The 109,416-nt window shown below is 48.2% G+C and overlaps 2 protein-coding genes and 1 long non-coding RNA gene across 21 annotated transcripts; 1 reads left to right on the top strand and 2 right to left on the bottom strand.

Moving 5' to 3' along the window:
• Positions 1 to 324: 324 nt before the first annotated feature.
• Positions 325 to 33,261, bottom strand: ZNF76 (zinc finger protein 76). Of its 7 annotated transcripts, XM_011282255.3 has the most exons (15): positions 33,013 to 33,150; positions 26,246 to 26,387; positions 14,707 to 14,875; positions 9,866 to 9,946; positions 9,674 to 9,751; positions 8,060 to 8,259; positions 5,884 to 6,000; positions 5,488 to 5,563; positions 4,836 to 4,961; positions 4,555 to 4,734; positions 3,527 to 3,760; positions 3,270 to 3,433; positions 2,409 to 2,573; positions 1,772 to 1,885; positions 325 to 1,207 (listed from the first exon to the last, which is right to left on the bottom strand). In XM_011282255.3, the coding sequence occupies exons 3-15, from the start codon at positions 14,777 to 14,779 to the stop codon at positions 1,103 to 1,105; spliced, it is 1,713 nt and encodes a 570-aa protein (XP_011280557.1). In that variant the 5' UTR covers positions 14,780 to 14,875; positions 26,246 to 26,387; positions 33,013 to 33,150; the 3' UTR covers positions 325 to 1,102. The 7 variants fall into 7 exon arrangements, 4 of the variants coding, with proteins under 4 accessions (XP_011280557.1, XP_011280558.1, XP_011280556.1 ...); XM_011282256.4 differs by lacking the exon at positions 26,246 to 26,387 and having other exon boundaries at positions 33,127 to 33,261; XM_011282254.3 differs by lacking the exon at positions 26,246 to 26,387 and having other exon boundaries at positions 33,013 to 33,154.
• A 101-nt stretch (positions 33,262 to 33,362) lies between these two features.
• On the top strand, positions 33,363 to 109,015 carry LOC123385346. Of its 3 annotated transcripts, none has more exons than XR_006597704.1 (3): positions 33,363 to 33,790; positions 105,108 to 105,345; positions 107,118 to 109,015. It is a non-coding gene; the product is annotated as an uncharacterized LOC123385346 (long non-coding RNA). The 3 variants fall into 3 exon arrangements; XR_006597703.1 differs by lacking the exon at positions 33,363 to 33,790 and having other exon boundaries at positions 104,754 to 105,345; positions 107,118 to 107,205; positions 108,550 to 109,015; XR_006597702.1 differs by lacking the exon at positions 33,363 to 33,790 and having other exon boundaries at positions 104,754 to 105,345.
• SCUBE3 (signal peptide, CUB domain and EGF like domain containing 3) lies at positions 39,690 to 77,697 on the bottom strand. 11 transcript variants are annotated; one of them, XM_019831576.3, is made up of 23 exons: positions 77,542 to 77,697; positions 64,471 to 64,593; positions 63,351 to 63,476; positions 60,554 to 60,688; positions 58,791 to 58,916; positions 58,487 to 58,603; positions 56,059 to 56,106; positions 53,560 to 53,676; positions 51,749 to 51,871; positions 51,158 to 51,274; positions 50,539 to 50,664; positions 50,137 to 50,253; positions 49,892 to 49,996; positions 49,485 to 49,601; positions 48,989 to 49,147; positions 48,531 to 48,746; positions 48,007 to 48,168; positions 47,636 to 47,803; positions 46,934 to 47,134; positions 46,356 to 46,553; positions 45,712 to 45,864; positions 45,510 to 45,589; positions 39,690 to 43,882 (listed from the first exon to the last, which is right to left on the bottom strand). In XM_019831576.3, exons 1-23 carry the CDS (start codon positions 77,624 to 77,626, stop codon positions 43,733 to 43,735), a joined length of 3,069 nt encoding a protein of 1,022 aa, XP_019687135.2. In that variant the 5' UTR covers positions 77,627 to 77,697; the 3' UTR covers positions 39,690 to 43,732. The 11 variants fall into 11 exon arrangements, with proteins under 11 accessions (XP_019687135.2, XP_023109650.1, XP_023109653.1 ...); XM_023253882.2 differs by having other exon boundaries at positions 46,973 to 47,134; XM_023253885.2 differs by having other exon boundaries at positions 46,356 to 46,490; positions 46,973 to 47,134.
• Positions 109,016 to 109,416: the final 401 nt, after the last annotated feature.

The raw sequence follows: 109,416 nt of genomic DNA, 5'->3' as shown, positions 1-109,416 counted from the left end.
TACACGAGTTAAGGTATGAAAAAACAGAATTCCTCCAGTCAACCATCCTGATGCCTGAGATCCAACCAGAGCCTGGAAGCAGTGGTCCCACTGGTCCTGTTTGGCCCCCTGCAGCCTACCTGCTCCTTTGTGGGCAGAAAGCCACTGATAGCTGTTCAGGGCTTTTCTTACACCCGGGCTTCCTCCCACCTGTGCCCCTGGTGAGCCAGACCCAGAGGTCTGGCACCGAGGCTCAGTGGGGTTGTGCCAGGGATACAGGGCTAAGAGCCTGATTTGACCAGTCCTGGAACCAGAGACCAAAGCTGAAAGGAGGGAGGGAAGGACCCAGGTGGAAACTTGGAACTTTATTAAATACTCATTCACCCATTTGCCACCACCAACCAGAGCAGGAAAAAAAATTATCAAAATGGAATTTTAAAAAACCAAACCAAACAAATGAAACCCAATCCCCAGTATGTACAGGGCTAACTCCCTGCCTCTCTGCCACAGAGAGGACAGGGGGCAACTGGGGGCGGGTGGGGCTGGCCACCTTTTCTCCAGCCACAGGCCCCTGAGCAATTCGGACTATGATGGCAGGAAATCCCTGCTGCCAAATGGCCAGGCATCTTGGCAGTCCTCCAGGGAGGTGGTTATTGCTGGGAGGAGCAGGGCTGAGCCTGCTCTGCCCCTACTGGGCTGAAGAGCTGTCTGCCCCTTCCCCTGGTGGGCAGTGACCAGTCAGAATAGAGGACCAGTCCCCACAGCAGTCCCAATTGCCACCTGAGCAGGGGAGTGGACTGAGGGCAGGAAGGTTGTTCTCTGGAGGAAGGAGGGTGGGCACCCAGCTGATTCTGAGGGGAGGATGCCCCAGTGCAGCCTGGTGACCAGCTCGTCCTCTTTAGCTCCTGAGGATGACACATTCCCCCGATTCCAGCTGTTCGGTCTTCCTCTTGGGCAGGGCCCCTGGACCCTTCAGTGAGGCTGTTTTCCTGTCGCCTTCTCACCCTGGAGACCTATGTGGCCACCTTCTATGTGTCAGCCACAGCCCGGGCTCTTGGAAGCAAGGATGCCTGTGTGGCATGGCACCTCCTCCAACACGGTGTGGGACCCAGTCCCCTGGGACTCAGCAGCCGTTCTCGGGCTCTGTAGCCTCCAGGGTCACGGCCCCTTGCTGCATGGCAGCGGTGGCCACACTGATGGCCTCCTCTAAGGTCTGCTGCTCCTCCAGCTGTGGAGAAGGGGGTGAAGAAGGAAGGAGAGAATGAGACACTCCCCACTACAGTCTAGTGCTCATCAGTATGTGGTCTACTTTTCTGAATCCCCTCCATCCACTCAGTGCCACATCCTGAGCAGTTAGTAGGGTCCCAATTAACAGGAAGTTCACTGACTAGAGTCCTAGCAGGCTAAGCGTGGCCAGGGAGCCACAGAATGGTCCATGGTCAGAGAGTTGGGCCTGATCACAGAAGGGAATGACTGGCTGGAGGGGACCTTAGTCATCATCTACTTTAGCCCCACTTGTTTTCCTGATGAAGAAACAGACACACGGAGAGACAAGGGGTTTAGACGACCACGTGTGTTGCCATCGAAATTATTCTAAAGGCCAGAGGGGGCTTCACCACTCTGCTTCAGTCAAGAAAGAGCCTGAGACAGGTGTGTGGATGCAGGCAGAAAGGGATTTGTCTTCTGAAATGAGCTCTTTTTGAGCCGAATGCCCTTCTCTTCAACATCTCCACCTCATTCATTTCCCTCCCATCCTTATTCCTTTCTCAGGGTATTGGACCTCTACACCCACCTGCACCGCAATGTGCGTCCCGTTGGCTGTGGCCAACAGTGCCACCTGTTGGTGATGAAGGGATGCTACACTAGAGTCTTCGGCCACCACAGCCCCAGAGGTAATGATTGTAACCTGAAATATAAAAGAAGGTTTTCCTAACCCACCTACATTACTCTCCCTCCCCCAATCCAAATAAAAATGTCTTAAGCAAGGTGGCTAGGAACAAGCCAGAAAGGGATGGATAAAACTACTATAGGTCAGATTAATTAGCACAGGGCTCAGAGCTTAGTGAGATGGTATTTTTCTCTTAGAGGCAACTTAATTTAGGGATTTTTGAATCATAGAAGGTTAGAGCTGTCAAAGGCCCAAAGATCATTTAATCCCCTCATGTGGAAATGGACTGGTCCATGGAAAAGTGACTTGCCCATGATAGCAAAGCCAAGCAAATTAGAAGTAGATCAAGATTTAGAAACTGTCTCATGACCCCCTGTGAAACGCTTTTCAAGAGGAGAGTTGCTGATGGCCCAGAGGAGCCGCGGGGGGAGTCTTGGTCCTGTAAAGAAGGCATGACTAAGTCAGCCTGCACCGTAACGCCCACCCCACACAAAGGAAGGACAAGAGAACAAGAAACCCCAAGCAAACCGCCTGGTCATACGGGCTGCGTCTGCGTGCCATCAGCGCTGACCATGGTGACCGTATGTGTGCCAGATGTGGCAAGGTCATCGTCCTCACTGGGTATGGTGAGGGTGGTGCTGCTGTGCTGGGTCACCATGCTGATAGCGCTCCCCAGGGCCTGCAGGTCTTCCGGGGACAGGCTGACCTGCCGATAGGAAGGAAGATGAGCTGGCAGTGCAGCGGAAGGTTGTGTGAAAGCCCCTAGGTGGACATACCTGCTCTCCCAGACAAGGGTAGCTCACCAATAAGCTAGCCAATTAGCTTCAAGTTATAGAGGTGTAGGGGGACAGGGACAAGCAAGTAAAACAGGTCTCAGGTTGCAAAAAGCTGGCCACTTCTGTTTACCACCACTTTGCCTTGGGGCTCTGCTCCATGCAGTTTGGGGTCTTGACCCAATTTAATCCTCATGTCAACTCCAAAAGACAGAAGTGCACTTGACAGTGAGGGCGCTGACAAGGGTCATGTTATACTGCTGGCTAGAAACTCTAGCTTCCAGACCCCATGCCACGATCTGGCCCCCACATCAACATGCTTCTCTTGAGAAGGATATCCAAGTGTCTCACTCAGCCGATCAGGACCTGTCAGCCTCCATGTAAAAGGGGAAGCTAGTAACTACGCTCTCAAAGTTCCAGAGGTTGAGGTGAAAGCATGAGGAGAAGAGGCTGACTTACAAGACTGGCTACCCTCAGCCTCAGCTCCCTGAGATCCACAAGGCTAAAAAGAGAAACTGGGTAGAGGTGGGGCTGTCAGAACTTCGGGACTCCCCAGAGAGACAGAGAGAGAGAGAGAGAGAGAGAACCAACCAGAGCGGCCCACCGCACTCCTACCCCAGGGCCTGTACCTGCTGGGCACCATCCTGAGTGATCAGAGCCACCTGGGGGGCCCCATCCTCCTCGGTCACCATGGCCACTTGGGCTGGGATGGCATCACCTTCTTCTTTCACCTCCGAAAGGTAAGCAATGCGCGGTCGTTTGGGTGGCAGGCTCTCCTCGGCTGCACACGCGGCTAGGAGAGGAAAGCCCAGGCTTACGTCTGCCACCCGGTGGCCGCGGGAGGCCTGGCTTGTCCCCACTCTCACCTCCTATCCACACCCCTCACCCTCGAGCTGCTGTTGCTCATAAAGGGCCTGCTCGCTCTCCTCCGTGGCCTCCAGCTCGCCGTGGGCGCTGCGCTTGTGCATGGCCAGGGTGGAGGTCTGCCGGTACGTCTTGCCGCAGGTGCTGCAGGTGTAGGGCTTGCAGTGTGTGTGCACCACATGGTGCTTATACAGGCTCGAGTACTCGGTGAAGCGCTTCCCGCAGCCTGGTACCGTGCAAACGTATGGCTTCTCCCCTGGGGACACTGAGCTGTGAGGGGGGTGGGAACTGGGGCTGGCAAGGGGAAAACTAAGGGGATGGGAGGGGGAAACAGGGCTGGTGGAGCGGGAGCCAGAGGGAGGGAGAGGGACTGACTGACACCCAGGACTCTGAAAAGACACAGCTGGAGATAATGGCCAGTGGAACACAGAGGGGACAGAAGTGTGGGACCACTGAGCCCAGAGATGAGGTAGGGAGAAAATGGGGAGATGAGGGAAGGCTGGGTGAGTGAAGGCACTGGCGGGGGCCGCTGGGGGCTTGGAAAGTTGAAGGCTGTCAACAGAAGAGGCAGGAGATGGGGGTAACCGATGTTATCAGGTGTGATGGGAAAGTGAGGGGACACATATGGCCGAGAGGTGACACAGAAGGCTGGATGAGGGATGTGACACTGGGGAGGGTGAGGATACACAGGAGTCATATGGACAGTGGAGGCGGTGAGGAGGTAGGGTGACATTTCACTCTGCTTTTCCCCCCTCACGACTGACCCTGGCCTTTCCCCAAGAGCTCAGGTGTGGGGAGCAGGCAGGGAGCTGAGAGAGCTAGCTGTATGTTGGACTCAACCAGGGAGGAACCGCTCACTTCAAGTGAGACCGTGGTTCCGGAGATATGGCCGGAACCACAGAACCCCCTCTCCCCGCCCATGGGCCAGCCTGGACTGGCCAGCAGAAGGGCTCTGGGCTAGGAGCCGAGACCATTTCTCAGGTCAGAAAGGCTGTGGTTGAGGGGGCTGGGGCCTCAGAGGGGGTGCTTCTCGCATGCCAGCTGGCCCACCTGTGTGGATGCGCACGTGATTCTTGTAGTTGGTGGCGCTGGTGAAGCCCCGGCCACAGTGGGGCTCGGGGCAGGTGTAGGGCCGCTCGCCTGTGTGGGTGCGCACATGTACCTTGCGGATATTTGATGTGGTGAAGGAGCGGCCACAGCCCTCAAAGGGGCATCGGAATGGGCGTTCACCTGTGGAAATGGGGTGGGTGAGGGGGACCGCTCAGGAAGGGAGGTTGTGCCAGAGTGAGGAGCTCCAGGTCCAAATGTGAACAGGGCAGGGCCCAGCCTACCAGTGTGGGTCCGGACGTGCTTCTGCAGGTCTCCTGAGGTCTTGAAGGCCTTGCTGCACAACTCCTCTGGGCACTTATATGGCTTCTCACCAGTGTGGGTGCGCACATGGCTCTTCAGCCCATATCCTGTCCACGTGTGGGAGGGAGGGATGAGAAGAGGCTCTGTGGGGCCTCATCCCCCTCATTATCCTAATTCAGAGGTTCTCCACCTTAAGGTCTGCTCCAGCCCTCCTCAGGCACAAGAAGCCTATGTCGACCTCTCTCCCAACCCAGCCTGGGCACATAAGAGGGGCTAGAAAAGCCCACACTTTCCTCTTCAGGGGAGCCAGTGCCAGTCTAGAACAAGGGTCTGAGAGCTACGGCTAAAGGTTTCAGAGGGGAAATGAAGGCCGGAGAGATGCAATGGACCAAATACCCCACAGCTGATGCAAGAGGCGGGGGTCTCTCTACTAAGCCCCCAGGCTCCTTTGGCTGGCCTGGCTTATGCTGCCCTCACTTCCATAACCGGGTTTCTTCCAGAGACGGCACCCTACAAGACAGAGTGCTCTGACAGCAGTCTCTCCAGGAAGGCAGGAAATTCCCAAAGCGAATCTAGAACTCTCTGTCCTCAACGGGAAGCAGGCCACCTTTAGTCTTCTTCTAGGTAAGTTACCTGTGGCAAAGGCCTTTCCGCAGCTGGGGAAATCACACCTGTACGGACGGTCACCCGTGTGAGCTCTTTCATGCACCTGTGGGGACAAGCAACCATGGGATTCAGAGGGACGAGGGTAGGAATATGCTTTAGGGCTCAGAGCATCAGTACCTTTACTTTGCCTCTTTAGCTGAGAGGCCACCTCCTCCAGAGGGCACTCTCTGATTCTCTTCCTTCCTGCACATGTGTGTCACAGGCCCCTGGGCTGACATTTCTGTACACTCATACCTTCCTTCCAGTAGCCAGTGAGAAACTCGAGAGCAAGGACTCGTTCTAGTTAACACAGGAAGGTGAAATTACAGCCTGGGTGGGGCAGGGGGGAACAGCAAGGCTGAAAGCTGTGTGTGACAACCTTACCTTTAAGTGATGAGCAGTGGTGTAGAGACGCCCACAGCCCTTGTAGCCACAGCGGAATGCTCTGTCCCCAACCTGCTGTCCTTTGCCGTTATGGGGAGCCTGGCTGTCATGCAGAACCTGAGGAAAAAATCTTGACGTTCCTGTATGTATTCTCTCTCTTCAATGATGAGAGGGAAGAGGTAGGATATAGGGCCCAGCTGACAGCTCATAACCCAAAAATAGGGTTAAACTGCCAGAGGGAGAAGGGCAACCTGGGATGACAGATCCAGACAGACAGGAAATACACAATGAAGCACCCTACAGAACAAACAGGGCTGGCATGTGAAGTCACCACCCATCTCTAATAGATAGAGGGAGGGATAAATGTCACAGGGGCATGACAGCTATGGAAGAAAGGGCATCCCCTAGACAGATAGGGTAAGGTGGCCTTTCAGACCACCCCCGAGTGAGGCTGAGATTCAGCAGCCCCCACTTTTGGCCACACACACTTCAGAGGCCACAGCTCTGGACAGTGTTATCCTCTGATGGGAGGAGACCCCTCCCTCCCAGTGGGAAACCTGTGCTCAGAACGGGCATTCACAAGGGGCCTGCTGTGGGGATGAACTCACCTGGGCTCACCAGAGTGAGGTGACCACAAGCAGCAGGCTGCAGAAGTGCCCAGGGCAGGCCAAGGCAGGGGCCTGCAGGTCCTCGCCAGAAGTCTAACCTCTAACTATAGCCCCCAGCTGACGGCAAGTCCTTCTCTGTCATGTCTACAGGGAACATTGCTAAAGCCACCTGCTTCACACCAGCCTCGGGCCTCAGGGACGCCCTCACTGCTCTTCTGCTTTCCTGGGCCAGATCCTGTAGGGACTGTCCCTTAGTATTTGTTTCTGGGACACTTTGGCCTTCCCGGGAGCACCCGAAACAGAACTCTGGAAGTTATGGGGAGTAGGGGGCAGATGGGTGAGGCCAAATTCATGGCAAGGTCTGTCTAGTCAGCTCCAGGTCTGGAGGTCAAGCAGCTGACAAAATTTCATGGACACTTAAGCAGCTGGTGAGTGGTGGGGGAGTGTCACAGGCAGCCAGGACTGCTTGGTGGGCTAACCCACTCAGGTGTTTGGATTTCCCATGTCTCACTTGCTCTCAAGGGAATCAAGGAACTTCAGGGTTGGAAGTGACCTCTGAAGTCATCTAGCTCTATCTCATCCTCCCAGAGGAACGAGCTGAGGCCTAGGAGTGGAATGACTTGCTCAAGGTTAGATTAGGCAGAGGCAGAGCCAGCATGGATCTCAGGGCTCATGACTCAAAGCCCAGTTGTCTTTCTAACAGCAGCAAGTCTCAAATATGGCTTCTAAAATACACCACAGGGAACGGTGGCAGGAGTGGGCGTAGCCCTAAGTGGTCCGCTCTAAACTTTTGTGCTTCATTTTGAAAAGACAAGAGAATTTCTTCTCCTTTAACACAGCCACATAGTTTTATTATAAAAACAACTCACCCCAGTCTTTGGGTAACACTAGTGCTCCAGGGAGCCCCACTGTGTCCACCCTGAGGCTCTACAGCTCATCCTAGTGAGGCTGCACTCCAGTTTGGCATGCTCAGAGGTCTCTGTGCCCTCTTCCCCCATGGGCAGGACCCTAGCTCCCACGGAGAGAGCGCTGACTGTTGACACTGGGAGAGCCAAGATCCTTTTCCCTCACAGCTAAGCTACTGTGTGGGCCTTGTGTTCCAAGAAGCTCAGGTGCTCTGTTGCATCTGCCCTTGTCGTTGCCTACTGAGGTTATTTTTCCAAATGGCTAAGTGAGTTGCAGAGAAGAAATAAATACCAGAACATCTGACCTCAGTGGCCTGGAAAACTATTAAAAGTCACTGGCAAGGGCATTCTCAGTACAGAGGATTATTACAACAGCAAGAGTGAAGCTGGGTCTAAATTGCCACTATACAGATGGCACCAATTCTTACAGCTGCCTTCCCTCTGTAGAAGCATCATAAGCCAGGGCAAGTGTCAACAGCTGTTGGTGGCCCCATGTTATGCACACCCTGGATGGTGATGTGAGAGATGAGTCGGGGAGGCAGGGTAGAGGGACAAAGGGGGTAGCTCAGGCCATGCCCAAGCACAGGATGGCCCTCGTTCCCTAGCGTGGTGGCAGTTTTGGCCAAGGTAGCTGATGGGCAGCATCAGGCTTTGTGAGCTCACCTTGCTGGCATACTGCTCCAGGGCCACCACTGTGTCTGCGCTGAAGCCCTCATCGTCCTCTGCGGCCAGGTCCTCCAAGCCCACCTCTGTCTGCACGGCCAGGATGGCGCTGTCTGACGGCACAGCCACGGGGTGATGAATGTAGGCAGTGGAGCCGTCTTCCAGCTGGACGGCCTCCAGGGCACTGGGGTCATAGCCCTCTGCAGGGAACACGCGGTTAGCCCAGATGCTGCACAAGGGCAAGAGATACAGCTGGGACCCTGGCTTTAAGGTAACGAGAGGTACATATACCAAGGAAGGTTTCAGCATCTCCTGGTCCCTCACCTTGGTGATTCACTCTGGCTGGCCCTCCTTCTGGGGCCACCTCTCCTGAGGACAAGGTCTCCTATGGGGCACTGACTGGGAACTCACAAGCTCCATGAGGACCTGAGGGGACCATCATCATCTTGGCCTAGATGACCCTAAGAACCTCCTAACATCACCTCCTCTAATTCCCTCCAGGCAGCACAGCATCCAGAGGGATCTCTGCAGGACACATATGAGATCGTGTTATCAGATGGTTCAACCACTTCCCACTGGTCTCAGGATAAAGACCAACAATAAAGCCCTTATCTTGACACTCAAGGCCCAGTGCACTGGCCCCGCCTCTCTCATCTTACCCACCCCCCCTCTCCTACCTTCTGGCCTTCAGCGGTTCCTTCAAACATGACATTCTTCCTCCTCCCATCTCTGAGCCTCACACACTGTTCCTTCCTTCTCTTGGGAGTACAGAACCCTCCCTGCCATCCGTCTTCCCCCAGCAAAGTCTACCCTTTAGCTCTCAGCCCAAGCATCACTTCCTCAGAGAAGCCCTCCCTGAGCTGGATCTCCACTTGGGATTATCTGTTCATTGGTGACAGCATGTCTCACTTCTGTTTCCTCCACTAGACTCTAGAAGAGCAGGGACTGTGTCTGCTTTTGTCCTCTCTTGTACACTCCACACCTAGCACAATGTCTGGCATGCAGTACTTGCTCAAGAAACTACTTGTAGAAGGAATAAACCGTTATTTCTCATTACCTTAGAGGCTTCAGTCTTTTTTTTTTTTTTAATATTTATTTTTAAGACAGAGCGAGAGACAGAGTGCAAGTGGCAGAGGGACAGACAGAGGGAGACACAGAATCTGAAGTGGGCTCCAGACCCCAAGCTGTCAGCACAGAGCTTGATGCGGGGCTCGAACTCACCAACAGTGAGATCATGACCTGAGCCGAAGTTGGACGCTTAACCGACTGAGCCACTCAGGCGCCCCAGAGGCTTCAGTCTTAAATGTCAGTTAAGTTTTTATTCTTGGTCTTGGATCATGTCCTTGGGTCCTGTTTAAAGCCCTAAGACTTTGTGGCTGTGCTAGAGCTAAAGCTGCCATTGAGGCCCATGCTATTGAGCCCCAAGGCTCAGTTTCCCAGAGGCAGAAACAGCCGCTGATATAGTCTGGACCAGGGAAGGTAAGCGAGACCAGGGAGGGTAGGCAAGACAGCTAATCCAGGTGAGTTTAGGACTATAGCTCCCATGTCTATGCCCCGACCTCTGCCAATTATGCCACCCTCCCTTCCTGCCACTCACGGTGACTGTGACCCCACCTTTGGGTGTGCGGTGTATGTAGGCCATGCTGCCATCTTCCAGCTGCACAGGTTGTCCATCCTCAAAGGAAAGAGGTTCTGTAATGAGAGCAATGCTTGCCTTTCTCTGGAGCTTGGCGCCTGGGAAGGGTCCCTCAGTGGGGGCTGCCTGGCCTCCCTCCATCCGGCAGAGGTGCTTTGGCGTGCTCTCACCTTTCTGCACCGTCACTTGGTGAATGTATGCAGTGGTCCCATCCTCGAGCTGGATCACCTGCCCTTCAAGCAGCTTCTCTCCTGCGAAGGTGGAAATGGAGAGAAGGAGATTAGGCCCCAAAGAGGTGGGAGGGACACCTGCCTGCTTCTAGAAGAGGCCTGCATGAGGCATAGTCTGCCTGTCTAAGCACAGGTAACATGTCCCCTGCTCCCTGCCTCCCTGGGCCTGGGCCCCAGAGGTACTACACATGAAGACATCTCACCACAAGGAACATAACAGCTTCCAACAGAATCCTTTCTTCTCACTCAAGGAGGAGCAACTTCATTTATTATTCTATCCATGCCCGGTGAAGTGGGGACTTCCAACCTAGTAGTAAGTTTCTGAGACTGATCTAGAGAACAAAGAATGCCCTGAAAAATACATTCCTCATCTGCCACTGTGGCACCATGCCCAGAACTAGACCTTCTAATAAGGCAGTATAGCTTAGTGGTTAAAAGCAAGAGGCTTTGGGGGCGCCTGGATGGCTCAGTCAGTCAAGCATCCGACTCTTGGTTTCGGCTCAGGTCATTCTCCTGGTTCATGGGTTCGAGCCCCAAGTAGGGCTCTGCACTGATAATGCGTGCTTACCTGCATGCACTCTCTTTCTCAAAATAAATAAATAAATAAAAAGAAAGAAAAAAGAAAAAAAGCAAATGGCTCTGGAACTGTCCAGGCCTCCTGGGTTTGAATTTCAGCTTTGCCTCTTAACAGCTTAATAGCTGTGTGTTCTTAGACAGTTTATTTAACCTCTCTGTGCCTTAGTTTCCTTCTCTTCAAATGAGGATTAAAAACTGTGTCTTCACTGGGTTGCTGTGAGGGTTAAATGAGTTAATGAGTAGAAGACAGTGCCAGGAACATGGTCAGCCCTCAGTAAGTCTGTTTTTATCATCATAAACCAATCTGCATTTTTGAAGGAATAGAAAATAAAGCAACAGGGAGCTTATGTGTGAATGCAGCTGTCATGCTACTGCGTATCCTCTCGGTCTTATTCCATTGCTGCTGTGGGGAATGTCTCCTTCATTCACCTCTGACATTTTTTCTTCTTTTCTCAAGTAGGCTTCGCACCCAGTGCGGAGCCCAGTGTAGGGCTTGAACTCACCACCCTGAGAACAAGAGTTGGATGAGTAACTGACTGAGCCACCCAGGCGCCCTGACCTCTGACACTTTCCTTTCAATTTTCTTATAAAAAGAAAAACTCACCTAAGGCAACCAGCAAGCAGTACAGAATGTAACAAGACTCCAGAGTTCCTGAGATATTTCCCATCTGTTATCTCAGATGCTTACTGGGAAGCACCTCTAAGAGCAACGGACTCTTCTGTTTAGAAGTAGAATTAGGCCTCTCCTCACGTCCAGTGGATTTCCAAGGGGACGAGGGGGAAAGAGTGAGAAAGGGAGGAAGGGAGAGGGAAGAGTTCATGCCAAGTGGTTTGCTTATTCCTTTCTTCCCGAGCTTCAGGTTTAGGAATTTGAGTTCTTATGATGTGGGAAAAGGACGAGGCAGCTGCTTCTGGCCCAACTCTCTGCTGCCTCCCCTGTCAGAAGAATCCCCAAAGTTGCCTCCACACTGAGTCTTCTCGGGTCTGTAACCAATAGTTCTACAAGCCAGCCAAAGGCAGGTAAGGCAGAGACAAAGGTAAGAAGTAGGAGAAAGGCAGTTAGGGTGAGGGAGTGGGATCCCCCACTTCCCTCCCACCAGGAAGCCATGGGCTTCCCCGCATCTAACACTTTATCTGTTGTGGCAAGGGCACCGCACTTGGGGTTCTGAGAGCATTAGCAGAACTTCTGCTAGTACGGTGGCTATTGCTTCAAGGCAGGAGACAAAAGGTTGAGGAGAGTTATTGGAGAAAAGGTTTCAACCTAGAATCACCTCTCATACCAGAGACAACAATGGGGAGAGCCAGGGGCAGGGAGAGCAGTTCACATCCCACTTCATATCCCATTATGGAGAGGTGACCATATGTTCCTGTTTGCCTGGAACGGTTTCAGTGCATTTTTATTCATAGCACACTCTTCCACCCTCAAAAGTGTTGGGCCTGAATAACACGTTTTATGCCTACCCTAATTACAGATAAGTCTCATAAAATTTCAGGGCTTCCTGCTGCCTAAGCTGGACTCAGAAGGAGCTGCCTGCCAACAAAGATGAAAGCACCCTGGTCAAGAGCTTCAGAGGAGCTCACCAGGGAGAGAGATGCCTTTTAGAACAGTGTGGTTCCAGCTCCAGAAGGCCAGTGCGACCCTCAGGAGTGTGCAATCTGTTGTGTGTGAGTCTGCGTACACACACGTGCACACACTGCAGCAACGTGCAGGAGCCAGAGAACAGGGACGGGAGAAAGCTATAAATGGGGAGGTGGGGGAGGCAAAGAGACCCAGACATAAGAAAAGAGGGTGGCTTTTTCAGGCCAAGTGCGGCCACTTGCTTTTTATTCATTCACTCGACCATTAATTCACAGCAGAAGACCAAGTCACGAGAAATAATTGGGTCTGTGCAGCAGCCACAGCCATGTCTATACTTCCTAAGTTCTTCCATCCCACTGAGACTGTAGCGGAAGGGCAACATCTGTGATGGGAAGTCTGCAAACACACAGTTTTGGGCTTCAAAAGTATTCCAGGCACACCTGGGTAGCTCAGTCCACTGACCATCCGACTTCGGCTCAGGTCATGATTTCATGGTTCGTGGGTTCAAGCCTCACATTGGGCTCTGCACTGACAGCATGGAGCCTGCCTTGGGATTCTCTCTCTTCTTTCTCTGCCCCTCCCCGACTTGTGCTTTCTCTCCCTCTCAAAATAAATAAATAAACTCTAAACAAACAAACAAACAAAAGGTATTACAGGAGCACCTGGGTGGCTCAGTTGGTTAAGTGTCCAACTTTGGCTCAGGTCATGATCTCAGTTCGTGAGTTCGGGCCCCGCATCAGACTCTCTGCTGTGAGCACAGAGCCTGCTTCAGATCCTCTGTCCCCACCTCTCTGCCCTTTTTCTGCTTGTGCTCTCTTTAAAAAATAAACATTAAAAAAAAAGTATTCAAGTTCCACTCTCCAGAAAACAAAGCCAACCAGACCCACACATCATAGACAGTTCTTGACAAACAACCTTTCCAGAAGGCAACCCTTCCCCCCATATTGTCATATGGAAAGAGCTTGCTGATGAGATTAAGGGGCCTCTTTGTCGTCATCAGGAAGCAGACAATTTAAAATAAAATTAACAAACAATTTATCTGTACACTTGGAAATTAAAACACACTTTCACAATGTATTGAAACGGAGGGTGATGTTGTAATGACAGTCCGTCATGAGGATGTTCACAGAGTCTAAATTTATTTTGAGAGAGTGCGCTCGCATGCGCGAGAGCAAGTGGGGGAGGGGCACAGAGAGAGAAAGACAATCCGAAGCAGACTCCTTACTGTCAGTACAGAGCCAACGTGGGGCTCGAAATCACAAACCATGAGATCATGACCTGAGCTGAAGTCAAGAGTTGGATGCTTAACTGACTGCACCACCCAGGCATCCCCCTCCAATCACAGAGTCTAGAAGAGGCAAAATAAAGGGTAGGAACAAGGCAATGTTTGCCCAGTGCTGTCCAAGGCAGGCCATCTGGTGGGCCTGAGAATGCAGGTGGGAAAGGAGGCTGTCATGACTGTGCATAGGCTCTGCCCTTCAATGACAGTCAGTTCTCACTCCATGTCCACCTTGATTTTCAGTTCCTTGAGAATTGAATTTCAGGTGAATCCAAATTTCAGATAAACAATAAAGTCTTTTTTTTTAGTGTTTAGTGTTATTATTTTACTATTTTTAAATATTTATTTATTTTTGAGACAGAGAGAGAGCAAGCATGCGCAAACAGGGGATGGGGACAGAGGATCCAAAGCGGGCTCTGCACTGATAGCAGAGAGCCTGATATGGGGCTCAAACTCACAAACCACATGGCCTGAGCTGAAGTTGGATGCTTAATCAATTGAGTCACCCAGGTGCCCCTATTTTACCATTTTTAGTATTCTGTCCCATGTTTACAAATATCCATCCCATTCAGTATTTGGCACATACTTGTACTACCAAATTATTCATTGTTTATCTGTAATTCAAATTTTTTATTTTATTTTTTAAATATTTTTATTTATTTTTGAGAGAGAGAGGGAGAGAAAGAGTGCAAGTGGGGGAGGAGCAGAGAGAGAGGGAGACACAGAATCTGAAGCAGGCTCCAGGCTCTGAACTGTCAGCACAGAGTCCCACACGGGGCTCGAACTCAGTGACCCACGAGATCATGACCTGAGCCAAAGTCAGACGCTCAATGACCGAGCCACCCAGGCTCCCGTTTATCTGCAACTCAAATTCAATGGTATACCCTGTATTTTTATTCCTGGAAAGCTGAGTGGGGCCTGAGGCATGAGATCTATAACTGGGTGTCCCCCTCTGTGCCTAACCTTGCTTGAAATAAAATAAACTGCTTCTAGAAAGTACTGAGAAACTGGACAGGGAATTATTTGAAGAGCAGGAAGTTATAACCACCACTGTGTTCATTCGTTTCCACAGGTTTTATGAACTACTCTTCACATGTAAGGAATCCTGCCTTCCAGAGGTCTTGGTTGCTGCAGCTGGGCTAGTCTGATTTTCTAGGCTGGCCTGCCTGGATGGCACTTTATTTTAAAGCGTTCCCTTTTTGCCAATTACCTCAAGAAATTCTCATGCAGAGTAAGTTGTGGCATGCAGGTGGGAGGACAGAGTGGGGGTAAGACTCTTAGAAGGGGACACTCCTCTCCAGAGGCTGGGGGAAAGAGCAGGATTCTGAGGTACCTGGAAATACTCACCTTTGACAGCTTGCTGGACATAGGCTGTCGTCCCATCACTGAGGGTCACCGTCTGCAGCCCCAAGCTCTCCATGGCAAACTGCTACTTGTATACTCAGACATGAAGTTGGCTTCTGGCCAGCACCAAGAGCCACAGCTGAGGTCAGAGATTTCCTTCTGGGTCACAAGTCTGAGAAAATGGACAGTCAAATTATGAGTTGTATACCTTCCTCCTGCTACAAGGATCTACAAGGAAAGAGTGGATGAGGCCAGCCAAGAAGAAAAAGAGATGAATTCTTCCAAGTATACAACCGTGTCGGTTTTTTATGAAGAAGGTTCAAAACATACCTATTTAAGAATTCTTAAAGTTGAGCACACAACAGAAGCACACCAAACTGTTTGTAAAACCCACTTTTTTTTTTCTTTCTGAAGTTTACTTATTTATTTTGAGAGAGGGAAAGAGTGAATGGGGGAGGGGCAGAGAGCGAGGAGAGAGCAAGAATCCTAAGCAGGCTCTGCACGAGTAGTGCAGAGCCCAAAGTGGGGCTTGAACTCACGAACTGTGAGATCATGACCTGAGCCAAAGTCAGACACTTAACTGACTGAGTCACCCAGGTCCAATCAAAACCCATCTTTAAATTCACTCTCCTCAGAAGGAAGCCCCGTTGAAGGCAGGCTGCCAACCCCAAGCTGCTGATTCTCTCTACACATTCCGACATCTCTCCCACGCTCAGATCCATCCATCCACTGGCCTTGCTGGCCATCATCAGTGAATATCTCACAGGCATCACTAACAGAATGAGTCCCCAACAGAACTCACAATGGGCTCCCCAGAACTGTTCCCCTTCCAGTATTCCCTATGCCTGGACTGGCATCTCTGCCCACCCAAAATTGGTGGGGTCATCCTTGATTCTTCCTTTTCCCTCAAAAATCTCGATACACCACTATCTGCCACCATACACAAAAATTAACTCAAAATGGATTAAAGACTTGAATGCAAGACGTGAAACCATAAAACTCCTAGAAGAAAACATAGGTGATAAGCTCCGTGACATGGTCTTGGTTCTAATTTTTTTGGGTCTAACACCCAAAGCAAAGGCAACAAAAGTGAAAATAAATAAGTGGGACTGTATCAAACTAAAAAGTGTCTGCACAGCAGAGGAAATCATCAACAAAATGAAAAGGCAACCTACCGAATGGGTGAAAATATCTGCAAATCATATATCCAATAAGGGGTTAATATCCAAAATAAAGAACTTATATAAGTCAACACCAAGAAACCAAACAATCTGATTAAAAAAGGGCAGGACCTGAATAAACATTTTTCCAAAGAACACATCCAGATGGATAACAGGTACATAAAAAGACGCTCAACATCCCTAATCACCAGAGAAATGCAAATCAAAGCCATAATGAGATCTCACTTCATACCTGTTATAATGGCTATTATCAAAAGACGCAAAATAACAAGCGTTGGGAAGGATGTGGAGAAAACGGAACCCTTGTGCACTGTTGGTGGGAGTGGAAATTGGTATAAAGTGGAAAACAGTATGGAGCTTCCTCAAAAAATTAAAAATAAAACTACCATATGATCCAGCAATTCCACTTCTGGATTTTTATCCAAAGAAAATAAAAACACTAACTTCAAAAAAAATAAAAGCATCGAGCATTATTTACAATAGCCAAGACATGGAAAATACTTAAGTGTCTATGGATGGATGAATGGATAAAGAAAATGTGGAGCATTTAGAAAATGGGATATTATTTAGCCATAAAAAAAAAGGAAATCTTGCCACCTGTGATAACATGGATGGACCTAGACAGTATTATGCTAAGTGAAGTAAGTCAAAGACAAATACTGTATGAGCTAACTCAGAAGTGTCTTTAAAAAAAAAGACCCCAAACACCCAAACTCATAGATACAGAGAACAGATTGGTGGTTGCCAGAGGCAAGGGTCAGGGGTGGGCAAAATGGATAAAAAGAGTCAAAAGGTACAAACTTCCAGTTATAAAATAAGTAAATCACGGGGATGTAATGTATAGCATGATTGACCATAGTTAATAATAATACTGTGTTGCGTATTTGGCAGTTGCTAAGAGAATAAATCTTAAAAGTTCTAAACACAAGAGAGAAAGTCTGCAATTATGTATGGTGAGGGATATTAACTAAACTAACTGTGGTGATAATTTCACAATATATACAAATATTAAGTCACTATGTTCTACAACCCAAAACTTAGTATAATGTTGTATGTCAATTACACCTCAATTAAAAACAATTTTAAAAAACTTAAGAAGTATATGTACCTATTTCAGGTGAGTATCACCTCTCACATCTTGACCATTGTTAAGAGCCTCCTAAAGTATGTCCTCAAATAAACTCTTGCCTGTTTCCTATTCACTTTGTAATACTGTGTCAGAGTGCCCTTAGAAAAAGTACAGGGGCACCTGGATGGCTCAGTCCATTAAGCATCCTACTCTTGATTTCAGCTCAGGTCATGATCTCATGGTTTGTGACTTCCAGCTCCACCTCAGGCTCTGTGCTGACAGTGCGGAGCCTGCGAGGGATTCTCTCTCCCTCTCTCTCAAAATAAGTAAACTTAAAAAGAAAAAAAAAAAAGTTCAAGTCTACACCCGCTACTTCCTTGATCAAACTCTTGAGTAGCTTGCTATGGTCCTTGGACTCCACCTTGTCAGCATGGCTCCCAGCTATGATAAATCCCTGCAGCCCTGGGCGCTACCTCTTCCTGGTACTCACACTAGAGTCGCCTACTTCGGTACTTATCACTACCTCTTTAACATTTGTTGCCCACACAAGACTTTGGGCCGCAGCCTGGTTTTGGGTTCACTGTGGGCTCTCCACAAATCCTTGTGGAGTGACTCACCAGGTCCTTGTGTGCAGGGAGGGACGTGCTGTAGCGTCCTGCTGGCAGGACTTCCTCTGTACTGGCATACAGCCTACTTGAGCCAGAGCCCAGACTTATGAAGCCTTGTTCTAGGTTTAGCAGTGAAGATTCTTATTGCCACCCATCCACAGAAACCCCCTGGACTTGGGATTTGGACTGCCTACTTGATTCTCACTGATTTCAATTAGTGCTGCCCAAACTGTTTTCACATCAGGGCACCCAGAGAGAAGGATATTTGTATATGGTGGATGCTGCTACTCGAAGCCAGGAGCAACCAGCTGGGGTTCTGGCAGCCCCAAGGCTGAGCGGGTCAACATTTTTACATGACTATAGCCTACTTGTGACACCCCTGTTGGGATGTTCTCCTTTAGACTTGGTGTCCCCATTATCCATAAACATTTATTGAATGGGCCAAGGTACTACTAGCAGTAATAGTGAACAGTGCTGTAGAGCTGTGTACTAGGCATTTTATATATGTTAACTCATTTAATCCTCACAACGATCCTGTAATTAAATAGTATTATCCTCACTTCACAGTTGAGGGAATTGAAGCCTAAGACACTAAGTAACTTGGCTCAAGGTTGCACAGGTAGTAAGTAGGAGAAGAGGATTTTGAATCCAGGCTACCTAGCTCCAGAGTATGCTGTCATATACTCTACTCTGTAGCCTAGTACAGAGGTTTTTAGACAGGCGCTTTTAGGTCTGGCGCCCTGAAAACACTTTTTTGGCATGTGAGCTTGTGCATTTTTCTGAAAAGGGAGTTTAAGATTGTCATGAGAGTCTTACAGGGATTAAAGGTAAAGCATCACTGGTCTAGATGGGAATTCTGACATCTGACCCATATTATCTGGTCTACTAGGTTCCTGGCAGTGACCCCAACCTTGCCCAGAGCCTTGATAACCACAAGCTCTGGTCCTGGCCTCTCTTGGTCTGCTCCATGACCCTCGACCTTCAGAGTCTTAAGCAGGGAGAGAAATTCTTTTGGTACCCTGCTTCTGTTAACAGCATTGTCAGAAAAAGGATGCATATGAGACCTAGGTCTGGAAACAAAGCAGATATGGGTTGAAAAGGGATTACAAAATGGCCTCAAATCTTTATGGCTGGCTCCTGTGGCTGCTGCTGCAATAGGTGGTTTAATTCAGCACATCTGGACTCTATTGAGACATTCTGAGGAAAACCTGTGGCATGGTTAAGAACGCAGGTTCTGGAGTCAGACAGCCTGGGCTCTAACCCAGGTTCTACCTCTTTGAAGCTGTGTACCCTTGGGCAAGTAACTGAACCTCTATGAGCTTCAGATTCCACTTGTAAAAAAATGGGGATAATAATAGCACCTTCACAGGTTGCTGTAAGGATTAAATAAGGTCACATATGTCAGCATTTAGCACAGTGCTGCCACATAAGAAGTACCCAAGAAAAACTGGCTCTGCGGAGGGGATGGAAGAAAAACCTAAAGAGAAATGCTTTTGAAGCAATGGGTATTCTTAAACATAGCCAAATAGTGGAAAGAGCCCTGTACTAGGAATCTGCAGAAATGGTTTCTAATCTCAATTTTTTTTTTTTTTTTTTTTGAGAGAGGGAGAGAGTGCACGGGCACACGAGCAGGGGAGGGGCAGAGAGAGGGAGAAAGAGAGAATCCCAAGCAGGCTCTGAGCTGAGAACACAGAGCCCGATGCGGGGTTTGAACTCACGAACCATGAGATCATGATCTGAGCTGAAATCAGGAGTCAGATGTTTAACTGGATTGAGCCACCTAGGTGCCCCTATATTAATTCTTTCAAAATCTTAAAAATAACCCTACACAGAAACAGGTACATTATTTCCATTTTATGGATGCAGTGACCGAGGCTTAGAAGTAATTTATTCCAAGGTCCCACAGCTAGTAAGTGCGGAAGCCAGGATTCAAAGCCAGACTGGCCGGCCCCAGAGTCCATACCTCTCAATGTCTGGTGCATTTCTTCCTTCTGCTAATATAGTGTGACACAATGTCAGCACTCAAAACACTTGACTATTGATTGTTTAACTTTCATCTCACCCACTGTAACTTAGACCCAGTCCTCCTGGACCTGACCACAATGGAAAAAGGGAATAGCTGGTAGCCACATTTCCCAAAATAACGCTTCTTAGACTCAAAGAAAACAAATCTCCACTCTTTTACATGTTCTCATGTGCAGGCTAAATATTCAATTTTCCTCCTTAAGCCCATAATATAAACCTTTAAAACAGTCAACTCTTGCTCTTTAACTTTTCCTGATCTCCGATGCTGCCTTCCAACAGAGCCTGACTGCGGGTGGTGAGAAGGTGTTTTGTGGCTGCCAGGCATATACAAGTGTCTGATTGCCATTTTTCTCCCTTGCCTTTGTGAATCGATGCTCTACTCTGAATCCTTCTGTGCCAGTACTGAACTAACAACAATGATACTGGCAGGGCCAAAGAGAGGCTTGTCACTGTCTCAGGATGGCTGTGACTGAGCATTTCCTGCCTGCACTTGACATTTCAGATTCATAACTCCTGTGGCCTTTTGAGAAAGGATGGAGGGGGAGCAGGGGCAGCTGCTCTGTTTTCTCCTTGTAGGGTATAAGGTTTGCCAGCCCCCCAGTGACCTAAGCTGGGTATTAGGGAGAGACAGACTGGGGGCTGGGGAGGGGGGTGGATAATAGCCATGATAAAGGGTAGAAATGAAAAGGAAGTACTCCTGGGGTGCCTGGGTGGCTCAGTTGGTTAAGTGCCTGACTCTTGGTTTCAGCTCAGGTCTTGATCTCAGGTTTGTGAATTTGAACCCAGCACTGCCAGCACAGAGCCTGCTTGGGATTCTCTCTCCCTCTCTTTTGCCCCTTCCCACTTCTCTATCTCAAAATAAATGAACTTAAAAATTTTTAAAAGAAAAGGAAGTATTTTGGACTCTACCAGAACTTGCAGCCAGCTTCTGTTTGTTGACTTTTGAAATGAACATGGGACACCTGGGCGGCTCAGTCAATTGAGTGTACAACTTCGGCTCAGGTCATAATCTCGCAGTTCGTGAGTTCAAGCCCCACGTTGGTTCTCGCTGCTGTCAGCCCCATGTCAGGCTCACTGCTGTCAGTGCAGAGCCTGCTTCAGATCCTCTGTTCCCCTCTCTCTGACCCTCCCCGGCTGTGCTCTCTCAAAAATAAATAGAACATAAAAAAAAAAAAAAAAAAAAAGAACTTAACCTGGCTCTGATGCAGGAAATAGCCCTCTGGCTTCATAATATATAAATGTTTCCTAATGTAAAAACATAAATTATAATTTATCTGGAAGAGATAACATTTGGAAAAGCTTTTCAGATACTTTGGATCTTTAGGTCTTTCCACGAAACAAGATGTGCTTCAATTATCTCCTCAAAGCAGAAAAATAAGGGTTATGAAAGACAGGAAACTAAACAGTAGCCACATATTTGTTTCTCCACTTTGGCACGGTTCAGATCTAATCTGATCCACACGCAAGCTAGGCTTCGCCTTGACTACAGGCACCTGTTCACTATTCCATCATTTTCTGCCAGTCCAAACTCCTCGGACATTTGAAATAAGGCTTTCTGTACTCTGCTTCAGCCAGCCCAGAGGGCAACTGTATTTAAAGCCAAAAAAAAAAAAGGAAAAAAAAAAAAACAAAAACAAAATATTTACTTGGCAAGAGAAGAATGTTCAACTTTGGGGGGAAGAAAAGACTTAATTTTCGCTCAGAAAATTCCTCATTTGGAAATAAAAGTTCTCAGAGAGGAAAAAGTGACATTAGGTTGGAAGAGACAGAGGCTCAGCAAGTCAAGTGGCAAACAAATTAGAACCAGATTTGGAAGAGCTGTAGTAAAACGATTCAGTATTTGTTATTATAGAAAAAGACTTCAATGCACACACAAAAACCTTGGTGAAAGAGGCTTGGTTCTGTGGGTTTCCAAACACTAAAGAGAAAACAGGAAATTAATAACAGAAACTTGCACACATTTAAAACATCAGCTAAACATCTCTTTGCAAATGGCACAGTGATTTTAAAAGCCCAAATCACTTTTTAGTGTGGTTCCTATTTAGCTACTACAATTTTATAGATTTGAATTAGTCACAGAAAAGAGTAATTAGGCAAAACGGATTATTTTTAATTCCAAAAGGGCAATGAAAATGCAGACCCCTTTACTGCAGAACAGAATTCATTTAAACTAAAACAGGTAACTTAAAAACCTAATTTTCAGTCATAAGTTTAAGGAGAATTTTAACACCTTAGCTTGTAAACACCCGACACAGAATCACGGTTATTTCAAATCCACCTTTAGTCCACTGAAAAAAAGTCCAGAATAAAGTCATTTTGGAGGGGGTGTACATTATACCAATATGCAAATTAATACAGATATTATCAAGTTACATCGGACTTGTTTCTGGAATTCAGCCTGGGGTCACTGCTGACTTGAATAGGGCTATTTGAAAATGCAACATGCCATCAGCCATCAGGAGGAACTGGATCATCATAGTTATTTAGGTACATAGTGTTATTTAAAAAACATCACCCTGGGACAAAAAGGTTAAATTTATGCCATCAGTTCATCAAAATGGAACAATACTCAAATCTCAACTAGGAAGAGAAGATAGTTTTAGCTTCTGAATCGAAAATCAAGGCAAAAGAAGAGTTAAGTTTAAAAAAAAAAAATCAACATTAGGGGAAAATATTGAAGAAAGAAAATGTAAGACATGATATTAAAAACACATGCAACTTAAATATACACTTAACAATGGTTAAGATGGTAATTTTTTTACATGTATTTTACCACAACAAAAAAAAATTGGGTGAAAAAAAAAACACATGCAGACATATACAAACCTCCAATAACAGTCTCAAATTCCCACTAGACAAATAAGGCTATAATATGAATTCACATAAGCAAAAACACTAATAGTAAATAAATAATACAAAAAAGGTTCACTGTCATTAGTAATTAAACTACAAGAAAGAATAATCATGGTGGTATATATTTTCTCCATTACCATAAATCAAAGTATTAATATACAGTAGACAATGAGATACCACTACACGCCTATCAGAACAGCCCAAATCCAAAACAGCAATAACACTAAGTGTTGGCAAGGATGTGGAGGAACAGGAACTTTTATTCATTGCTGGTAGGGATGCAAAATGGTACCGCAAAATAGTACTCTGGAAGACAGTTGGGCAGTTTTTTACAAAATTAAATAGTCTTACCAAATGATCCAGCATTCCTACTCCTAAATGAGTTGAAAACTTATATCCAGAGAAAACTAGCACATGGATGTTTATAGCAGCTTTATTCATAATTGCCAAAGGCTGGAAGCAACTAAGATGTCCTTCAATACACAAAACTGTGGTACATCCAGACAATGGAATATCATTCAGTGATAAAAAGAACGACTGGGGCACCTAGGTAGTTCAGTTGGTTAAGTGTCTGACTCTTGGTTTTGGCTCAGGTTATGGTCTCAATGTTTGTGAGATGGAGACCCATGTCAGGCTCTGTGTTGGGCCTGGAGCCTGCTTAAGATTCTCTCCCTCTCCCTCTGCCCCTGCCTCCACTTGTGCTCACTCGCTCTCTCTGAAAGAAAGAAAGAAAGAAAGAAAGAAAGAAAGAAAGAAAGAAAGAAAGAAAGAAAGAAAGAAAGAAAAAGAAAAAAGCCACTAAGTCATGAAAAGACATAGAGGAAACTTAAATGCATTTTGCTAAGTGAAAGAAGCCAATCTGAAAAGACTACATACAGTATGTTTCCAACTACATAACTTCTGGAAAACGTAAAACTGTAGAGACAATAAAAGTATCAGTGCTTGCTAGGGGTGCAGGGGGAGAGAGGAAGGATGAACAGATGGAGCACAGGGCATTTTTAGGGCAGTGAAATGATTCTGTAGGATACTGTAATGGTGGACATATATCTGACGTTATATATTTGTCAAAACCCATAGAATATATAGCACAAAGAATGAACCATAATGTAAACCATGAACTTCAGTTAATAATAATACGTCAATACTAGTTCATCAATTGTAGCAAATATACCACACTAATGCAAGATGTTAATAATAGGAAAAACTGGGAACTGGGGCAGGGAGGGGAGTATATGGGAACTGTCTGCATTTTCTATTCAATGTTTCCATAAACCTAAAAATGCTCTAAGCAATAGACTCTATTAATAAAAACAAAAATCCAAACATCAGTGTTGGCAAGGCCAGGAGGCAGGCACAAATGTGCATTGGAGATGGCACTAGAGACAGCTCCAGGCTCTCCTGGGCACAAACCATCAATGCTTAACCCCACCAGGGGTTAACCCCACGAGGAAAGGTTCAGAATCTGAGATCTAAGAACCTCATCTTCATAATTTATTCCACAAAGAGAATGCACAGAAAACAGCACTACTTGCACAGGATGCTTAAGCCTTTTAATAAGAACCATGAAGACCATCTGGATTAATGCAAGAAAGTCAACAAACTAACACTAAGTAGTGAGACATAAGGTTGAACATTCACTCAGTTTCAACTTGCAGAAACCTTAACTCCAAGTGAGAGGAGAGGAAAAGAGGCCAAAAAGAAATGAACAGGGTATAACCTTAAAAAAAAAAAAAAAAAAGTCACTGGAATGGAAAGATACCAGCATGGAGTAGAGAGGTGCTTCTCCATTGGACACTAAACACATTTGCTTGGTTATCAGCTCCTCCCTCTTGGGGTTTCCTTTTATTCTTCCCACAGCCTGCCCATCACTAGCTGTACCTCATCTCTCTGATGTCCTGCAGAAAGACATTCCTCCTTTAATTCATGCAGTCTAAGGACTAAGGTAGGGAACTTCTTCCTCTAGAATTTTCCTTCTTTCTAACCACAAGAGGTCTAGTAGTTGTTTTTAAATGTGGTATTCCTTGGAGTGCCTGGGTGGCTCAGTCGGTTGAGTGTCCGACTTCGGCTCAGGTCATGATCTCACAGTTCATGAGGTCGAGCCCCACGTTGGGCTCCGTGCTGACAGCTTGGAGCCTGGAGCCTGCTTCCGATTCTGTGTCTCCCTCTCTCTCTGCCCCTCCCCTGCTCATGGTCTGTCTCTCTCTCTCAAAAATAAATAAACATTAAAAAAATAAATAAATGTGGTATTCCTCAAACTGGGCTGTGTTGTGCTTTATATGTCTTATTGCATAGAGTGTCATGGTGGGGCCTTATCATTCAGTATCCTATGGTGATCTCTGGGGAATCTGTATATTCTTCACTCAGAGCAATGTCCATGAGGCTGTGGGGAAACAGGCAGAGTCTTACCTTGCTGGGGACAGGTGGGGAGGGGCAGAGTATACATGGGTACGAACTCTGTGTAGGGCAATGTGGCAGTATCAATCAGAAGTACAAATGTGCCTACCATCTGACCCAGCAGATAGGTCATGTATGACATGTATGTATGTATGTAGACAGAACATGTGGAAAATGGCACAGGTCTAAGGTTCGTCATGGCATCCCTGTATGCAATAATAGCAAAAACATTAAAAGCAGCATAAATGTCTATCAATATGGAATTTCTATACTATGTAGACATAGTTAAATGAGGAAGGTCCTTACATACAAACACACAAAGATCCCCAAAACATATATTAAATTAAAAAAATGGCAAAATATAAAACAATGCCTTCTGTATGCTGCCACTGGCATGCAAAAATCTGTAGAAAGACAATCAAGAAATTACTAAGTAGGGTGGCCTGCAGAAGGGTAACAGAGTGACTGGGGAATAGCAATGGAAGGATGACTTTTCACTGGACTTACAGACCAAAAAAAAAAAAAAGTTAGCCTCATGAATGTTAAATACACAAATGTATTTATATGTTAAATAAACAAATATAAATAAATGAACAAAAAAAGAAACTGGAAGCATGCTTTGCATTCCTTTCGTTGGCTACAGGAATATCTACGGTTCTGCATTTGTGAGGCATGGCTAGTCCAGTGCTGACAGCATAGATTCTGTTATACAGCTTTGCAGCAAAACCAAACCTGAAACCTTAGCTTCACGGCTCGTATGGAAAGGTGACCAAGCTGAGCATGAGGCAACAGCAAATCTGCACAGGATCTGAGAACAGGTTGGCTCTAGCACGTGTGTCCCCAGCCTGGTTACAAGGGTCAGTCTGGCTGAAGTGGTAGCTAGGCAGGGGCTGCCTTTCTCCCTCACTGCTTCTGTGGCTTCAGACGGTACATCTTAGGTTGAGAGGACGATTTTCTCAGACAGAGAGAACTCTGGTCTCAGGTACACCCTTGACATCTAAGCCTCAGGTCAGTTCCACAGTCTCAAGGAGCCCCCAGGTCCTTGGTTCTTATCGTAACTGCATGGGTGTCATGCTTTATCAAATACCCCAAAGCAGCAGGGACTCCCAACAAATGAAGAGCGATACAGTGAGAAATAGTACCAAACTAACAAGTTCTATCTGTGCTTCTCGGAGATGAACCATTTACTGAGGGCAAGCCAGGGGTAAATGTTAACCCAGAGGCACTAGAAGAAGTGCTCTGACTTCCAGCTGGTGACAATCTAATGTGCTGTGAGGCTTTGAATGTCACATTCAACATCACAGATCTTTTCCGATTCTGAGCTGTAAGTGAGGAGCCTAAATAGGCCCTTCACTTCTACCGGCAAAACAAAGACAACCGTGAGACCCTCACATCAATACATAGATCTCTACCTTGACTGAGCGCTGCCAGGGCAAGAGGCATCCAAGGTTTCGTCAGTAGCTTTTGGCCACCGGTTAAAGACAATAGCTTCCGCTGCACTTGGATTTGTATCTCAGTGGTTTTTTCCACTCACCAGGACAAAATTTCCCCATTCTGTTAAATGAAAGATGATGATTACATATCTACTCTAAACAAATTTTGTGGGTGATCTGTCAGTGAAGATGGGCTGTATCCTGTGCTCTTGTTTAGCTGGTCAGAGACTCTCCTTACAATATAAACACTGACATCTAAATGATACATGGATAAACATGGCACAGCGACTATGCTTCCAGATGCAGTGAAGGGATTACGCTGCCACGGTATGTTTTCCTTAAATTGGACTCTTCTAGGGGGAAAATAACACACTCCTACTTTCTGTTATACTGCTTATAACTTGGCGTAATCAGCACCTAACAAAGAATGTGTCCACAACTGAGCTCTTTGCTCAAATTTGAATCCTAAATCAGCTCCACTTACTGGGAATTCATTCTAACTGAAACTCTCAAGGCTGGATTTGAAACCATCTACTCCAGAACCACGAGCTCCTTAAGAGAAGATCCCAACAGAAGAGTAAACGTTGAGTGAAAGAATGAGGGAGGGAAGGAACGGAGCCCCACTGCCTTACCTCTGCCCCAGCTCTGCCCCAACCCCAATGACCACTTGGCCTCACTTGGAACATCATCTTGCTTCATCTCTGACATCCACGTTCACTGTTTTCCCAGACCCAGGTCAGTAACAGGCTTTCCCTGGCTCATGTCACACCAGACCACTGGTGTCTGGCCTGTTTCCTCTGCACTTAGCAGCAAAGCTGCACCAGGCAGCTGGTCTGTACTGTTCCATGAGGGCACAGCTGCATCTTCTCCATCACTGTATCCTCTGTGCCCAGCACATGGCAGGCACTCACTGGATATTACTATAGCAAAGTAAGGATGGACTCTTACCACCAACACTGCTAGCTGGCATAGGGCTCAGCAGTTTTCAAAATGCTCTTCGATGTACAGATATGTTATCTTGTTTACTCTGAGCACGAATTCGTGGACTCTCACAATGGGCGTGGGCTGAGAAGATGGCTTGTTTCTAGTCTAATGCAGGCATTCTGCAGATGAAGATATGGAGGCCAGAACTGCTGAAGAAGTTCCAAAGGATCACGCAGCTAGCAGGTGGCAGAGCCAGGCCTCACTCCTGAACTGCTAGTGTTCTACTGTACTGCCCTGTCTCTTGCTCAGGAACAGTGTTCTTTCAGTTCTCAGGAGAGCAGAAATTTACTCACGTCTAACAACTTGTGTATCCAGTGGCTTATGCAACATCTCCATGCCCAAAAAGCACCTGAAACTTGACACACTCAAAAGTTAGTTTCTTATCTATCCCTTCTCACAACCTACCCCTCCTCCTGCTTCCCCATTTCACTAAATGATAACTCCATTCTTCAGTTGCTCAGGCCAAAAAGGAGAGAGCCATCCTCAACTTCTTCTGTTTCTTTTACATGCCATATCTAAGCCATCAGCAAATCTGGTGGCTCCTCTCTCTCTCCACACACACACACACACACACACACACACAGCCAGAATCCAACCACTTCTCACTTTTCCACTGCTTTACTTTGGATGCAAGCCACCAACTTCTCTTGCCTGGACTCTTGGAGTAGCCTCCTAACCAGTTTCCCTCCTTCCACTCTTGCGTTCTATGGGTCACTCTCAGCAATGCAGCCAGAATGATCCTGGATGTCAGATCACATCACTCATCTGTTTAGAGCCCTCCAATGGCTTCCCTCTCACAATGCACAAAATCTTAATGTGACTTGCCACCAATCCACTCACGCTCCCACATCTCTCCTGCTGTTTCCCCTCTCTTACACTACTGCAGCCATACTGGCTGGCGCCTTCATGTTCCTCGAATGTAGAGTATACGAGGCATACTCCTGCTCTGGGGCCTTTGCACTTGTTGTTCCCTCTGACTGGAACACGTTTCCCCCAGATATATGCTTGGCTCACCCTCTTAACTTTTTGGCTCAAATGTTACCTTTTCAGTGAGAACTTCCTTAACCACCCTATTTAAAATTTAACACTGACTCCAGGAACTCTCTCCCTTCTCTGCTTAATTTTCTCAACATAAATTTTACATGTTATTTGTTTTTGTATGCCTGTCCCCAACAGGTGAGCTTCTTAAGTCCAGGAACTTTGTTTTATTCACTGCTCTGTGTCCAGGTACTAGAAAAGTACCAGGCCTCTAGCAGGGAGTCACCAAACATTTGTGGAATAATGAATGAATGAACATCCATACCTTTAAGATGTCCCAGTAACCTAAAGGCCTTAGGCCAAAAATGCAAGACCCTAGTTGAGCTCTGGTCTCCCGTTCACCTCCCCCCACTCCCTTCACCTTCTCACTTCCAGGGCAATAGGTGCTGGTTGCCAGCATGTTATAATTCCTGCGCCACCAAGTACAAGATTCTGCAGGGTGCTGATTTTTGTTTTTAGCGCCCTATCTCACAAACAGAAAAGGTCAGGGATAGGTTAGACTAAATATACTACTTAACCTAGATAATAGTACTGACTCAGTAACATTTGCATTGAGGTGTTTTCCAGGGAATAGTGCTAAATTTGCACTTGTTCGACTAGCTTTTTTTTTTTTTTCCAACTTTTATTAGGGATTTCAAACATACACAAAACTAGAAAGAACAGTGTAACGTATCACACGAACCCAAATCCACAACTTCAGCAATTACCATCATTTTGCCAATCTGGTTCCCCCTGTTCCTGGACTGTCTTTGCAACCCCCAGTAAAAATTTCACATTGCTGTTTTCTTGAAAACTGGTCTGTATATAACAGACCCTGGCCTTGTAACCACTGTATTCTATCAACAGCAGCAACCAATCTCTCTAGTCTTACCAAACATACAGCGAAAACAAGTACTTACACCCATTCCCTTTTGCAACCAATGACTAAAAAAGGAAGTGTCTAAATTCCAGACTGTTTAAATCAAGGGACTTGCCCATTATGCGTCTAGAGGGATTTGGGGAGGGGGGTTGTTGTGGCTACAAAATGAACATAGACGCAAACTGTTTTTACTTGTTTGTATCTGATGCAGAATTTCTGAGTTCATTCAATCCAGTCAGTATTACTGACTACCTCATAATACAGACACTAGATTAAGATGATATTAGATAAAGAAAACCCAGCCTCTACTCTGAAGGAAATCACAGTGGAGCCAGGGAGTAGGTTGAGAAGTACACAAATAACTAAGATCCATGGCAGAATACGTCCTGTGCCCTAAGAAAGATTAAACAAGCCTAAGGCAAAAGCTTATTTTTAAAAATCAACTTGGGAGCACCTGGATGGCTCAGACTTTGGCTCGGGTCATGATCTCCTGGCTCCAGAGCTCGAGCCCCATGCTGAGCTCTCTTCTGTCAGTGCAGAGCCTGCTTTGGATCTTCTGTCTCCCTCTCTCTGACCCTCCCCGCTTGCGTTCTCCTTCCCTCTCTCTCACTCTCTCCCAAAAATAAATAAATCTTAAAAAAAAGATCCATTTGTAGACCCCAGGGTTTACCCTTTCCTTAACTCTAGTTTTACTCTCTGCTGTTATGTATTATTATATAGCCAACAAGAATATTGTAGAAGACCTGGGAATTTGGTGACCTACAGAAAAGACTCTTGGATGTGGTCTTTAATGTCACATTTTGCTATTCACCATCCAGTCTTCCGGTGGGAGGGCACTTGAAAGTCCTCCCAGAGCTGAGGAAACAATGGGGCTAATTCAATGCAGGCAGAAACCAACTCGAAAGCATTCTACCCTGAGGGCATATATACCAAGCCACTTCAGAAACAGAACAGGATCATGGGAGTGTGTCCAGGAGACGAGGCTAAATCAATTCAGAAGGGTCTCCAAGATCTCTCTCTCTCTCCTTGCTACCTAAAGGACTGTCATCGTGGTGACCTACAATCAGAAGTTCCCAGAGAAGAGTGTAGTTCTTTGGACTAACCAAAGGGACCAGTGAGGTTTGGCTGCACAGCGCTGTGTGAGAAGGAAGGAGAGCTCAGAGTAGCAGGGTCATTTACGCAGCCCTGGAGTTAGAGGCACAGAAAAATGGAAAAGGAGGAGTTGGGATGAGAGGGACGTTTGCATTATAATCAGTGTTATCAAAATGGGTGAAGTGAGAACAGCTGGGAGAAAAAGAAGAGGAAGGATGGAAAAAGGTACTGTGAGAAGGGGCAGGGATGCAGGGAGAGGAAAAAGGGGAAGATTCAGGGAGAGGAAAAAGGTTTGTAAAGGAGAGGAAAAAGGGGAAGATGCGGGGAGAGGAAAAAGGTTTGTAAAGGAGATCACTGATGACAATGGGGAGGATGCCATGGGATCTGGGAATATAGGAGGCAGAATCTCAGGGGGATACTGGACAGAACGTGAAGAGGAGGGACCTTAGAATGGGAGGATGTATAGGTTATGAAAGATGGGTTCATGCTGGGATGGAAAGGGCTCATTTCATTGAAACTAGGTAAAGGAAGTCACTAGATAAAGGGCTAGTTAGATGAAGTCTTTGGGTAACAGGACAAGCTGTGGATGGTAGAAAGGAGGCAGCTAGAACACTGAGAAGAGACTGAAAATAGGGAATTATATGACTATTGGGCCAGCGGGTTTTAGAGTATATGAATTCCTGGGGGGAAGGGACTTAACAGTATGAAAGGGTTTGGGGGAGAGTGCGTTGAAGTGGCAGACCCCTTAGGGTGAGTGAGATCACATAGTAAGGGCTGTGAGAGGATATCTAGACAAAAGGTGAAAAGAGGTATTAAGGTGCAGGGGACTCCAGGCACATGGGGTGCAAAGTCATGAACAATGGGTTGAGGAAGTCACTAAGCCATGAGGCAAAGGATAATAGAGACCTTGGAGGGGGCGGATGGTCACGGAATGAGCTGATGTTGGGCTTAGGAATCATTAGAAAATAAGGAACAAGAGGCTCAGGGTGACCTGGAAAACTGTGCAGGTTTGGGGGCAAGAAAGTCAATGGAGCCAGTGGGTTTTGAAGACCATGGGTTCAAATACTCGCTCTGCCACTTATCTGTCTCAGGTTCTTTATTTACAACCAAACCAAACCAAGAGAAATGGGAAATGGTGGTGGATATAGTAATACCAACTTCTTGGGGTTGTTGCAAGGTAAGTTTAATTTATACATACAAAGCCTGACACCCAGTAGGTGCTTGGCCAATCATAATTAAAGATGTGTAAAGAATAAGAGGAGAAGGCCACAGCAGAGAGAAGAGAATGGGGATTCCAAGAGCTTGGTGGTAGAAAAGTAATGTTAAGGTATGGGCCCTGTCTTCATTGTCTGTTGAATCCCTATCACCCAGGACAGAGTAAGACCCGTAAGAGCTTCTCAGCTTAGATTTAAGGGCTCCCATGGGCCAGGCATGGTGCCAGGTACTTTGCATGCACCATCTCAGGCAAGACTACTATCCTCCCTTAGCAGGGGTTGAGGCTGAGGGTTCTTAGAGGCTAACTGGTATGCCTGAGGTGCCACAGCTGAAGAACCAGAGACTAGAACCAGGTTTCTTATCGCATCAATGCCCCTGGCTTTGCAAACATGTTAACTGATGGGGCCTGAGCAAGGGAAATGGGTACGGATTATTAAGAGTGTAGAGGGTCAAGGGAGTGAGGGAATAAGGCTCATGAAGCAAGTAGAACCTGAGGTGAGTTTACAAGAGTAAACTTCTAGGGAGGGTACAAAAATGATTGCAAACAAATATCATCTTGACTGAGAACTGTAGAATTTCACAGCTGGAAGGAAACTCTGAGATCATTTAACCCAACCTTATCACAATACAGACGAGAGGCTGAGGCCGAGTGAGGCAGGGACCTCTCCCAGATTTCCAAAACACAACGGTGGCAGAGCTGGGACTTGAGTCTGGGACCAGACAGACTCAATCCAGAATTCTTTGATGCCTCCAACCATTACTAGTACTTCATATTCATGTCTACATCTTCCTGGGCACTGGCATGGTGCTGGGGCACTTGTAAGTCATGTGTTGATTGACACTGAGGGGCTGAGGGTGCAGAGAGAGAGAGAGAGATGTCAGTGGGGGTGATTTTAAGATGAAGCCGGAGCATGGAATGAAGACCATGAGGTTACAGGGCAAAGAAGGGATTATCAGATGTAGAAGGTTATGTAGATGACGACTGGGTGGGAAACTATTGGAGTAGGGCTTAAGAGTTACAAAAAAACGTTTGAGGGGATTCACCAAGTTTGTGGGCGAACACAGGGTAGAACCGTGGGAGTTACCGGACCAACGATGGGGTTACTGAGAAGGTTGGGGGGGGGGGTCACCAAGGAGAGGTACGGGGGTCTTGGATCTTGAGTCACTGGATTAGAACTGAGGGAGTCACTGGGTTGGTGGGTCCCCGGGAAGTGCTGGGGAAATTCCTGGGTTGGCAGAGTCAATGAATAAGAACTGAGGTGAGGTTTTAGGGTCAGTGGGTGGGGTGTAGGGTCACAGAGGTGGAGGCGGGAGTGGGGATGGGAGACGGGGTGGGGTTTAGAAGTCTTGGGGGAGGAGTCGCAGGGCGGAAAGAAGGGGCAGGGATGGGGGACGGGACCCGGGGTGGGGGAAGGGTCAGGTCGCCGTCTAGCCGCCCGGACGCTAGGCTAGGGCCGGAGGAAGGTGGGCACGCCGGGCTCGGGACCTTCCCGGGGCCCTGCGCCCGCCCGGCCTCCCACCTGGGCACGGTGGACCCACTCTTCCCGCAGCCACCAACCTGACAGCCCCCGAGGGCGACTCCGCCGACAGACCGCCATGCACCGGGCCCTGCCACCAGCGCCGGCCCCGCAACCCGCCTGCGCCATAGCCCGCCCGCCCGCGCGCAGCTTGCCTCGCGCGATATCCAGGTTCCAGGGCCGCCGCACTTTCCTCTCCTCTCGGCGCGCCTCTACCGGGCCCCGGAACCCGTATAGAAAATACCGGGCACGCTCCACCCCGCACCCCCTGCCGCCGCGGCAGCCGTCCTACTTATCCAGGTTCCCGGGCCCTGGAGCCCAGGCAGCTGGGCTCTGAACCGTGCCCCTCAGATCCCCGCCCCGCCCCCCGGCCGGGTGACGCACAGCCCGCGAGGCCGAGCGCCCGGGGAGGGCGTGATGACGTCACGACGCCCCGGTCAGGGCCTGGGCGCGGCTGGCGAGCCAGGTCGTCGCTATAGCAATGGGGAGCCGCCACCTGTCCCGCAGGGGGACTCGTGCACCTGAGGCTCGTGGCGGGAGCGGGGAGGAGGCCGAGGCCCCGAGGGCTCCGCGCCGTCTCGTCGGCTGCCTGCGAGCTAGAAGGGCGCTTCAGGAGCCAGGGAGGACAAGAGGGTCAGGTTATGAGGGGAGCCTTTCCCGCGGGTTCCGCTGCCTGCACTGAGGCTGCGGACCTTCTCGGGGCTCAGAGCCCCCGGGCTTCCTCCTGCGCCTTACCAACCCCGAAGTGCTTTAGTGTGCGCAATCCGCAGGCACTGCCTAGGATCTTCGAGCCAGCCCCCTGAAGGAAGCAAATTGCAGGTATTACTAGCTCCTTCATGAAAAGGACGACATTGAGGAGCCGTGAGGGACTTGCCTCTCCAGGGAGGGCGCCCTGACGGTCCTCGTGGGTTCTCTCACTCTCATTCCCCCGTCAGCCCCACTCTCAGGCTTAAAACCAGCGATTCCCCCCTAGTCGGCTTGCTCCGGGGTGAACGAAACCGAGCCCTTTTGCCATTTCCCCCCTCCCACGAGGGAGGGGCTACGATCGGGGAACTTGCAGAAACCCACGGGAAAATTCAAAGGGAGTGAGCTTTTGGTAAAACATTACAAGGAATTGAGAGGAGTTAGATAAGCGACTGGTAAAGGTTGCTTCTTAGGAGAGGAATTGGGTGCCTGGAGGAATGAAGTGAGAAACTTTTCCCTCTCTGTCCTTTTAGACTTTAACTTGTGTGGGTTTTTTGTTTTTTTTTTTTTGTATCCTCCCTCCCCTCATCCCCAAAAAATTTAAGAAAAAAATTTTTTTTCAAAGGAAGTATTCCGATAAACTAGAAACATTTACAAAGTACTGGGTTTGGGGTCTATGGGCGCTAAAGATGCCATTGAGGGCACTGACAGTTTCTTTCCTCCCCTGTGGAGCTTAACCAGAAAGCTCACTTTTCAATTTTAGGCATCCTTCTTCCCTATCTTATTTGCTTTGGCACAGCCTCTCCAGAGGTGGGACTGGGAGCAGAGTTCTCGGTTTCAGTGGGCACTGAGTGACAATTGATGGTCCATGCTTATAGTTAATAATTTAGCCTTTATATGCCTCTTGGTATAGAAATAAACAGCCTGATCACTGTGATGCCCTTTCTGTTCCTTTCTGGTGGAAGTTCGGCAAGTTATTTTACGTACCTACAGAGAGAATAAATAGCGTGTCCTGTAGCGTAAACTCCTGGTTAGAAATAAAGCGGGGAATAGAACTCAAGCTGTCCTAGTTTGTCCCCCAACTACCTTTTTCCGTTATAAAAAATACATTTGTCTTTTCTCACAATCCATGCAGATCCTAATCTGATTGGCTACTCACCTCTCCTATTATTATACAATGAACAAAAACTCTGGGAAATCAGTGTGTGACTTTGAAGTAATGAGATTCTGATGGTGGGTAATTTCAGATACTCAGAAAACTGGTGAGGAACATATTTTGGAGTGGAGGATTGAAACTCATTTCTAGCAACTTGCCTTTGAGTCCCACCCTTACAAGGTGGGAGCCCCGCATCGGGCTCTTTGCTGTCAGCACAAAGCCCACTTTGGATCCTTTCTCCTCCCTACCCCCACCCCTCCACTGCTCACATGCTCTCTCTAAAAACAAATACAAAACATTAAAAAAAAAAAGTTGATATCTAAATTTTCCATCACAAATTTAAGTACCTGTAGAGGATATAATTTCTGACTTATTATAAATTTTGATGTTTTAAACTAAAACCATTATGTAATTCTTAAGTGTATCCAGTGGACTCCAAATACCCTAAATGTTTGGTGCCTGCCATCATCTATTTAAAAATATATGAACAAGTTCTTTAGCAGAAATTGTATATGGTTCCCTTTCTTCTTGAACTTCTAATTCCATTCACTTCCCATTCAGAACTGTATCCTAATTATATTTTTATGTGTTTTTTTTAAGTTTATTTATTTTGAGAGAGCAAGCATGGGGGAGGAGCAGAGAGAGAGGGAGAGAATCCTAAGCAGGCTCTTGCTGTCAGCGCAGATGCAGAGAGCCCGATGTGGGGTTTGATTTCACAAATTGTGAGATCATGACTTGAGCTGAAATAAAGAGTCAGATGCTTAACTGACTGAGCTAGCCAGGCACCCCAGTGTATTTGTGTTTTAAAGACTTATTGATCACTATCGCACTTCTTTGCAACAAGAATGAGTATAAATTTAAGATTATTGGCTGTGACCATAGGCTTTAATTGTTAAAAAAAAAAAAAAGTCTCATTTGAATTGAATTGTCATTACAGCTATTACTGGTACACAGTTTATTAAACAACATAAATATATTACATAAATTTATAACTTGTGAAGCCTGAAAAGTACAATTTTTATTGAAAATGCATTCCTTGGGGTGCCTGGCTGGCTCAGTCAGAAGAGCCTGTGACTCTTGATCTCAGGGTCATGCGTTCGAGCCCCACATAGGATGTAGAGATTAGTTATATGAATAAATAAATACTTAGAAAAAGATAATGCATCCCTTAATGAGAAATATGGTGTTTCAAAATTAAGGTATTCATGGATAGGGGCGCCCGGGTGGCGCAGTCGGTTAAGCGTCCGACTTCAGCCAGGTCACGATCTTGCGGTCCGGGAGTTCGAGCCCCGCAGTCGGGCTCTGGGCTGATGGCTCAGAGCCTGGAGCCTGTTTCCGATTCTGTGTCTCCCTCTCTCTCTGCCCCTCCCCCGTTCATGCTCTGTCTCTCTCTGTCCCAAAAATAAATAAACGTTGAAAAAAAAATTTTTTTTAAGGTATTCATGGATGAATATTATCTAATGGTAGAAGAAGATAAGGTGCTACTGTTGCTCAGTTCTCTATTTTTTTATTTTTATAGACATAAGCATTGAGAAACCTTGTTCATGTAGTAATTGGGAAAGGAAGAGATTTTTTACGGTAATATTCCTTGAGTCTTTGAACTACTTCTAAATTACATGCCAATAATCACAAAGTGTTCTATTACCAAATACTATTCTAAAGTACTATCAAAAAGAGTCTTTTAATTTTAGTAAAAGCAAAGAATTGGAAACCACTGAACTTGAAAAAGGTTTTGTTTTCAGTTTCAGTCATGTAAAAATTACTATTAGTTACCTGTTACTTTCTCACTCAGAGGCACCTTGTTAATCTGAGATTGATTTTCACACTCTTTTACTTACCGACACAATTTTGGTGAAATTCTTTTATCTTATTATTAATATGTTTTCAGGATCTTTTTGTTAAGATATTGAAGCGCAGGGGCGCCTGTGTGGCTCATTCGGTGAAGCAACCGACTTCGGCTCAGGTCACGATCTCACAGTTTGTGGGTTCAAGCCCCGTGTCGGGCTATATGCTGACAGCTCAGAGCCTGGAGCCTGCTTCAGATTCTGTGTCTCCCTCTCTCAATGTTCCTCCCCTGCTTATTCTCTGTCTCTCTCTGTCTCTCAAAAATAAATAAACGTTAAAAAAAATTAAAATATTGAAGTGCAGATTCACTTCAATATGGAAAATACCCGCCATTTGTGGAATTAGCAAAGTCAGTTTTCTTTCAAACCAGTCAGCCAAATCCGACTGACTTTCTGTTAGGAAAAAGTCTGCCTTTATTCTTCAGTTCAAATAAATACGTTAATATTCACTTTAAAGAGTATTATAAAAATCACTGGGAAATAAATTAACAGCTTATAAAATAGATTACTAAAAACCAGTTATGATTAAAATTATATAGAGCTAATATTAACATTACAAAACTGTAAAAACAGGATAGTACTATTTCTCATTATGTAATTTGGAATAATGCTGTATAATATGTAGCTAAATCCACTAGTTAATAAGTAAGAAGTAGGACAGAAGGTATGTTATCCCTGTGGCAGAAGTGGGTGTGTGTTTGTGCTGAATTCTGATGTTTGGCTTTGGAGAACAATTAAATAAGAATCATGTTTAAAAATCAGAAATAACTCCAAATAAATTTTTTAGACTTCATGATAAATTTCCTATTATGTATTTAATTAAAAAAAAGTATATTGGCTAGGAAATAATGGTTTGAACAGCTAACAAACAATTTGGTTTTGCTAGTAGGAGGTAGAAAATAGTAAACATTTTATAAGATGAAATAAGAGGATTGGTTGTAATAGAAATGTTTTAATATTATTGATTGAAAAAAGAACCCCTCCCTCCTAATGCCCAGGTTTTTATATCCTGGACCATGCATGGAGATTAAGTGTAGGTGAGGGATATGCCTTTCTTTTGTAAAGTAAGGACTATGCTGAAAGAGCAGGTGGAATGGAGAGTATGCATTAAGTAAGCTGGGCTGGTTCTCAAACAGATTCGTTGGGGGGAGGGGGAGATTTCTAATACAAATTGAGGATCTGGGGGGTACCTCGGTGTCTCAGTCGGTTGAGCATCTGACTTCAGCTCAGGTCATGATCTCACAGCTTGTGGGTTTGAGCCCAGCGTCCAGCTCTGTGCTAACAGTTCAGAGTCTGGAGTGTGCTTTGGATTCTGTGTCTCCCTCTCTCTCTGCCCCTAACCCACTGGCATTCTGTCTCTGTCTCTCTCAAAAATAAACATTAAAACAAAAAAAAGTTGAGGATCTGGAAACTTATTACCTTAAAATGCTCCTCAGATTGATTTTCTTGCCCAGTACCTCTTGGAAGGTCTTCACATACCCTTGGAAAGCATTCCTTGGAAAATTCCTTGGAAAGCAATTTTAAAGATTGCTTGATATAGTCAGACCCATGTTCTACTGGCTCTGATTATACATTAATCTGGGACATCATCATAAATGTCATGGGAATAAGGTGGAAGACTTGGTGTTTTTGGAATAAAAGAGGGTTCAGAAAGAATTCAGAGAGGATGGCCCCCAGTTGATGTAGTCATAATGGCCCTGTATTGGTCCTTGGCTTTGCAGTTCTAGAGACATGATTTTATCAGTCCACAAAAGTGATCATGTTTTGTCACACTAAATCAAACTTACAGGAAGTTAATGTATAAAATAGAATGCCAGTGAATTAATTTATACTCTTAGCCACCAGGTAGACTGGATTCTCTCTCCTGTTGGGAAATGTATGTGGAAAGACCAATTGTAATCAGAATCCTAGGAGTACAGTTGTTTTTTGTTTTTTGTTTTTTTAAGAGAAAGAGGGCAAGCAGGGGAGAGAGGCAGAGAGAGAATTCCAGGCAGGCTCCATGCTGTCCTCATGGAGCCCATCACGAGGCTCAAACCCACAAACCATGAGATCATGACCTGAGCCGAAATCAAGAGTCAGAAACTTAACCCCACTGAGCCACCCAGATGCCCCAAGGAGTACAGATCTTGAGCATGGCTACTGTTATCAAGCTATGATAACCTGATGCATGGCACATAATAGGAGCTCAATAATTGTGAAGTGAATGCACCTATCCTTTACAGGTGCTCATGGGGAAGTTTGGGATTCTAGTAGACCAACCCAACATTTGATTAGGTAGATTTTTCCTTGTTCCTTTTAAATTGCTATATCATATAGCTATTAAATCCAGTAAAATTTTATGTCAGGAGATTATATAATTGTAACCATTAAGTTTTATCTGTCCTCTCTGAGCCTGGAAAATGGTACCGTTTGTTTGTAAGAGATTGGACATTCCTGTGGTCTAGTGGTAATGGTGGTATGGCTGAATGATATTTTAAAATTCTCTCTGGTGGCCAAGAGTGTACTGCATAAAAAGAACAACCTTGGGTGACTCAGTGCTGGCATTTTGCTGGAGGTAAGACATCTTAATTAGGGAGCCTGTGGCTTGGCTAGATTTGGGGAAGTGTACTATAGTGAGAAGAAACAATACCCTAACTATTGTCTACTGCCTTGAAAAATAGAGAGACAAGCCTTTTCAGATTCCAAAATCATTAGGAATAAGATGGATAAATGAAAAAAAAATTTTTTTAAGTTCATTTATTTTGAGAGGGAGGGTGCATGCATGCAAGTTGGGAAGGGGCAGACAGGAAAAGAGAGGAGGCCAAGCAGGTTCCATGCTTAGCACGGAGCCCAACTAGGGGCTCGATTTCACGACTAGGAGATCATGACCTAAGCTAAAATCAAGAGTCAGAAGCTCACCCAACTGAGCCACCTAGGTACCCCATGAAAAAATTTTAAAAGTCCTATCTGGAAGCCAGAAGACACTTTGTTTCCTCAAACCTTTTTCCAGCTCTAGGATAAACTACGGAGACAAAGGAAAAGATGTCAGGCTGAGGAGTTTTATTTAGTATTTTAATAATAATAATAAAAAAAGACAATACAGAATCCAAACATTTCTTTTTACAAGTTCAGATACATTTTTTCCCCAAGTGCAAAATATTCTATGAACTGCATCATTTACTGTTTATTGTTGATTGTGTAGGAGATGCTTACTATATTGGCAGCAGTGGAAGGCAGATATAAATACAACATTTTGAGATTTTTTTTTTTTGCATTAAAAAGAAGCCTCCCACATGATAATGATTATTCTCTGAAACTTCAGTTTAACTCACACAGAAGAATAAAGTTTTCAGTTTGTCCAAACTGCTACAATTTGTGTTGTCTAGATAAGCTGATAATAGAACTGGAAGTTCTATTCTCTCTAATCATATATCTTCTTAAAGGGTTCCTAGTCCAAATAATGGCCCAAGCGCATGGTGCTCGATCTTTGAGACAGGTCAGATTTAAAGATATCCTTGTGTTGTTTGCTTCCACTTTTCTTTTATTGTGCTTTAGAAAGAAGCCAAGCAGGTTAACATTATTTTCTGCTTATGGTCAGTTATACTCTGTCTCCCTTCCCCTAGTTTGAGCCTGTTATATTGAGGTTAAATAGCGAATACAAAAGTTTGAATGCTCTATAATGTTTTCTGACATTTTGATATACGACCATCCAATCCACTACAGAGTCCCTTCAAACATGAATATGGAGAATACTTCTTACATATAAACAATTTCATTAGGGACAGAGACCATGACTGTATTCCTGAATTTGCAGCAACAAATCTGAGCCTTCATTACCTCAAACTAACTCAATCCTAGGGAAGTCAGAGCAGTGTCTGCCTCTGGGGATTTATAGCCCTGGGGCAGGGCAGCTCAAGTCCAGGCTTTGGTCAGTTCTCTTCTGACTGTGAGAGTTCCCTCACGTTTAGGGAATGGACCAGGCCTAATACGGAAAAAGGGAAGCAGAGAAGTGAAAAGGGATTGCTGCATTGCTGAGGATTGAAGTGCCTTTCTGATATGCATCACTTGGTGCTCAGAGCCCTTGCAGAAATGGCTTCCCACTCCCAGACCCAGAGCAGCGCAGGTTTTGTACTAGGATAAATGAGGCCTCACAGCACTGCAGTCCTGTAACACCCCGTCCTGCAGAGAGGCCTCGGGACTGGTTCATGAAAGTTCCTACGTACACTATCTTCTTCCTTCCCCACACTGGTAAAAACCTCTTTTTCTGTCTGACCTGTAAAGGTCTAGAGAATCCCTGAGTGTTGACTCCTCATTCAGTCCACTTAAGCCCTAGTTTGATGCCCTAGGATTGGCTTCCTCCTAGGTTCAGCAGCAGCTTTGCCCGGATTGTTAACACCCAAGTGGGACGACCTAAATTAAATGTGGACATTAGCAGGTCATTCCCTGCTCACCAGGATCTGTCTTGACATCAGTTAAGAAGCCTAGTGGTCTATACTTTCCATGCTGTGGAAATCATTTGCAGTTCCCAGAAACCATGGAATAAATTATCGGAGGAAGTAGGTTTATGTGTATATATGGGGTGACAGGAAAGGAGGAGAGCAAGAAGCAAGACCCTGAAGGCATAAATTGGGAACTACTCTGTTTAACTTTTTAAGAGAGATGCAAAATGGTAGGGAGAGAATCAGAAAATTATCCTGGCTTCTGGTGGAGAATTAAGATGGTCAGAGCTGATTAAAGCAGTTTTCATGGCATTTCCTGGGAAGTGTGGATACTTCTATTAAATGACCATTTTCTTGCTTGGAAGTAGGTATTTTGTATCTTTTGCAGAGCACTCTTTGACTCAGAGAGACAAAGGAAGCCAGATATTCCACTCCTAAGAGCCAAGGCATTGGCTAATGGATATCAGGGGAACTATCTGGGACATTGGTTACCTACTGCCTAAGGCTGTCTTTGGCTGGTGAATGCTACTGATTAGGTAGTGAGGGGATGGTGTAGGCTTCTTTATTTAGTGTTGCCTCTCCTGGGAGGAGCAGTAGCCTGGACGGTCAATTACAAATGAACCCTAGGAGTTAATTGGTAGCCTTTGATTGAATAGGACTACTTTGATTGAATAGCTTTGGGGGAACTAAAAGGAGCAAATGGGAAATAATTTTATAGGCAGCAGCAGAATGAGGGGAGAATGTGTGCACGATGTGGGCTTGGGCATGGACTTGATTCTTCCTTTTGAAAAGCAGTAATGGAGGAAGCTAGGCTTGAAGTCAACGCCGAGAGGGAATGGCAAACAGGTAAGGTAGGCAGAGTGGCTAAGGTCAGGCAAGCTTCATGCCTGGGTAACTGTCCGATTCTTGGTTCCCATAGCCATAGCTTGTCTCTGGCCTCAGGGGCCTGAGTCAGCCCATCCCCAGGGGGTTTGTCCTGTGCACACCGGGGAAAACAGGATGAAGGCAGGGAAAAGATGGAGGCATTCCCTACTTGGGAGTAGAGAATCACTGACCAATTCATCGGCCTCTACAATCATGAGGTCCATGCTGAATCCATAGAGAGGCATAGAGGTGGCAGGATTGGTTTAGCAAACATAGGTCCCACTCCTTCCTGCTCCATCAAGTCCCCAGAATTACTCTCCTACACATCAGGTGCCTCTGAGCTACAGTTCTGAGTTCCCCCAGCTGAGGGCTCGAGAGGTCTGGATGGCCACTGGTGGGGGAGCAGAGACAGATGTTCCAGCACTCAAGGTGTTCATGAGATTCAAAACTTTTTTTCTTCCACTTCAGACATACACTCTTCTCTCTTGGGCAGCTATAAATAGGGTTGTTCTAATAGAGGAAAAAGAAACAAAAACAAAAAACAAAACCAGAAAACAAAAACCCCTCCCTCTAGACAACATAGGAAGACTCAAAATGATTGCACTTATTAGATGTGGACAGGGTGGGCAGAAGGCTCGCCAAGTGTGCACACATTCCTCTTGCTGCCCACAGCCTGGGGCCAGAGGTAGGTGGCTCTGGGCTGGCTGCAGAGCAGGGTCCTCTTTGGTGGAGCCCACAAGCCATCTGGGGCTACAGGGAAAGATAACTCTGGGGCAAGGCCCAGGCTGGCTTCTGGTCACAGCCATGTTTCTTTAAGGACAACACTTAGCAAGGGGAGTAGGGCTCCCCCAGGGAGCACTTAGGTAGGGGTGAGGAGATGGCTGGGCCAGGAAGATAAGTAAGAAAAGGGATTAGTGTTTGAGGCTGGCTTCCCAATTGTTCTGTAGGCTAGTTCTTTAGATGATACATTTTCTTCTTTTTTTTTTTTTTTGTTCATTTTTTGGTGATGCTTTAAAACCTGGTTTCTGTCCTGCAGAGAGCTATAGTCTTTCTCTTGGGGAGTGACAGCGGCACATTCAACGTGGTAATGCCTGCTGCTTTTCCTCAGTCAGCTGGTGTCCACTAGCCCAGTGGTCTGGGCCTTTTGTAAGCCCTCATGGATTGGACACCAGGCAGACATGTGGGGGAAGAAGGAGAGGAGCTGTATAGACAAGAAAGCCAGCTGTGTGGGCAGTCCAGGGCTCAGACCATGTGCCCCAGAGGACCGTGCTGGCAATAAGCCTACAAGTCAAAGGCTTCTTTGGCAGAACCCTGGGCGGGGGGCACAGCTAGGGGACATTTTGGCTCCTGACTAGCAAGGCACAACCCTATAATGGCAGAAGCTCTTCTTCCCCCTCCTCATTTCCTACTCGACCCACTTCCTTCAAGGGTTTCTATCACCCTCAGGCTGATGGGACCAGGGATGTGAGCTGGTAAAATGGGCAGTGTGGCTGGGAAGGGGACACTGTTCTTTCACCCCTCAGGGGGAATAGAGCCAGCACTTAATGGCTTTTCCAGGGGGCATATAGGAAAAGGGAACGCAGTGAAGAGAGAGAGAGGGAGAAAAAGAGAAGCAGAGAGAGACAGGAAAAGGAAGCTAGAGATCCAGAAAGGGAGACTGCTTGGTCTATAGTGATTTTTTTTTTTCTCCAAAAAGAAAGAGAGGAGAGAATTCCTCATCTGAGGGTGGGGGCTGCTGGCTCTGAGGGCTAAGGAGTCTGGGGGCTTTAAAACCTGGGTCTTGGGCCTATGGGCACTATTTGTAGGGCCTCAGGAAGCTGGAAACTTTGGAGCGGAGTAGCTTGATGAAGGATTTTGGCAGCATCTCCTTGTGTTTCTCTGTATACTTGAAGTAGTTCTGGGGGTGAGCCAGCACCTCGAAGAAGGCCTTGATGAGCTTCTTGTCCTGCAGAGGATGGCAGGTGGTAATGTCAGCCTCAGCATTGGGGGTGGAAAAGAGGAACACCAGCCTCGACTCAGAAGCAGCCCCTCTTGATGCTAAATAGGCATGCCCAGAAATGAACTCTGGATTTTCATCCCCACCATCTGTTCCTCCTGTAGAATCCTATAACCTAGTCATTGGCAGCTCCACCCTTCTATTGCTCAGGTCCCAGTCCTTGGAGTCATCCTGAACTCCTCTCTCTTGCCCACAATCACAGCAAATCCTGTTTATTCCACCTTCAAAATATATCTGGGGTCTGACCATTTCTCACAGTCTCCATAGCTACCACCCTGTCCAAGCCATGTTCTCTCTCACTCGGACTACTGCAGCAGCCTCCTAACTGGTCTCCATGCTTCTACCTACCCTTGTTCTTCTACGGACTGTTCTCCCCTACAGCAGCCAGAGTGACTTTTTGGTTTTTAATTAGATCATATCCTCTTTCTGTTCAAAACACTTCTCTGGTTTCTGTTTTCGCTCAGTAAAGCCAAGTCCCTTGCATGGTCCATAGGCTGAACGTGATCTGTACCCCACTCTTTGTCCTCCATGCTGCTTTGACTTTCATACTCTGCTGAGCTACACTGGCCTTCTCAAGGTTCTTGAGCATGCCACACTGCTCCCATGCTCCTTTCCTGATCTTCTAATGCGTAGCCCTTTACCTTATTCAGGTCTTTTCTCAGAGGCCTTTCCTGACCATTCTGTCTAAAACAGCAACGCGATGTGTGGAGGGCCTCCTAGGTGCCAGGCACCGTGCACCGAGACTCAGATCTTCTGGCTTCTAGGCTAGTATTCTGATTTTTAAAATAAGAAGTGGGGCTTCTAGCCTCTCATCCCAACTTCAATCAAAACAACTCCACTACTTTATGTATTGGAGTTCCACAGCACATGTGAAATAAGGGTTCAGATGCTTTAAAAAATGTTTGAAAAGCATTGCTGAAATTTTTTTCTTTGTAGCCTGCAAGTCCTAAGCAATTTTTGTCATTGTGTCTCTTATTTTGAGGATAGTATAAAAATGATCTTATTAATCATAAAGATAAAACTTTTCCTTGCATTGATCATTTATGAAGGGTAATACTGTGGCTAGGACTGTAGTTTCCTAAGTACGATTTTCTCAAACTGGGATCCACAGACCAGGTGTTTAGTTCCTTCTTCAGTGTTGGTAACATTTCTTTTCCTTTAAGACAGATCGTATTGAATGGGCTCTGAGAAACACTGTGCTAGATCTGCTCCTTTTCTGTGGGAACTGAGGAAAGAGGAAGGGAAGGAAGGTACTTAAGCAGAAGTATCTTTCTATACCTCATTTTCCCTGTATTTCTTGGTGAAACAAGTAGGGGACATTTCACTCCTCATCTTCCCTTTCTCTTCCCCTACAGTGTAAGATAGTACAGTCAGATGGGCTTGAACTCATTGGGCAAACTCAACTCTCTGTGCCTCAGTTTTCTTATCTGTAAAGTGGGAATGATGAAAGTACCTATTTCATAGAGCTGTTGTATATATCAAATGAGAATATTCATGTAAGCACTTAGCATACTGCCTGCACATTGTTTATATGGTCATTAAATGCTGGCTGTTCTTCTTGTGCACATTCACTTGCCTTTAAAATCTCCTGGTGGTTTTCAGACGCATAGAGCCGGCCATCTCGAACAATGTCTTCTACTAGCTGCTCATAGTCCTCTGCACAATCAACCAAGAGGAGGGGTTTAGGGGTAGAAACAATTCCTGCTCCCCCTGCGCCCTCAAGACTCATGAGCCTCCCCTTTCTCACCCACCTCCCTGGCATTCGTGCCCTTGCTCACCATCATAGGTGACGTAGGGGATCTGGAAGCCACGAGCACTGTTGGCCTCGCTCGTCTTGAAGTTGATCCAGAGCTTCCTGGAGCGGGCCGTGAAAGCAATGGGGCGCTCATAGGTCTGGCAGGTCTCATAGGTGGTAATGGAGGATGGGGAGGCTGGGAAGGCAAGCAGCAGGTCAGGGAAACAGCAGAGCAGGCTACCCAAGCCCTCCTGGAGGAGGGCTGAGTGGGGGAAGGAGTCACGCTGACAGAGACTCTCCCCCATACATGTACTTCCCCCACTCCCCAACGTACACAGGTCCTCTCCCACTGCCCTCCACTTGTTCCACAACTCCTCTTTGACATCTAGGCACTCACAGAGTGTAAGAAATTTGACATTTAAATGAATGGAATGGCAAAAATGCTAGAACAGGAAAGTGAGACATGTAACACTTTTGGAGTTCTAGTCCCAATGGTGGCATTCTTAACTCTGCTCTCCACCAATCACAGAGCACATTCATTGCTGTTTTCCTTTGTTAGCTTCTCCACTTCCAAGGCCTCCCTTCTCACTGCCCTAGTTCTTCCTGTACCAGTTTTTCCTCTCTCTGTCCCTCCCTCCCAACCAGATTTGAACTGCCCTTCCCTGGCCCAGCCCTGCAGCCACCCACAGTTCTTTCTCATGACGAGGACGTCCCCACACTCATCCTCAGATGGCAGGAAGATCTCGGGTACCACGATAAGGATCTTGCGCTTGGGTGGGGGGTTGATGTTCCAGACGCACTCCACGCCAGCTGGGTAGTTGCCTGGGTAGTTGGGGGACTCGATATAGCCAGTGAACTCACCCAGCTCCCCACCACACTGGCGATCTGTAACCAAGCCCAGATGGACAGAGCAAGAAAGAGAAGGGAAGTCAGTGGGGGAATGGGTTAGGGATGTTGAAGGATTTTGAAGTGGAAACCAGACACTGTAGGCAACTGCCTTCTGTTTCATCATCTTCAAGTTCTGGGTCCACCTTCCTTCCTGCCCTTTTAGTACCTTCTCATCTCACTTCACCTCTCTCTGTCTCCCCATCACCTATCTCCAGGGAGAGGGTGCCATGGAGCCCAGCCCAGCAAGTGGTCTTAAGATTGAGTGGGATGGGAGAGATGGAGGGTGGGGCTTTCCTGCCCATCCACTCCCTAGCCTTGCTCCCTGTTGGTTTACTTGCCCCACCCCCCACCTCTTCCCATGCCCACTGTTCCCAGACCTCTCTGCCCCTTTTTCCACAGCTTGGCCTGCCACATACTCTTGCACTGGGCCACACTGGTGGAGCCGTCAAAGTCAGTGCTTGTGTTTCCTGGACAGCGGGTGCAGAAGTTCTGACGGAAGTCAGGCTGATAGGAGCCCATAGCACAGCGGATACAGCGATGGATGGTGGTGTTGTAGTAGTGACCAGGGGAGCACTGGACTGCAGGCGAGGGGGAAAGGTAGGCGTTAAGATGGTAGGCAAGTGGGAGTTCTGGGGCACGGGATGAGCAGGACACAGGAGACTGAAGACACCAAAGTTCCTTCCGAGTCCCAACCTTTCTTTGTCATGCCAGAATTGAAGCCTAGGGAAAAACAAACTTACAGAGTGGTTGGCTACCATGCCAATCCTTTTCTTTCAGGCACTGACTGTAGTGCCAAACTTCTAGAAACTCATTGGTAGTATTGAGAGGAATGTGCCACCAGTTCTCCGAAGCAGAGGGGTAAGTGACACTGTTATTTATTCCCTAATTCCTAGACTTGGGACTGGTGGAGGGTCAGGATGTGTCCTATGAGCAGGATGGTCTGGTTGGTCAGGCAGCTGGGCCTTTCCTAGTTTGGGGAAGATGGTGTGCCAGCATACTCAGGTCTACTCTGAGGACTTGGAGAGTTTTTTTTGTAAGTAGTTAAAGTTGGGGAGTCCCCCAGTGTGTAGCCCATTCACCTTTGGTGTCACAGTCTTGGAAGGAGATGGCCCCCTCATGCTTGGTGGTGAGGCCCCCACCACAAGGGAAGCACAAGGTCCGTCCTGCTTCAGGTTGGTACGTGCCGCGTGGACATGGCTGGCAGGGCTTGAACCCATCAACGGAGTATTGGCCAGGAGAGCACTGACCTGCAATGAATCAAGGGCCCAACTCTGATGGGGATGGTCCTGGTCATCCCCATGGGGTCACCCAGTCTCGGGACAGAGACACACAAACAGGATGTTGACTAGGAGAGTGGTCTGGAGCCTGGGCCTGCCCTTGGGAAATCCCATGCCCATGGGCGTCCCAGTGCCCACCCTACCCCACTCTATATTGTTTGTTCCCCTGGCACCTGCACATGTGGTGACGTTGGTGGCTCCGAGAGGCCCGTGGGCATCACTCCCAGGGCAAAGGTCGCAGGAGAGCTGCCCTTCTCTCTCCTGGAAGGTGCCCGCTGGGCATGGCACACACTGCTCCGTCTGGCCGTGGTAATACGTTCCCTGCGGGCAGCTGACTGAGGGAGAGTCGGCCGTGCTAGCCACCCCGCCCCCCTATTTCCCGCCACCCAGGCCTGGGATTCCCCTTCCCGCTTCCCCAGATTCAAGGAGAATCTCTTTGTTTGGGAATAGACAGAATCCTGCTTGGGAAGATCAGAGGCCAATGCCATGTAAAGGAGGGTTGATGGCCCCTCTGGACATGATATCCCTCTAGATTTCAACCTGGGACCAGGGAGAGGATGATGACAGGCAGGAGGGTCTTGGCTGCCTCACAATTTGAGGTACAACTGAGGCTGTAAAGTGTCCTGCTCTCTGAGTCAGGCCCAAGTTGGGCCTTTCCCGTTCCCCTGCTCCCCCGCGCCCCAGCAAGCTCCCTTACCACACTTAGCCCCAGCACGGTGCTGCCCGGGCCTACAGGCCTCTGCTGGCTCAGCTCGCTCCCCAGCTCCTGGGCCCGGCTTATGGGCCAGTTCATAATCAAGGCCTGCCAGGCGCAGCAGGAAGCGGTCCTGGTTGATGGACTTTCTGAGCATCTTCAGGGACCCTTTCAGCCGCCGTTCCATTCGCTGTCGGAGGCAAGGCAGTCCACAGCCAGCTGGTGGTAGATGATGGTATGAGTCAGGGAAGGAAGAGAAAGTGGCTGTGAGCAGGAGGGCAGGGAGCAAAGCTAGGAGCTAGGAGGGATGTGGTAAGAGAGACTGGCTCCTGGGCTTGGTGTTAGGCATGGTCTGCCCTTAGTACAAGCTCTGCCCCTTCCCTTTGCTGCTGAGACTTGTGATTTCCCCACCTCTGACCCCTTGCTTTCCACCCTCCTCCCTGCAGTGCCCCCAGTCCCACCTGTGGTTTCTTCGGCTCTGACCTCTGCCTCCAGTTCCAGGGTGAGCCGAGTGACTTCCTTGCCTGGAGGGGTCCGGGCCCGCCGGCCCTTGCCCTTCCGAGAGGAGTCACACTTGAGGTGGATAAAGGTGATCTGGCAGTCAGAGCAGGGGGCACCACCTGGGGGAGAGGCCTTGTCAACCCCAGGGGCACCCCCTGGGGACAGAGAAGGCTCTCACTCCCAGCTCTCACCTTCCCACCCTAGCCCAAGCAGACCTCACCAGATCTCCGCAACTGTCTCAGTTCACTTTTAAGGTAGGATACCTATTATTTGGTGGAGGGATATCCTGGGACTTCTTCCTTGGGCCCTATGCCTACAAGTGCTTCTTCCCTCTGCTCTGTCCAGAGTTCAGGATGCCAGTGGGTGTTTAGAGATCTCACTAAGCAGAGGAGCTGAGGGGTGTGGGAGGGGTGTGGTGGCCAGACAACCCATTGGAGGGGGGTCCCCAGTCCAGACCTGGTCCCGGGATTCTGCTGGCCTCCTCCGTTTTGCCTTTGTTTCTCAGGTGCAAACGGCATTTGGCGTCCTTGATCTTGAAGGAGGCCCGCTGTTTAACCGACAGCACTGCAGCCTCTAGAGGGATGGCAGAAGCTCAGCACAGCCTGGGGGCGCCGAGGGGGGTGGGTACTGCTGTGGAGGGTATTGAGAAGCTGGGCAATAAGCCACGGGCTTGGCTGGAGAAGGATTATGAGAGCCAGGGGACTCAGATGTTAGGGGCAGAGGGAGCAAGGCAAAGGGCTGGAGAATGACAGAGCAAGGAAGGGGATCCAGGAAAAAGTAAGACCAGGAGAATTAATGAGGAGAAATCGGGGTTAATAAGCAAGAGAATAAGGTGGGAACAAGGCCTCTGGGCTGGTGCTCACCATGGCAGTGGTTGGAGTTTGTGCTGTTCCCGGTGTGGCCAGCTCGGGCTGGAGTGGCCCTGGGGCTGGGGGTGCCACAGCTCACCGTGAAGCCATTCTCAGACTCTGAGAGAAGGGGGCTGTCACAGCTCTGAGCTGCCCGCCCCCAACGCCTACTGGTTGGAGTAATGCAAGGGAAGCAGGAGAGCTACCTGAACAGCCAGCCTGTCCTCCCTGCCAGCCCTACAGCAACCACCTCTATGTACCTGGCAAAAACCGGGCCCGGGAGGGGCAGGTCAGGGCACAGGTGTCCTTCTTGCCAGACCGGTTGCAGCTGAGCATGGCTTTCGAGGCACCAGGACTGCTCTGACATTTGACCGGCTCTAGGAAGGGGAGAGAGACCTGAGGAGGAGAGGGCCTTCCTCTCCCACCCTCTACACTTGGCTGGTTTGGGAACAGCATTAGCTACATGCAGAACTGTAACTGTAAACAGAGACTGATGAAGGGATTCGTCACCAGAAACTTCACGTCAGTAACTCAAATGGCTACATTCTACTCCCCTACTACCTTACCCCTTCCTTGGCATGGAACTCCCCACTTTCCAGGACCCCAATTCCCACCCCCCAAAAATGTAGTGCCAGCTCTGGCCAGCAGAGGGTGCCGCCCACCTGTGCAATCTTTGCCATTCCAGTGCAGCCGGCCCTGGCCTGTGGGGCAGGTACACTGGTAGCTGCCTGGAGTGTTGATGCAGCCAAAGCGGCAGCCTCCCCGGTTGATGCTGCACTCATCCACATCTGGGGGAAGGAGGAGGGAGACACCAACAATGGTGGGGGAGTAGGAGCCAGGGAGTGGGCAGTGAGTGAGGACCTTTGGTGAGAGTTCCAGGCACTCCAAGATGACTACTGGCTTGAGAAAAGCTCAAGCCTAGGATCTCCTTCCTTTATCTCTGTCCCCAAAGAACGATTGAGAAGCAGCCAAGCCGACAAGCTTTGTAAAGCCTGCCATTCCTTTCTGCCGCTGGGGCTGTATTTGAGAGTTCAGGATGGGAGTGGGAGTCAAGAAGCAGCATTGGGATGGGAGATAGGAATTTTGGAGGTAGGATGCTGTTCCCTGATCTCCTAGTCTCCCGGTTGTCTTAATTTCTCCCATTTATCATGATGGATGCAGACATGGCACATGCGCCTGGGGATTGCCCAGAGCCAACGAGCCAAATCAGGAACTCATTCAACTGAAGGGTGTGGAGGTGAGAGGGGACAGGTGGCTGAGGGTCTAAACTTGCTGGCTTACCCCCACAGTGGGTGACACCATATAGCAGGTAGCCATGATGGCAGAGGCACTGGAAACTTCCTGGTGTGTTGACACATATGTGGTCACAGGTTCGATCAAAGGAACACTCGTCTATATCTGGAAGAATAAGGATTCAAGCCACTGAATCTGTCTTGGGGCATTTGACCCTGCAGTCCCTTGCTCAGGTGAAGGACCCAAATGAGGGGCCTTGGCCCTCCCTCATGGCCCAGCCCTAAGATCAGTGATTTAGCAATGCCTACCCATCCCCTGTGCCCCCTCCACTTGTAGTCTTTGGAGTCAGGAACTGTGAGATCTGGTACCTGTGGATCAGGGTCACCACATGTGGTTAGGCAGGTTGGATCCTGCCAAGGATTTGAAGTGCGGTGAAATCCATCCCTCCTTGCCAAAAGCAAGGTAGAGTTGGTCATCAAGAGGAAGGGGTACATTTGCTAATTTGCAGCATGACACTGCCCATGGAGGCTCTCCACAGTGTCTATTGACTCCCTCAGACGATGGCCCTCTGGCCTCCTTGAAGCTCTCCTAGCCCCAGAACCTCTCCTAAGGCTTTCCCCTTGGCCCAAGTCTGCTCACCCTGGCAGTTCCTCTCATTGATGAGAAGCTTATAGCCCTTCTTGCAGCTGCATTCAAAGCTGCCCACTGTGTTGCGGCAAATGTGGTCACAGCCCCCGTTGTTCAGGCGGCACTCATCTATGTCTGGGAAGGCAGGACAAAGTAGAGAGAACCAAAGGTGATACCACAGGCTGGGGACAGTTAAGGAGACAACATCCCTCCCTCCCTCACAGAGACTGAGAAAATCAAGCAGAGCTCTGGGCCTGCCCTTCTGACTCCTCTCTCACTCTCTGGTCTGTTTCTTCCCTGCTCATGGAATCTGTGGCCATTAGGACCAGTTTCTTTCCTGGAAATGAGCCCTCCCAGAAGGGGACAGATAGGAAGCAGAGTCAGGCCTTCAAGGACTGCCTGGAGTAGGAAGCAGGATGGCATTTGAACTACAGGGCTAGTTTCTGCCCCTCACTCTGTGTGGATGGCACTTCCACAAAAGGCTGGTGAATAAGGCTTATATCTTCCCTGTCCCTGACCCCTGCCTAGCATAAGAGCCCCGGGCAGTGGGCAACAGGGCAATGGTGGGAGGGGGGGCACAGAGAGGTGGAGATTCAAAAGTGAGCCCCTCAGAGAGGAGGAGCTAGGAGAGAGCCGGCAGGAGGACCTCCAGGAGAGCCAGTGAGGCTGGGTAGCTGATGGGGGAGGGGCAGGGGCCAGGCAGGGGGCTGGACTGGGAGGTCTGGAGAGGCTCAGGCCTGAGGCGGCTTTCAGCACTAGGAAGGGAAGGGGGGGGGGGGGCGGGCAGTGAGCAGCTTCCTTCCTGAGGTCAAGTTCCCCAAGCTGGTGGCAGACAGGACCCAGGCTATTCACCCTTACTTGGGGGAGGGGGCAGAGAGGGCAGTCTTCCACTTCACTCTTAGCATACCTGTCAACAGTCCTTCCCAGCAGGAAACCTCTCAACTCTGGCTGTCTGACCTGCTGCCCCAGCCCTCCCCGTCTCCCCATCCTTTCTGCCAGCTGTTGGGCCAAAAGACACAAAGAAGGAGCTCAGTCCTCTTTCCAGTCCTCCTTGTGACCAGGGGACACAAACCTGATGAATCATTATTTTCAGTATGGCTACTTTTCCTTTTTCCTCCCCCACTCCACCTTTCTCCCAGACCTGGCTAATTAAAAGGAGGGGAAATAGGATGGACAACATGGGAAATTATACCATAATGATAACTATCATTTGTCAGGTACTGTTCTAAGTACTTAATATATAATCTTTATATAACTGATCTAATCCTTACAACAAGCACCATTATTATAGTGGAACTGAGGCACAAAGACACTAAGTAACTTGCCCAGGATTGCAGAGCTGGGATCTGAACCCAGGTAACCAGTCTCCAGCCTCAGTGCTTCCACTGCTACCCTATTCTCCCTCTGACCAGTATAGCCTTCCCAGTGAGAAGGTCTGGGGAATGTGGGTTATGAAGGTTATGGAACACATCTGTGACCTTGTACACACATAGCCAGGGCTCAAATATCCTTCTAGACCCAGGGACAAATGAGAATAACATGTTCATTAACCAAGAGGGCTAGGGACCCAGAGCGGGATAGAAATGAGAGTAAGGAAAACAAGGTAGGGTGTGGGCAGCGGGCACTAAAGGACTGGCTGGACTTTTGTGCCCCTTGAACTGAACTGGGAAAGGTGGACAAGAGACAAGCCTTAGCCATGCTCCCAGTTCTTTCTAATCAGGATAGCCTCCAGGGGGTTGAGGAGGTCCTATAATAGGTACTAGATCTCTGATCCCAGCCTCAGCCCCCTCACCCCTATGCTCTGGTCCTCTGAGAGCCCTTACCTTTGCACGTCTTCCTGTCTGGCTGCAGCATGAAGCCCACAGGGCAGCTGCAGTGGACACCCGTCGCTGCATCGTGGCACTTACTGTCACAGCCCCCATTGTTGACAGCACAGGTCTCTGTTTAGGAGGGAGGTGGGGGATGGTAATGGGGTTATTGGCTTGGAGGAGTCCCAAACTTAAGGGTAGTAGAGAGTGCAGAGGCCTGAGGGAAGGCCTGAGCTGCCTCCCTGTGCTTTAGAAGGAGCACTCAGTGAAGGCTCCCAGCCCCCTTCCTCCCATGGCTCCCAGCCCCCAGCCCCTCACAAGTGCAGCCAAGCAGTCCACTTCCCTGCCCCCTACTTGATTGAAACAAGGTGGACAGCAGTGAGGCAGGTACAAGCCAGAGCTGTCAGGCAGGAATGTGCTGAGGGGGTGGAGGAGGTGGAGAGGGGAGGGTGCAGGGAGGGATGGGAGCTAAGTAAGGGTGGTTCTCAGCCGCCAGGGAACAAGAAGGGACAGATAAAAGTTTCCTCCTCTTTCCAGTGACTGTCTCTGTGGTGGTTGGGGGGGGGGGTCATAGTGGGGCAATCTTGGGAAGAGTGAACCTAGTGATTCTGGAGACAGCTGAGGGATTGCCCAGCTGTCTTAAAAAAAGATCCCAGTTCCAGGCCTGACTGCTCATCCTCAGAGGAGAGGCACATATTTGGTCATTTCCCAGCCCCTCCCCAGCTACCTCCCAACTCCTCCCAAACCTTCCTTTTAGTTCCAGATGGAGATAAGCTGGCTGTTCTGTTGTTGTTTTTCTTTCCTAATGGGGAGAGATTGTCTAGGTAGGGGAGGGGGCCAAAAGAGAAGAAGAATTCGGAGGAGGAGGCAGGGTGTAAGAAAGTAGATGAAAGAGTTAGAGAACCTCAGAGCTAGGTCTCTTCTATTGCCCCCTCTTGACTGGTAAGACTCCTTTGCTGAGGGGTCAGAATAGAGGGAGTATGGATAGGTCACTCTCCCTATTTTCTGCATTCTGCAGGACATAAACAAGTTTAAACTGCACCTCAGGAGAATGAATTGAGCCCAGGGAAAAACCATTAGTTCAAATAGTGCAAGACCCCTCCCCCTTCAGGGACTCTGGAGGAGGTGTGGGCCATCCTCTGGGGGCCCTAGAATTCTCCCATTGGAAAGACAGAATCCCAAACCCTTTCCTGGGGAAGAAAGGAGAGTGGTTCTCCAAATCTGGGGAACTGAATGAGAAAAGCACCAGAGAACTATCATCTTCTTAAATCTTTGACTCCTAAAACTCAGGTCCAACCCTTGTCACCAAGGAGACCACCAAAGCAAGGGTTCCAGAAGAAGCCCAACACTGCCTGTGGGTCCCTGGTCATGCCCCAGTTACTCAAATGCCCAGGTCTGGGAGCAGCCACAGTGGGATCTCTTGTGTGCCACTTACACCTTAGTCTCCTGAAGTTCCCCAAGACCATGGGAGAAACCTGGGAGGGAATGTTGAGTTCAGGCTCCAAGCCTAGCCATTCCCCCCAAGAGTGCTCTTAGTAGAAGGAGAGGTGCCCCCAAGTCCTGGAGCAGGGAGAGGGGAACAGATCCTGTGCTAAGACTAGGTAGGTTCTGAGGGATCCAAGGTGAGGAGCAGCAGAGCTGGCACAACACACATCTCAGGTCAGATGAGGAAGCTGGGTACAGCTGCCCTCCCCTGCAGGGCAGCATTAGCCAGGGCAGGGTTGAGGCGGCAGGATGGCACAGCCTCAACCCTTTGCTCTTCAGGTCGCAGTATGAAACCACAGTTTAATCTGTGCTGATTCTGTGCCAGGCACTTACTAGATGCTCTGCACACACTGTCTCAATCATCTCAGCAACCCCAAAGGAGAAAACTCTTATTCTTCCTGTCTACAGAAGAGTAAACTAAGGATCAGAGAAGAAAGTAGCTTGCTTGAGGTCATATGGTTAGAAAGTGGCAGAGGCAGGATTCAAACTCAGGTCAGTCTGAATTCAGATGTCATGCTTCTACCCATTATGGTGGGACAGAATGGCGAGTGATGCTGGGGCTGTGAGCTGGTGTGGGGGGAACCCAAGGAAGCAGCCTCAAGGAGGGATGGCATCTAACTCTATCCCACCCCTAACTCAGCCACCTAGTGGGCACAACGGGTAAGATGGAGCTGCTGGGTTTTTTGCTGTGTAGAAGGCAGAGAGAAGGGAGGGGCAGATGGCTGGGAACAGGTGAGGTGTTAGAAGGTGGGTGAGGGAGAAGGTGGGAGGAGGAGAGAGCAGGAGAGGAGGACAGTGACAGGAACAAAGAAAGACAAAACCAACACGAAGGCTCCTGGGCCAGCTCTTGGGGACTCAGGTTTCCTGTCACCCAATGGGCCCAGTACCGAGACTGCAGGGGAGCCCTGCTAATAGGCTAGAGTCCAGTCAGGCTGGGCCCAGTGGGCATGCGGTTAGTGGGAGCCCCAGCGGGTTAGCCCTTCCCCTAGCAAGCCAGTGAGAGCAAGCGGAGAGAGCAGACATATTTACCATTAGAAACGGCCTGAGGGGGGATGTGCTGCTCTAGCCGCCTTTCCCCTGTTTGACATTGTAAAAAAGCTGTTTAGATGCTGGGCAGCAGCCACTGTGGCCCACTGTGCCCCAGCCCCCTCCCCACCCTCCTCCTCCACCCTGTAGACCCAAACCACTAGCCCCAAATGATGAGCCCTGAGACTCCTATGCTTCATTCCCCAGCCTTGTCCTGCCTGGTATCCTCAAAGAAGCCAGGCTCCCACCAGGTGACTGATGGGAAACAGTCTCAGAGAGGGTTAGTCATGGGCCCAGTACCACACAGCATGCCAAAGGCAGAGCTGGGATGCAATCTCAAATCTTACAAGCTGCCAAATCCCGAAGGGGTCCACCCTTTCTGCTTAACTGTACTGCCCTCTCAGTCTCCCCACTAAATCTGAATGTCTTGGTGGCCCCAAACAATGATGTTTCCTCCTACCAGGGCTGGGGAGAAACATGAGATCAGGGCAAGGCAAAATAAGTTCTGTTGGAGAAGAGGGAGAGGAACTCGGGAAGGACATAGCCATGAACCCTAGGACCTCCGCCTTTGCTCTCTTCTGCCTCACTTGGCCATGGTCCAGAAGACAGAATGGGTCTTGCATTAGAGAAGAGCTCAAGCTTACAAGGGGGTATTTTCAAAATCAGCCATGCTCAGGACGATCTGAACAGGGGGACACCAGAGGGGGATCTGGCCCCACATTCATGGGTCCCGAGCTCTGTCCTGACACATGCAGCTTTTCTTTGGGGACTGCATGCAGTTTCTTTTGGGAGACTCTGGGGATGTGTGAGTGTGTCCAGGGGATGGTGGAGGGTTTAGGAAGCAGAAGATTTAGGCTTAGGAGGAAAAAGATGAAAGGAGCTGGAACAAACCAGCCAGGAGAAGGTGACAGGAGGACCTAAAAATGTTCTAGGGTCTTTGAAGAGTTAGTTCAGAGGGAAACGTGTAGCAGGAGGGGGTTTAATTAAAGAAGTTTAGAACTGTGTGTACAAGTCTCTGAAGCAGGTACTTGAAGGACCCCTTTAAAAAAAATTCTTTTTTAATGTTTGTTTATTCTTGAGAGAGACAGACAGACAGACAGAGACAGAGCATAAGTGGGGGAGGGGCAGAGTGAGAAAGGGAAACAGAATCTGAAGCAGGCTCCAGGCTCTGAGCTGTCAGCACAGAGCCCGATGCAGGGCTCAAACCCATGAACCGTGAGATCATGACCTGAGCTGAAGTCAGATGCTTAACCGACTGAGCCACCCAGGCACCCCTTTGAAAGACCCTTTTAGCAGCAGCATCTGCTCCCCTGTTCTCATGTCTGGGGGTTAAGGCAGTGCCGTCTGCAGAGATGGGCCGGGTCTCTGGAGTGAGATGGGGACAGTTTGGTTCTGAAGGTGAATATCATGTCTGTAACAAATACACAGAGTGACTGTGTTCACACCTCCTCACCCTCAGCATGTTGTAGCCCATGAGATGAATGGCATCTGTTGGTGCCCACAGACCAAACTTGCCCTTGCCTGGCTCAAGACACAACCCTTCTCCCTGCCCAAACTCTTCTCTTTCGCCTCCCACTTCTCCAAAGGGACACCCTGTCCCCGTTGTGTTTCTCAGCACTCTGTGAGCACACAGTAATCGGCCTTCACAAAAGACCTAAAGGCACAAGGCATTAGGAATTAAACGTCAGGAACTAAGGAATTAAGCTCATTTCTGGTACCTGAAAGTATGTGAGGGAAGGCCTAGGAATTCAGGAAAAGGGATCTAGGTGTTAAGAAGGTCCTGGAGCAGGGCAATAGGAATGGAAGGCTGGAGCTGGTGGGGAAGTGAAGGGCTACAGGCAGAGGTGAGACAGTACCACTGAGATGTGGAGGAAATAGGAGGAAATGAGGGCTAGGGTAAGGGCAGTGGACAGGGGGACACAGCACAGACAGGAAGAAGAAACCTGGAGTCAGGGAACCCCATTTGTCAGTCCCGGGATGGTTGTTCCAGGAGAGAACACTCTCTGCCACCCTCAGTTCCAGAGTGGGGACAGTGGGCTGTGACAGCTCCCATCTTACCACACTAGTCAACCAGGGCCTTTGGTCAGGCTTTCCCAGCTGCATTGCCCCAGCTCTCCTCCCCTTCTCGGGCACAGCCTTGGTCAACAAGCACCTCTGCTAATTAGTCCCAGTTTGACAACACTTTCTCCTGGATAAAGAGGATGGTGGGGCTCCAGGGGTGGGGCAGGAGAACTAATGGGTCAGGGAGGAGAAGAGGGTGAGCCCTGCGATCTCTCAGAGTCATCCCTCACTAGACCTGGCCTCGTCTGGGTCTTCAGTACACTCACCAGTCATTCTGTGCCCAACACCTGGGTCCCATGCGTTCCCCCTCCCCTGGTTCCCAACCCCCACTCCCAGCACAGGTGGCCTTGAGTTCACCAGCCTCACCCACCGATGCACGTCTTCCCGTCGGTATGGAGCACAAACTTGACATGGCAGCCGCACCGGGGACCCTGCTCTGTGTCATCGCACGTGTGCTGGCAGCCACCATTACCATAGTTGCATGTCACTGTGCAGAGAGGGCAGGAGGCCTGTCAGCTTGCTTTTCCTTGGGTGCCACATATCTGGAGACTGACTCTCATATCTAGTTGCCTCTCCCATGCTCCCTTTTCCTCCCACCTCTTGCTGCTGAGTCCCTACATACACCCTTCCTCTTCGTTGCTTCTTCTCCCCAACGACCATCCCAATTATCTCACGTTTACAGTCCCGTTGGTTCTTGGTGAGTTCGAAGCCAGGGCGGCATTCACAGGCAATACCCCCTTTGGGTGTCTCCCGGCAAATGTGAGCACAGCCATGGTTCTTGTTCATGCAATTCATTCCTTCTAAAAAGGAAGAGGAGGGAGGTGAGTGCTCTATATCCCTGAATGCCTAGTGGAAGAGGACCTAGTGGGGTAGCTGGGGCCTAGGAAATTGAGAGAATCCACTGGGGCTGCAGCACAGACAGGAGACACCAGTCCCTGTCCTGCGCAGAGCTGGGTGCTAATGAGCCATTCTCAGTGATGTATAGGTATTGATACCCAGCCCCCCAAAACCCTGCATGAGCACCCTCTCCTGGAGACAACAAAAAAGTAGTGTCTAATAGTTACATACTAGTGGATTTAGGAAGGACCCAGAAAAATAAAAAAACATCTCTTGGGGCATCTGGCTGGCCCACTCAGTGGAGCATGTGACTCTTGATCTTGGGGTTGTGAGTTAGAGCTCCTCATTGGGCTCTTTGCTGTCAGCATGGAGCCTGCTTCGGATCCTCTGTCCCCCCCTCTCTCTGTCCCTACCCCTCTTGTGTGTGCATTTTCTCTCTCTCTCTCTCTCTCCCTCTCTCCCTCTCTCTCCCTCTCTCCCTCTCTCTCCCTCTCTTCCTCCCTCCCTCTCTCCCCCTCCCTCCCTCTCAGAAATAAACATTTTAAACTGTTAAAAAAAAAAAAAAGAAAAAAACTTACGGGGTGCCTGGGTGGCTCAGTTGGTTAAGCATCCGACTTCAGCTCAGGTTATGATCTCATAGTTCATGGGTTCAAGCCCTATGTCGGGCTCTGTGCTCACAGTTCAGAGCCTGGAGCCTGCTTCAGAGTCTATGTCTCCCTCTCTCTTTGCCCCTCCCCCACTTGCACTCTGTCTGTCTGTCTGTCTCTCTCTCTCTCTCAAAAATAAATGAACATTAAAAGAAAACTTTAAAAAACTCAAAAAAATAAAAGTAAAATCTTTAAAACAAACAAACATGATTTCTCCTCAAAGAGCTTTCAGTCAAACTGGGAAGAAGATAACAATGTGAGTGGGAAGAAATTGGTACAGATTTTTTACTATAGAAATTACTAAAAGATTTGCTTTAAAGTAAACTCTGTGCCCAATGTGGGGCTCCAACTCATGACCCGTGATCAAGAATCACATGCTCTACCAACTGAGCCAGCCAAGTACCCCTAATTACTATAAGATTTTATTCAACAAATATTTATTAAGCTCCCACTGCACGCAGAGCAGTGTATTAGGTTCCGGAGATACAAAGATAAATTAGACATAGTCCCTGCCCTCAGGGATGTCATAGTCAGTGTTGTGGGGGGGAGGCTGCATCACAGAAATAGACAACAGTATTCCACTATTCTTGCCTCACCCTCCCTATCCAATTCAAGGAATAAGGCATTAGTGAGCCCATCAGATAACAGCAGCTTAGAGCCCAGCCATCTATACTTAGGCGCGACATCCACCTTGGGTCTGACACAGAGGATGCCCCATAGTAACCTCAATCCCACACTGATCCCAACCCCAGATGGATTCCCCCAGATTTTGCTCCAGCACAACATCTGTCTATGGAGCCCTTAGGATGTGATGGGTTGAGGGACAAGAGAAGAAGGAGCTAGTGGGGTTGAGAATAGAGGATGAGACCCAGGGGGTCCTGAGGGAAAGCTCCCCAGCAGGTAGAGAGAAGCCTGGGAGTGCAGGGGTGGGACCTCTCAGGTCATGGGCTGACCTTCTGGCCGCTGGATGCAGGTGTGCTGGTTGTCGCTGAGGAAGAAGCCCTCCCGGCAGTGGCACTCATAGCTGCCCATCATGTTGACACAGCTCTGCTGACAGCCACCATTGCCCTCGGCACACTCGTCCACATCTGTGTAGGATAGGTGGTTGGTGAGGCCATGGGGTGCAGGCCAGGCTCCAGAGTATGCCCTGAGACTTCAGCACCAAGGGCTGAAACAGTCTTAAGAATCCAGCACACACTTCCCGACTCTAATTCAGCACCCAGCCTCAGGCCAGCAAGTTCTCACCCACTCATCAGCTAATGTTTCACTGTTTTTGAAGAGGCCACCCAAAGAGGGCAGAGCTGGGGAGCTAAACAGGTGGAGAGGGGACATTTAAACCTGGCTCACTTAGGTGAAGACTTGCCTCCCTTTCACTCACTTGTCAGAATTGGGTGTGAAGCCAGGGGAAATCAGGAAAGGAGCCAGGGTAAGAGGCACAGAGGTGAAAATAAAGATGGAGACTGGTCAGGACGAGAAATGGGCAGTTGGTGGCAGCCAGGGAATGAGAGAACCTGGGATCTGGTTCAAAGTGCAGGGAGAACTATGGCCATGGTGCTGAGGTCTGAGGGGCAACAATGGGTAAAGGCAGCAAGCCTCAACTCCTCGCAGGGCAGGGACCATTTTTGTGGACAGGCTACGGCCCCATCCTTCCTCTCCTCCCTCCCCATGCCTGGGCTTGCTGCCATAGTCCCTAGCCTTTCTCCTATTTTGGTTTAACAAAACAGTCTGGTAGCTTGGCGAGGAGGGATGGGAGGAGAGCTGCCAGGCCACACCCTAATCACCACCCCAAATCACCACCCTCAGGTCCCAGAGCTAAGCTTATTTGGGGGCTCTCACTTGAATGCCTTGACTCCCTCTCTGTGCTACCTACTGCCCTCCCAAATCCATAGCCCCTCTCTGTCTTCCTTGGCCCAGGAGGCATCAGGGAGATTGGTCTCCAAACAGAGGAGCTGGAATTAGAGCTCCTGAGGCCCTCAACTGCTCCTCTCTTCCCATCCTCTCTGTTGACCCCTGAAACCCTGTCCTTTCCCCCATCTGGCCAAGGGCAGAGGGGCACGGATCCAGCAGGTTCCTGCCTGAGAGGTATACTTTCCTTTGCCTTATTCTTGTCCCTTCCCCCTCTGTCACTACACGCCTGATTTCTCCCCATCCGTCTTCCACTGTGGCCCATCCTACATTCCATCCTTCCATATGCTCCCTTCTAATCCAACCTTATGACTTTGCTGCTCTAGCCAAGTTCTTTCCTCCAATTCTCAGTGGAGAAACAGACCTGGGGCATGGATGACTTAGGGTTCCCCTAAAAGCCAAAGGAAGAGTTGAGGCTTTGAACCCCAACCCTGGGGTTAGGGTTAGGTAGACCTCTGCTCCCTCTGACCCTTTCCATACCTACTCATTCTGTTATCCCTCTGGCTAGTTTCCCCCCAAACACAGGGAAATAAGACTTGGTGAGAATCAGGGGCCTAGTAAGGTCAAAGGCAACCAAACACCAGAAGCTGATGTTTCCGGTCCTGCAGGAAACTGTCCTGGTCAAAGTGTCACAGCTTCTCTTTCCAAAGGAGTCCCCAAAGAGGCCCTCACAAATAACTGGGCAGAAAAGTGAGGTCCTTCCCGGTAGCTACAGTGGTGGGAGAGGTGGCCAGGGCTGGAGGGGGAAGGGTCCAGCAGGAATCAGGATGTAAAGGCCCGGGTTGGGAGTAGAAGCATGTAAGCCTGGTCCAAAGATGGAATGTGACTGGGTTTAGAGGCAGCTCTGTAGCAAGGAGGCTCTCAGACTAATAGAACGTCAGATAATTCACTGGTTTGGTCAGTTGGGGAAGCAGCCTAGCTGCTTTTCTGGGCATCATTCCTCTTACTTCTCTTCCTTTCCTGGTCTTCTAGTCTTCCAGTCTCCTATTTTTGTTCTGAGAGCAGAGAGGAAGAATTTGGAAAAGGACCCCTGGCTTCACATCTCAATTCCTGTTCTGCTATGGGCTTCAGTTTTTCTGCTTGGGGAAGAATCTGACATGGTCCCAGTAATTTTCCAAAAAGATGTGAGACCAAAGTTGAGTTTAGTGCCCTAGAGATTCTCCTATCTCTGCTCCAGCCCCTGGGACAAAGATCAGGTCAGATTGAGGCCTAAGAAGTGAGGAGAGGGTGAACCTGGAGATTGCAGGATGAGCTGGGAGAAAACCAGCCTCAAGGGCCAGAGGCTTCCCAGGGCCAGGGAAGAAGCACCATCATCATCACCATCATCATCATCATCAACAACAACATTCCTCCCATGTATTGAACACCTACTCTGCTAAGGATTGTACAGGGCTCTTTATACATGTTGTCTCATGGTGATTCACCCAACAGCCTTTGAGTGGGATATTACCATCCTCATTTTAGAGATGAGGAAACTGAGGTTCCCAGAGATTTAGTTGATTTGCCTAAGGCCCCACAGATAGTAAGCAGGAGAGCAAGGATCTGGTGCAGCCAAATCACCTTCCACCATGCTCTGCTCTATATGACTAAACCCACTATTGTCATCTTCTGACCCTTGCCCTGGGAGCACTTGCTAGCACCATCTCCTCTGCTGTTTTTCATCCAGCAGCAGGATTATTTCATCCTCAGTGCCCCGTCTCAAAGGGGAGACTGACCTTGTTCTCTATTTTGTGAGAATGCCACTTTCTGATCACCTTCCTCTTCTTGCCTGGGGACTGGGAAGGGCTGAAAACACCTCCTCCCCCACAAGACAGCCCCTGCCCACACCTCCTCTCCCTTGCTCACCCAGACAATTGTGTCCATCATGTGCCAGGTGGAATCCATCATAGCAGGTGCATCGGTAATTTCCAGGGATGTTGACACAGTCATGCACACAACCTGCATTATCTTCTCGTTCACACTCATCCACATCTGTGAACAAAGAGGATCTGAGGCAGCTGGACATGCCTCCCACTGTCCACCCCTGTGTTCAGCTTTGTGGTGGTTATGTATGTGTGTGTGTGTATAACCTTCTCTGTGTGTGTTTACATAATTACTTTCATAGCCTGCAAACCATTTTGCATTTTACTATTGTTTATCTAAACTTAAGTCTTAAACATTTTCACGTCTCCCCCCAGTCTTTCTAATTACCACTGTACATAGTTGCAGAATATTCCACTGTGTTGCCAAATCATAATTCATTAATCTATTCTCTATTGTTAGATCCCTTCCATTTATTTTATTATTGTAAATAATGCATTAAAGGACATCTCCTGTGTGTTATTTTCTTTGAATTTCCCTTGAGTAGGTTCCCAAGAATAAAATTTCTGGGTCAAAGGGTATAAATACTTTTTAAATTTCCTGCTGGTGTGACAAAAATCACTTTTCAATTCATAGTGTCACCAAGAATTAACGAGTGTACCTTGTCCGCTAAAGTGTTACCAACACTGAAGGTCATAAATTTAAAATAACATCTCAAGACTGCTTTAATTTGCATTGCTTTAATTATGAGGGGGGAAGAATGTGTTTGTTTATGGTATGAAATTCCCTTGGAGTAAACTGTTCTCATCCTGTGGGTATGGTGTAAGGGTCTAAAGATGGAGGTTCCAATGTCAGGGAGCCTCAGGCCTCAGTCCTGTGATCCTGATCCACCGCCCCCCCCCCCCCCGCCCCCGGCCAAGCTGTGAGGCTGTGAACTATTCCCAGCAGAACCTCAGCTAGCCTATATGGTGCCTTTGAGCAAATGAGAAAATGGTGCCCTCTCTGGGAAAAAAGTAGCTGGCCACCACTCCCAAGCCCCTTCTCCATGCCAGCAGGGACTGCAGGCCTTACTGTCCTGCACAGTGTGGCTAACTCTGGGCAGTGGCACCCATTTCCACACTCAAGCAGGCCCCCCCCCCTTCTCCAGGCACCCTCCCCACCTCACCTTTGCAGTGTTTACCATCCCCTGTGTAGCCAGACTTGCAGATGCACTTGTATGACCGTGGGGTGTTCTGGCAGATAGCATCAATGTGGCAGTTGTCGGTCCCCTCCACACATTCGTCCACATCTGGCAGGGGCAGAGGAGGCACTTGAGACCCTCTGTCAGTGCATTCCAAGGGGTGTCTTGAAGGTGGTTCCCTAAGGGCAAAATCCCTTCTCCTCTAATGTAGAGACAGTGACCCCTCCAGAAGCAGGTGCTCTTCCACACCCTTCTGATTTCAGAGTGGGCTGACTCTGTAATTTCAGGAATTCAGAAAGAGCCCCCACTCCCCTCAGAAATACTTAATCCACAATGACAGCTAAAATTCCATCATTTGAAACACTTCTCTTTGATTGAAAAACAAACAAAAAACCCTTGGAATGGGTAGCACACTTACCTTGACTAGAAATGTTCAACTTAGCATGAATTAGTTTACCTCACTTCGGAGCAGGCTTAGAGGGAGGGGGAAGAGAAGAGGCATGGGGACAGTGGCCTCTGGAAAAGTGGCAGGGTCCAGCGGCCCTTGGTAATTGAGGGAGGAAGAAAGGAAGGAGAAGGGGCCACCTGAGAAATCCTCATCTGCCTCACAATTCTGCTTGAGACCAGGCCTGCTCCCACTTGCCCATCGTTGTGCGAAGAATCGTGAGAGGAAAGAAGTTCCATCCTGGAAGATTTCCCTCAGACCCTGTGCTGTCAACAGCAGAGGGACTGGGACCTGGCAGGGGCTGGTATCAGCAATCTGAAGCCTGATAAGTGGAGCCCTTGTGACTGTCCAGTTGACTCAGGCTCATCAGTCTGCCTCCCTGAACTCTTCCCTCTAACCCAAGGTGTTCCTCTTGCTCCTGGCTCTCACTCTGGCACAAGGTGCTACTCTACTCACAGAGCTATGTTCAAGGAAGAAGCAGCCAAAATCTAGCCAAAAAGAGGATGGTTCTGAAAGGACCTAGGAAAGAGAATCATTGATCGTCTTTGCGCAAAAGATTCCAACTTCTGAGGCAATATTTTGGTGTACATAAAGCTGAGCTAAAATATGGCTAAATGTTGCATTCAGTTGACGATGTTTTATAGGGTGTTTTTGTGAAAGGTACTATACTGAAGGCCATGGAGGCTCAGCAGTGACTCGGCCCAGCCAAAAAGGAGAGACAAATAAGTAATACGAAGCAGGGTGTGGTTGAGTGCCCCAAAGACATTAGAGAAAAGAGGAGGGGGTCCTCAACCCTGGCTACACATCATCAGAGTTAACTCTCTAGGAGATGCCCAGCACCATCCCCAGAGGTTCTGGTCAACTAGCCCTCAGTATTTTTCTAAAGCTCCCCAGGTGAGTCCAATGTGCAGCCAGGCCTGACCACCTCTATTAAAAGGAAGATCAGAGGAGGAAGAGATTACTTCTAGCTGTGAACTGGGAAACCCAAGTGTATAAGTAGCAATGTGCAAATAAAGAAATGGGATTTGAAATCAAGACAGTGCATGGGGTGCCTGAGTGGCTCAGTTGGTTAAGCATCCTACTTCGGCTCAGGTCATGATCTGATGGTTTGTGGGTTGGAGCCCTGTGTTGGGCTCTGTGCTGACAGCTCAGAGCCTAGACCCTGCTTCAGATTCTGTGTCTTCCTCTCTCTCTCTGCTCTCCCCCACTCGTGCTCTGTCTCTGTTTCTTAAAAGTGAGTAAATGTAAAAAAAAATTTTTTTAAAGAAATCAAGACAGTGTAGAATTGCCTGGCTTTTGTTAAAATGCAGATTCTCAGCACTTATCGCCAAGCTATGGAATCCAAATCCTTAAGGTGCTTGATTTATTTTCACTGAACCTGAATGAGTGAGTGGACCAGTAACTGCTCTCAATTTATAGACACCCATGAGCCCTAGCTTGAAACGGTTAATTGTCTTCTGTTTTCGTATTTCAAGAAGTACTTCAGGGGCAAGGACTGAGGCTTCCTGAGGCTAAGAAGAGAATTGGAATTTGGAAGAGTGCCCCCAAACACCCTGCCTCAAATCTTCTGAGCTTCTATTCAGCTCTGCAATCTACCTTCCAACTCTCTTCGACTGCTCTGCAGTCAGCCGTGCTGGGTGATTCTAACTGCCGTAACTCACACTCTTCACCTCATTCAGCCTCTGTAGTCACGGTGTCTGCCTACTGGCCCACCCTGGGAACTCATGGGAAACACCCTGGGAAAGAACAGAGAAGGGGGGCATGAAGACTAGTTCATAAGAGAGGGCAAGAAGGAGCTCTGTAGAAAGTAAGAGCCTGCATGGAGTATCAGTTGGTTCAACTGATGGAGAATAAATGGTACCAAGAAATGTACTCTCATAAATAGAGCCTAAGCTCTGGAACCAGTCAATCTCAGATTCAAATCCAGCTCTACCTCTCTAGGGAGGCTTTTCTGATTCTCTTATTTCTTTCTCTTCAAAATGGGGATAATACTGCTCATGAAAGTCTGCGAATAGTTGATAAGCTAATTTGTGTAAAGTACCTAATAACATGGCTGGTAAATAATATGTTCCCAATGTAGAGAAGCTGGTTCTGACAACAGGTACCCTAGGACTGTGCTGTCTATATGATGGTAGCCATGAGGCACATATGGCTACTTAAATTTAAATTAATTTAAAATTCTGTTTATCAGTTGCATTAGGCCAAATGCTCAATAGCCATATGTGGCTAGTGGCCGCCATCAGTGGACAGCACTTCCAACATCACAGGAAGTCCTATTGGAACACTGCTCTCAGAATTAAGAAGGGGTACTCTTAGGCCCGGGGGGATCAAAAAACTTCCTGAGAAGTGGGATTCAAGTAGAGTTTTGGAGGTTGGATAAACATTTGACAGTCAGAAGAAAGAGATTTCAAATGTGGCTAAATGTATGAAGAAAGACAAGGCACCCAGAGGTCCTGTCCTTATTGTCTGTCCCTGCATTTATACACACTCTCCATGGTGGGGAAAGTTTGGTGTGTGTGTGTTTTTTTTTTTTTTTTAACTAATTCCAATGTTTGAATGGCCTAAGGCTTGGTTTATATATTCTTATTGGGTCCCTGGAGGAGGGGGGACTGGATGATTGATCGCCCCCTCCTTGTGGTGACCCTTGTAAGTCTTCGAGGCTGGCATGGGGCACTGGACAATCCCAGTGGCTAATAATCATCCTGTCTGTCCTGCTTTGAGCCGTCTTCTGTTCTTGCCATCTCTTCCCCAACAGCCAGCAGGGCAGTTTGGAACCCCATCTAGAAGCTCTCCCTCTGGGGCCATCTCAGAGGTACATGCCTACCTCTGAATCCCTGGGTGCTTCGCTGGAGTCTGCACCAGGCTCTCTGGGCTCTCAGTTCTTTCCTTTGCCTCCTGTTCCCTGCTAACTAGTACCAGAGTGCCCCCAGTGCTGATGGCAGCAAACCCAGGCTTCCTGGTAATGCCTTTAGACTCTTCCAGCACCTGGGCTTCTCCCACCATCCTACCCACAACCTCATCTCCCTGCTCAGAGTGCTTCTCCTTCTCCAGCAAAGAGTCTCTGCTCTGGAAGACTTTGTCTTCTACCTACTCCCCCTACAACATCTAAGCCTTCTGCCCCCGTCCAAGCATTCACACACATCTCCTTCTTCACATTGGATATGCAGTCCTCCCTTTTCTAGCCATTCTGTTCCCAGCTTCCCAAATCTGGCTCAAAATGGTCTTCCCCGAAGCCCTTCCTGGTAAGCCCTATTCCTAAAGAGTTTCAGGTCCCAGAGGACTCTGTTTGCCTCGGCTCACTTGCTGCCATTGCTAAGTTGCTCTGCTAATGCTGAATGCCGTCTCGTCTGGCATGTTCAACTTTCCTCACTTGGCTGGTTATTCACTGAGGACAGGACCCTTCAACCATTTGAATGGAATCTTTCGAAGCAGTTCAGGCCTAAAATAGAGCTCTGAAATAGGGCCCCAAATTATATCCAGTGTCTCCTCCTTTTGCCAGTCCATTCTTTCAGAGCTCCCTTCACCACATCTGCCCACCCACGATTTGTCCATGCAGGGAATCCCTTCAATACCCATGGGAATAGTCTCATTTCAGCTCTGAGGGTGCAAGTATTTTCTACCGACCTGACAAACAGTGGATGCTAGTTGGACATGGATTGGTTTAGACTGGTGATTCCCGACCCTGGCTACACACTGGGATTCCCTGGGGGCCTTTTTAAAAATGTGGATATCTAGGCACTCTTCTAGACCAGCTGCATCTGGATTTCCAGGGTGAGGCTGGGCTGCTGTCTGTCTTCCTTTCCCAACTCAGATAATGTGAATAGATCATTTGCCTGACCTGGGAAGACACTGGGGGCAGCAAGATGACAGAGTGTTTGAGAAAAGGGTTTCTGGAGTGATACTGTGTCAGTTCAAATGCCAGTTCTACCAGTGTCTGTGTGGTCCTGGGCCAGCTTCTGAACTTCCCTGCTCCTTTCTCTGTAAATGGGAATTATAATGATAGTGCCTCCTCATGGGGCTGCCATGAACATCAAATTAGTTAATACTAATCAAGTATTTAGCGCTGCAGCACAGGCATATAGTAAGTGCTCAAAAAGGTTCGCCATTTTTATTCCTTCTCTCCAACTTTCTCCTCAGTATCATTTCTGAACCCATCTCTGCTCCTCCCTTCCCCTTATCGGAGCCCCATTTCAGGCCTGGTGTGGGGAAATGCGGCACCGAGAGAGCATGTGATGGTACAGGGAACTTTGGAGAGACACAGCCCTGAAGGTACCTTCTCCACCACCTGCCCCACCCAGGCTGGAAGCTGCCCGAGATGGAGGATGAAGTATATAAGAGGCCAGTTTTAACCAAAAAGCTGCTCTCCACAATCCTTTGTGATTGCTATCCATTTGTGCTTTTACCACCACCCCAGGTATGGGGCTGGATCAAAAGCTGAATTGGGGGAGAGTGGCAGCTGCAGAGATACTACAGATAAGACCTCCCTGCCTCACCCTCTCCTGGCATGAATGCATGGGTCTGTAACTGCAACAGCTTTCCCCAGCACCATCTGACATTTCTTCTGGATTTGCTTCAGCACCTAGCAGAAGGCTCCATAAACTCTGCTCAGTATGGAGAGGACGGGTGGGATGTGGGGGTGGCGTACAAAGGAGGAGAGGGCAGACCAGAAAGGGTGGATTATTTGAACATAGGCAATCCTAAGATTCTCTTCTGAGGATGGGGAAGTATACCCCAAAAGGAAAGCAGGAGGACCCTCAAGGAAACACTTCATCTACTTCAAAATTTGGCCCAAGTCCAGCTCAAGAATAACAACAAATGGAAATGAGCAGAATGCAGGCTGCAGATAAGCAGACACCCCTAGGGAAAACCTACCCACCTTTACATTACTACAGTAGTTACCCTACCATTCACAGCAGCTGGGGGTAGTGTGGGCAGATTGGCTGGGCCCGGTGAGAAGGTCCAAAGCAGCCTGCCTGGGGTCCTAATGTGCCCACCTGACTGACATCCTTCTTGCCCAGGCCAGGTTGGCCCCAGGGTATGTGGGCTTAGTGCAGGCTCTCTGATCTCCTGACCAATCACTTGTGATACCCTTGCATGCTGCCTTGTACCATTATTTAACTTTTATTTAGTTCACATGTATTACCTTCCTCCTGACGCCTTCCTGAGGCTGTGGCTTCCGAATCTTTGAAAGCCACATGGCTGCTAGAAGGGAGTTGAACATATTCATTCAGCCACTCAACAAAAAATTATTGCGCATTTGCAACATGCCAAACACTGTGCCAGGAGCTGGGCATCCAGCTGTGAACAAGATAGAGTAATATACTTGAGGCATTCAGTAAATATTTGTAAAACAGATGGGTGGATGTATCGGCGGATAGATGGATGGATTGGTGGGTAAGTGGATGAGTTCCATATTTGTGGCATCTTCTCTGTCCTATGTTACTACAAGGAAAAAGCTTTCTATCTTCCTATGACTACCCCCCCTACTGTTCTAGGTGGAGAGCAGTCCTAGGAAATTTATCTTAAATTAAGGGTAAGGGGATAGGAAACTCAGAGAAAGGAAGATACCCACTTAAAGGCATCCATTTGGTGACGGCAGAGGCCAGAAGAGACTGGGACCAATGAATCCAGGGTATAGGAATAGGATCCATAGGCTCTCAGGGTCTTCAGATAGTATCTGGAGCTGCTCTGGTGTCTCTTCAGAACATCCTTATTCAATAGATGTTCTCCAGCCTCAGTGTTAACTAGCTCTTGATGACAGGGCACCAGGGTCTACTTGAGACCAGCATACTATTACTGCTCCTGAACTTTCCTCCATGTTAAGTAACATCCAAAGCAGAACCACCTTTGGCCATGACACCCTAACCTGCAGCCTGCACACACATACCTGTATGTGTGTACATTTACCCTACCTCTAGATCAAAAGGGCAACTCGGGAAACCGGTGGAGCCTGGCTTCCTAGCTATGGCTTCTCAGGCTGTCTTCCCGATTTGGAACTGGGTGGAGACTCTGTGACCTCAACTGGAGCCTGGGCCCATCCTCAGCCTGGGCAAAGTGTAGGCAGGGGCAAAGAAGGCCTGGAGAGAGTCCAGGAAATCATACAAATGACCCCAAGGAGAGGAGACAGAGCACTTTCTTCTTTTTATTAAAAAAAAAAAAAAAAAAAAAAGTAGGCTTCCTCTTATATAAGCTTAGCCTACTCAGCTGAAGAGCCAGGAAAAGAACTTGGTGCCTGGTGACTGGAGGAGAGTGGGGCTGACCTGAGAGCCTTATCACCATCAAGAGGCCTTGATGAGTTTCTCTCTGAAGTTCCTATCACCTTATCCCTAAACTAGCTCCTTGCTCATCTGAATGTACCCCACATGGACAATAATTTTCTCCTTTTCAGTGTGGACAGATGAAACCAACCCTGAGTCAGAGGCCTTCAGAGGCTGGGTTGGTAGGGGATCCTAGGGGGAGGGAGGAAAGAATAGAACACTGGAGAGACGGGGGCAGGGAGGCAGGTGGTGGGCAAAGGCAGGTTCCAGTTTCATGATTTATCAGTCTGATCTCTTTAAACTGATGGAGAAAATAACGTAAACAACGATGATGTCAGGTGATGCATAATTAGGTGTGCAGAGCTTTCACATACGTTATTTCACGTGGTCCTCAAATGGTCCTGTCTCTCAATACATAGATGGGGAACAAGCCCAGAGAGGGAAAGAGCAAACAGCTTGTGCAGAGCCAGACCCTGGGTTTTCTGACTCCTCATTCAGCACTTGCTCACTACGTGCTATTATCTATAAACACCTGAGGGAGTAATCCATGCCTTAGTCATTGTGTCCCCCCCCCCCACCCCCCAACTCTGCCCCAACTCAGCACGTGGTTCAGCATGAAGCAAGCATCTGATACATAACCATGGAATGGCCTGGAACTGACATCTGGATGTTCCTGGTAGGAAATCAGCAGTAGGCATGTGGGTGCCCGGAGGCTTTGGGCATGGGGGTAGCTGGAGGGAGGGCAGGGCTGAGTGGTGGGCAAGGAAGGAGGGCAGTGCAGTATGGTAGGCACAGACAGATGTGCAATGAGGAAGGGGTGGCAGTGTGGCAGAGGGCAGGTGTCTCCTGCCCTTGGATTCACTATGCTGGGCCAAGCAGCTGGTTAGAAACAAAAACAAACACCAGGGATACAGGTTCCTGCTGTTAACAGCTTCAAACCGCCAGAGGAAAACTCCAAATAAATATAATTAGAAACTTGTAAAAACGTCCTCTCTGTAAACTTGCTCCCCAGGGTCTAGCCTTTAAGCTCCCCCTTTCTTCCAGTCCCCCTGCCCCCCATGTCCACATATCCCAACACTCTACCCTCACCCAGGGACTCCTTAGATCTGTTTCCTTATTCTGGATCTTCCCTCCAGCCTAGCAGCTCCTACCCAGGTTTTCCCTCAGCTTGTCACCATCAGTGACCAGATGTGGACAGCCCCTAGCTTGGGGCTCCAAAATCCAAACCCCACAGCTCTCTAGGGCTATGGTTACAGCCACAGGGAAACCATAGGTTAAGAGTGAGGGCCACAGTGCCCTATTTAGGAGTCATCTTTTCACCTATAGGGCCGAATCAGTGCATCCAATGGCAACTACAAAACAGTGCCTTGGTCTGAAAAGGGGAGAGTTGTCGAGGCTGGAGCAGAGTACAGAGGGCTAGTGTTGGAGCTGAGAATCTATGATGTAGGACCAAGGACTGGGGCCTAGGGGCCTTGCCCAGATAGTATTCAGTTCCCAGAATACAGACATTTCAGCTCCACTTTCCAATGTTGTTACACGCACGCTCAAACACACATTTGTTTTGTAGGGGCTGTTTTGAGGGGGAAATACTCTACTTAAAGACAGAGAGCTATCAGGTACTTGTGGCCCCAGGAAACTGAGGTGGAGCAAGAAGGGAGGAGTAGCCAAGTGACAGACTCAGGCAGGGAACAGTAGAGTAGGGTCCAGGGAAAAGAGGGCCTGAGTGTCAGGTGAGAAGCCTGCAGAGGCCTGGCTGCAGGACCAAGGCTTGCTATAGTGTCTTCTGCCTTTAGCAGGAAGGATCTCAATGAGATATGCAGAATCTCAGAGCTGAAAAGGACCCTACTGATACTCTAGTCCATTTTACAAGTGAGGAAGAGAATTTCAGTTATTTCCTCAAAGGCCCCAGTCCTCAGGCTCTGCATCTACCAAAACCCACTGGCACCAAATGCCCCAGCACATGCCATTTGGAGCTGACAGTACGTGGCATGGCAGGAGAATGGCCAGTCTGGTGACAGAGGGGCCAACGGGGGAGAGGGGAGGGTCTATGCCCCCTCTTAGCCCAGGTGACTGTCTCCTGTACCCCTCAAACATCCCTGGGTTGGCAATTGTATCACTTTCGCCCCAAGGACCAGCAGTCCCTGCTTCCAGACTCCTGTCTCATAACTGAGCCTGAAGAAGCTGTCCCCAGGTCTGGGCCTCTTGCGGGCACTGCCAGCCTCAGAGCAGCTCTGCAGTTTCCAGCCCTGACAGGGACTCTTTCTTACAAGCGGTCATGTGCTAGGGGTACAGGACGTCAAAGGAGGCCCACACCCTGACACGCGGGGACCAGAATCGGGAGCAGGACTGGGGTGAGTTCCGGCAGCGAGCCCCTCCACCTCCATCTTCTCAAGAGGGTCTGAAGCCATCCGTTCCCTTCCCCCACCCTCAATCCAAGGCACTGGACCAAGCCATTCCTCTTCTTTACTTCTCCAACGAAAACAAAACGCACACTGCCCCGCTTCCTTTTTCCTCTCACTGGAACACTGCGTGCGCGCGCGCGCGCGCACACACACACACACACACACACACACACACACACACACCCTGAGTCATGCACACGCACGCTCGCACGCCCCAGTGAACGCACACCTCACATTCCCAAACTCACACCCAGGGCCAGCTCCTTTTACAACAGGTCCCAGCCGCTCACATCTCAAACCGGTTCTCATGCTCTCAGATTCCTGAAGGTTTCAGAAAAAAATCTCATTTAGGGGTTGCTGATAACTCTCTTCTTTCTCTGCCTGTAGTAATTCTGGCCTCCGTGTCTTCTGTTCCCCTCTCTCATTCCACCCTGCAGACACTCCAGGAGATGAGGGGGAAGAAGTAGAGAAGTTCTTCCCTGGCTCCAGCCTTTCCCCACCACCCTGGGGGACATGTCACTGAGAGAGGAAAGGTCAAAGGGATTCCTGAGGAATTTCTAAGTAGTCCACCCCCCCTTCTCCACCCTTCTGGAAAAATGGGAGTAGGGGAGGAAGACAGGCTTAGAAGCAACTGATTGAAGATCAGGCTCCAAGAGTGGGGACTGACTCTCTCGCTCTCCCCAGTATGGCCTGGATGGGGCACGGGCAATAGCCGCTGCCGACGGGGCCACCCTCACCCGCTGACACGGTTATGGTTTTCATTTCATATTTTGGAGGGAGGGGCTAGGAGGAACAGTCCCCTCACTGTAAGAGCTGGCCACAGGAGCCTAGGGAAGCGGGGAGGAGAGGAAACAGCCACATTAAAGAGGAAGAGAGGGGTGGGGGAAAGAAAGAGAGAGACACACATACTCCCAGACAGAGACCCGGAGAGACGTACAGAGACAGAGAGACACTGTTTGCTGCCAGAGGAACGCTCTCAGTCCCAGGGATGGTGTTACTTGGAAATTCTAAATACAAGACTTTATCAAAAATTTATCCCTAATGAGAAGAGAAAACAACCAGGTAAACTAAACGGCCAGGCTGGCTCTCCTGAGCCAGCCCTGGGGACAAGTTTTCCCCGGGAGGCCAGGAGACCTTTTCATTCAGCTGTAACTTGAGCCCTAAGCAAGGATTAGGTCTTTTTAACCACTGCTGCACACCCCCCCCCCCAAAAAAAAGCAAAGCAAATTAATGCTTTTAAGTTAACAATTATCTGGGTTATCCAGTCTGTCTACTTTAAAATACAGAGACAGGCACTTGAAAAACACTCAAAACCATGTACCCTCATGCTCACTCACTCATAGTCACACAAGCTTACCCACCCACTCAATCCACACACAGTTCTCAAAGATACTAAAGTGTACATATCCACGCTTAATAACCAAATCACAGTAGACACTGACACCCAACTACATCACCTGTGGGTGAGCATGGTAAACTTCCCTCTCACACACACACTCACCTGTATACTCAGGGCTTCCTTCCTTGTCTCTCCCCATCCTCCCCATCCCTTTCCACTTTGGTTCTTTGGGAGGATGGAATCTCTGGAGAAAAGGCGCTTAAGTATATAGTACCTGTACTCTACATATAAACACACACCCGCACACACATATACACACTACACCCAGAGGTATAATAACTGTGCAAGGTATTTGCCAAGAGTTTCTATAATTTAAAGAAACCCACTAGAGCTTCCTTTAAAAACATGTGGCATAAGGGCACACCTGCTGGCACTAGTGACACCTAGGAGATATGTTTGGGAGCAAGGGATGACCACAGCACTCCCATCTATGGGTAAGGCTGCTTGTCACTACTTGTCCTTCCTGTGGCACTGGCCTGCAGATTGGGGTCCAGAGATAGCCCTCTAACCCAACAGACCTGTTGTTAGGCAATCTCTGGCAGTCCAGGTTGATATATTTCCTGAATAGCAGCATCAAAGGTAGCTGAAATGACAAGTTTCCACTCTATGCCAGACTAGACTCAGGGATCAGAAGGAAGGAAGATGCACAGCTAATTGCAGCCCAGTCAGAGTGAGTGTGGCCTGAATAGGAGATAAATAGTGAACAAAACTCTTAGTAAGTTCCTTGAGGGCAGGGGCCTCCACTCTGGCTGCATATCCCCACAGCACCCAGCAGGGTGTCTGATGAAAGAGGAAGCACCTCGGAGGGATTCTGAGTCCTTCTGTCCCTGAACAATGAGCTGATCTCCGCTTGGCACCTGTCCCTTCTAGGAGTCTCCATCAGCCCTGGGAACCCCCTTGAATATACTCTTTGCTCCCCCTTTTGCCCTCAGCCCCCCCAGCCTCACTAGGCCACTACAGACACTGGCTCCAAGTTGAAAGAGGTCCTTATCTTGTCTCTAGATTACTCGAATGAAATCTGTTCCTTCCTTCAGACTAAACTCCCTAGCTAATTCCATGTTATGAGTAAGTCAGCACACACTACAAAAGCCAGCTTTGTTTATGAAAACACAAGCAAATCCACAGTGGGAGAGGGGCTGCTCCCAGGCTGGGGGTGGCAGTGGTCGTGGGCTGTCTGGAAGCAGGATGGGAGAAGAGGCAGTTTGGGGTGGGAAGGGGTGGGGGTGGGGTCTGGTCTGTGACAGCTGAGAATCTCTAGTACTCGGGTTCTGTTAAAGGACAGGTTGGAGGAGGAAGGGGGTGGTTGAAGAGGCAGTGTTTGGGAGAGGAGGATGGCATTGATATGGCACCTTCCTTTTAATGAAGTGGGAGCCTATCCAGTACACAGAGCAGCTTAAGGGCCAGGTGCTCAGTCTCCGGGGACACAGCGACCCGACTGCCAGAGACTCAGGCTTCCCCAACTCCCAAGTTCAACTTTCCCTTCTGGCTCAGCCACTTCCACACCCCAGCTTGGCTTCAGGAGCCCCTGGGACAATAGGCAGAATCATATCCTCCTCAGCAAAGCGTTGCCAGGAGGAATTTTCTTTTTGTCCACATAAATCTCTTCCTGGGTGAGGACATGATGGGGGAAGGGTGCAGCAAGAGGTCAAGGGGGAGGGGAGGCTGTCCCCAAGAGATCTGTAGCCCACCAGCCTGGTTTCTGCCAGCAAAGCCTTGGGACTGGCCAGGCAATGAGCCTGGGGTCAGGGATGGGGGCCGGAGGGCCTCCCTGTCTCTCTCTCTGTAATTCCTAGAGGGATCTGTCAGAGCTCCCCGGCCTGGAATTTTACTTTGTTATTTTAATGCAATTCTGACCTGGATTTAAGTGGAATTGGAAACCCGAGGCCTTAATAAATAAATATTATGATAAGAAATGAAAGCCATGCAAGACGAAAGAGATTTCCCCCCAAAGAGGCAGAAAGCGACATTCTTGCTGGGAGCCAGTCAGAAATTTTCTTCTCTTCTTCAGCCCCTTACCATCCAGTGAGAGACGAGCTGGTTTTTCCAGAAAAGATCCTATTTTTCTTTAACATTTTTCTACTGATAAGACAACAACTTGGAAATTTTGTCTGACTTTGCATGAGGGCTGGGGGTGAGGGGAAGAAATACATGGCATGGCTGCAAAGTTTCATTCTCTCAGTCTCTCCAGGCCACAGCTTAAGTTTCTGGCAATGTCTGAGAAGAGAAGATTCTCTCTCAAACTTTTGGAGGACAGGAAGTCTTTCGAAGATGCTGGGGTGGCAATGAAGTCGGGAAGAATTCTGAGGTGCGTGGCGACTTCTGCCCAGGGTCCCCCAAACTTCTCACTGCTCCGTGTCGCTCCTGGCTCCTCCAGCCTTTCGCCCGGGACGCAGCGCCCAGAGGTTAGGTCCCCAGCCGGAGTGCGGGTGCACAGTGCTAGGCTCTGACAGCGGCACGCTCCCCAGCACCTGCCCTGCCCCTCGGAAATCGCACCCCCGCCCTCGGGCCCCGCAGTCCCCGCAGCCCCGCCGCCGCGCGCCCCTCCTTCCTTACCTTGCGCGGCTTTGCTGTGCTGGGCGGCGCGGGCGTGGACCAGCAGGACGAGCAGGCAGAGCCCGGGCACGCGCCCCGAGCCCATGGCTGGAGCTCCCGGGGGCCGGGCGGCCGGGGCCGGTCTCGCAGCCCCCGGAGGGCGGAAGCCGGCCGGGCCCCCGCGCGGCGGAGGGGGGAGGGGAGGGGGCGTCCCGCCGGGGCCGGACCGGGGGCTGCGGGAGCGGGGTGCGGACCGCGGTGCCCTCGGCGGGAGGCTCCCGATGCTGCCGGCTTCTCCCGGCCCGACGTCGGGGAGAGCGAGGCGGAGAGAGGCTGGGGGCGCCCGGCGCCGATGACGGAGGGGAACCCCCGCCCTCTCCAAGCCGGGCTCGGCTAGCGGCGGCGGCGGGGCTGCTGCGTGTAATCCCACCCAATTCCCAGCTTCGCCCGGAGAGAGCTGCAGCCGGAGAGCGCGCAGAGCCCGAGCGAGGGACCTGAGAAAGGGGAGGGGAAACGCAGCGCCAGAAACACGCCCTTTCTGCCTCTCTTTCTTCCTCTCTCGCTCCTTCTCCGTCTCTCAGGCTCCGTCTCTTTTTCTTCGCCTTTCTCCTCCTCCTCCTCTTTCTCCTCCTCTCCTCGCTCCTTTTCGTTTTCTTCCTCCTCCCCCTCCTCCTCCACCACCTCCTTTTTCGTGCCCTTTTTTCTTTCAAATGGGGCCTCGGCGCGGCGGCCGCTCCCCCTGCGCTCCCGGGCGCAGCGGCCCCCTCCCCAGGCTGCCGGGCCGCTGCCTGCAGGAATTTACAATCCGGCGCTGGGGGAGCGGGCCCGGTCTCCATGGAGACGGCTTCCCCGGGAGCAGGGAGGTCAGGCGCAGACCGCGCACAATCAATGGATCAATGCAAGCCCCGCTCGGCTCCAGACCAAACAGCACCCGGCTCCGGCTCGTCCTCTCTCCCGGCGGAAAGAGTGGGGGAGCTAGGGTGCGCCCCCCACTCTCGCACGAGATGAGGGCCGTGCGACGCAGGTTTGCAAGCACACCTCCACGAGGAGACAAAGAGAGCTCTGGGTGTCGGGGAGGCTGGGGCAGACAGGACCGCACTGGCGCCCCGGCACGTCCGCCGACACAGCCCGACACCGACACGCGAGATACAGCCACATAGGACCTCGAAAAACTGAGAGTGACACCGATTTCGGGCCGAGTGACGCCCTTCCAACTCTTACCAACACCACATCCCCCACCCTCGGGTCTCAGTACCCATTTCTAGTGCTGAGTGCACTTTGAGGACCAAGAAGAAAGTAGACTTGCCCCCAGCTAAACCTGCCAGCGCCAGGGCAGACTCCTTGGCCGTTAAGGCCTTGGAGGTAGACCACTGAGTCACCCTACCCATATAGAAGTGGGCTCACATGTAGAACACTGTCATGCACTCAGCACAGGGGCAAAAGCTAACCCCCAGGAATATGCGTATGTGTGTAAATACAGACACAAAGATCTGCACAACATACTTCTCCAAACTTGCCCTCACAGCTTCAAGATGTGGTCCTAACTAGCCCATTCTTTTTTTTTTTTTTAATTTTTTTTAATGTTTATTTATTTTTGAGAGAGAGAGAGAGAGACAGAGTGCGAGCAGGGGAGGGGCACAGAGAAAGAGGGAGACACAGAATCCAAAGCAGACTCCAGGCTCTGAGCTGTCAGCACAGAGCCCTTCCCCAGGGCTTGAACTCACCAACTGTGAGATGGTATCATGACCTGAGCTTAACAGACTGAGCCACCCAAGAGGCCAATAACTGGTCCATTCTTAACCCTTCGTGTCTCCAACTGCGGGGTAACAGAGGAAAAATAAATGATATTTTAAAAAATAAAGGCAAAGGGCATAAAAGCAGTGTCTCCAAACCATGGACACTGTCTCCTGGATGGATTTATAGACATTTTCTTTTATCTTAGAGGAAAGACCCCTTGAAAGGTGGTGAAGGCTTTCTTAGAGTATGGGGCTTCAGTCAACCTGAGACCATGCCAGGATCCAGGCAGTTACTTATGCTTCAGAGCCACTTTTTTTTTTTTTTTTTTTTTTTTTAAAGAGAGAGGGAGAGCATGCAAGCAGGGGAGAGGGGCAGAGGGAGAGAGAGAGAATCTTAAGCAGACTCTATGCTCAGCATGGAGCTCAACATGGGGCCCCATCCCACGATCCTGGGGTCATGACCTATGCTGAAATCAAGAGTCAGACCCTCAACCGACTAAGGCACCCTAAGAGCAAATTTTTTGCAGGGAGGAGGACCCTGAGACTCAGACTAACCTCACAGAGCCCTTAGGGTACCCAGGAGGAAGGGACAATGACCAGAATCATCCTGAAAATAACTCAGTTCTTAGACCCTTGACACTGGCAGCCCACATCAGCTAGGTGACAGGTGTGATATGTCAGAGATCTCCTGAGCCCCCAGGGAGAAGAACTGAGCCCTTCCTTCCCTAGGGATTGAGTAGAAAAGTAGGAGGATGGAAACAGACTTAAGCATTTGAGTTTTTTTGTCCTGTCTGTATCCTGGGATGAAGATTGCCTTTGGGCAAGTCACATCTCAATGGGCCTCAGTGTATTCTAGAAAACGAGAGGGTGGATTAGCTCCTTGGTGGAAAGGAGACAGTTGCCCTTAGGAAGCCTGGAGGAGGAGGTCTTGAGTATGCCTGCTTGGCATGAGAGATGATGGTTGGGATGGAAGCAGACAGATGATGGAAATGGTGTGGAGGCCACAAAAGTTTGGGTCAAATGATCTCCCAGGTCCCTGCCAGCTCTGTCACCCTAGGACTCCCTCCCTCTTTCATTCCATTGGCAAACCCCTCCCCTTGAAGCTGCTTTACCTGCTGCCACCAATTACGTATAGGGCTGGGGGACAAGTGCAAACTTGCCATCCTCTCTGCCCCAAACAAGAGTGGTTAAAAAAGAAAAAAAAGAATTGGAGGTTGCCAGATGGTGCCTGATCTACATGGGGGGACAGGGAGAGAGCTGAGGAGCCCCCCAAGGCAGGGAAGGGAGATTACACCATGCCTTGCTTTGTCTCTCTGCCTTGCTGTGCACACTCGTGTGAGCTTCTCTGGGTCCCTAGGGAGGAGGGCTCCAGCTCACCCCCCTCTAAACCACAGGTGAGGTGGGCATGAAGAATTCTATAGGGGCAGATTAGTAGGTTATCTCGGACCTTCTCTCTAATTCAGTATGATTTCTTGGTGCCTTGAGTGTGGACATTGCCCTACCTTAGCTGCTAAGTCTCTGGGAGTTTCAGTGTCTTTAACTGTAGCTTCCTTTTTTTTTTTTTTCTCATTTTGCCAGCTTGTCCTCTGCTCCTCTAGGACTGGATGAACTTCCTCCACATCTGGGCAGAAGGGGCAATTCCCTGCTCTGCTCCCCACCATCCAGTCTGGTTGCAGTCCATCCCCAGCCCTTCAGAGGATTCTGTAGGAGCAGAAGCAAGGCTTATGTCACTGGGTACTGTGACCTGGGGGGCCAGTTCCATTGCCCTCTGCCCTGTCCACTTCTGCAGGGACTCACAACTGGGTAGTGATGCAGGAAGATGACAAGAAAGGAATAATGAGATGGCTCTTGCAAGTGGTATTACAAAAGCAATAGCATATGTCGTACTCTCACTGGCAGGAGTGAAATGTCCCTGGGTTCTCTGGGCCTCCAATATTCTCTCAGGCCACAATTTGCTTTCCGGCTGCACTTTCCTTCAGGATTGCTTCTGACATTCCATTTCTGTCAATTTTCCCCTGCAAATGTCTGGGGAGAGGACTGGGCTGGGGAACCCATAGCATATATACCTCGGTTCCGATCCTGCTTAGGGATACCTGTGCTGGGGCTCTGTCACACTCAGGGACTTCCCCTCCCCCGCCAAGTCTCCTTCCATGAGCCTTTGCTTTTTCTCTTGTCTCCTCAGCTTCCTCATCTGTAAAATGGGTCCACTGGCCCTCCTTGACAGGCAGTATAGTCTAATGGAGAACACATACAGGTCAGAATTAGCCCACGAACAAATGTCGGACCCTACCATTTTCCAGCCATCTATCTATTTTTGTTGAGTTATTTCACTTCTCTGAGCTTCCTCATCTACAAAACAGGTAGGATCACACACGACCTCAAATGTGGGCATGCATCAGTGTCTAACTACATTGGGCTCAAGAGTAAAAGAAATCCTGTGGTTCAAATCTCAGCTCTGTTAACTTTCTAGCTATGTGACTTCAGATAAGTTATTCATCGTCAGCTTCAGTTTTCTCTTCTGACAAAGGAAATAAAACCTCAAAACGTTATGGTGTTAATTCAATAAAATAACGAATGGACTCCCCTGCCCCCCACCTGGCACATAGTAGGCATTCAGTAGGCAATGACTATTGGTTTTTTTTACTACTTCTCAGAAGGAAAAAAATCCACAATGTTTGATAGTAAAGGTACAGTAGTGCCTGGGAAGAAGTAGTTCTGTCCCAGACCCGACTTTGATGCTGCTGGTTGTGAGTACAGCCAATGGGGCTCAATTCTCACCACCCCCAGTAGGTTCTGTCACATGTTGTTACTGAGAAGTTTCCAGAAATGCCATGCATTACAACACACTGCGCTTGTCAACAGCACTTTCAAGTTGGAGAATAGAAGGAAATTCCCCTGCCAGGTAGGGTAGTTCCAGAATCCTTCTTTCCCTACCACCATGCACTTCCTACCCTGCGTTAAGAAGGCCCAGGCACTCAAACAAATTAGAGCTCATAGCTACCATTTACTGAGTGCTTTCTATGTGTGCCAGGCACTATAACAGGCACTCCACCACATGTCTATCAGGTAAGAATTGTTATCCCCTTTGTTGATGGGGAAACTGAGGCTCAAGAAGATCAGCCCACCCTGATGACTAAGAAGGGCAAAGCCAAGACTTGGGCCCAGGCTAGACTCTGAAGCTTGTGTACCTCCTCCTTCCTATGTGCTGCCTCCTCTGAATCCACAGAGACCTAACACATTCTGGCCACTGTTAATCATTTGGGGCAGGATGAGGGTCACAGACTAGCCGCTTCATACACAAGGGGTAATAGGGCAGTACCCTTGCTCAGAAGGATCATGTAGGAGTACAAAAGACTTTAGCCATCACATTTGTCTGATGATGAGATGTCACATGACTTGCCCAAGGTTAAAAAACATATTTAAGAGGCAAAGCTAGAAGCAGAATCTATGTCTTACCAGACTTTTGACTCTTGGATCACTCCTCCTTGGTCTGTACCCTCAGACCTACCAGTCCTACCGCTTCCAGTTCTAGCCCTTCCTCTTCCTCATGATTTGATCATCATGAATCCTTCCATCAATTGGCATATGGTACTTATCTCATCTCCTCCCCCAGTACACCCTGTCCGAGGCCCTCTAGGGTGTGCAAAAGAAATAGAAAATGTGGGGGCATCTGGGTGGCTCAGTCAGTTAAGTGCCTGACTCTTGATTTTGACTCAGGTCATGATCTCATGGTTTGTGAGATCAAGACCCTGCATTGGACTCTGTGTTGACAGCTTGGAGCCTGCTTAGGATTCTCTCTCTCTCTTCCCCTCCCCCACTCTCTCCCTTTCTCTCTCTTCCACTTCCCTGCTCATGCTCTCTCTCAAATAAATAAAAATTAAAAAAAAAAAAAAAAAAAAAGAAAGTCAGGAAACAGAAGTTGATCATCCAAGAAGACTTCATGGATGAGGAGGGATTTGAGGTGAATCTTGATGATACTTAGAAATCGATGGATAAGATAGAAATATACACAAAAATCAGTGAGTGACAGAGAAAAAAGAGAATACTCAGAACAACTACAAAAAAGAAAGAAAGAAAGAAAAGAAAGAAAGAAAGAAAGAAGGAAGGAAGGAAGGAAGGAAGGAAGGAAGGAAGGAAGGAAGGAAGGAAGGAAGGAAAGAAAGAAAGAAAGAAAGAAAGAAAGAAAAAGAAAGAAAGAAAGAAAGAAAGAAAGAAAGAAAGAAAGAAAGAAAGAAAGAAAGAAAGAAAAGAGAGAGGGGGGATCATACCAGGTCAGTGGATAGGTTGACCCTGGTCGGTCCTTGTTTCTCACCTGTCCAGGATGGCTTAGGAGCCATTTGGCCATATAGGCAGATGATGGGAAATAATGCTCTCTCAAAGACTGTTCCAGCCCTGGGATTCTAGGACTAACTTGCTCCAAGGCCCTTAGTCTTGCCTTTACAAGGGAGGTCTACTGGCAGCCCTACCAAGACTCAGGTGGGGAGGGGGAATGGCCTGGTCCAAGCTGCTCATACCTGTTCCAGTGTCTCCTCTGGCCACTTGGGTGGCCTCCTTGGTCCCTCATCCCAGGGTCCTCCCAGCCCTTCCTCCCTGCCTACCCCCACTCCTGAGTCACTTTGCCACCTGCTTCCTCCCCACCTGCTTCCTGGCTGCTTCCATGAAAGAAACAAAAATATCCAACCTGCCAATTGGCATCAACACCGTGCATGGTTCCAGACCCCTCCACATCACAAGACAAGTCTCCAAACTGCCCTGAGTTTTGTGTTCTGTCCCTCTCTACACAGCTGCTCTTCCAAACTTTGGTTTCCCATCTGCCAGCCTCAGATCCCTGACTTCTCCAATCAGTATCCTCAACTCCTGTTTCATCGAGAAGCCAGAAGCCATCTGGTATGAATATCCTATCCCCCACCCCCCTCTCCTTCTGCTGGGAGAGGGGTCCCTCCTTTTGGTCAAGGCCAATCCTACACACATATGTAAGGATCTCATCTTTTCTCGGCCCTACAGAGATCTGGAGCCGTCAATTATTCCCTCCCTCTCCTGAATCTCTCACTTCAGTTCCTTCTCCTGTAAACACAGTACAACTTGCAGCATCCTACAGTAGCAACAACAAACTTCCCCAGGCCCTGCTGCCTCTGTCCTTCCAGACTCCTGAACTTCTAGGAGGAGCATACCTGCTCTCCACTTCACGGCTTTCCTTCACCCCTCACCTTAGTGCAGTCTGGCCCAGGGGCTCTCTGACACCCCCTCTGCTAGGTCTCCAGTGACTTCACATCTCCATATCTGGGGCTGCCTGCCAGTCCTTATCTAGCCTGACCTCTCTGCGTCATCAGAGGTCTTGGAACATTTTTCTTCCCCTTCTTGGAGCCTTTCTTTTCCCAGATCTCCTGCTGGCTGCTTTCCCTCCACTGGCCTCTTAAGAGTTTCTAGCTTGGATTTTCTCAATTCTCACACTACGCGACCTCCCTAGGCACTCTTACCCAGGGACAGCAAGGGCGGTGGAAAGAATATTGGCTTTGTGGTCAGACAGTTCTGAGTTTAAATCCCAGCCCCCTCAGTGGGTAAATTTGATGAAGTTTCTTTACATCTCTGAGCTTCAACTTCCTCATCCAGCAAAGGAGGAGGATAAAATTCTTGCAGGTTGTTGGAGGGTTACTGCTGATATGTCTCATGGAAGTCTCAGCACAAAGTAGGTGAGTGGTTTGCTCCAATTGTGGGGCACTATGGCTCCAGCTACGACCAATGTGCTGATGACTTCCAGATCTACATCCTTAACTCCCCCCACCCTTTTCTTCTAGCTTTCATTCTATGTGTCTGATTTTCAGATCTCTATCTCTAGTTCCTTCTTCCCTCTTCTATCCAGTCCTATATTTCTGCCTACTTATAGCTATTTCCAATGGCATTTCTCAAGACCTCAAGCTGAACTGATACCCAACCAAACTCATAGTTCTTCTCAATACTCTCCCCTGAACTGCCCTCTTCCTGTGACCTCCACCTTGGGGATAATGACCCCATAATTCACTCAGTGATCCCAGCTAGATTTCTCAGAGACCGGAAGGACTCTCTGCATCTAAGAGGCCATCAGATCCTGTGAAACTTCCCTTCAATCCATCCCTCCTGTCAACCCCTATTGCTACTGCCTCCTCTCAGATACTCATTGTGTCCCCTCTGGACCACTGTCTGACAGGGGTAAATTCTAAACCCTTAGTATGGCATAGGTGGCCCTCTGTGCCAGTCCTGTTCCTTTCTCTTCAATAACATTTTATGTTTCTCTTCTGATCTCGCCATCACTATACCCAAGCTACACCATGCCTGGCATATACCTTGTTCTTGCCAGCTGGAAAACCACCACTAACCTTCAAGACCCAGCTTAGATGTACCCGTAGCAGGCCCGGAGCTCAATACCCCTGTAATGGCCCTAGCCATGCTGTACTGTAATGGTCTGTTTCCTTTCACTTGTCTTCCAAACCTTTGAGGGCAAGACCCATATTGGTCACCACTGTATCCCCAGCCTGGATCACATAGTTGTGCTCAATGAATGTTTGTTGAGTGAATGAAAGAATGAAGGGACGGTGAACTCATGGGAATCCCGAGGAGATTCAAGGGAATTCCAAGGAACATCCCTTGACCTGTCTCTCTGCTTTCTGCCAGCCTGAGAATGCTTTGGGTTAGAACAGGACTGGTGGCATCAGAGGGTTAAATGGAGGGGCAGTGTGGACAGTCCAAGCTGAAGAAAAACCACAGAGATGCAGCAGGCTGGAGGTAACTCTGGCCAGAGACTTTCAGATTCTAGAAGACAAAGAAGCAGAACTGGAACCTTCCAAGCCAGAGCTCAGGATCTCCCCAAAGGCCAGGGGCCAAGGTGGGTAGGGCTGGGTCCACAGGCAGCTTCTGTTTGAACCCTTAGGAAGTCAACTCAGGAGGTGGAACCCTCATCGGCTTTCCACTGCTTCATCAAAGATCTTTCCCACCAGTGCTTAAAATCCCATCATAAGAGGATCACTCCTTTGATCTAAACCTTATGTTCCTTGGGTCCTAAATACAAATATCACTGTGAGACAGAGTAACAAGATTAAGCCTTTGCCAGGTTAAATCTTTAATTATCAGTTGAAACCTTAACAAAGGTGTGGCAGAGAAGGGGCTATAGGGTCAGTCACTCCTAATGAACTTCCTAACTTTGCTGAGAGCCAGCTCTGCTTTGCTCTCCCTGACCTGTTTCCTTGTGGCTCTCCTCCCCCCAATCCCCACTGGGTTCCCTCCCCAGAAGAAAAGATGGAGAAACAGAGGAGGACCTCTCCATCTAACAGTGTAATTCCTCTGGGTATCCTGGATCAAAGAAAGGACGGGTGGAGGTATTGGGGCAAAGTTCAAAGCATTCATTAACCAATTCATAAAGTGCACTGGTATTTTAAAAAATCAGTTCCCCAATAGCTTCTATTGTATTTTCTGAGAAGGGCTCCTATGGGACTGAGAATCCTGTTAGGAGAAGCTGAAAACTTGCAACAGGACGGGGTCAGAATGTTTGACACCTGTGTGATTATGCTGACTGTCAATATCCTTACAGAAGTTTGCGTCCCTTGTTTGGCAAGAGGCTCTCCCTTCATGCCACCCCTCTTCCTCTGTCTTAGGTGGAAAGCTGTCCTAGGCATCATGCCAAGGCTGGGTTGGCAAAGCTAAGGGGCATCACAGCGAGGCTGTTATTCCTTGATGTCTCACTTTATCAGTCTGCCGGACGCTGCCGTGCGCTGAACGAGAAAAAGCCCTGGCCCTGACTTGGGGATGCTCCTCCCCCTGATCAGCCTAAAGCTACTGAGGAGTGAAAGGAACTCATTCTAGTCCTCTTCTGCCTCACCCACCCCTCCACGCCCTGGTCCAATCTATTGGGATTGATTGAGAAATTGTGTTGCTTCTCTTTGGGAGACCCAAGCTGTAATACTACCCTTTGCCAGTAGGTGCCGCCATCTAACATACCATCCTTCCGGCCCTTGGCAAATCAGACCTTGGGGAGCCCTACTCAAGGAACCCAGTGCCTCCAACAAATTTGCAAATGGTCAAGTTAAGATGTGGAATTAATTGTATATGTGTTTTTTTATAACCATAGATTCAATTTTTAATGAGTTTGACATTCTTTGTGCACTTACTATGTGCCAGGAACTTAAAGAATATGGGAATTCAGAGATGACATAATTTCTCCTTTCAAGTTCATAATTAGGTAGGAGAGAGAAATTTGCATCTAAATAATTAGACTATAAGGCAGAACATGGTAAATGCCCAAATACAAAGGTGCCAACATAAAATTCTAATGAGGGCACAAAGAAGGCAGATTAATTCCAGCTGGAAGCTTGGGGACGCCCCAGAAGAGAGGGTTTAAAGACGGCCTCAAAGAATACGTAGAATTCCCTTATGTGGAGTTGTGTGAAGGAGCGGGGGAGGGTTTTCCACGTGGTGGAAATGGGGTGAGCAAGGACTTGCAGCGGGGAGTGTCTCCAGGGAATTAATAATGTGGTTCAACTAGAGACAAGTATTTAAGGGGACAAGTATTAAGATCTGAAAAGAAAAGGCAGGCCAGACGATGAAGCACGGGTTTCCATCTGATGTTAAGGGGTTGTGCATGGGTCTGGAACCCCTGATGGCTTTAAAGCAAGGCAACCGCATGGCCGGCTCACATCATGAATTGGTTTTATATACTCTGGGCTTTAGGTACTCTGCAGGATTTCTTCAGTGTTAAGCAAGTTTATTTCATCATGGATGCAGAAAGAAAACAGGGGGGAGGGGGTGGGGAAGAAACAAAAAAGTAAAACAGAGGGGAAGAATGGATAGAAGAAAAAGAAAGATGGAGGAGGAGGAGAAAGAGGAAAAAGGAGGAAGCAGCCGGGGAGGAGACCAGGCAGACCCTGCCTTGGGGGCAGGGGAGGCTCTGCTCAGGGGCTGCACGCAGTGAGCTGTTTGGGCTTTTCCAGGCCAGTGGCCTCTGGCTCCAGGCCCTGGCCGACCACAGAGGACAATGTGAGGCGGGTTTGTTTGGTGATGTGTTTTCTGCTGGCCCTGTTTGTTTGTTTTCTGTTTTTCTGGCAGTGTACACGTCTGGGGTAGAGAAAAAGGAGGAGGTCAGGGACGTGGCCGGCATTGACAATGGTCCCGGGCCCAGGAGGCTCTGGGCTGGTGGGATTCTGTAGTGAGAGCTTGGTGAACATTGGAGTTGGATTTTTTGCTGTCCCTGGAAAGGGCCTCTATGTGGGTACCCAGAGCCAGGTGGCCTGCCCAGCCTGGAGATGGTTTGCCCCAAGCTCTTTGTCCCTGTCTTTTTCCACCCTGGCAGGAAAGAATTAGTCCTTGAGGCCTGGGCTCCTTGCCTGTGTAGCCAGGATGTCGTGCTGGGCTGGGGAGCCTGTGGGGGTAGCAAGAACAGCCACTTCCAGCTCAGCGCTGGGCGCCTCAGGGGCGTCCACGAGAGCCAGCCCGCTCCCAAGCCCCCGATGATGAGTCTGGCTTTCTCTCTCCTGTCCCACAGCCCTTGGAAGCCAATCTAACGAGCACTATTAAAGTTAATGAAACGCAATGAGTCCTCCGTTTGCTCAGTTACAACTCTTTACGAGATTGCTCCCTCTTGCTGAGGAGATTCATTTAAGCTGCCTGGGCTTGGCCTTTGTCCCCCTAATTTTTATTGGCCTATTAACAAGATGTGATGCTCTGGGCTGACCAGGAATATCTGGTACTGTGGTCCCAATAAGCCCCATTGGGTCAAGTCTCAGGTGGCCTTTTGATTCCAAATTAGCCTAAAAACAACCCTTATTACCTTTCCTCCCTCTTTTGCTTCCCCACCTCCAAACCCAGTTTTATATGCAGGGACAGCAGGGACATGGGAAGACTTCAGAAGTTAGGAGATGCTTGCCCATCCCCTTTAGAATGTGTCTCCACCCACTGATGGAGTAGTTTCCCCCAGTTAGAACTCCAGTTCCTTTGATTTAAGGGCTTTATTCCCCATTAAGATGGGAATACAGAACCTTGTTAGTCATTTACGTGTTGGTGTGAATTCATTTGTAAGGTCATGGATAGGCTTCAAGCAGATCTGAGAATCTCCTAAATTGTAAATAAACATTTGTCATCAGGGTTCATTTTCCCAGAGAGGGGTTTTCTACAGCTTTCTTCGAAGTTTCCATGACACAAACACCATCTCCCCCCGCCTCACCCCCAAAAAGGTGAAAAAAGAAACCTCCATGGGGGTGCCTTTGTGGCTTAGTCAGTTAAATGTCTGATTCCTGGTTTCGGCTCAGGTCATGGTCTGACGGTTTATGGGGTTGAGCCCCTCATCGATCACACATCACTGTCAGCGTGGACCCTGCTTGGGATTCTCTCCCTTTCTCTCTGCTCCTCCCCTGTGCCTCCTCTTGCTCTCAAAATAAATAAACATTGTTTTAAATAAAACAACAACAACAACAACCCTCCATAGAAGTGGAAGAAGAATGGTCTATAGTTGGGACACAAGACTGACTCTCCTACCTATATCACCTGCTTGGCCAAACCCACCCCGAGGAGGTGGCCCCCTGCTCCTTTGGAGACGCTTCCTCCAGACCTCCCAGTGTCACCACAGCTCAATCATATCGGTCCTCAATCTTAAAACCAACCTCAAGTTGGGGGACTGGGGTAAGAGAGCCCTTTAACGCTATGTTGATTTACATGGCGAGGCTGTAATAATAGGTTTACATGCTGCTGTAAATACCCATAAACTCTCTGTAAGTGCTGGGCATCGCGTGCCATCGATGCCCAGATTCTCGGCAGCCCCACACAGGCCTGGCACTCAAGAAGTCAGAGAGGAGGAGAGCACTGAGCTGGTAGCAGCTGTCATGATAACATCCCAGCTGTGACCATTGAGGAAGAGGGCACAGTTTGAGCTGGTGTCTGTAGTCCCTTGTCTGCCCACACAGAGCAGGTGGCCTATGCACAGTAATGCCTCAGAAGGGCTCCTTCCCCGGCTCAGCCAGTCTGATTGTCCTTGTGGCTTATGGATGGCATTGTCACCGGAAGACCCCTGTTAAAATGCAAAAGGACTGCTCAGGAAGGGGAGTTGGGTCTGAGAGTCTGTTCTTCACACGGTAACCAGAGTCATCTTAAAGCAGGGTTTCACCACCTCAGCACTATCAAAGTTTGGTTGTGGGGGGCTGTCCTGCGCACTGTAGGATGTTTAGTGGCATCCCTGGCCATTACTCACCAGATGCCAGTGGCATACCCTCCCAAGTTTTGACAACCAAAAATATCTCCAGACATTGCCAAATGTCCCTTCAGAGAAGGGGGCAAAATTGCATCTCCCCAACCCCAGCCCCATGGAGAATCTCTGTCATAAAGTATAAATCAAACCATGTCACTCCCTCGTGAAAATCCTGCAATGTCTTCCCATTGTTCTGAGCATGAAATCCAGGTGCTTGGTGTGGGCTTCAAGGCCCTCGTAGGCTAGATTTGTGTCCCTCTCCAGCCTCACTCAAGCCCCTCTGCTCTCATCTGCCATCACCCTTTGGCCATGTAAACATTTTTTGATGTACCTAGACAAGACAAGCTCCTTCTTGGACAGAGTGGAAGATGGGGAGACATCACAGATTTGGGATATGTTCACACACATTTATGACAACTTGTAAATATTTCGCTTACTGAATGGATTACTTTTGTTTTTCCTGTCTCCCCCATAAGAATGTAAACTCCATGAGACCAGGAACCTTGTCTGACTTGTTAAATATTGGATCTTCATCATCTTCCAAGGTGCCTGCCTCACAGAATGAGTCCTGAATATCTGTGGAAAGAATGAATGAGGGTGGCAGGGGCTTCGAGAGGGAGAAGGTTTCTTGGGTACATTGAGGCCTGAATCTTGGGCAGGAAGGGTGTAGAGTAGGAAGGGCAAAATGTGTTCTGGGGCAGGGCTTAGGGGGGTGAAAGAAACAAAGGTCCAGAGAAGGCACAATGGCCTGAATGTGCCACAACTGACCCAGGGGGCATACGAGAGCAGACTCTCCTCATGGGGCAGAAGGACAGATGCTGTGTGAATATGGTTTTAGGTCTGAGCGGATTCAGGGGTGAAGAGCTTGAGTCCCTTGATGAGGAAGTGCGGAGAGAAGTCAGCCAGGTTGGGGCCTCGTGAAACGGGAACCAAACGAGGGAGGGTTGTGACTGCTGAGCCGGGAGTCCGGACTTGGCTGGGCCTCTGAAAAGTAATGGTTATTCCTCTAATGGTATCTAACCTTGGTGACTCTGACTGCTCTGATCCCCTCGGGCCCCTGGAACCAACTCTATGGCCGTAACAGAAGTCAAAGGACTGATCAGACAATTGAGCCTAGACCAGTGCAGGAGCCCAGGGACCCAATCAGAAGAGGCCTGGGGCCTGCTTCCATCTTCCCTCCCTTTCTTGATGTGTGGCCTTGCTCCAGGCATCGGACTACGATGGACCTCCGTGTCCTTCTTTTGGAAAACAGAGTTAACAATACCTGCCCCGTTCAGAGGAGAAATGAGGTCATGTTTGTGCAGCATTGTGAGCTCACTGGACACAATGAGTGTATTCTTCTTAACAGTAACAATAATAATCATTACTGCAAATCTAACCAGTGAATATATCTCCCCAAAGCTGGAGTTGGGCCCCTCAGTAGGATAGCAATTAAAGTTAAAAAAAAAAAACAACAACAAAAACCTCTAGATGGGGGAATTTTCCAGCCCCATTTTGATCTTCGGAGTTTGCAGAGTTGATATCGCTGTGGGAGGGAGAGAGAGGCCTGCAGCAATCATTCATTCTATTTCCATTCAATTGTACTCATTGTATCTCTCTTGTCCTTGACTTATCCCCAGTGGGTTTTGCAACTTCTCCCCCTCCTGCATTCCAAGGAGAAAGAGGTCCCTCAGACTCTCCATCTCCACACCACCCAGGGTCCCATTCACTCATGGAAGTGGTGATCTGGCTGTTAGAGATCCTGGCATTTAGGCATTGGCCACAAACTAGCCTGCAAAGTAGGTGGTCCTTCCTGAGTACTTGAGCCTCTTATCTACCCATCCCACTAAGTAGGCCAATGATTCCCAAACCAGGCTGCGCATTCAAAGCCTCCAGGAGTGGGGCCCATGGATTCTCAGGTGATTCTAATGCAGCCAGCCAGCACCTGTCTGAACTTGGGAATCACCAGGTGTAGTGAAATATTTGTTATGAAACATGACTACAAGGAGCAGAGCAATGCTTACACATAAGTGCTGTTGAAGTTTGGGTCAAGCTGGCAGAAGACCTTCTCTCCTACCCCAATCTGCTAAATGACAGGAAACTCTAGAAAAAAAATCCCTACTATATTACAGTGTGAGAAAATAAGAGAGAACCATTAGCACATCAGAAATGTTGGATCCCTGAAAGATGAAGAACAAATAGCATCCAAGCTCCAAAGCAATCAGACTAGAGGGAACCAAAGCTAAAACACATGGAGAAGATTGCTGTGGAGGAAAGAATGGTTTGAGGGCTCTAAGCCTGAGACAGCAGACTTGAAATAACCAGAGGAGGCCCCAGGGATGTTCCTTGCTGCTTTATGACCAGTTGGCCCCAACGTTGGGATTTGCCCCAACGTGCTGGGGCTAGAGAGGCAGAGCAATGCTCCAAGTAGCTTCTGACACTCTGAGAGAGAAATGGGGAATCCTCCAGGAGAAAAGCTGTCAGCAGGTGGCTCATCTCTCACCCTGTCAATAACCAAGGACATGCTACCATGAACACAAAGCTGGCAAATAGACATCCTCAAATGCAGTGATGAACAGAACATTGTGAATCACTAAAGGTTTAAGGAAAAATAGAACCATGGTTCAGAGAAATTCTAAGCTAGTACTGTCCAATAGAACCTTCTGGGATGATGGAAGTGTTCTATAGTTGAGTTGTCCAAAATGTAGCTACACACCACATGTGGCTATTGAGCCCTTGAAATATGGCTGTTGTAGCTGAGGAACAAATTTTTTATTTTATTTTGTTTTAATAAATTAGAATTTGTTTTAAAATATTTTATTTTTAAGTAATCTCTATGCCCAACATGGAGCTCGAACTCCCAACCCTGAGAGTAAGAGTCACATGCTCCAACAACTGAGCCAGCCAGATGCCCCTAATAATTTAAATGTAAATAGCAAGCAACTACTGTATTGGATAGCATAGAAGAGTAAACACCCAAAGAAATGGAGACAATAGAACAAATAACAACACAAAACAGTTTATTTTGGGGCACCTGGGTGTCAAGCATCCCACTTCTGCTCCGGTCATGATCTCACAGTTTGTGGGTTGGAGCTCTGCGCTGGGCTCTGAGCTGATAGCTTGAAGCCTGGAACCTGCTTCAGATTCTTTTTGACAGAGAGAGAGCAAGAGAGAGCATGAGTGCAAGTGGGGGAGTGGCAGAGAGAGAGAGAGAGAGAAAGAGAGAGAATCCCAAGCAGGATCTGAACTGTCAGCGCAGAGCTCAGTGTGGGTCTTGAACCCACAAACTGTGAGATCACAACCTAAGCAGAAGTCACCACAGTCGGATGCCACCCAGGCACTCCCAACAAAAACCAGTTTAAGTGAAGAATAATTATTATCCTATAGAGATTCCAAATAATAATAAATCAACCAGCGGGGGTAGCTGGCTGGCTCAGTTGGTGGAGCATGTGACTCTCGATCTTGGGGTTGTGAGTTTGAGCCCCATGTTGGGTGTAGAGATTACTTAAAAATAAAATCTTAAAACCCTCAATCAGTGTTCTTAGAAATTTAAAAATTAATTATTAGATTTTCAAATTCAGTAGATGGTCTGAGATGAATTTAATTATCTAGTTATTAGGGAAGGCTGAGCTGAAGAAGTCTCCTTAAGTATAGTGAAAAGAATAAAAAGATGGAAAGTCTGAGAGAAAAAGGTAAGAGACATCTGTCTAATAGGTATTACAGAAGGATAGGACTTCAGAGAATAGAAGAGAGGAAATAATTAAAGAACTAATAAAAGAAAATTTCCCAGGTGTTGAAGAAAGAAATTAATCATTAGATGGAATGTTTCCAGGAAAAAAAAAGACCCACACCAAGACTTTATAGTGAAATTTCAGAACAACAACAGTAAAGGAAAAAAGGCCTGGAACCTTCCAGAGAGAAAAAGCAGGTCACCAATAAAATAATATTAAATTGGCATCAGACTGGATGTTAAAAGACAATGGGACACTATCTGCAAAGTTCCAAAGGGAAATGAAGTATTCAAGTAGGAAGGGGAAAATTAAGACATTTTTTGTTTTGCTAGGGGAAATTTTGCCACCTTCAGATACTTTAAAGAATTCCTAGGGGGTGTGCTTCAATTTAAAAAGTAGTGAATTCAGGGAAGAGGAAGACGTGGGATGCTGAAACTATGGTGAACAAAGAAACTAGTAAAACTTTTAGTGAACTTTGAGTAACTACTGAGGCATAATGTAAACATTTTAAAAACAATATGGGGGCGGCTGGCTGGCTCAGTTGGTGGAGCATGTAACTCTTTATCTCGGGGTCGTGAGTTCAAGCCCCATGTTGGGTGTATAGCTTACTTAAAAAATAAAATAAAATAAAAACAACAGTATGGAACCATAATCTACCCAGATGATCTCAACTTGGGAGGTGACAAATGGAGGAAGAAGAGGAACACTAAAATGTGCTAAAGGAGACAGAGTTCCTGATTAGTAGACATTGGTGGAAGAGCATAAGTTACAGATATATGGATTCAAGTGTAAGAGTAACCAACAGAAGATGGAGAATTGGAAAATAAAATTCCAACTATTTAGGGTGAATTAAAAGGGGGGCAAAGAAAACTTAATCTAACAAAAAGAAAAAACAAATTAAAGAGGAAGCATAAAATAAAATAACACGTTAAGTCTAAAAAATCATTGAAATAATACATGAAAAAAGAGAAAAGTTCTTCTGTTAAAGGCAAAAGCCTGCTGTATGCTCTTGACACAGATGTGTGTGATACTAAATGACAAGAACATTTTGAATATGAACAGATGGGGGAAATACACCAAGCAAATGATAACAAAAATTTAGCAGGTATATTAGCATCAGACAATATGGAATCCCAGGCAAAAATCACTAAAAGAAACAAAGGATATACAGATACAAGGTATAATCTTATAAAAAATATATTATTTCTATGATTCTTAATGCAGTTTCAAAATATATAAAGTAAACACTGATAGAAACCAAGGAAAAATGAACAAATCTCTGGCCCTAGATAAGTCTCAGAAATCTACAGGTTATGTAGACAAAAGTCTTAATGAAAATAATGGAGGATTTGAGTGACACAATTAACAAACTGTAACTGGTATATGTTATACCATATAACCCAAGAACACATTTTTTCCCCCAAATACATTTTTAACATTCACACAGAAAAAAAACTCAAAAATTCCCCAAATCGCCTTAACACAATGTATTTTACCAGCCATTTTCTCTGTCCACAATATGTGAAAATCAGCAATTAACATTAAAATGTTGGGGCACTTGGGTGGCTCAGTAGGGTGGGCAACCGATTCTTGATTTTGGCTCAGGTCATGATCTCATGGTTCCATGAGTTTGAGCCCGACGTGGGCTCCATGCTGGCTGCTTGGGATTCTCTCTCTCAGCCCTTCCTCCCCGCCAAACCATTAGAATGGTGGGGTGGGCTGGGGTGGGACTCTGTATCTGTGGTACTTGGAAATGTAAATTCATTCACAGGGAATTCCTTGGAACTCAAAGCCTGGTGTAATAGAGTCTATTCTGATGTATACTTATGGATGGAAGTCTCATGCATGAATGTCACCTGTCATGGTGTCCTAAAGTAGGGAAACATTATTGTGAACCTTTGCTCCTGCGAGTGAAGTCTAAATAAACAGCCTGGTATTCAAACCCCTCCAGAATTGGACCCCAGCCTGCCTTTCCTCTCTCGCCTCCCACTCTTCTCCACCACACAGGCACCACAAACTCTTGGCATGCACACCACCTAATGGGTGCTCCTTGGTCCATGACACTCATCCTGTTACTTAACTCTCGCCCTGTCACTTAACTGTTCCACCTGAGTAAATCTCACCTCCTCCCCCTGATTATGCACACCAGCGAACTATGGCTCAAAGGCCCTATATGGCCCAGCCTCTGTTTTGTAAATAAAGTTTTTTTTTTTCCTTTTGTCTGGGATCAGGGAGGCATTTGGACTCACTCTACCTGAGCGAAAGCAGCAGTGAGAGTTTATGTTGTTATATACACTGTCTTTAAAACGAAAAAATAGGAGGTGCCTGGGTGGGTTGGTCGGTTAAATGTCTGACTCTGGATTTTGGCTCAGGTCACTGTTCATGAGATCGAGTCCCATGTCAGACTCTGTGCTGATCGTGTGGAGTCTGCTTGGAATTCTCCCTCTCTCTCTGCCCCTCCCCTGCTTGTGCTTTCTCTGTCTCTCTCAAAATAAATAAAATAAATAAAGAAATAAAAATATTAATTTGTAAAAACCAAAATAAAATGAATAAATAGCAAAGGAAGATTAAAGTGTTTATCCAACACAGTGCTCTGGCGAAATTGGAATTATTATTGTCTTGTGATCTAATTCCTAATTGTTTTTTCTTTCTCTTGGACATCTCCTTTATTTAACAGAAGCTTATAATGTGTTTTCTATGAGTCTGGCATTCTTGTAGGTGTTTTATAAATTTTCACTCAGTTGACTCTCAAAACAGTCCTCCGAGTTAGATGCTACTGTCATCCACCTTGTAGAGATGAGGAAACTGAGGCACAGAGGGGTGAATCAACTTGTGTGAGGACACATTCCCAGTATGTGGCAATTTGGCTCTGGAATCCTCACTTACCCACCATCCTGTGCTGCCTTTCATCCTCAAATGTGACTTGCCTTTTTCCTCTAGGTTAAAAACACATCAAATAATGGCTCATCTCCCCAGCCTGAGATTAGTACAGTTTCTACTCTATTAAACACATAGAATGGGTGTTGTATGTAAGTGACGAATCGTTAAATTCTACTCCTGAAACCAATATTACACTATATGTTAACTACCTTGAATTTAAATTAAAAACAACTACAACAACACATTGGGATCAGCCACCAAGGAGGATACATGTAAAGAATGAGCTCCAAGGAGGGGGTGGGTTATGTAGGTTACCTCATCCCCATCACCTAGAACAGTGTCTGACACATGGAAGGTGCACAGCAAAAATATTCTGAATGAATAAGCAATCAGCTGAATTGATGAATGAATGGATAAGTGTATGAATTAGATATGTATATAAATAAAGTTTTATTGGAACATAGCCATGCCCATTCATTTATATAATGTTTATGGCTGCTTTCCCTAGAGTTGAGTAGTTACAACAGAGGCCATATGGCCCACAAGGCGTAAAATGTTTACAGAAAAGTTTGCTGAACCCTATTTCTTCCTCTTGCTGTCATCAGTAAGCCAGGGCTGGAGAGGAACCCCTATCACTACTTGTTGCATGAAAAATAAATGGTCAAGAATGGCCTGTGCAGGAAATAGCAAGGATGTTCTCTGTGCCCCAGGAATGCCCTGATGGGGGAAGAGGAGGCAGCATTACAGATGGACGTCACCCTTGCAAAAGTGGTTAGAAGGCAGGCTTTGGGGCCGGGATTGACTTGGGTTTGACCACCAGCTCTGCCATTTACCAGCTGTATGACTTCGGGCAGCTTCCATGCTCTCTTTGAACCTCAGCTTGCTTCTCTGCACCATGGATGATAAAATCTAGAGTAGTTCAAGGCTCAAGCAAGGTAATGTGCAGAAACTATCTAGGATCTAGGGCCCCGATAAACGATCATTCTTTTTCACTGTGGACGCCGAGTACTTTTCAAGGTTGGTCTCTGATTACTACTGGCCAGTTTTCAATGAGCTTTTGTGCCCAGGTAGCTCTTCACAGAGAAGACCACCACTATCCTCACCCCTTTCTTCCTGCAGTTACCTTCTGTAGCCTTCCAGGTTCTACACTAGCTCTCATCCTGCCCTGGCACTCCCCGATTTCTGGTCCCCTGTACCCGTCTCTGCATGTACTCTCCCTTTCTCTGTCTTTCAAGTTATTATTGTTCTCTGGGTGTTTCCTGTGAATCCACACATCTGCCCAAGCAGATCTGCCCTCACAGGGGGTCCAGTGAATCCTTGAGGGCTGGCCACTTGATTTGATGATGGTGGAGAGGGGTGCTGCTGAGCAGACCCAGCCCAGATCCAGGCCGAGTGGGCCCACACCCACCAGTCACTTGAGTGACCAGACTAGACAGCTTTTGCCTGAAGTTGCTGGACTTGAAACTGCCACCACCAGATAGGCATTCCTTCGTGATTATTCTTACCCTCATGCCATTCCTCTGTTAAAATGCAGGTAATTCCTGGGAGGAGATCACCTGTGTCCAGGTTCTTATCTTGAGTTATAACCTCTACCAATGGTCAACTAATTGTTGGACTGTTGCAGTCCGAGATGAGATGGTACCTCTGCAAATAATTTCAACATTGTGAAGAGAAATGTAGAAGCAAAGGATCATTCTTAGTGTTAAAAGGTGTTAGCAGTTATCCTCGCCATTTCATCACAAATGGCTTTTGAAGTATACTCCTGAGGAATGAATCTCTAATGGTGGAATTCCAGACTACAAAATAAATTTTAAATTGTTTAAGGTGGCAGGGGCAGGTACTTTCACTTTCAAAGCCCACTGCTCCGGTGGTGATCAACTCAGCCAAATTCTAGGCCAGGTCTGACCACTGGAGTTCTGGAGTGGAGAAAAAGGCTACTGAGGTGACTGAGTTGTTGATGCCAAGGTTTAAGCCAGAAAGAGTCTTGGAATCCTCTCATATTACAGATGAGGAAATGAGGCCCAGAGAGAGAGAAGGTTTCTCAGTCATTCATAGTAGGGGAGCCTAAGTAGTAAGCAGGAGCTAAAGTAGCTAGGATGGGTCTGGGGGCCAGGAGGGGTCAGAAGGCAGGATGAAACCAAAGCTGTGTTAAGGGTGAAGCCCTCTTGCCAGTGCCTGCCCTCCTCAGGGCTTTCCCTGTGCGCACCCAGCACAAATAGACAGACGGACAGAAGAGTCCACCCAGGCTGCCCCTCCCCCATCAAGTGCAACTGCTCCTTGCCTGGGGCCACCCTGCCAAGGGGAGGCCTCCCATCCCAGGCCCTTGGCCCATGGAGAGAAAGTCCGAAACAATGCCTTTAAACTGAAAACATTTTTGTCTTTCTCTATGGAACAATGGCCACTAACAACCATGGAACTGGAGCAGAAATGGAACGTGAACCCCAGGGGCCTGGGAGCCTGGAGGGGTGTGGGGGTGGGGAGGGACTTGGGGGACAGAGGTCTGAGGAGAGCCTCTCCCCACCACCTCCCATCACCCCGCCCCCCCACACCTCCTGTCCCTCTGAGGCACTTCTAGAGGCCACTGACTTTTCCATTTGGAACACCACTTGACCCCGGCCCCCAAAGTCTCACGGGGCTCTGGGTGGCTGCACAGGCCACCCTCCCACCCACCCCAACACTGTCCTGGGCACTTACCGCAGGAAGGCCAGGAACAGCAATCATGAGACAGCTTAAAACAACCCCCTAAGCCCCTGGAGCCCCTGCTGCGGAGAGGACAGGGCCATGTGGGTGACCCTAAGGCCACTGACTGACCTCCTGTTCCTTCACTGTGGAACCTCCAGCGTTGGGCTCTTTTGGGGGGTAGCTGAGACAACGTGCCCCGCTGAGAGTGGGAGATGACGCATTTTTCTGCGGCCACAAGCCACTTTTGACGGGTCCGCCCCATTGAGGAGCAACCGAAACCTCATCCCACCCAGCACGGCTTTTGTCTGCACCACATATTTGTCTTATTTGGAAGATTTTTGTGGGTTTTCCCGTCTTTCCCCAGCGCTTACTGCCCTGAGGGGGTCGGAGGCCATGGTGGGGCTGCGGGAACGGGGTAAGAGGCATTCCTGGGGCACGATGCCTGGTGGTCTGCGGCATGGTTGGAAGTGGGGGAGAAATCTGCCCCCCACAACACCCTGTGCCCCAAATGGGCACCCTGGACCCAGGTCGCACGCGGCTCCTGGTCCTTCCTGGGCCTGTTTCCTGTCCGTTTTCTCCTCTCAGCCTCCTCAGCTCCTGCTCCTCAGTCTCATTCCTTCATCCCCGAAGCCCAAGGCTGTTTGGCTCCTGCCATCCCTGCTTCCTGGTGGGTGCACCCACCTTCCCTCCTCTTTCTTTCTGCCTATCTGAATTCTGAAGTGTCTCTCAGGGCCTGGTGCCACCTCTCCTCCTCCTTGGTGCTCCCCCTGCACCTCCTCTCCAACCCTTGGCAGGGTCTCCTGCTTCTGAACTTCTGAAGTGTGTGTTTTCTATCCCTTTGGTGATTCCAAACGCCCCCTGCCTCTGTAACAGCTGCCCAGTGACATGGAGGACAGAGGCTACATCTTTTGTTCTTTGGTTCCTCCCCCATCACACCTTATATGAAGCAGTTTGCTCCATTAATATTTGTTTGACTGGGGTTTCTCAAGGGTTGGCCATGGACCAAATTAGAGAATCTCAGTGATGGAAGAGACTTAATCCAATGATCCACTCAGAACTTGAATTCCTGCCAAAAAGTATCTGGCTTCAGCTTACATGCCTCTAGTGATGGAGATCTCACTACTTCATGTGGCAAACCATTCCCTCTTCTGTTAGCTCTGACCTTAAGAAAGTTCTTTCTCATGTTGAACTACTACCTGCCCCCTTTCCCCACCCTACTCCCAGCTAGACCACATCAATCAATTCCAATCCTCTTGCCTCACGAACGCCCTTCAGATATTTGAAGGCAGCAATCTCCTACTTCTGCAGTCTTGTCTTTTCCTGAGGGAAACACCTATTGTCCTAACCTCCAGTGCCCCAGTCCCCCAGTGACCATGGACCTGGAGAGTTCTCCCCCACCCCCACCACCCTATATAGAGCATTTCCCCAAAGCCCTGTTGAACTCATTCTCCTGACAAAATTTCCTCTCTTTCTGGATCAAAACGAACGCCATAGCTTTCAGATGGGGCTTGCCTCTATGTGGTTATTTGAGATGTCTCAAAGGAAGGACCTATTCTCTCACTATGTTAAAAAAAGGAAGGAAGGAAGGAAGGAAGGAAGGAAGGAAGGAAGGAAGGAAGGAAGGAAGGAAAGAAATTGGAGGGCACTGAGCAGCTGCTTTGTCTATTTCTCTGTTTGTCCCGGAGCAGCCTACCCTCGCCTGAGGGGTAGCCGGCAAATCTAAAACTAATTCTACACTGCAGTGGAGGTCTGGCTTTCCACACACCTCAAAGGCTGTCAGGTCATTTCTGTGTATTTTAGTATAGGTATTCCAGAGGGAATACCAAACGTTTTAAACCAAAGGGGTGACTCATGGTGGCATTTCAGGATGGTGAGATATGTTAGGAAAAGCAAGTCTTGTGGTGCCGGGCCTGCCTCTCCCCCGACCTTTGGTGGGTGATGGAGAGCTCCCAGCCCCAAGTATATTTGCATCAGGACCAGACACTTCCCAAGGGGTTGCCCCCTCTAGTGCCCAGACCCCATAATTTGTGCCCATTATTGGAACCTAATGCTTTGCTGCCTTGTATATTTCACCATCTTTCTCAAGTGTCTGTATCTTGTAGCAAGTGAAGGACTCCTTGAGGAAAATGACAGGGATCTTAAAGTATTCTTCCCAGTGTTCTGTATCTTGATTGTAGTGGTGCGTACACAAATGTATGCATTTACTGAAACTCATCAAACTATGTACTTAAAACGGTTACATTTTATTGCATGTGAATTATACTTTGATGAAGGTGGGGCTTTAAAAAAATTCTTTGTATGTTCATTTATTTATTGTTGAGAGAGACAGAGAGAGACAGAGCATGAGCTGGGGAGGGGCAGAGAGAGAGGAAGACACAGAATGTAAAGCAGTCTGTCTGAGCTGTCAGCACAGAGCCCAATGCAGGACTTGAAGTCACGAACTGCGAGATCATGACCTGAGCTGAAGTCGGACGCTTAACTGACTGAGCCACCCAGGCACCCCTGATGAAGGTGTTTTTTTAAAAAACCATGTCCTGCTCATACCTGGATTCATATACACTTGTGGATTGATTTACTGAGTTAAGCTGTACCTAGAGCTGTAGCCTAGAGCCATCTTCATTTCTAAACCCAATGATCAGCTTGAGATAGCTCCTCAAACAACATGGCTGAAATGACTCTGCATTCTCTGGCCTTGCCTCCAACCTGGTCCTCCTACCCAGTGACACATGCCTAAATCAAGCAGACTTATTCGGTTCCTCACCCAGCCTATCTTGCAGGATTGCTTAAAATGACCATTACCATCACCAGTACTGTTGTGATTACACTTTCCTCATATACCAGCTCTCTACCCAGTATTGCCAATCACGCACCTTGAGAGTTGAAGGTTCCTCCCTAAAACTCCGAATGTGAGGTCACTATGACTCCAGGTTGATTTATCAAACCACGGCTGTTGCTCTGAGCTTCCAAATCACTGTGTTCCAGAAACCATGTGGCAGTGATCTTCTTGCCTGATGGGATACCGTCCCCGGGCCAAGGTTCTAACCATCTTGCCTGAGCTATGGCTCAAGGTGTCTGAGTCCCTTGGATGCTGAGCTCTGTTCTTCTGCCCAAGTGCCTAGCTTCTTTGACTTGCCCTGAACTCATGACTGTGTCCTTAAAAAAGAATATAGGGGTTGCCTGAAGGTAGCAAGGTGGGATAATTTTTACTCACCTATTTATGCTTTCCAGTCTATCCTAATGATTCCTAAATAAGTGAATCTGTCTTCCCGACCAGACTGCAAGCTCACTGAGGGCAGAGGCTGAGTCCTAACCCTCTTCATTATTCTCAACTTCTAGTGTGTGCCTAGCACATAGCTGGTATTTGATAAACATTTACAGAGTGATTAATGAATTGAATTTTATGAAGGCTATGGGTGAGATGTTCTGCCTTATCAGACAGTATCCAGTGCTGATGGAGGGAGACTGGAACTTTATATATGGCTGACTGAACGTGCCTTGGTCCAACCATGTGGGAGGGCTATTTGGCAATCTCTTGCCAAGTGGAAGATGCCCTCCCTAGTCTTTACTCTGTATGTGCACAGGAATGTTGATAGCACTGCTCTATGTAATCATGAAAAGCTAGAAGTGACCTGGATGTCCATCCACAATAGACATTGTGGAAGCCACACAATCAACCACAGCTTCACTCATTCAAGTGGATGATTCTTAAAAACATGGGGGTAGATCAAAAAAGAAAGTTGCTGGGGCACCTGGGTGGCTCAGTCAGTTAAGTGTCTGACTCTTGATCTCAGCTCAGGTCTTGATCTCAGGGTCATGAATTCAAGCCCTGCATTGAGCTCCATGACCAGCATAGAGCCTACTCAAAAAAAAGAAAAACAAAGTTGCTGATGGATGTATACAGTATGATACCACTTCCATGATCTTTAAATAAATGCAAAACATACTATATATTAGGCCTGATAATTTAGGCTCCGGACTGGCTGAGGGGGGACTCCGGACCCAGTTCACCCCTCTGCAAAGGGTATATGTAATATGTATATATGTCTATGTATATATTTTACTATGTATGTACTATATATTGATATAAGTAATATATGGTAAAGTATAGAGAATAATAAACATCAGATCCAGGAGAATGGTCCCCTCAATGGAGCAGGGAGCAGAGAGAGATATACTTGAGTCAGGTGCACAGAGGTCTCACCAGTATTGGCAAAGTGATGTTTCTTATGTCGGCTGGCTGTGGTGTTTGTGATGTCATTCCTTATTCCGTGGTCATTATTATTGCTGTTCCCCAGACATTTGCGGCCCCTTCTCCTTCTAACCGCTAGAAGGATTGCACTTCCTGGTTCCCTGTGACTGGCAGAGGAAGCCTTGTCATTAGTTCTGGCCAGTGACTTGTAAACTAGAGTATTAAACTGCCTTTTGAGACCCTCCAGATCTCTCTTTGGCTTCTTGAGATGGTGACTGTTTTATCAGCTTGGGTCCCTGAGTGATTTCAGGGAGCAGAGCCCCTGGCTCATCCTTGAAGGACACATAACAGAAGCAGAAGTATGTTAAGCCACTAAGATATCAGGGTTGTTTGGTATTGCAGCATAGTCTAGAATATTCTGACCGATATATACCTTTTAGTGTGTCTAGAATATTTCATTTACAAAATGAAATGAGGGGAAACATCCATGACTTTCAGGCAAATGCCAAGATTCGATAATCTCTCCAATGAGAGAGAAGGAAGGAGAAGGAAGAGAGAGAGAGAGAGAGAGAAGGAAGCCCTGCAACTCCTTGTTTCCATTGATTTCCTTTAAAAAGAAAAGAAAAGAAAAGAAAAGAAAAGAAAAGAAAAGAAAAGAAAAGAAAAGAAAAGAAAAGAAAAGAAAAGAAAAAGAAAAGAAAAGAAAAGGCAGGGGCACCTGGGTGGCTCAGTCAGTTAAGCGTCTGACTCTTGATTTTGGCTCAGGTTGTGATCTTACGGTTGGGTTCATGGGATCAAGCCCTGCTTTGGGCTCTGTCCTGACAGCATGGAGCCTGCTTAGAATTCTCTCTGTCCCTCTCTCTCTGTCCCTCCCCTCCCCACTGTGCTCCTTCTGTCTCTCAAAAATAAGTAAACTTTTTTTAAAGAGGCAATTTCCTAGCTCCCTGTTACCCATTGAGGAATAGCAGTGGGCAAGCTCAGCAATGAATTTGGGTAGACTTGAGGCTGGAGTGTACCTGGCATTTCACTACACCATCCTTAGAAATCCATTGCGCCCCACTGTGCTTTCCACTAGCCGGGGCTCACCTTTGGGAAACAAACCCAGCCATTGCTGGGCGTCAGACACCTGTGGGGCAGATTCAGCTTGGCATATTCTCCGGGCTTCTGAGTCCCCCTCCTCCCCTAAGCTGCAGGAACATCAGCCAGAGCAGATACCAGAGATCAGAGAAGACAGGATGTGAAGTTTCCCATCTTACATGCCTGGCAAGAACATGAACCTGGGCTCTTGGGAGCTTGGGGCTGGCTGGCTCTGTCACACAGTCTGGAGCCCACTGATACTTCAAACACCAGCCTCCTGCCTTCTTGCCTCCGGAGGAAGTGTTCCTGGATTACCTTGACTGGAGGGGAGGAGAGAAGGAGCTGCAGGTAATACCTGGATTTCTATGGTGCTTTTCTTCTTAAAGCTTCAAAAGACTTCCCCTACTCTGATCTCCTGTGGCCTTCCCCAGAAAGATGGCAAGGAGAGGAAGATTCTTTCATTTCCCAGTCCAGGTGAGGAAATGGGGGCCCAGAGTGGGTAAGCAAATGGCCCGTGGTCACAGAACAAGACATAGATAGGATTCTGGCGGGCAAAAGTCTCTGTCTCCAGACCCCATCTCCCCTACACTGGTCCTAGACCCACTCTCCTGGGCTGGCTGGCCTCTCTGTGTGGGCAGCAGCTTCTGTGCTCTTAGCTGCCCTTGCAGAGGGGCGGACTAGGCCCTGAGTCTCTGCTCAACTGTCCTGGGGCCTGAACAGAGAGGAGGAGGAGGATCTGGGAGAGGCTAAGGTCAGCCTCCACTCCCACAGAGCAGTGACGACAGGTTGGCTCTAAGCCCCACGGTCCCGCCAACTGGGAGGTCAGGCCAGGGAGGCTGCCAGAACACCGGGGCTGAAGAGGGTCCAGATAATGCAACTGGGGTAGCCTCTGTGGGTGGAAATGACATTTCTTGGCTTTAAATAGCTCCATCTCCGGAGCCCCGGAGCCTCGGCGGGGCTATTAATTCCTAGACTCCTGGGGCTGCCCAGCCCCGTCATTCTGTTTGCACAAGCTGTGTAAGATCTTAGGCATTTTTCCTGCCACCCGTCTCCCCACCTCCCTTCAGTTTTCCTGTGTGATTTCAACAAGGGGTTAGTTTATTTCTAGTAGCAGGCCTGGGGTTCCAGCTGACCGCGTACATATTTTGTCCTTCTTACAAGTGACATGGCTCAAATCAACAGCAAACTCTTGAGGCTTTTCTTTGTAACCTGGTGTCTCCGTAAAAGAAAGGTAATGTGTATGTGCACGAATGGCAGAAATAGAGGCCATATCTATGCATGAATGTGTTTGTATATCAGGTTAACTAACCAATTAACCCCCCAGATTGATTGATTGATTGATTGATTGATTTTAGCACTTACTAAGTGTCAGGCACTATGATAGCCCTGGGCACACAGGCTAAACAAGAGTCCTAACTGGTCAAACAACTATTATCACCCGCATGCCTGCCCCTAGTGGTGTCTCCTGGCCTGGTTGGACATCCCAGCCACAAGACCCACGTATCTCTGAATCTTGCCTGTCCTCACCCAGCTGAGAATGAAGAAGAGGAAAAGGCAGATGGGTACAGGAGGTGCTCAGTGCAGAAAATGGACAGATCATGGTAGCTGATTGGTTGGAGAAAGAGAAATCAATGACAAATCAGTGACTGTGCCAAGGTATTTGGCCTGATGACAGAGAAAATTGGAGAATGGACAAGACAGATGCATGGGCTTTGGAGGGGCAGTAGGCCACTTGTTTCAGTTTGCTGGTAACAAAGTCCAATCATAGTGGCTTAAACACACAAGGATTTCTTCTCTCACATAAACATCCACAGCTCCATGGACAGTGGAGCAGCTCCCCAGTCCCTGGGGGATCCTCTTATCTTCCTGCTCTGGTCATCCTCAAATTTGCCTCATGGCCCAAAATGGCTACCGAGGCCCACTCATTTCATCTGAACTCCAGGAAGAGAGAGGGAGGAAGGACAGGAGGACAAAAAGGGCATATGCACCCCCACCTTTTAAGACACTCACCTGTCACCCTCTGCTTGTGCCTTATTGACCAAAACTTAATCACATGGCTTCATCAAGCTGCCAAGGAGGCTTGGAAGTAGTTTTTTGTTTTGTTTTGTTTTGTTTTTTAGCTGGATGTGCTGCCCAGGACTCTGTTACTAGTGAAAAAGGGAACGACTGATATCAGGAAGCAACCAGCACTTTCTGCTATGGTACTCAGTAAGTATGTGTGGACTTGCATTGAATCAGCAGGAAAGATAAGGAATTGTGTTTGGGGGCAAGAAGTTTGCAGTGAGGATGAAACATCTTATTTGAAACAGGAGTGGAACGTATGTGAAAGGGAGCTGAATATATAGATTCTCAGGTCAGCCACAGAGAGGTTCCCAGAAAACCATGGCTGGTGAAAGCCCCTGGTTTAGCCTTAGGTCAAGTATACAGCATGGGGGGAGGGGTTGGGCAGAAGAGAGGGAAGAGCACCTTGCAAAAGAAAAAATTGACAGACCACTGTGTATCCTCACTCTGTGCCTTCATCTGGGCTCATTCAGCCTTCCAGTCAGTCTGTAGGATGCTGCAGCTCCTGCCTGTGGATAGCTTTGGAGGGTACCTGTTAAGTACAGTATGCCCTATTCTCTCCTGTGCCTAGGCTGAGAATTTTAAGGACATCCACAGGAAAGATACCCCCCCCCCCCCATCTGCTTCTCCCCATCAAGATGCATCCTGCTTAGACCCTGCTTGGGGAATTCTGGGAGCTGAAAAGTAGGGGGCTGTCCCATGGAGAGGGAGTAAGGGCAAGGGAAGGGCTTCTCCCCTTGCTACGGAAAGCCTCAAGAAATTTCTCCCAGGGGATTTGAATCAATGTTTCTCCATCGCACACAATTTTACCCTGCAGGGGACATTTGGCCAGGTCTGGGAACATTTTTGATTGTTATGACTGGGGAAGTAGGGTGTGCTATTGACATTCAGTGGGTAGAGGCCAGAGATGTTGCTAAACATCCTACAAAGCACAGGACAGCCTCCCACAACAAAGAATTATCCTGCCCAAAATATGAATAGTGTCGAGGTTGCGAAACCCTGGTTTATATGAGTCTGATCACTGGGCCCACAGGAAACTTAAACAATCCGTTTCACCCAGACCCACGCAATGTCGATTGACATTTAGGCTAACTCTAGGCTTCTGACAGGCCTATTTAAACACCAGAGGAAAGCCTAAACCATGCTTGTCATAATTGACCACCACTTATTGACCATCAACTACGCCTGGGTTCTTTACATAAATTACTGCCACGTTTGCAACAACCATGAAGACGTAGGCAGCGCTATCATCATTATCCCTGTTTCACGGATGAGCAAACTGAGACTCAAAGAAAATAGCAAACAGCTAGTAAGTAACCCCAGGGCCCACTCACTTTTCATTCCCCACATGCTTCTCATATTTGTTACAGTCCCATTACTACATATATCTGCTTATGGTGTCAGCTTTTGAAAGCTCATAATTGGGCATGACAAATGAGGGAGCACTCTACCAACCGATCATTCTGTTCACCCTAGTACCTCTTTCTTCAGATGTTCCAGGTGAACAGGAGTCTTTATGCTTAAAGCGTATAAAGATGTGTCAGGAGGATGCAGCTCCTTGAAAAGCAAAGCCAAGTAGCCACAAAGCAGACGGAAAATATGCCCAAGTTCACGAAGAGGTCAAGGAAGTGCAAAGTAAAGTAACAGGGAGATACCTCAGGGGGTCCCACCTGTTAAAATCACCAAGCACTGGTGCCACGTCTTGCTGGGTGTGGGGGAAAGGGCATCCTCACTCACTGTTGGCAGGGAGGGGAGGTGTTAGACCTTTCGCAAAAGCAATCTGCACTATCTTCTAAAATTAAACCCAGGGACACCTTAACCCAGCAATCCCACTTCTGGACAGATAACAGATAACGTAACAAGGCTTTTACCACACCCTTGCTTATGGTAGCAAAAAACTGGAAACACAGTGGATGCCTGTCACAAGGGGGAAGTTTAATAAATTAACAAGAATGGATTTTATCGTAAGTAATAATAATAATACCGGTATACAATCACAACAGTCCCTATGATATAGAAAAATATGCCTAGCAAGATCCCATTTATGTGTATTTGTGTATATGTAAACGCAGAGGAAATATTTGCATATGCTTATACGACCATGGAGAAAAATACAAAAGAGTTCATTCTAGGTTCTGAATGTGGGTGTCTTGGAAGTGGAGACCATACGGGGGTGGGAACCAAGGAAGACTAAAGAAGAAAGGAAAAGGAAAAAAACCGCATTTGGTATTATGTGTGATATGACCAAATGCATGCACTTATGCAACACTTATAAATGTGTAGGTATCTGATTAAATTAAACTATAAGAACTGTAATTCTCAAACGGGCCAGAGCTGAGGAGGAGGCAGCGTGTTTCC

Source organism: Felis catus, chromosome B2, assembly GCF_018350175.1.
Source record: "Felis catus isolate Fca126 chromosome B2, F.catus_Fca126_mat1.0, whole genome shotgun sequence".
Lineage (NCBI taxonomy): Eukaryota > Metazoa > Chordata > Mammalia > Carnivora > Felidae > Felis > Felis catus.
Note: the sequence above shows the minus strand (reverse complement) of the source record. Positions and strands in the feature narration are given on the sequence as shown.

Coding starts and splice junctions, on each gene's coding strand:
- ZNF76 (XM_011282256.4), bottom strand. CDS start 14,779: ATGGAGAGCTTGGGGCTGCAGACGGTGACCCTCAGTGATGGGACGACA. Junction 8,260..9,673: donor CATACACCGCACACCCAAAG/GTGGGGTCACAG, acceptor TGTTCCCTGCAG/AGGGCTATGACCCCAGTGCC. Junction 2,574..3,269: donor CTCAGGATGGTGCCCAGCAG/GTACAGGCCCTG, acceptor TCCTATCGGCAG/GTCAGCCTGTCCCCGGAAGA.
- SCUBE3 (XM_019831576.3), bottom strand. CDS start 77,626: ATGGGCTCGGGGCGCGTGCCCGGGCTCTGCCTGCTCGTCCTGCTGGTC. Junction 48,169..48,530: donor CCGTGCTGGGGCTAAGTGTG/GTAAGGGAGCTT, acceptor ACTCTCCCTCAG/TCAGCTGCCCGCAGGGAACG. Junction 47,135..47,635: donor CCAAGACTGTGACACCAAAG/GTGAATGGGCTA, acceptor CCTCGCCTGCAG/TCCAGTGCTCCCCTGGTCAC.